Below are 144,179 nucleotides of genomic sequence, written 5' to 3' on the forward strand. Positions count from 1 at the left end.
GACCTATCTCGATAGATCTTTATTCCCAAAATATATGACGCATCTCCTATGTCTTTTATGGAGAAATATTTCCCTAGCCAAGCTTTGACATCTTTCAATGTCGGGATATCATTTCCCATGAGTAATATGTCATCGACATATAGTACAAGGAAGACTACAACACTTCCACTAGACCTAACATAGACACATGGCTCATCTTCGCCTCTAATAAAACCAAATTCTTTGATTTTCTCATTAAAGCAAAGATTCCAGCTACGAGAAGCTTGTTTAAGTCCATAAATGGACTTTTGAAGCTTGCACACACTATTAGGATACTTAGGATGTACGTAACCCTCAGGTTGTGTCATAAACACATCATCTGTTAGCTTACCATTAAGGAAAGCTGTTTTTACATCCATTTGCCATATCTCATAGTCATAAAATGCAGCTATGGCAAGAAGTATTCTAATGGATTTCAACATAGCTACTGGTGAAAAAGTTTCATCATAGTCTACACCATATTGTTGCTTGTAACCCTTAGCCACCAGTCTGGCTTTGAATGTGTGTACATTTCCATCCATATCGGTCTTCTTCTTGAAGACCCACTTACACCCAATGGTTTTAGTACCTGGTATATGATTAATCAAGGTCCAGACTTGATTATCATGCATGGATTGGATCTCGTTGTCCATAGCCTCCTTCCATTTAACAGACTCGGGGCCTGTCATTGCTTCCTGATAGGTAATAGGTTCATCAGAATCTATATTTTCGTCGTCACCCTCAAATATGTGTAAATTATATTTCTTTGGTGTTCGACGCACTCTATCAGATCTACGTATAGGTGGTGGCTGTAGGTCAGTTTCTCTTTCAACTGCAGGTTCGTCGACCTCTTGAGGAGAATCGGTTCCAAGATCAGTTTCCATGTCGGTTGATTCTTGAATTTCTTCAAGGTCAATTTTGCTCCCACTGGTTCCTTTTGATATGAGATCCTTTTCAAGGAAGACTCCCCTTCTGGACACAAAGACTTTGTTCTCAGTAGGATTGCAAAACAAATATCCAAAAGAATCAGTCGAGTAACCAACAAATAAACACTTTTCAGATCTGGGTTCAAGTTTATCTTGAGCTTCACGATGAACGTAAGCCTCACAACCCCAGATTCTTAGATATGAGAGAGACACAGTTTTACCATGCCATATCTCATAAGGTGTTTTAGAAACTTTCTTGGTTGGGATGAGGTTAAGGATCCTTATGGCAGTTTGTAGGGCATAACCCCAAAAACTGATTGGAAGCTTTGTGCAGCTCATCATGGATCGAACCATATCAAGTAATGTTCGATTCCTCCTTTCAGCCACACCATTATGTTGTGGTGTTCTAGGAGGAGCTAATTGTGAGATTATCCCACAACCCCGTAGATGATCACGAAATTCATCATTAAGATATTCACCACCTCTATCAGATCAGAGAATCTTAATTCTTTTGTTCAGCTGATTTTCTACTTCGTTTTGGTATGCCTTGAACACTCCCAAAGTTTCAGACTTTTTTTACTTAAATAAACGTAACCATATCTACTGAAGTCATCAGTAAATGTAACGAAGTATCGTTCCTGGTGTCTAGTAGGCGATCTGAATGGACCGCACACATCAGTGTGTACCAGCTCCAACAGATCCTTACCCCTTTCACAGTTTCCTGTGAAAGGTGCTTTTGTCATTTTTCCTAACAAGCAAGATTCACATTCATCATATGATGTAACATTAAATGATTCTAAAATTCCATCTGACTGGAGTTTTGCTATGCGTTTCTTGTTTATATGGCCTAAACGACAATGCCATAGATACGTTTTATCCAAACCATCGTTGGATGAATCAACATTATAGATTGAACTATCATTTAGCTTTATTGTTGTTCCAAGATACCTCTATACGGACTAGCTTTGAAATAAAATATTCCATTCTTGTAATCAAGTATTGATCCATTATCAAAATTAAAATCAAAACCATCATTAAATAAAGCATCAAATGATATAATGTTTCTTGCCATTTCGGCACTGTAGCAAATTAGACAAAATAATACATAGACCAGAATCAAAAGTGAGCTTATATTCTCCAATCATATCAACATAGGCAACATTCTTATTCCCCATGATTAGATTGAGCTCTCCGGTCTTCAGCTTCCTACTTCTTGTGAGTCCCTGCACATTTGTACAAATGTGAGCACTACATCCTGCATCCAATACCTAGGAATTAGAAATAGTAGTATTATTTAGTTCAATCATGAACAAACATGAAGGTACAACGACACCCTTAGCCCGTAGTTCATTAAGTTTCTTCAAGTACTTAGTACAATTGCGCCTCCAATGTCCTTTATCCCCACAATGGAAGCATATTGCTTCTTCAGGAGACTTGGTTTGCGGGATCTTTGAAGTAGAAGAGTTAGCAATGCCCTTAGGTTTAGGTTTGAAGTTGGAAGTGCCAACCTTACCCTTGCCCTTGTTCTTGCCCTTTGTTTTGTTTTTCTTCTTCTTGATCCCACCTTCACGAATGGCTAGAATAGTAGTTGCGGGTTTAGCTTTGGCCATGTTAGCCTCAGCGGTTTTCAACATGCCATGGAGCTCCATGATTGTTTTCTCCATATTGTTCATATTATAGTTCATAATGAATCCTTCATATGCACTAGTCAGCGAGTTCAGGATAAAATCCGTTGCAAGCTCCTGACTTATGGAAAAACCAAGGCACTCCAGTCGGTCTATGTACCCTTTCATTTATAGTACATGGACACTAACGCTACTTCCCGTTGCCATTTTACAAGATACAAGAGCTTTCACGGTGTCAAACCTTTCTTGCTTTGCTTGTTGTTGGAACATGTCTTTGAGTTGGTTAAGCATGTCATACGACCCTAAGCTCTCCATGCCCTTTTGGAGCTCTGGAGACATGGTCGCCAACATCAAGCATGCTACCTCATTAGTCTCGGAACGATATTTTTCAAACTCGTCCCTAGCCGCTTGAGTAGCTCTCGATCCGGGTTCTGCCGGTAAGGGTTCCTCAATTGCCCTGATCTTTCCTTCCATCCTAAGAGCAATTCTTAGGTTGCGAAGCCAGTCCATGTAGTTCAAGCCCGTAAGCTTGTCCTTTTCGAGGAGCCCTTAAAGGCAGAAATTAGTGATTGATGGCGGAGTAGGATTTGTGTTTGTTGCAAACATCTATCATATTTTTAAAGTAAGTTGTATTAGTTAGTTTGATATGTTTAATCCTTGTTAAGATAATTACCCAAGTGTGTTCAATATTCAAACAATTTATAATTAACAAGGTTAAGATCTATATTTCACTTATGGTAACGACGGGTTTACCGCGGATCGCCAATTATAAGCTATTTAGGTAGGTAACTATATTACCAATTTCATCCATTATGAAATTCTTAGGTTCTTCAGGATTTAGTGATAATCAATTATTTCACTTGGCATGTTTAATCCCTTCTACGCTAATCCTTCCTCGTGGCGGGTTTGCCGCGAACCACGATTTCAGATTGTAAACAGTCCGTGATAGATACACGTGAAATCCGGCACAAGACTCTCGGGTATCGCGAAATTCACCTCACCCTTCCCAACACCCAACTAAAGTCCGGCCCAAGACTCTCAGGTATCGCGAACTCTAACAGGTAGAAGGTTCGGATGTGTGTACTACTCATGGGTAGCGTAAAGTTTACATTAAAAACGGGGTTTTGTTTTCTTTTAGCAAAAGTAGTTTATTCCATTTTAAAACATTTGCTAATTATGTATTGCGTGTTGCGTTTGTTAAACTAATTTTAACCAAACCATTTTAAGTGATTATTTTATTTTGTTTCTATACTAATTTTCTAGCTAGCATGGCATAGACAAATAAGAACACAATAATAATCATGACACGCAATTATCGGTAGTATGCCTCGAGTCCTATGCGATTTTCCGGTGAGCCAACACACGGAAAAACATGGTCAACTAGGGACATAACCTTGTGTGAGAATTGGCTCCCACTAAAACCGCCATCTCCATTATATGCTCGGATGGGCCGCCTTGTGAACATCGTCTTTTTGATTCCAATCTTGGTTGCATTATCTTACAAAATAACTATTCTATTTTCTATACTATTACAAATACAATATAAATAGAAAGACGACATGCAAGTCGTTTAATAAATTATTACATTTATCCCGAATAAATAATAAACACGACATGCAAGCCGTTTAATAAATTATTACATTCATCCCGAATAAATAATAAATTAAATCATACAACCAAACATCCACACAAGGGTCTTATTGAGGCAAATACTACTGATTTCATACAACAATCACATACATAACAAATGGAGTGCCAAATATCCATTTTCATGAAACATGTTTCGATAAGGATTGATTTAAACACTTAATGGCACACAAAATAATTAATCCTTGTTTACATAACTTATGTATGTATGTAAACCCACTTCATATTTGTAAGTATGATTTTCATGCCAAAACCATCCAAACAAACATATTAAGTGAATCAAAATATGTTGGAGATTTATTCACTTTTTAACAAGGCATAAAGTCTAAAATTAACAATTTTAATTTTCTCATTTCATGTAAAACATGAATATAATTTATGTACTTTATTTTCCAAAACATTGAATCTTTAATAGTCAACAATAAAGCTACTATTAAAATTTTCGTATTTTGGACAGATTCATACATCAAGTTTAAATGGTCATATCTTACTCATTTCTAATCCGTTTTCGATGATTTTTTTTTTTCAAATTTAAGTTCTTTCAGTTAGCTTTAAAATGCAATTGGCTAAATATTGAGTTTAAAGCCTCGAAACAGTCTATCAAAGACAGACTGTTCAAGCTGAAAAAAACTTTAAAAAAATGAAATTAATCATTTAACATTTTGCTAAAACCCAAGATTCAAATGTTATTTAGGAAATATAAATACACAAATCATGATAATAGTTGTGCATGTTTGTTATGCATAATCATCTCCAAGAATCATGCACAACACACGCATCAAAAACGATTATCATAGAGTACATTAGTTTGCTAAAACTTGTACAAGATGGCTCGGATACCACTGTTGGAGTATGATACAAATTCAAAGAGAGCGGACGCATTTTTAAAACTTTACAAAATCATACTCTTCCACGGATCATTGTACAAAATTTTGGCAAATAAAACAAATTAACGAAACCGAACAAGAGAAGATTAGAATACAACCTTTGTAGCCTTTTGAAGATCGAATTTGAAAACCCAAAGAAGAGTTCCTCTAAACAGTAGACACCCAAAGTTCCAACCTTGCTTCGATCTATACCTTCTACTTAACGGATATTTTCTTCTTCGTTATTTCCACCAAAAACCGAACCCAATTATAGATTCCAAGTATTTTTGGTTACTTGAAAATAAGAAAGAAAAATAGCATTTTTGTATGTGTGTTTTTGTATCTTTTTCATAACTTTTCCAATACCAAGACTTGGTATTATATATTACATAATTGATACAATTAATACATCTAGTACAAATGTAATAAATAAAGATTTGGAAAGATTTACAAAATCAAATCTTTATATAAAATAAGATTTACAAAATCAAATCATATTTTATAAATCAAATCAAATCTTATATCTAATATAAAATATGATTTGCAAAATCTAATCAAATCTCTACATATTTAGATTTGTAAGTATATGTATACGCATAAAAAAAACTTACTTAATTTATTAAACCATTAACTAATGATTAATAAATTCATTTCCGATTAGAAGGTATATCAAACAATTTTACGATTGGCCTTTGTGTGTGACCGAATAGGATAAATGGACTTTTATTATTTAATGTCATAGGCATATCTTCGGAATATATGTACCACGGTCAAACCACGGTCAAACTGTAGCCAACCAGAGAACATATTTCCAACAGCAGTAATGCCTGAACTTCATCGCCAAGAGGCATCTCTACAGATTATAACTGGTTGACCAAGCTCTGGAACTCACTGGTATGCTCGGCAACTGAAGTTCCACTTTTAAGCTTCATGTTGACTAAACGCCTTATCAACAGGGCTTTATTCCGAGCAGTCTTGGCCTGGTACATGTCCTCCAACTTTTTCCAGAGGACATATGTGTCTGTCTCTTGTGCAACATGGTGGAAGACACTATGATCAATCCATTGACGGATCTGACTAATAGTTTTTCAGTTTAACTTCTTCCACTCGTTTTCTTTGGCAGAATCAGGATTTGTACCCTTTAATTCAATAGGGTCAAACAAATCCTTATAGCTGAGGAGATCTTCCATCCAAGGTTTCCACAGCGTGTAGTTGGTGGCAGTGAGCATAATAATGGCTCTGGAAGATGATCCTGACTCTTCCGTGGACATTATCACCTTACAAAAATTTTTTCAACACAAACAGGGTTGAAAACTTCAGAAAACCCAAAAACTCGACCAACGCCTCTAACCTAGCTCTTGATACCACTTGTTGTGATTAAGAGGGGATCGCCTGGACGTTGTTACACACAAATTTTGAGATAAAATAACTCTATTACTCACAAGAATAGATTACAGAGTATTACAAAACTCAAAAACACAAAACACTCTTAAACTAACACACTTGGAATCTCACCACTATCTAGGATGTATTCACTCTTGGTTAGGATTACACTTAAACTCACACACACTAACTAGGTGTCATTACACTTTTCTGAATGATTTACAAATGAGGTTTGCACCCCAATTTATAAATAAAGTTTGAGGAGGTGGAATGTGTGAACGCTAGTTGTCAAAGTTGACTAGCCGTCATTGTTTTCAACTTTGCTTCTTCCACATGAGTTGTCAAATTTGACTAGCCGTCATAGTTTCCAACTTTGCTTCTTCCACATGAGTTGTCAAAGTTGACTAGCCGTCATAGTTTCCAACTTTGCTTCTTCTACATGAGTTGTCCAAGTTATAGCCGTCATTGTTTCCAATTTGAGCACTTCCATATGAGTTGTCAAAGTTGACAACTTTGAATATCTAGACGATTCTAGATTACGGCTGGAAGTAATCAGTTTTGTGGTCTTCAAACTTAAGTGCTTGATCAGTACATGTCTGAACATTAAGAAGATTATAGGCTGCTACTGAATTTCATAACACTTTTAGTCCATTTAATTTCATGTCATTAGTGTAATACCCCTTCTATCATGTCATTTTGTTTACAAGAGCGAACTAACTTTTTAACTTTGCATTCTCTTTTAGCGATCTCTAAGTTAGCAATTGATTAGCGATCTCTAAATCACACGATAGGATATTGTGTGATTTCGTGATGGATAGCCTTTAAGTTAGCGATCTCTTTTAGGATGGAAGACCTTTCATTCACAAGATTATGAATCTGCAGATTAACATCCACATCCTGATCAATTGTGGCTAGCGTATCGTTAAGAGCTTCTTCTTTTTTTAAATTTGACATTAATAAGTGGTCTTTATGCTAAAGTTTCAAAGCAGCTTTCACATGTTTCAATGTGTTTTTTAACCTCGTTTGGAGATTGCAAGTCTGAGGCAAAAGATCATCATTTCAAGCAAGAATCACAACATCATCAAAACCTTCAAGATTGAACCACGAATCGAAAAGCTTAATTGGCGTGTCACCGTAATCATGAATATCATTTTTCAATAAGATTGGGCAGTGGTTGGACCAAACGATGGATAAAGCGGTTCCTGAGAGAGATGGGAATAAGAAAAGGAAAATACCTGACGCTAGAAATCGATCAAGTTTAGCCCTTTGAGTGAACGACTTATTGTAGCGAGTGAAATCATGGCTCCCTAACGTAATGTTGATAAGATTATTGTAATAAACCCATCGAAATCTGAAGGTTCTAAAGAATTAAAATGATATCCAAAGTGTTCATGCTGAAAACGGACAACGTTAAAGTCTCCAAAAATAATATAATTACCCACATTGTTGTTCATGAAGTTGGAAATATAGTGTGGCGTTGAAAAAGGACATCGTTAAAAACCCTAATTCTCTCTGCAAAGATTGTGTGGCGATTCCTCTTATTCATCTTCAATTCTTCATCGCTGGGTGAAAATGTCATTATGCCTTCGCGCGATGATTATATTAACGCTGCTAAGGTTGCAACAACGATTTATATTTGCAAATTCCACCCGAAGTTTGGAATCACAGATCTCCGAAACCATTATAAAGAGCATGGAACAGTGATGGATTTTTACATAGCATGAAAACTTTCAAAACAAGGATCCAGATTCGCATTTGTTTGATTTCTTAATGTTGAATAGGTCCATTCGCTAGAAATCCGGCTATCATCTATTTAAATTGGCAATTTCCACTTATATGCAGCGAGGGCGAGATTCTACAGGGATGAAAAAATCAAACAAAAGTCCACCATGAATAATACATCCCAATCGATTCACCCTAATAGGACTCATAGCTTTCAAGATTTAACTCTGTTGCTAAAGCGTACGTAAGCTTCTACGTTGCATGGGGTCAACCATAGCCATAAGGTCCCTTCTATTTTATCACTTTTTATTCCTGACTGTGATTTAATGAAACCTGTAGATGCCCCTATTCTGTTGGTTTTCAAGGTGAAAAATCCTGAATTGATACCGTATTTGAAAAGACATATCAAAGGTTTCTTAAACATAGATATCCATCACCTTGGTGGATCTTGGATTAATGTTGTGTTTCCTAATGACAATGCCCTTGAGTCTTCCACTAAGAATGATTCTATTCTTACTTACATTGAGGAATGGCTAAGGTATGATGATCTTTTTGTAATTAATGAAAGAGTTGTCAGTTTAGAGATTTATGGTCTACCTTCATGTGCTTGAATGGATGAAATATATAAAAAGTTAGTGCTAGTTTTTGGCTATCATACATTCTCTTTCAACCTCGACGATCAGGTTGATTGTGGTAAAGTATACGCTGTAACAAGGTGACTATACTATATTCATGACACTATTTTGGTCACGTGTGATATCGGCTAAAAAGTCACGTTTTCACCACGATATTAAGACCCAAAAATAATAAAGTTCCAAACTTTATTGCTAAAATAATTGCTTTGTTAGTTAAATTTGAAGATCAAGAAATTATAAATACGATGCAAAAAGAATCAAGTGAAACGGAGCTAAAACGAAGATTCTAGAGCGAAAATGGTGAAAGACAAGTTACGACCCCGAAAACCAAGTTATGATCCCGGGAATGAGCAAGACGATCTAAGCAAAACATCAAACTAGTGCCAACACCGGCCTGCCACACCAGCTTTCCACGCTGGCTTGCCAATGTGGCACTGGCTTGCCAGATCAACCCCACAACGGGCACATGAAATGGGCTTGGCAGCCGGCTTACCTGGAACCGGCCACCAAACCGGCCTGTGGCGCCGACTTTCCAGGCCAGCTTGCCAGCCGTTTCCGGCCATTTTCAAGTCTAAAAATTGGGCCATTTGTCATCCAATTTTTCACACACTTCAATTAACTTCTTTCTCTCTCTTTCTATAATAATTAGTCTTACTTTCAAGGCCTTCGACTCCGAGCGGAAAAATTAGTACCCGGAGAAGAACGCCGAAGATTGTATTAGGATCGGTCTGGAGTTTAAAGTTGTTACTTTTGTATTTTCGAAACTCGTTTAATCTACTAGCACTTCTATCATTTGTCTTTATATAATGTATTCCATTATTATGATTTATGATGTTGTTACCATGATTAGCGAGTAGTTATCTTTAGTGTATGCTATGATGTAGTTAGTTATAATGTCAAAATAATATTATGGTTTGTGTATGTTGTTGAGATGCTTTCCGATTATACTTTAAACTTAATCGCTTTGTCAACTAAAAGAACGTAGTTATTGGCTCTGTTATTGGGAAGTCGCTGATATGAACAAAACAGACGATTTTATTTATGAGGTTTCATTAGGTCGTAAAACATCTGGATTAGTTATCAAAAGGGAGCAATGGTTTTATTATTTATATTTAACCGAGTTTTCTTAGCTATTTCACCTACTTGTCTTCCATTAAACGATTAAGTGGAAAGTGTAACTTCGGTTCGTATTTTTATATGTTTGCACAGTATTGTGGGATAAAATTGCCTATAAAGTCAACCCTAATAACAAGTGGTGATAGAATAAACTTAACTACGGTAGTATGAATTATAAAGATTAAAGGGATAGGTATGGAGAATATGATATTGATGGAGAGTGATTAAAAGAGTTTAACTTCCTAGAATGAACATAAAACCTCAATTAATCAGGTTAAGAACCTAATCAATTTGTCAATAAGAGTTTAGGCTTTAACGATTTTAGCTAAGAAGGTTATCCCTACTCCTAACGTTAACCTTAAAGGGTTTAACTGAAAGGACCCGTCCTAATCCATCCGGACGAAGTCCATATCGATTATAAACGATTCACAACAGTTGATTACATCGCGAGGTACTTGACCTCTATATGATACATTTTACAAATATTGCATTCGTTTTTGAAAAGACAATCTTTCATTACATCAAAAGTTTACGGCAGGCATACCATTTCATAATATATATAACTATAATTGACTTAATAATAATCTTGATGAACGCGACAACACGAATGCAACGTCTTTTGAAATATGTCATAAATGACTTCAAGTAATATCTCTAAAATGAGCAAATGTACAGCAAAAGATTTCTTTAATACCTGAGAATAAACATGCTTTCAAGTATCAACCAAAAGGTTGGTGAGTTCATTAGTTTAACATAAATAATCATTTCATAATGTTAATAGACCACAAGATTTCATATTTCCATTTCTCATAAACATACGTCCCATGTATAGAGACAAAAATATCATTCATATGGATTGAACACCTGGTAACCGACCTTAACAAGATGCATATAGAATATCCCCATCATTCCGGGATCCTCCATTGGACATGATATAAATTTCGAAGTACTAAAGCATCTGGTACTTTGGATGGGGCTTGTTGGGCCCGATAAATCTATCTTTAGAGTTCGCGTCAATTAGGGTGTCTGTTCCCTAATTCTTAGATTACCAGACTTAATAAAAAGGGGCATATTCGATTTCGATCATTCAACCATATAATGTAGTTTCAATTACTTGTGTCTATTTCGTAAAACAGTTATAAAAACAGCGCATGTATTCTCAGTCCCAAAAATATATATTGCAAAAGCATTTAAAAAGGGATTAATGAAACTCACGCATATAAATATTGTAAAACAGTTAATAAAGCATTTGCATGTATTCTCAGGCCAAAATGTTAATAAACCTTATTAGTAATATTAAGTATCGTAATTATCATTTTTACTACTATTAATATTATTATGACAACTATTATAGTTAATATACAAATGATATATATATATATATATATATATATATATATATATATATATATATATATATATATATATATATATATATATATATATATATAATATATTTAATACATATAACATAACAAAGATTAATATTTTTATATAACAAAATGAATATAAGAAACATATGTATATCATTAATATAAAAGGAATATAACTAATAAATTTATATATATATATTTGTTCGAATACAATTATGTATATTAATAAATATACAAATGATATAGGTTCGTGAATCTGAGGCCAACCCTGCATTGTTCAGTTGTTCAGTATAGTCATATGTATTTTTACTACAAAATACATTAGGTGAGTTTCATTTGCTCCCTTTTACTTTTTACATTTTTGGGACGGAGAATACATGCGCTGCTTTTATAAATGTTTTACGAAATAGACACGAGTAATCGAAACTACATTATATGGTGGAATTATCGAAATCGAATATGCCCCTTTTTATTAAGTCTGGTAATCTAAGAATTAGGGAACAGACACCCTAATTGACGCGAACTCTAAAGATAGATCTATCGGGCCCAACAAGCCCCATCCAAAGTACCGGATGCTTTAGGACTTTGAAATTTATATCATGTCCGAAGGAGGATCCCGGAATGATAGGGGATATTCTTATATGTATATTGTGAATGTCGGTTACCAGGTGTTCAATCCATATGAATGATATTTTTGTCTCTATGCATGGGACGTATGTTTATGAGAAATGAAAATATGAAATCTTGTGGTCTATTAAAATTATGAAATGATTATTTATGTTAAACTAATGACCTCACCAACCTTTTGGTTGACACTTTAAAGCATGTTTATTCTCAGGTATGAAAGAAATCTTCCGCTGTGCATTTGCTCATTCTATAAATATTACTTGGAGTCATTCATGGCATATTTCAAAAGACGTTGCATTCGAGTCGTTGAGTTCATCAAGATCATTATTAAGTCAATTATAGTAAGATATATTATGAAATGGTATGCATGTCGTCAACTTTCGATGTAATGAAAGATTGTCTTTTCAAAAACGAATGCAATGTTTGTAAAATGTATCATATAGAGGTTAAGTACCTCGCGATGTAATCAACTGTTGTGAATCGATATAAATTCCGAAGTACTAAAGCATCCAGTACTTTGGATGGGGCTTATTGTGCCGGATAGATCTATCTTTAGGATTCGCGTCAATTAGGGTGTCTGTTCCCTAATTCTTAGATTACCAGACTTAATAAAAAGGGGCATATTCGACTTCGATAATTCAACCATAGAATGTAGTTTCGATTACTTGTGTCTATATCGTAAAACATTTATAAAAACAGCGCATGTATTCTCAGTCCCAAAAATATATATAAAAAGGGAGTAATGAAAACTCACCTAATGTATTTTGTAGTAAAAATACATATGACTATATTGAACAACTGAACAATGCGGGGTTGGCCTCGGATTCACGAACCTATATCATTTGTATATATATTTATTAAAACATATAATCGTAATCAACAACTGTATATATATTTAGTTATGTAATTTTTATAATAATTTATAAGTTTTATTATCTACTTATATATTTTCATTTTATACAAAATTAATAATATAGTTAAATTATGTGTATTAATTGTATATTTTTATCTAAAGATCATTTATTTGTTAAACTAATATTTGTAATAATGCTAGACTAGGGATAATAATAATAATGATAGTAATAATAGCGATATTAATAATAAATATGTTAATTTTAATAATGACAATTTTAATAGATATAGCAACCTTAATATTAATGATAATTTTATTATAAATGATTTTTTTTAATAATGGTAAAATGATAGTTTTACTTATAATGATTCGTTTAATAATAATACAGTTGTAACAATAATAAAAATGATACTTTTTAATAATAATACTAATTCTTAATAACAATGATAATTTTAGATAATACATGTTAAGGATGATAAATATAATAATATGCTTAGTAATTATAATAACAATACTTTATATAATAATTTCAATAATACTAACGACAATAATATTAACATTGATAGTAAAGATACTAATAATAGTTTTACTACTAACATTAATACTAGTGATAATAATGAGAATAGTCTTAATAATAATGATAATATTAATAGCAATTAATATTAATAATAATAATGGTAATTTTAATCTTATTAATAATAATAATGTTAACAATAATAACAATACTTGTAACATCCACAATCAATAATAATAATAATAATAATACTAAGGAAATAATAAACAAAAAATATAATAGCTACCTCAAATGTAAGCCTTTCAAAACAAATTTGTCGCAAACGGGACTTGAACCTGCGACCCCTCGCTCGTACGACCCCCCACTGAACCACTCTTCTGTCACCCATTTTTTCTGATTAAATACTAACTTAAAACCTTTTAACCCTCAATCTTTTCTGTCTCCTTCTTCTTTCTCTACCGAAAACCAATCATCCAATTTCAACAAAGTTTTAGATTCATAGAATTATTATAAGTTAACAATATTAAATGGCTGTATTAATTGGTAATCGAAAGAGAGAAGAAAATAAAAAATAAAAAAAAGCTGTGCAGCTAGTTTACTCGTCGCTGCCTTTTTTAAAAAAAAAATTTGATTTTTGAGATGCAAATCGTTTTACAAAATTATTACAACATAAAATAGGTTTCAAATGATGCATAAAAACTTTCTCAATCTTCAATTTCACTTGAGTTTTGACAGAAAATTTGAATTTAATCAATGAACAAAAGTTGACTTTTGGAAACCAAAAGTTTGACCTCTAAATTCTTAATTGATAAAACGAATTGGATTATAAGATTTTACAGAAAGTTTACAAAAGGGATTCCTAGTAACTCTGCAATTCTAGATTTTAAAATGGGATACAAATTCAAGAGTTTGATGATTTTATGAAGAACAGAGCATAAACGACTGACACATTGATTTTTCTGTTTTTAATTCGAGAATTTAAGGCTGTAGCAGTTGAATGGGTAATTGATAATAAAAGATTGAATATGTTAATCAGTATACTTGAATAATTCCATTGCTATAAGCAGATTCACAGTCGACAGGAATATTAACAAGGACAGAAAAAAAAAATTAGAAAAGCAGATGGGTACGTTCAACAGACTTTGTTATCTAGTGATTTAACTTGGTATCCTTTTGTACTAATGTTTAAACAGATAATTAATTTACCCTGAACTTGAAAACGATTGCAAACAGGAATGAGGATCAAATTCGTACGTTCCCTTTATTTAAGTATTGTTAATAATTAATAGTTATAATTATATTAATAATAATCTAAATATATAAATAATATTTATAATGATAAAAGTAATAATAATAATAAGTCATAATGATAAGGATTCTAATGAAATTGATAAAAAGAAGGTGATTAATGATAATTATAATGATAATATTAATTATTTTAGTGTCGAAAATAATATAATATTATTAATAATATATACTAAGTAAATAATAATATTAAATATAGTTTTTATAATTGTTATAATTGTTAAATATTAACACTAGTGATATTAATATCCTTATTTTAAAAATATAATATATAGATATAAAAATTTGGATATATATATATATATATATATATATATATATATATATATATATATATATATATATATATATATATATATATATATATATATCCAAATTTTTATATCTATATATTATATTTTTAAAATAAGGATATTAATATCACTAGTGTTAATATTTAACAATTATAATAATTATAACAACTATATTTAATATTATTATTTACTTAGTATAGTTTATGTAATATAACTATGTGTATTATATGATAATAAATCCTAAATAATATTTGTTAATCATAATAACTAAAATTTAAATTTTTTACTACTAGTTATAATTATAATGTAATTAACAATGATAATGATATTAGTAATATTGTAACAAATCATATGTATCAAATTTCATATATAAATATTTAATATTATTAACATTGCAGATATTAATATTAATATTGATATTATGATGAAAAAGAAAGTAATAATACTAATATAACAACTATATTTTAACTTGTATTATTATGTATAATTAATGATGTAATATTTAGTAATCATATGTATATTATGATAACCTTTATTTATTATTTATATATATATATATATATATATATATATATATATATATATATATATATTACTATATAGATATAATAATGATTATTAATAGAAATCATATAAAGTCATTTTAAAATTACACTCAATTATTTTACATATTTAACTCAAATGTTTATTTTATAATTTCAATTTATTATATATGCTTATATTTATATATACACACTTACTTACAAATAATTGTTCGTGAATCGTCGGGAATAGTCAAAGGGTAATTGTTTACATGAATATAGATTTCAAACTTTCGAGACTCAACATTTCATATTTTGCTTATCGTGTCGGAACTATATAAAGATTAAAGTTTAAATTTGATCGGAAATTTCCGGGTCACTACAGTACCTACCCGTTAAAGAAATTTCGTCCTGAAATTTGAGTGAGGTGGTCATGGCTAACCATAAAAATGTTTTCATGACTAATATGAGTTGATAAATTGAGTTTTATCATCATTGAGTAATATGGATAAAAATAACTCGATTATTCGAAGAGTACGAATGAAGCTATCACCAAAGAGTGAAATAGGAAAGTAAAGATTCATCTTAACTTTTGACAGAGTCAGGGTTGAATTCCGAAATTCAAGGGATTTAAAGAAAATCTTCGAAATCTAAAAGATTTGATTCTTCGGCGAGTAAGGAATTTAAGATCTCTATAATTTAAAAACGGTGATCTGCCTCGATTACTCTGTCTGATATTTCCACTATAAATTAAGCTCTTCCGTTCCATTATTCTCACCATTCCTATACTTTCCTTCTTAGTTCATACATCCAAAAGATTGTGGAACTGCTTAATCCAGTTCTAATCCTTGATATTTTCCTAATTATCATTTCTGTCATCCTTCTTTTCAATCTTCCACCAGAAAAATCTGTTTACTATTACTATTACCTTGAGGTGATGCTATTCTGAATTCTACCGTGTCTTTATATTGCTATTCGTATTAATATCCACGGTTTGTAACCTCCTTGTTGTTATTGGGCTTTATATCTTCCCTTATACTTCGAAGTCCTTGCTTCTGTTTTCTATAATCATTATCATCCCCAGTTAATACTCCCTCCTATTTGCTGCGATTTATACTCCAATTTTTTTATTTCAGAGCTTTGTCCCTTCGTTTCTTCTTCTTGCGATTAGGCATCTCTTGTAATGGTCCATAATTCGTGGATATAAGTTTCAGAATGAACATTGTCAACGTCCTAAGAAAGAAACGGTAATAGCACAATTTGACTTGTCAATTTACCAGAGTTCAAGGAAAGATAGGACTATCAAGAATAATTTGTTTATAGATTATACAGAACGTAAGAGTTGTGTAACATGGCACATGATGACGTTATGATCTGTGAATCATCACATTCCATTTAGAAACTCAGCATGACTTACTGTAATATAATAACGTTGATCAAGTGTCATTATATTATACTAACTCATGCATCAGTTCCCAACATTACTTCAATAACTTTCATATTTTAAGTTCGAAAGTTTACAGAATATAGAAACTAACAGTTTCTATATGATGTAACACTGATAGCACGAAGAGATAAATGATTTCAGATAAGAATAGTTATAAAAATATCTTCAGAAATATGGAGGATATTTATAATGAAAGATACGATAAATATTTTGAATATCTGAGATCAGAGGATGATGGAAACTATTGTCCACAAGGATTTAGAGTAAGGAGCAAGATATTCGCTAAAGACTTCAGCAGGCATTGAATCATTTAGATTCTTTGAAGTCAAACTTATTCTTTGTGATTTGTCCACGACTTCCTTCATAGTTTCACATAATCCACTTTTCGGTACTAAATTTTCTATTGAATGTTTCCGATATATTGATACACAGGAAGCACGAAGAGGTATATAATTTCGGACAAAAATATTTATGAAAATATCCTCGGAAATATCGAAGATATTGATGATGATATTTTGGAATTTCTAAGTTCGATGGTGGATGGAGAAAGATTTTCCACAAGATTTTAACATGACTTCGGAGCAAGATATTCTCTAAAGATTTCAATGGATCCAGAATTACCTTAATCCTTTGAATATAGGGTTTGGTCCTTGTATTTGTCCTTGGTCTCCTTCATGGTTAACTCTATCCATTTTCCAGTTCCAACGTTTCTGAGCTTTTCTAACATATTATTCCTTATCATCAAACTTCCGACGACTAAAGTCGTTTACGGTTTCCTACAGTTTCTGCTGCTTCATTCAGTTGTTTTTTTTTTTTTCAACATTCAGAGTATTGATTTGTAGATTGAGTGCTTTTCAGAATTTCAGATGAAAGATCATAATTCTAAGAGATGAATGTTATACCTATAACTGTTGATGTAGATATGCTGTGAGTTTTTAAAGTACTGATTACTGATTCCCGGTAATTGGTATGTCAGTTCTCGTTACAAGATGCGGATGAATACATGATGAGACTTCAATAGATAAATATAGTGATTTGTCGGAGAGATTTAAACCAAAGAGCAACGAGGTTGTTGGTACATCTGCTGGTGATGTGGTGGAATATAAAAGGTTCCCCGGTAACGATAAAAGAGCACACATATATATCAGGGTTATAATAAGGTTGTTTCGAACGAAAAATTGAAGTTGACTTGCTGGAGCTGTGACAAAATTGACTAATTTTGAAAAGGAATTGCAAAGTTATTTTTGGTAATAACAATGCCAAAAAATTTAACACAGATATGTGTTTAACGTTTACTCAGGTTCCGAGTATTTTCAGATGCATAACTATATGCATTAACCTTTTCTTCCGTAGATGAAGTGCGGTTAGTTCATCCTCTCGATTGAGGTGTTTTCAAGAATCATGAAGGGTTTGAACACAGACTGGAATTGTCAAGATACAAATGAGGTTTAAGATGAAATCAAGTGGCAACTTGAAGAATTGTTTAGTTTCATAAGTTATAATCAATATTTTAATTCATTTTAATTGTCCAATGTTGATAGTCCTCAGTTGATAGTCCACAATTTGAAATTCAATAATTTATGTATAGTTTAATATATAATATTCGAATTAATTAATACGTGTCATGACCCGTATACGTCTCAGACTAGATCACAACTCAAACTATATATATTATTGTAGAATCAACCTCCACCCTGTATAGAGAACTCGATCATTACTGCATATAGAGTGTCTATGGTGATTCCAAATAATATATATAGAGGCGTCGATATGATATGTCAAAACCTTGTATACGTGTCCCGATATTTAAGTGCGTAAAATAAATAACATAAATCAAATGACGATAAATTAAATGCGTAAAGTAAATAACATAAATTAAATGACAATAAATAAAATTACGATAATTAAGTTGCGATAAATAAACTGCGATAAATAAAATGTAATCAGTTAGCTAGGAACAGTTAGCTAGGAACAGTTAGCTAGGAACAGTTAGCGTGGATTCTTAACAAAATTCCTCATAGTTAATTTGTTTGTTTCTAACAAATTTTATTTTGTCAAATGTTTTCTTCATTATGCCACTTGTTGGATTCTGAAAAATAAAAATCCAAATATGAAATTGGATTAATATGGTTATTCTGTGGTGAACGGATTCGTATATCGGTGAATGTAAGTAGGATAGCAAATAACAGTTGAATCAGATTCGTAGAATGTACAGTATAACTTATTAATGCGAAATCTAAATATTCCTCGGGTATTACCTACCCGTTAAAATATTTTCACCATTAACAGTTGTACAATAAAAATTTTAATTACAATCTTTATGAAAACATATATACATATATATTTTCTTCAGACGTAATCATGGATTTAATGAGTCAATGTGATTTTTAAACTCATATGATTTACGGCTAGAACTAGAGTACATAATCTCTAAAATATTAGAGATTACATAATCACCATGAAGGACGAAGATAGTTTATGTAGAACGATTCGTAAAACGATTCATAGAACGATGATCATGCTTGAGGTATAGATTAAGATATTGAGGTGTAGGATGCGGATGTTGATGTTGGTGGTGGTGATGGTACTGTTGACATTGGTGGTGGTACTGATTATGCTGTTGGTGCTGCTGCTGGTGTTTGTAACCTTCGGACCATATTCTCTAAAGCCACTAACCGAGCGCGAAGCTCGTTGACTTCTTCTATTACACCGGGGTGATTTTCGGTTCAGACTAGCGGATAAATATAATCTAGAGTTTGGTATAGTAAATAATCGTGGCGAGATACTCTGGAAATGAGAGAAAAGATGGTGTTTCGAACAGGTTCACCGGTAAGTGCTTCAGGTTCTTCGCCAATAGGGCAATGTGGCGGATGGAAAGGATCACCTTCTTCTTGTCTCCAATGATTGAGGAGGCTACGAACCCATCCCCAATTCATCCAGAATAGATGATTACTGATTGGTTGATCCATTCCGGTCACACTGCTTTCGGAGCTTGAGTGGGATTCCATTTCGGAATCCGAGTGACTTGAACTAATGACGAATTCCATTTCGTACGATCGAATAAAGAATTTTTAGATATGAAATGATTTTCTGGCTAACGGATGGTATTCTTAATTACATAGAATATCCATATATATAGAACAAAAGGTTTCGTAGATTACGGAGGAATTTACGGGATACGCCAGGTAAGGTTTACAGTAACAGATACGCTAAGATATGAATCTTGTCTATACACTATTCATGCAATCAATGCAGCAAGACGTGTCTAGACTAAGAATGATAAGCATATAATTTTTGACACAAAATGATAAGCAAAACTTTTTGACATGCAGACCAGTTCGAAGTCCAGACTCACTAATGCATCCTAACGACTACTAGTTAGACACACTAATGCAAGACCTGGTTCGCTACGATCACCGCTCTGATACCAACTGAAAGGACCCGTTCTAATCCATCCGGACGAAGTCCATATCGATTATAAACGATTCAAAATAGTTGATTACATCGCGAGGAACTTGACCTCTATATGATACATTTTGAAATGTCCCGTTCATATTGATTATAAACGTTCCATATTAATTGATTTCGTTGCGAGGTTTTGACCTCTATATGAGACGTTTTTCAAAGATTGCATTCATTTTTAAAACAACCATAACCTTTATTTTATCAATAAAGGTTTCAAAAGCATTACGTAGATTATCAAATAATGATAATCTAAAATATACTGTTTACACACGACCATTACATAATGGTTTACAATAGAAATATATTACATCGACATATGTTTCTTGAATGCAGTTTTTACATAATATCATACAAACATGGACTCCAAATCTTGTCCTTATTTTAGTATGCAACAGCGAAAGCTCTTAATATTCACTTGAGAATAAACATGCTTTAAACATCAACAAAAATGTTGGTGAGTTATAGGTTTAACCTATATATATCAAATCGTAACAATAGACCACAAGATTTCATATTTCAATATACATCCCATACATAGAGATAAAAATCATTCATATGGTGAACACCTGGTAACTGACATTAACAAGATGCATATATAAGAATATCCCCATCATTCCGGGACACCCTTCGGATATGATATAAATTTCAAAGTACTAAAGCATCCGGTACTTTGGATGAGGTTTGTTAGGCCCAATAGATGTATCTTTAGGATTCGCGTCAATTAGGGTGTCTGTTCCCTAATTCTTAGATTACCAGACTTAATAAAAAGGGGCATATTCGATTTCGATAATTCAACCATAGAATGTAGTTTCACGTACTTGTGTCTATTTTGTAAATCATTTATAAAACCTGCATGTATTCTCATCCCAAAAATATTAGATTTTAAAAGTGGGACTATAACTCACTTTCACAGATTTTTACTTCGTCGGGAAGTAAGACTTGGCCACTGGTTGATTCACGAACCTATAACAATATATACATATATATCAAAGTATGTTTAAAATATATTTACAACACTTTTAATACATTTTAATGTTTTAAGTTTATTAAGTCAGCTGTCCTCGTTAGTAACCTACAACTAGTTGTCCACAATTAGATGTACAGAAATAAATCGATAAATATTATCTTGAATCAATCCACGACCCAGTGTATACATATCTCAGTATTTATCACAACTCAAACTATATATATATTTTGGAATCAACCTCAACCCTGTATAGCTAACTCCAACATTCACATATAGAGTGTCTATGGTTGTTCCGCAATATATATATATATATATAGATGGGTCGACATGATTGGTCGAAACATTGTATACGTGTCTATGGTATCTCAATATTACATAATATACAATATAAGTTGATTAGGTTATGGTTGGAATAGATTTATTACTAAGTTTCACGTAGGTAAAATGAGTAGTTTTTATCAATCTTGTTTTACTCGCCATTTCTTCGTTTCTAATCCGTTTTGAGTGATTCCAGTGGCCACGGTTTCGTATTGAACTTAAATTTATGAATATAAACATAAAAAGTATAAGTTTATAGTCGAAAATACAAGTTACAAGTCGTTTTTGAAAGCGGTAGTCATTTCTGTCGAAAGAACGACATCTTGATGACCATTTTGAAAAACATACTTTCACTTTGAGTTTAACCATTATTTTTGGATATAGTTTCATGTTCATAATAAAAATCATTTTTCCAGAAGTATAGCTTTTAAATCAAAGTTCTTCTTAGCTTTTAATTATCCCAACCAAAACAGCCCCCGGTTTTACTACGACGGCGTATATCCAGTTTTATGGTGTTTATCGTGTTTTTGGGTTTTAAATCATTAAGTTAGCTTATCATATAGATATAGAACATGTGTTTAGTTGATTTTAAAAGTCTAGTTAGAAGGATTAACTTTATTTGCGAACAAGTTTAGAATTAACTAAACTATGTTCTAGTGATTACAAGTTTATAACGTTGAATAAGACAGATTTTTATGTATGAATCGAATGATGTTATGAACATCATTACTACATCAAGTTCCTTGGATAAACCTACTGGAAATGAGAAAAATGGATTTAGCTTCAAAGGATCCTTGGATGGCTTGAAAGTTCTTGAAGCAGAATCATGACACGAAAACAATTTCAAGTAAGATTTCCACTCGAAATAAGATTGTTATAGTTATAGAAATTGAATTAAAGTTTGAATATGATTATTACCTTGTATTAGAAATATAACCTACTGTAAGTAACAAAGGTTTCTTGATCTTGGATGATTACTTGGAATGGATTTAGAAAACTTGGAAGTAAACTTGCAATCTTGAAAGTATTCTTGATTTTATGAAACTAGAACTTTTGGAATTTATGAAGAACACTTAGAACTTGAAGTTAGAACTTGAGAGAGATCAATTAGATGAAGAAAATTAAAGAATGAAAGTGTTTGTAGGTGTTTTTGGTCGTTGGTATATGGATTAGATATAAAGGATATGTAATTTTGTTTTCACGTAAATAAGTCATGAATGATTACTCATATTTTTGTAATTTTATGAGATATTTCATGCTAGTTGCCAAATGATGGTTCCCACATGTGTTAGGTGACTCACATGGGCTGCTAAGAGCTGATCATTGGAGTGTATATACTAATAGTACATACATCTAAAAGCTGTGTATTGTACGAGTACGAATACGGGTGCATACGAGTAGAATTGTTGATGAAACTGAACGAGGATGTAATTGTAAGCATTTTTGTTAAGTAGAAGTATTTTGATAAGTGTCTTGAAGTCTTTCAAAAGTGTATGAATACATATTAAAACACTACATGTATATACATTTTAACTGAGTCGTTAAGTCATCGTTAATCGTTACATGTAAATGTTGTTTTGAGACCTTTAGGTTAACGATCTTGTTAAATGTTGTTAACCCAAAGTTTATAATATCAAATTAGATTTTAAATTATTATATTATCATGATATTATGATATATTAATATATCTTAATATGATATATACATTTAAATGTCGTTACAACGATAATCGTTACATATATGTCTCGTTTCAAAATCCTTAAGTTAGTAGTCTTGTTTTTACTTATGTAGTTCATTGTTAATACACTTAATGATATATTTAATTATCATATTATCATGTTATATATAATATAACAATGTATTAATATGCTTCATATACATTTAGTAAGACGTGGTTATAACGATAATCGTTATATGTATCGTTTCGAGTTTCATACGTCAATAGTCTCCTTTTTAAGTATATAACTTATTGTTACTATTTTTAATGAGATACTTGATGATCATTATATCATGTTAAACATATATGTTTATTCATTTATGTATCATCATGTCATATATAACTTATAGCGTTCGTGAATCATTGGTCAAACTGGGTAATCAGACGTTTACAAAATTTCCGTTTCAATTAACCAAGTCTTAACAAGTTTGATTGCTTAACATGTTAGAAACATTTAATCATGTAAATATAGTTTTCATTAAACATATAATCATAGAAAGGTTCAGAAAAGTTCGGGTCACTACAGTACCTACCCGTTAAATAAATTTCGTCCTGAAATTTTAAGCGATTGGAGGCGTTGGCTCATCTTCTAGAAATAAGTGCGGGTACTTCTTCTTCATCTGATCTTTTCGTTCCCAGGTGAACTCGGGTCCTCTACGAGCATTCCATCGAACCTTAACAATCGGTATCTTGTTTTGTTTAAGTCTCTTAACCTCACGATCCATTATTTCAACGGGTTCTTCAATGAATTGAAGTTTTTCATTGATTTGGATTTCGTCCAATGGAATAGTGAGATCTTCTTTAGCAAAACATTTCTTCAAATTCGAGACGTGGAAAGTGTTATGTACAGCCGCGAGTTGTTGAGGTAACTCAAGTCGGTAAGCTACTGGTCCAACACGATCAATAATCTTGAATGGTCCGATATACCTTGGATTTAATTTCCCTCGTTTACCAAATCGAACAACGCCTTTCCAAGGTGCAACTTTAAGCATGACCATCTCTCCAATTTCAAATTCTATATCTTTTCTTTTAATGTCAGCGTAGCTCTTTTATCGACTTTGGGCGGTTTTCAATCGTTGTTGAATTTGGATGATCTTCTCGGTAGTTTCTTTTATTATCTCCGAACCCGTAATCTGTCTATCCCCCACTTCACTCCAACAATTCGGAGACCTGCACTTTCTACCATAAAGTGCTTCAAACGGCGCCATCTCAATGTTTGAATGGTAGCTGTTGTTGTAGGAAAATTCTGCTAATGGTAGATGTCGATCCCAACTGTTTCCGAAATTAATAACACATGATCGTAGCATTTCTTCAAGTGTTTGTATCGTCCTTTCACTTTGCCCATCAGTTTGTGGATGATAGGCAGTACTCATTGAAATGTCCCGTTCTTATTGATTAAAAACGTTCCATATTAATTGATTTCGTTGCGAGGTTTTGACCTCTATATGAGACGTTTTTCAAAGACTGCATTCATTTTTAAACAAACCATAACCTTTATTTCATCAATAAAGGTTTAAAAAGCTTTACGTAGATTATCAAATAATGATAATCTAATATATCCTGTTTACACACGACCATTACATAATGGTTTACAATACAAATATGTTACAACAAAATAAGTTTCTTGAATGCAGTTTTTACACAATATCATACAAGCATGGACTCCAAATCTTGTCCTTATTTAAGTATGCGACAGCGGAAGCTCTTAATAATCACCTGAGAATAAACATGCTTAAAACGTCAACAAAATGTTGGTGAGTTATAGGTTTAACCTATATATATCAAATCATAATAATAGACCACAAGATTTCATATTTCAATACATATCCCATACATAGAGATAAAAAATCATTCATATGGTGAACACCTGGTAACCGACATTAACAAGATGCATATATAAGAATATCCCCATCATTCCGGGACACCCTTCGGATATGATATAAATTTCGAAGTACTAAAGCATCCGGTACTTTGGATGGGGTTTGTTAAGCCCAATAGATCTATCTTTAGGATTCGCGTCAATTAGGGTGTCTGTTCCCTAATTCTTAGATTACCAGACTTAATAAAAAGGGGCATATTCGATTTCGATAATTCAACCATAGAATGTAGTTTCACGTACTTGTGTCTATTTTGTAAATCATTTATAAAACCTGCATGTATTCTCATCCCAAAAATATTAGATTTTAAAAGTGGGACTATAACTCACTTTCACAGATTTTTACTTCGTCGAGAAGTAAGACTTGGCCACTGTTGATTCACGAACCTATAACAATATATACATATATATTAAAGTATGTTCAAAATATATTTACAACACTTTTAATATATTTTGATGTTTTAAGTTTATTAAGTCAGCTGTCCTCGTTAGTAACCTACAACTAGTTGTCCACAGTTAGATGTACAGAAATAAATTAATAAATATTATCTTGAATCAATCCACGACCCAGTGTATACGTATCTCAGTATTGATCACAACTCAAACTATATATATTTTGGAATCAACCTCAACCCTGTATAGCTAACTCCAACATTCACATATAGAGTGTCTATGGTTGTTCCGAAATATATATAGATGTGTCGACATGATAGGTCGAAACATTGTATACGTGTCTATGGTATCTCAAGATTACATAATATACAATACAAGTTGATTAAGTTATGGTTGGAATAGATTTGTTACCAATTTTCACGTAGCTAAAATGAAAAAAATTATCCAATCTTGTTTTACCCATAACTTCTTCATTTTAAATCCGTTTTGAATGAATCAAATTGCTATGGTTTCATATTGAACTGTATTTTATGAATCTAAACAGAAAAAGTATAGGTTTATAGTCGGAAAAATAAGTTACAAGTCGTTTTTGTAAAGGTAGTCATTTCAGTCGAAAGAACGACGTCTAGATGACCATTTTAGAAAACATACTTCCACTTTGAGTTTAACCATAATTTTTGGATATAGTTTCATGTTCATAATAAAAATCATTTTCTCAGAATAACAACTTTTAAATCAAAGTTTATCATAGTTTTTAATTAACTAACCCAAAACAGCCCGCGGTGTTACTACGACGGCGTAAATCCGGTTTTACGGTGTTTTTCGTGTTTCCAGGTTTTAAATCATTAAGTTAGCATATCATATAGATATAGAACATGTGTTTAGTTAATTTTAAAAGTCAAGTTAGAAGGATTAACTTTTGTTTGCGAACAAGTTTAGAATTAACTAAACTATGTTCTAGTGATTACGAGTTTAAACCTTCGAATAAGATAGTTTTATATATATGAATCGAATGATGTTATGAACATCATTACTACCTCAAGTTTAGTAGGTAAACCTACTGGAAGTGACAAGAAATGATCTAGCTTCAAAGGATCTTGGATGGCTTGAAAGTTCTTGAAGTAGGATCATGACACAAAAACAAGTTCAAGTAAGATTTTTGCTCGAATTAAGATAGTTTATAGTTATAGAAATTGAATCAAAGTTTGAATATGAATATTACCTTGAATAAGAAAGATAACCTACTGTATATAACAAAGGTTTCTTGATCTTAGATGATTACTTGGAATGGATTAGAAAGCTTGGAAGTGAATTAGTAAACTTGAAGGGATTTTTGAAGTATTCTTGAAGTGTTCTTCCTATGATGATTATAGCTTGATTCTTGAAGTGATTTTTGATGAAGATGATGATTAACTACTGGAAAAATACGTTCATAATAGTGTGGGTGTGTTGAGAGAGAATTAGAAAGAGATTTGGAAGTGAAATGGAGTGAATGATGAGTGTTAATTGGTGAGTGGTGAGTGGGGTTAAAAGGAGTTCTAGTTAGTTGACTAGCTCATGGTAGAAGTTAAAATTGATTAGTCATACATGACATAATCAAGAGTGGAATCCCATGCTAGTTCCTATTGGTATATACCCATAGTAAGTACGTTTTGAAGCTGTGTATAATACGGGTAAGAATACGACTAGAATTCTTGATGAAAGAAAAGAATGGGAAAGTAACTGTAACCATTTTCGTTAAGTATGAGTGTTTTGATATATGTCTTGAAGTCTTCCAAAAGTATTTTAATACATCTAAATACACTACATGTATATACATTTTAACGGAGTCGTTAAGTCATCGTTAGTCGTTACATGTAAGTGTTGTTTTGAAACCTTTAAGTTAACGATCTCAATTAATGTTGTTAACCCATTGTTTATTATATCTAATGAGATGTTAAATTATTATATTATCATGATATTATGATATATTAATATATCTTAATATGATATATATACATTTAAATGTTGTTACAACGATAATCGTTACATATATGTCTCGTTTCGAAATCCTTAAGTTAGTAGTCTTGTTTATATGTATATAACTCATTGTTAATATACTTATGGAGATACTTACTTATCATAATCTCATGTTAACCATATGTATATCCATATATATATCGTCAAGTCATTTTTTACAAGTTTTAACGTTCTTGAATCGCCGGTCAACTTGGGTGGTCAATTGTCTATATGAAACATATTTCAATTAATCAAGTCTTAACAAGTTTGATTGCTTAACATGTTGGAAACATTTAATCATGTAAACATCAATCTCAATTAATATATATAAACATGGAAAAGTTCGGGTCACTACAGTACCTACCCGTTAAATAAATTTCGTCCCGAAATTTTAAGCTGTTGAAGGTGTTGACGAATCTTCTGGAAATAGATGCGGGTATTTCTTCTTCATCTGATCTTCACGCTCCCAGGTGAACTCGGGTCCTCTACGAGCATTCCATCGAATCTTAACAATTGGTATCTTGTTTTGCTTAAGTCTTTTAACCTCACGATCCATTATTTCGACGGGTTCTTCGATGAATTGGAGTTTTTTGTTGATTTGGATTTCATCTAACGGAATAGTGAGATCTTCTTTAGCAAAACATTTCTTCAAATTCGAGACGTGGAAAGTGTTATGTACAGCCGCGAGTTGTTGAGGTAACTCAAGTCGGTAAGCTACTGGTCCGACACGATCAATAATCTTGAATGGTCCAATATACCTTGGATTTAATTTCCCTCGTTTACCAAATCGAACAACGCCTTTCCAAGGTGCAACTTTAAGCATGACCATCTCTCCAATTTCAAATTCTATATCTTTTCTTTTAATGTCAGCGTAGCTCTTTTGTCGACTTTGGGCGGTTTTCAACCGTTGTTGAATTTGGATGATCTTCTCGGTAGTTTCTTGTATAATCTCCGGACCCGTAATCTGTCTATCCCCCACCTCACTCCAACAAATCGGAGACCTGCACTTTCTGCCATAAAGTGCTTCAAACGGCGCCATCTCAATGCTTGAATGGTAGCTGTTGTTGTAGGAAAATTCTGCTAACGGTAGATGTCGATCCCAACTGTTTCCGAAATCAATAACACATGCTCGTAGCATGTCTTCAAGCGTTTGTATCGTCCTTTCGCTCTGCCCATCAGTTTGTGGATGATAGGCAGTACTCATGTCTAGACGAGTTCCTAATGCTTGCTGTAATGTCTGCCAGAATCTTGAAATAAATCTGCCATCCCTATCAGAGATAATAGAGATTGGTATTCCATGTCTGGAGACGACTTCCTTCAAATACAATCGTGCTAACTTCTCCATCTTGTCATCTTCTCTTATTGGTAGGAAGTGTGCTGATTTGGTGAGACGATCAACTATTACCCAAATAGTATCAAAACCACTTGCAGTCCTTGGCAATTTAGTGATGAAATCCATGGTAATGTTTTCCCATTTCCATTCCGGGATATCGGGTTGTTGAAGTAGACCTGATGGTTTCTGATGCTCAGCTTTGACCTTAGAACACGTCAAACATTCTCCTACGTATTTAGCAACATCGGCTTTCATACCCGGCCACCAAAAATGTTTCTTGAGATCCTTGTACATCTTCCCCGTTCCAGGATGTATTGAGTATCTGGTTTTATGAGCTTCTCTAAGTACCATTTCTCTCATATCTCCAAATCTTGGTACCCAAATCCTTTCAGCCCTATACCGGGTTCCGTCTTCCCGAATATTAAGATGCTTCTCCGATCCTTTGGGTATTTCATCCTTTAAATTTCCTTCTTTTAAAACTCCTTGTTGCGCCTCCTTTATTTGAGTAGTAAGGTTATTATGAATCATTATATTCATAGATTTTACTCGAATGGGTTCTCTATCCTTCCTGCTCAAGGCATCGGCTACCACATTTGCCTTCCCCGGGTGGTAACGAATCTCAAAATCGTAATCATTCAATAATTCAATCCACCTACGCTGCCTCATATTCAGTTGTTTCTGATTAAATATGTGTTGAAGACTTTTGTGGTCGGTATATATAATACTTTTGACCCCATATAAGTAGTGCCTCCAAGTCTTTAATGCAAAAACAACCGCGCCTAATTCCAAATCATGGGTCGTATAATTTTGTTCGTGAATCTTCAATTGTCTAGACGCATAAGCAATCACCTTCGTTCGTTGCATTAATACACAACCGAGACCTTGCTTTGAAGCGTCACAATAAATCACAAAATCATCATTCCCTTCAGGCAATGACAATATAGGTGCCGTAGTTAGCTTTTTCTTCAATAATTGAAACGCTTTCTCTTGTTCATCATTCCATTCAAATTTCTTCCCTTTATGCGTTAATGCAGTCAAGGGTTTTGCTATTCTGGAAAAGTCTTGGATGAACCTTCTGTAGTAACCAGCTAGTCCTAAAAACTGGCGTATGTGTTTCGGAGTTTTTGGGGTTTCCCACTTTTCAACAGTTTCTATCTTTGCCGGATCCACCTTAATACCTTCTTTGTTCACTATGTGACCGAGGAATTGAACTTCTTCCAACCAAAATGCACACTTTGAAAACTTAGCGTACAATTCTTCCTTCCTCAATACTTCTAACACCTTTCTCAAATGTTCACCGTGTTCTTGGTCATTCTTTGAGTAAATAAGTATGTCATCAATGAAAACAATGACAAACTTGTCAAGGTATGGTCCACACACTCGGTTCATAAGGTCCATGAACACAGCAGGTGCATTAGTTAAACCAAACGGCATGACCATAAACTCGTAATGACCGTAACGTGTTCTGAAAGCAGTCTTTGGAATATCATCTTCTTTCACCCGCATTTGATGATACCCGGAACGTAAGTCAATCTTTGAATAAACAGACGAGCCTTGTAGTTGATCAAATAAGTCGTCGATTCTCGGTAGTGGGTAGCGGTTCTTGATGGTAAGTTTGTTCAACTCTCGGTAGTCGATACACAACCTGAATGTACCATCTTTCTTCTTGACAAACAAAACAGGAGCTCCCCACGGTGATGTGCTTGGTCGAATGAAACCACGCTCTAAAAGTTCTTGTAATTGGCTTTGCAGTTCTTTCATCTCGCTGGGTGCGAGTCTGTAAGGAGCACGAGCTATTGGTGCAGCTCCTGGTACAAGATCTATTTGAAATTCAACGGATCGCTGTGGGGGTAATCCCGGTAATTCTTTCGGAAATACATCGGGAAATTCTTTTGCAATGGGAACATCATTGATGCTCTTTTCTTCAGTTTGTACTTTCTCGACGTGTGCTAGAATAGCATAGCAACCTTTTCTTATTAGTTTTTGTGCCTTCAAATTACTAATAAGATGTAGCTTCGTGTTGCCCTTTTCTCCGTACACCATTAAGGGTTTTCCTTTTTCTCGTATAATGCGAATTGCATTTTTGTAACAAACGATCTCTGCTTTCACTTCTTTCAACCAGTCCATACCGATTATCACATCAAAACTCCCTAACTCTACTGGTATCAAATCAATCTTAAATGTTTCGCTAACCAGTTTAATTTCTCGATTCCGACATATATTATCTGCTGAAATTAATTTACCATTTGCTAATTCGAGTAAAAATTTACTATCCAAAGGCGTCAATGGACAACTTAATTTAGCACAAAAATCTCTACTCATATAGCTTCTATCCGCACCCGAATCAAATAAAACGTAAGCAGATTTATTGTCAATAAGAAACGTACCCGTAACAAGCTCCGGGTCTTCCTGTGCCTCTGCCGCATTAATATTGAAAACTCTTCCGCGGCCTTGTCCATTCGTGTTCTCCTGGTTCGGGCAATTTCTAATAATGTGGCCCGGTTTTCCACATTTATAACAAACTACATTGGCATAACTTGCTCCGACACTACTTGCTCCGCCATTACTTGTTCCGACACCATTTGTTCCTTTCGTTCTGTTAACCCCTGGTCCGTAGACATCACACTTCGCCGCGCTATGACCATTTCTTTTACACTTGTTGCAAAATTTGGTGCAGAACCCCGAGTGATACTTTTCACACCTTTGGCATAGCTGCTTCTGATTGTTGTTGTTGTTGCGGTTATTATTGTTGTTAAGATGATTGTTGTGGTTGCTGTTGTTGTTGTTGTTGTTGTTGTTGGGCCGTTTGTTGTAGTTGCGATTGATGTTGCGATTGTTAGGATAGTTGTTGCGATTATTGTTATAATTGCTGTTGTTGTTGTATTGGTGATTCTTATCACCGTTTTCCTCCCACTTTCTTTTGACTTGTTTCACATTGGCCTCTTCAGCAGTCTGTTCTTTAATTCTTTCTTCAATCTGGTTCACTAGTTTGTGAGCCATTCTACATGCCTGTTGTATGGAGGCGGGCTCGTGTGAACTTATATCTTCTTGGATTCTTTCTGGTAATCCTTTCACAAACGCGTCGATCTTCTCTTCCTCATCTTCGAATGCTCCCGGACACAATAGGCACAATTCTGTGAATCGTCTTTCATACGTGGTAATATCAAATCCTTGGGTTCGTAACCCTCTAAGTTCTGTCTTGAGCTTATTGACCTCGGTTATGGGACGGTACTTCTCGTTCATCAAGTGCTTGAATGCTGACCACGGTAGTGCGTACGCATCATCTTGTCCTACTTGCTCTAGATAGGTATTCCACCATGTTAACGCAGAACCTGTAAAGGTATGCGTAGCGTACTTCACTTTGTCCTCTTCAGTACACTTACTTATGGCAAACACCGATTCGACCTTCTCGGTCCACCGTTTCAATCCGATCGGTCCTTCGGTTCCATCAAATTCCAAAGGTTTGCAGGCAGTGAATTCTTTGTAGGTGCATCCTACACGATTTCCTGTACTGCCAGATCCAAGGTTATTGTTGGTATATAGCGCAGCCTGTACTGCGGCTATGTTTGAAGCTAGAAAAGTACGGAATTCCTCTTCATTCATATTCACGGTGTGTCGAGTAGTCGGTGCCATTTCCTTCAAAATAGTTAAATGGAACAAGTTAATCATACAGAATATTAAGAGTAGTTAATAGTATTTCGTAGCATAATATGAACTCATTTATAAAAGCTTTTTCTTCATATTAGCGTTTTATAAGTTTAAATTCGGGTAGTACCTACCCGTTAAGTTCATACTTAGTAGCTAATATACAATTCAACTACTACAATTCTATATGAAAAACTGATTATAATAATATTTCGCGTTCAAACTTTTACACAATATTTTACAAACTTACAATACCGCTTATTTTACATATAGCATGAAATATAGCACACAATAAATTTGATACAAGATGGTTGTGAAGATAATTCTAGCTAGTACACAAGTCGTTCAGCAAAGGCAATAAAGACACGTAATTCATACGTCCAGAAACAAGTCATGCATTCTGGTTTTACTAGGATTACTTCCCATCCTTGGTCTTGTGGAACATAACCGTTATGGCCGTTGATAAGACAGCGTGTTGTAACGTCGTCAAAGGGGCGAGGGTTACGTAATGACCAACAGTCTCGTAATAACCTAAAAACCTCATTTCTTACCCCAATTACCGACTCCGTCACTTGAGGGAACGTTTTGTTTAATAGTTGTAGCCCGATGTTCTTGTTCTCACTTTGGTAAGAAGCGAACATTACTAACCCGTAAGCATAACATGCTTCTTTATGTTGCATGTTAGCCGCTTTTTCTAAATCACGAAGTCCTATATTTGGATATACTGAGTCAAAATAATTTCTTAACCCGTTGCGTAAAATAGCATTTGGGTTCCCCGCAATATATGCGTCAAAGTAAACACATCGTAACTTATGGATTTCCCAATGTGATATCCCCCATCTTCCGAACGAAAGCCTTTTATAAACCAAATCATTCTTGGAACGTTCTTCGAATGTCTTACAAACTGATCTCGCCTTAAATAGTTGTGCCGAGGAATTCTGACCGACTCTAGACAAGATTTCATCAATCATGTCTCCAGGTAGGTCTCTTAAAATATTGGGTTGTCTATCCATTTTGTGTTTTTATACTGTAAAATAGACAAGAGTTAGATTCATAAAAAAAAATACTTATTAATACAAGTAATTTTTACATATATCATAAAGCATAAGCACACTATATTACATATATTACACCACACGAATACAACTATCTTATTCCGACTCGCTTGTTTCTTCTTCTTTGGTTTTGGTTCGTTTTCCCAAGTTTCTAGGGATATATGATGTTCCCCTAATACGAGCCGTTATTTTCCACATTGGTTTAGAAAAACCTGGTGGTTTAGAGGTTCCCGGGTCATTGTTACAACTTAAGGACTTCGGGGGTTGACGATACATATAAAGTTCATCGGGGTTGGAATTAGATTTCTCTATTTTTATGCCCTTTCCCTTATTATTTTCTTTTGCCTTTTTAAATTCAGTTGGGGTAATTTCTATAACATCATCGGAATTCTCGTCGGAATCCGATTCATCGGAGAATTGGTAATCCTCCCAATATTTTGCTTCCTTAGCGGAAACACCATTGACCATAATTAACTTTGGTCGGTTGGTTGAGGATTTTCTTTTACTTAACCGTTTTATTATTTCCCCCACCGGTTCTATTTCTTCATCCGGTTCCGATTCTTCTTCCGGTTCCGATTCTTCTTCCGGTTCCGACTCTTCTTCCGGTTCCTCTTCGGGAACTTGTGAATCAGTCCACAAATTATTCCAATTTACATTTGACTCTTCATTATTATTAGGTGAGTCAATGGGACTTGTTCTAGAGGTAGACATCTATCACATAATATCAAACACGTTAAGAGATTAATATATCACATAATATTCATATGTTAAAAATATATAGTTTCCAACAAAAATGTTAAGCAATCATTTTTAAAGAAAACACGGTCGAAGTCCAGACTCACTAATGCATCCTAACAAACTCGATAAGACACACTAATGCAAATTTTCTGGTTCTCTAAGACCAACGCTCTGATACCAACTGAAATGTCCCGTTCTTATTGATTAAAAACGTTCCATATTAATTGATTTCGTTGCGAGGTTTTGACCTCTATATGAGACGTTTTTCAAAGACTGCATTCATTTTTAAACAAACCATAACCTTTATTTCATCAATAAAGGTTTAAAAAGCTTTACGTAGATTATCAAATAATGATAATCTAATATATCCTGTTTACACACGACCATTACATAATGGTTTACAATACAAATATGTTACAACAAAATAAGTTTCTTGAATGCAGTTTTTACACAATATCATACAAGCATGGACTCCAAATCTTGTCCTTATTTAAGTATGCGACAGCGGAAGCTCTTAATAATCACCTGAGAATAAACATGCTTAAAACGTCAACAAAATGTTGGTGAGTTATAGGTTTAACCTATATATATCAAATCATAATAATAGACCACAAGATTTCATATTTCAATACATATCCCATACATAGAGATAAAAAATCATTCATATGGTGAACACCTGGTAACCGACATTAACAAGATGCATATATAAGAATATCCCCATCATTCCGGGACACCCTTCGGATATGATATAAATTTCGAAGTACTAAAGCATCCGGTACTTTGGATGGGGTTTGTTAAGCCCAATAGATCTATCTTTAGGATTCGCGTCAATTAGGGTGTCTGTTCCCTAATTCTTAGATTACCAGACTTAATAAAAAGGGGCATATTCGATTTCGATAATTCAACCATAGAATGTAGTTTCACGTACTTGTGTCTATTTTGTAAATCATTTATAAAACCTGCATGTATTCTCATCCCAAAAATATTAGATTTTAAAAGTGGGACTATAACTCACTTTCACAGATTTTTACTTCGTCGAGAAGTAAGACTTGGCCACTGTTGATTCACGAACCTATAACAATATATACATATATATTAAAGTATGTTCAAAATATATTTACAACACTTTTAATATATTTTGATGTTTTAAGTTTATTAAGTCAGCTGTCCTCGTTAGTAACCTACAACTAGTTGTCCACAGTTAGATGTACAGAAATAAATTAATAAATATTATCTTGAATCAATCCACGACCCAGTGTATACGTATCTCAGTATTGATCACAACTCAAACTATATATATTTTGGAATCAACCTCAACCCTGTATAGCTAACTCCAACATTCACATATAGAGTGTCTATGGTTGTTCCGAAATATATATAGATGTGTCGACATGATAGGTCGAAACATTGTATACGTGTCTATGGTATCTCAAGATTACATAATATACAATACAAGTTGATTAAGTCATGGTTGGAATAGATTTGTTACCAATTTTCACGTAGCTAAAATGAAAAAAATTATCCAATCTTGTTTTACCCATAACTTCTTCATTTTAAATCCGTTTTGAATGAATCAAATTGCTATGGTTTCATATTGAACTGTATTTTATGAATCTAAACAGAAAAAGTATAGGTTTATAGTCGGAAAAATAAGTTACAAGTCGTTTTTGTAAAGGTAGTCATTTCAGTCGAAAGAACGACGTCTAGATGACCATTTTAGAAAACATACTTCCACTTTGAGTTTAACCATAATTTTTGGATATAGTTTCATGTTCATAATAAAAATCATTTTCTCAGAATAACAACTTTTAAATCAAAGTTTATCATAGTTTTTAATTAACTAACCCAAAACAGCCCGCGGTGTTACTACGACGGCGTAAATCCGGTTTTACGGTGTTTTTCGTGTTTCCAGGTTTTAAATCATTAAGTTAGCATATCATATAGATATAGAACATGTGTTTAGTTAATTTTAAAAGTCAAGTTAGAAGGATTAACTTTTGTTTGCGAACAAGTTTAGAATTAACTAAACTATGTTCTAGTGATTACGAGTTTAAACCTTCGAATAAGATAGTTTTATATATATGAATCGAATGATGTTATGAACATCATTACTACCTCAAGTTTAGTAGGTAAACCTACTGGAAGTGACAAGAAATGATCTAGCTTCAAAGGATCTTGGATGGCTTGAAAGTTCTTGAAGTAGGATCATGACACAAAAACAAGTTCAAGTAAGATTTTTGCTCGAATTAAGATAGTTTATAGTTATAGAAATTGAATCAAAGTTTGAATATGAATATTACCTTGAATAAGAAAGATAACCTACTGTATATAACAAAGGTTTCTTGATCTTAGATGATTACTTGGAATGGATTAGAAAGCTTGGAAGTGAATTAGTAAACTTGAAGGGATTTTTGAAGTATTCTTGAAGTGTTCTTCCTATGATGATTATAGCTTGATTCTTGAAGTGATTTTTGATGAAGATGATGATTAACTACTGGAAAAATACGTTCATAATAGTGTGGGTGTGTTGAGAGAGAATTAGAAAGAGATTTGGAAGTGAAATGGAGTGAATGATGAGTGTTAATTGGTGAGTGGTGAGTGGGGTTAAAAGGAGTTCTAGTTAGTTGACTAGCTCATGGTAGAAGTTAAAATTGATTAGTCATACATGACATAATCAAGAGTGGAATCCCATGCTAGTTCCTATTGGTATATACCCATAGTAAGTACGTTTTGAAGCTGTGTATAATACGGGTAAGAATACGACTAGAATTCTTGATGAAAGAAAAGAATGGGAAAGTAACTGTAACCATTTTCGTTAAGTATGAGTGTTTTGATATATGTCTTGAAGTCTTCCAAAAGTATTTTAATACATCTAAATACACTACATGTATATACATTTTAACGGAGTCGTTAAGTTATCGTTAGTCGTTACATGTAAGTGTTGTTTTGAAACCTTTAAGTTAACGATCTCAATTAATGTTGTTAACCCATTGTTTATTATATCTAATGAGATGTTAAATTATTATATTATCATGATATTATGATATATTAATATATCTTAATATGATATATATACATTTAAATGTTGTTACAACGATAATCGTTACATATATGTCTCGTTTCGAAATCCTTAAGTTAGTAGTCTTGTTTATATGTATATAACTCATTGTTAATATACTTATGGAGATACTTACTTATCATAATCTCATGTTAACCATATGTATATCCATATATATATCGTCAAGTCATTTTTTACAAGTTTTAACGTTCTTGAATCGCCGGTCAACTTGGGTGGTCAATTGTCTATATGAAACATATTTCAATTAATCAAGTCTTAACAAGTTTGATTGCTTAACATGTTGGAAACATTTAATCATGTAAACATCAATCTCAATTAATATATATAAACATGGAAAAGTTCGGGTCACTACACTCATGTCTAGTCGAGTTCCTAATGCTTGCTGTAATGTCTGCCAGAATCTTAAAATAAATCTGCCATCCCTATCAGAGATAATAGATATTGGTATTCCATGTCTGGAGACGACTTCCTTCAAATACAGTCGTGCTAACTTCTCCATCTTGTCATCTTCTCTTATTGGCAGGAAGTGTGCTGATTTGGTGAGACGATCAACTATTACCCAAATAGTATCAAAACCACTTGCAGTCCTTGGCAATTTAGTGATGAAATCCATGGTAATGTTTTCCCATTTCCATTCCGGGATTTCGGGTTGTTGAAGTAGACCTGATGGTTTCTGATGCTCAGCTTTGACCTTAGAACACGTCAAACATTCTCCTACGTATTTAGCAACATCGGCTTTCATACCCGGCCACCAAAAATGTTTCTTGAGATCCTTGTACATCTTCCCCGTTCCAGGATGTATTGAGTATCTGGTTTTATGAGCTTCTCTAAGTACCATTTCTCTCATATCTCCAAATTTTGGTACCCAAATTCTTTCAGCCCTATACCCGGTTCCGTCTTCCCGAATATTAAGATGCTTCTCCGATCCTTTGGGTATTTCATCCTTTAAATTTCCCTCTTTTAAAACTCCTTGTTGCGCCTCCTTTATTTGAGTAGTAAGGTTAGTGTGAATCATTATATTCATAGATTTTACTATAATGGGTTCTCTGTCCTTTCTGCTCAAGGCATCGGCTACCACATTTGCTTTCCCCGGGTGGTAACGAATCTCAAAGTCGTAATCATTCAACAATTTAATCCACCTACGCTGCCTCATATTCAGTTGTTTATGATTAAATATGTGTTGAAGACTTTTGTGGTCGGTATATATAATACTTTTGACCCCATATAAGTAGTGCCTCCAAGTCTTTAATGCAAAAACAACCGCGCCTAGTTCCAAATCATGCGTCGTATAATTTTGTTCGTGAATCTTCAATTGTCTAGATGCATAAGCAATCACCTTCGTTCGTTGCATTAATACACAACCGAGACCTTGCTTTGATGCGTCACAATAAATCACAAAATCATCATTCCCTTCAGGCAATGACAATATAGGTGCCGTAGTTAGCTTTTTCTTCAATAACTGAAACGCTTTCTCTTGTTCATCCTTCCATTCAAATTTCTTCCCTTTATGCGTTAATGCAGTCAAGGGTTTTGCTATTCTGAAAAAGTCTTGGATGAACCTTCTGTAGTAACCAGCTAGTCCTAAAAACTGGCGTATGTGTTTCGGAGTTTTCGGGGTTTCCCACTTTTCAACAGTTTATATCTTTACCGGATCCACCTTAATACCTTCTTTGTTCACTATGTGACCGAGGAATTGAACTTCTTCCAACCAAAATGCACACTTTAAAAACTTAGCGTACAATTCTTCCTTCCTCAATACTTCTAACACCTTTCTCAAATGTTCACCGTGTTCTTGGTCATTCTTTGAGTAAATAAGTATGTCATCAATGAAAACAATGACAAACTTGTCAAGGTATGGTCCACACACTCGGTTCATAAGGTCCATGAACACAGCTGGTGCATTAGTTAAACCAAACGGCATGACCATAAACTCGTAATGACCGTAACGTGTTCTGAAAGCAGTCTTTGGAATATCATCTTCTTTCACCCGCATTTGATGATACCCGGAACGTAAGTCAATCTTTGAATAAACAGACGAGCCTTGTAGTTGATCAAATAAGTCATCGATTCTCGGTAGTGGGTAGCGGTTCTTGATGGTAAGTTTGTTCAACTCTCGGTAGTCGATACACAACCTAAATGTACCATCTTTCTTCTTGACAAACAAAACAGGAGCTCCCCACGGTGATGTGCTTGGTCGAATGAAACCACGCTCTAAAAGTTCTTGTAATTGGCTTTGCAGTTCTTTCATCTCGCTGGGTGCGAGTCTGTAAGGAGCACGAGCTATTGGTGCAGCTCCTGGTACAAGATCTATTTGAAATTCAACGGATCGATGTGGGGGTAATCTCGGTAATTCTTTCGGAAATACATCGGGAAATTCTTTTGCTACGGGAACATCATTGATGCTCTTTTCTTCAGTTTGTACTTTCTCGACATGTGCTAGAACAACATAGCAACCTTTTCTTATTAGTTTTTGTGCCTTCAAATTACTAATAAGATGTAGCTTCGTGTTGCCCTTTTCTCCGTAAACCATTAAGGGTTTTCCTTTTTCTCGTATAATGCGAATTGCATTTTTGTAACAAACGATCTCTGCTTTCACTTCTTTCAACCAGTCCATACCGATTATCACATCAAAACTCCCTAACTCTACTGGTATCAAGTCAATCTTAAATGTTTTACTAATTAGTTTAATTTCTCGATTCCGACATATATTATCTGCTGAAATTAATTTACCATTTGCTAATTCGAGTAAAAATTTACTATCCAAAGGCGTCAATGGAAAACTTAATTTAGCACAAAAATATCTACTCATATAGCTTCTATCCGCACCCGAATCAAATAAAACGTAGGCAGATTTATTATCAATAAGAAACGTACCCGTAACAAGCTCCGGGTCTTCCTGTGCCTCTGCCGCATTAATATTGAAAACTCTTCCGCGGCCTTGTCCATTCATGTTCTCCTGGTTCGGGCAATTTCTAATAATGTGGCCTGGTTTTCCACATTTATAACAAACTACATTGGCATAACTTGCTCCGACACTACTTGCTCCGCCATTACTCGTTCCGACACCATTTGTTCCTTTCGTTTTGTTAACCCCTGGTCCGTAGACCTCACACTTCACCGCGCTATGACCATTTCTTTTACACTTGTTGCAAAATTTGGTGCAGAACCCCGAGTGATACTTTTCACACCTTTGGCATAGCTGCTTCTGATTGTTATTGTTGTTGCGGTTATTATTGTTGTTGGGATGATTGTTGTAGTTGTTGTTGTTGTTGTTGTTGTTGTTGTTGTTGTTGTTGTTGTTAGGCCGTTTGTTGTAGTTGCAATTGTTGGGATAGTTGTTGCGATTATTGTTGTAATTGCTGTTGTTGTTGTATTGGTGATTCTTATCACCGTTTTCCTCCCACTTTCTTTTGACTTACTTCACATTGGCCTCTTCAAGAGTCTGTTCTTTAATTCTTTCTTCAATCTGGTTCACTAGTTTGTGAGCCATTCTACATGCCTGTTGTATGGAGGCGGGCTCATGTGAACTTATATCTTCTTGGATTCTTTCCAGTAATCCTTTTACAAACGCGTCGATCTTCTCTTCCTCATCTTCGAACGCTCCCGGACACAATAGGCATAATTCTGTGAATCGTCTTTCGTACGTGGTAATATCAAATCCTTGGGTTCGTAACCCTCTAAGTTCTATCTTGAGCTTATTGACCTCGGTTCTGGGATGGTACTTCTCGTTCATCAATTGCTTGAATGCTGACCACGGTAGTGCGTAAGCATCATCTTGTCCCACTTGCTCTAGATAGGTATTCCACCATGTTAACGCAGAACCTATGAAGGTATGCGTAGCGTACTTCACTTTGTCCTCTTCAGTACACTTACTTATGGCAAACACCGATTCGACCTTCTCGGTCCACCGTTTCAATCCGATCGGTCCTTCGGTTCCATCAAATTCCAAAGGTTTGCAGGCAGTGAATTCTTTGTAGGTGCATCCTACACGATTTCCTGTACTGCTAGATCCAAGGTTATTGTTGGTATGTAGCGCAGCCTGTACTGCGGCTATGTTTGAAGCAAGAAAGGCACGAAATTCCTCTTCGCTCATATTCAAGGTGTGTCGAGTAGTCGGTGCCATTTCCTTCAAAATAGTCAAATGAAACGAGTTAATCATATAGAATATCAAGAGTAGTCAATAGTATTTCGTAGCGTAATATGAACTTATTTATAAAAGCTCTTTCTTCATATTAGCGTTTTATACTCTTTAATTCGGGTAGTACCTACCCGTTAAGTTCATACTTAGTAGCTAACATACCATTTCAACTACTACAATTCTATATGAAAAACTAATCACAAAAAAAAATATATATCATATTCAAACCTTTATACAATAACTTGCAAACTTACAATACCGCTCTTTTTTTTTTACATATAGCATGAAATATAGCACATAAAACTTTGATACAAAGTAGTTGCGAAGATAATTCTAGTTAATAAATAAGGTATTCAGCAAAGGCAATAAAGACACGTAATTCATACGTCCAGAAACAAGTCATGCATTCTGGTTTTACTAATACCACTTCCCATCCTTGGTTTTGTGGAACATAACCGTTGTGACCGATAGTAAGACAATGTGTTGTAACGTCGTCAAAAGGATGAAGGTTATGTAATGACCAACATGTAGTGACCCGAACTTTTCCATGTTTATATATATTAAATGAAATTGATATTTACATGATTAAGTGTTTCCAACATATTAAGCAATCAAACTTGTTAAGACTTGATTAATTGAAATAGGTTTCATATAGACAATTGACCACCCAAGTTGACCGGTGATTCACGAACGTTAAAACTTGTAAAAACTATACGATGACATATATATGGTTATATATATAGTTAACATGATTTTATTATAAGTATGTATCTCATTAGGTATTTTAACAATGAGTTATATACATAAAAATGAGACTATTAATTTAAGAAACTCGAAAACGATATATATAACGATTATCGTTATAACAACGTCTTACTAGGTACATATGAATCACATTAAGATATTGATACACTTGGTTAATTATGTTAAATGATAAGTAAATATATTATTAAGTGTATTAACAATGAAATACATATGTAAAAATAAGACTACTAACTTAATGATTTCGAAACGAGACATATATGTAATGATTATCGTTGTAACGACATTTAACTGTATATATATCATACTAAGATATATTATATATCATAATATCATGATAATATAACAATTTAACATCTCATTTGTTATAATAAACAATGGGTTAACAACATTCAACAAGATCGTTAACCTAAAGGTTTCAAAACAACATTTACATGTAACGACTAACGATGACTTAACGACTCAGTTAAAATGTATATACATGTAGTGTTTTAAAATGTATTCATACACTTTTGAAAAACTTCAAGACACTTATCAAAATACTTCTACTTAACAAAAATGCTTACAATTACATCCTCGTTCAGTTTCATCAACAATTCTACTCGTATGCACCCGTATTCGTACTCGTACAATACACAGCTTTTAGATGTATGTACTATTGGTATATACACTCCAATGATCAGGTCTTAGCAGCCCATGTGAGTCACCTAACAAATGTGGGAACCATCATTTGGCAACTAGCATGAAATATCTCATAAAATTACAAAAATATGAGTAATCATTCATGACTTATTTACATGAAAACAAAATTACATATCCTTTATATCTAATCCATACACCAACGACCAAAAACACCTACAAACACTTTAATTCTTCAATTTTCTTCATCTAATTCATCTATCTCAAGTTCTATCTTCAAGTTCTAAGTGTTCTTCATAAATTCCAAAAGTTCTAGTTTCATAAAATCAAGAATACTTCCAAGATTGCAAGTTTACTTCCAAGTTTTCTAAATCCATTCCAAGTAATCATCCAAGATCAAGAAACCTTTGTTACTTACAGTAGGTTATCTTTCTAATACAAGGTAATAATCATATTCAAACTTTAATTCAATTTCTATAACTATAACAATCTTATTTCGAGTGGAAATCTTACTTGAAATTGTTTTCGTGTCATGATTCTGCTTCAAGAACTTTCAAGCCATCCAAGGATCCATTGAAGCTAGATCTATTTTTCTCATTTCTAGTAGGTTTATCCAAGGTACTTGAGGTAGTAATGATGTTCATAACATCATTCGATTCATACATATAAAGCTATCTTATTCGAAGGTTTAAACTTGTAATCACTAGAACATAGTTTAGTTAATTCTAAACTTGTTCGCAAATAAAAGTTAATCCTTCTAACTTGACTTTTAAAATCAACTAAACACATGTTCTATATCTATATGATATGCTAACTTAATGATTTAAAACCTGGAAACATGAAAAACACCGTAAAACCGGATTTACGCCGTCGTAGTAACACCGCGGGCTGTTTTGGGTTAGTTAATTAAAAACTATGATAAACTTTGGTTTAAAAGTTTTTATTCTGGGAAAATGATTTTTATTATGAACATGAAACTATATCCAAAAATTATGGTTAAACTAAAAGTGGAAGTATGTTTTTTAAAATGGTCATCTAGACGTCGTTCTTTCGACTGAAATGACTACCTTTAAAAAATGACTTGTAACTTATTTTTCCGACTATAAACCTATACTTTTTCTGTTTAGATTCATAAAATAGAGTTCAATATGAAACCATGCCAATTTGATTCACTCAAAACGGATTTAAAATGAAGAAGTTATGGGTAAAACAAGATTGGATAATTTTTCTCATTTTAGCTACGTGAAAATTGGTAACAAATCTATTCCAACCATAACTTAATCAACTTGTATTGTATATTATGTAATCTTGAGATACCATAGACACGTATATAATGTTTCGACCTATCATGTCGACACATCTATATATATTTCGGAACAACCATAGACACTCTATATGTGAATGTTGGAGTTAGCTATACAGGGTTGAGGTTGATTCCAAAATATATATAGTTTGAGTTGTGATCAATACTGAGATACGTATACACTGGGTCGTGGATTGATTCAAGATAATATTTATTAATTTATTTCTGTACATCTAACTGTGGACAACTAGTTGTACGTTACTAACGAGGACAGCTGACTTAATAAATTTAAAACATCAAAATATATTAAAAGTGTTGTAAATATATTTTGAACATACTTTGATATATATGTATATATTGTTATAGGTTCGTGAATCAACCAGTGGCCATGTCTTACTTCCCGACGAAGTAAAAATCTGTGAAAGTGAGTTATAGTCCCACTTTTAAAATCTAATATTTTTTGATGAGAATACATGCAGGTTTTATAAATGATTTACAAAATAGACACAAGTACGTGAAACTACATTCTATGGTTGAATGATCGAAATCGAATATGCCCCTTTTTATTAAGTCTGGTAATCTAAGAATTAGGGAACAGACACCCTAATTGACGCGAATCCTAAAGATAGAGCTATTGGGCCTAACAAACCCCATCCAAAGTACCGGATGCTTTAGTACTTCGAAATTTATATCATATCCGAAGGGTGTCCCGGAATGATGGGGATATTCTTATATATTCATCTTGTTAATGTCGGTTACCAGGTGTTCACCATATGAATGATTTTTATCTCTATGTATGGAATGTGTATTAAATATGAAATCTTGTGGTCTATTATTATGATTTGATATATATAGGTTAAACCTATAACTCACCAACATTTTTGTTGACGTTTTAAGCATGTTTATTCTCAGGTGATTATTAAGAGCTTCCGCTGTCGCATACTTAAATAAGGACGAGATTTGGAGTCCTTGCTTGTATGATATTGTGTAAAAACTGCATTCAAGAAACTTATTTTGTTGTAACATATTTGTATTGTAAACCATTATGTAATGGTCGTGTGTAAACAGGATATTTTAGATTATCATTATTTGATAATCTACGTAAAGCTTTTTAAAGCTTTATTGATGAAATAAAGGTGATGGTTTGTTTTAAAATGAATGCAGTCTTTGAAAAACGTCTCATATAGAGGTCAAAACCTCGCAACGAAATCATTTAATATGGAACGTTTTTAATCAATAAGAACGGGACATTTCAGTTGGTATCAGAGCGTTGGTCTTAGAGAACCAGAATTTTGCATTAGTGTATCTTATCGAGTTTTGTTAGGATGCATTAGTGAGTCTGGACTTCGACCGTGTTTACTTGAAAAATGATTGCTTAACAAATTTTGTTGGAAACTATATATTTTTAACATGTGAATATTATGTGATATATTAATCTCTTAACGTGTTTGATATTATGTGATAGATGTCTACCTCTAGAACAAGTCCCATTGACTCACCTAATAATAATGAAGAGTCAAATGTAAATTGGAATGATTCGTGGACTGATTCACAAGTTCCCGAAGAGGAACCGGAAGAAGAGTCGGAACCGGAAGAAGAATCGGAATCGGAAGAAGAATCGGAACCGGATGAAGAAATAGAACCGGTGGGGGAAATAATAAAATGGTTAAGTAAAAGAAAATCCTCAACCAACCGACCAAGGTTAATTATGGTCAATGGTGTTTCCGCCAAGGAAGCAAAATATTGGGAGGATTACCAATTCTCCGATGAATCGGATTCCGACGAGAATTCCGATGATGTTATAGAAATTACCCCAAATGAATTTAAAAAGGCAAAAGAAAATAATAAGGGAAAGGGCATAAAAATAGAGAAATCTAATTCCAACCCCGATGAACTTTATATGTATCGTCAACCCCCGAAGTCCTTAAGTTGTAACAATGACCCGGGAACCTCTAAACCACCAGGTTTTTCTAAACCGTTGTGGAAAACGATAGCTCCTATTAGGGGAACATATATCCCTAGAAACTTGGCAAAACAAACCAAAACCGAAGAAGAAGAAACGAGCGAGTCAGAATAAGATAGTTGTATTCGTGTGGTGTAATATATGTAATATAGTGTGCTTATGCTTTATGATATATGTAAAAATTGCTTGTATTAATAAGTATTTTTTTTATGAATCTAACTCTTGTCTATTTTACAGTATAAAAACACAAAATGGATAGACAACCCAATATTTTAAGAGACCTACCCGGAGACATGATTGATGAAATCTTGTCTAGAGTCGGTCCGAATTCTTCGGCACAACTATTTACGGCGAAATCAGTTTGTAAGACATTCGAAGAACGTTCCAAGAATGTCTTGGTTTATAAGAGACTTTCGTTTGAAAGATGGGGGATATCACATTGGGAAACCCATAAGTTACGATGTGTTTACTTTGACGCATATATTGCGGGGAACCCAAATGCTATTTTACGCAACGGCTTAAGAAATTATTTTGACTCAATGTATCCGAATATAGGACTTCATGATTTAGAAAAAGCGGCTAACATGCAACATAAAGAAGCATGCTATGCTTACGGGTTAGTAATGTTCGCTTCTCACCAAAGTGAGAAAAAGAACATCGGGCTACATCTATTAAACAAAACGTTCCCACAAGTGACGGAGTCGGTAATTGGGGTAAGAAATGAGGTTTTTAGATTGTTACGGGACTGTTGGACATTACGTAACCCTTGTCCCTTTGACGACGTTACAACACGCTGTCTTATCAACGGCGATAATGGTTATGTTCCACAAGACCAAGGATGGGAAGTAATCATAGTAAAACCAGAATGCATGACTTGTTTCTGGACGTATGAATTACGTGTCTTTATTGCCTTTGCTGAACGACTTGTGTACTAGCTAGAATTATCTTCACAACCATCTTGTATCAAATTTATTGTGTGCTATATTTCATGCTATATGTAAAATAAGCGGTATTGTAAGTTTGTAAAATATTGTGTAAAAGTTTGAACGCGAAATATTATTATAATCAGTTTTTCATATAGAATTGTAGTAGTTGAATTGTATATTAGCTACTAAGTATGAACTTAACGGGTAGGTACTACCCGAATTTAAACTTATAAAACGCTAATATGAAGAAAAAGCTTTTATAAATGAGTTCATATTATGCTACGAAATACTATTAACTACTCTTAATATTCTGTATGATTAACTTGTTCCATTTGACTATTTTGAAGGAAATGGCACCGACTACTCGACACACCGTGAATATGAATGAAGAGGAATTCCATACTTTTCTAGCTTCAAACATAGCCGCAGTACAGGCTGCGCTACATACCAACAATAACCTTGGATCTTGCAGTACAGGAAATCGTGTAGGATGCACCTACAAAGAATTCACTGCCTGCAAACCTTTGGAATTTGATGGAACCGAAGGACCGATCGGATTGAAACGGTTTACCGAGAAGGTCGAATCGGTGTTTGCCATAAGTAAGTGTACTGAAGAGGACAAAGTGAAGTACGCTACGCATACCTTCACAGGTTCTGCGTTAACATGGTGGAATACCTATCTAGAGCAAGTGGGACAAGATGATGCGTACGCACTACCGTGGTCAGCATTCAAGCACTTGATGAACGAGAAGTACCGTCCCAGAACCGAGGTCAATAAGCTCAAGATAGAACTTAGAGGGTTACGAACCCAAGGATTTGATATTACCACGTACGAAAGACGATTCACAGAATTGTGCCTATTGTGTCCGGGAGCGTTCGAAGATGAGGAAGAGAAGATCGACGCGTTTGTGAAAGGATTACCGGAAAGAATCCAAGAAGATATAAGTTCACACGAGCCCACCTCCATACAACAGGCATGTAGAATGGCTCACAAACTAGTGAACCAGATTGAGGAAAGAATTAAAGAACAGACGGCTGAAGAGGCCAATGTGAAGCAAGTTAAAAGAAAGTGGGAGGAAAACGGTGATAAGAATCACCAATACAACAACAACAGCAATTACAATAATAATCGCAACAATTATCCCAACAATCGCAACATCAATTGCAACTACAACAAATGGCCCAACAACAACAACAAAAACAGCAACAACAACAACAACAACAACAACAACAACAACAACAACAACAGCAACTACAACAATCATCCCAACAACAATAACAACCTCAACAACAACAACAATCAGAAGCAGCTATGCCAAAGGTGTGAAAAGTATCACTCGGGGTTCTGCACCAAATTTTGCAACAAGTGTAAAAGAAATGGTCATAGCGCGGCGAAGTGTGAGGTCTACGGACCAGGGGTTAACAGAACGAAAGGAACAAATGGTGTCGGAACGAGTAATGGCGGAGCAAGTAGTGTCGAAGCAAGTTATGCCAATGTAGTTTGTTATAAATGTGGAAAACCGGGCCACATTATTAGAAATTTCCCGAACCAGGAGAACACGAATGGACAAGGCCACGGAAGAGTTTCCAATATTAATGCGGCAGAGGCACAGGAAGACCCGGAGCTTGTTACGAGTACGTTTCTTATTGACAATAAATCTGCTTACGTTTTATTTGATTCGGGTGCGGATAGAAGCTATATGAGTAGAGCTTTTTGTGCTAAATTAAGTTGTCCATTGACACCTTTGGATAGTAAATTTTTACTCGAATTAGCAAATGGTAAATTAATTTCAGCAGATAATATATGTCGGAATCGAGAAATTAAACTGGTTAGCGAAACATTTAAGATTGATTTGATACCAGTATAGTTAGGGAGTTTTGATGTGATAATCGGTATGGACTGGTTGAAAGAAGTGAAAGCAGAGATCGTTTGTTACAAAAATGCAATTCGCATTATACGAGAAAAAGGAAAACCCTTAATGGTGTACGGAGAAAAGGGCAACATGAAGCTACATCTTATTAGTAATTTGAAGGCACAAAAACTAATAAGAAAAGGTTGCTATGCTGTTCTAGCACACGTCGAGAAAGTACAAACTGAAGAAAAGAGCATCAATGATGTTCCCATTGCAAAAGAATTTCCCGATGTATTTTCGAAAGAATTACCGGGATTACCCCCACATCGATCCGTTGAATTTCAAATAGATCTTGTACCAGGAGCTGTACCAATAGCTCGTGCTCCTTACAGACTCGCACCCAGCGAGATGAAAGAACTGCAAAGCCAATTACAAGAACTTTTAGAGCGTGGTTTCATTCGACCAAGCACATCACCGTGGGGAGCTCCTGTTTTGTTTGTCAAGAAGAAAGATGGTACATTCAGGTTGTATATCGACTACCGAGAGTTGAACAAACTTACCATCAAGAACCGCTACCCACTACCGAGAATCGATGACTTATTTGATCAACTACAAGGCTCGTCTGTTTATTCAAAGATTGACTTACGTTCCGGGTATCATCAAATGCGGGTGAAAGAAGATGATATTCCAAAGACTGCTTTTAGAACATGTTACGGTCATTACGAGTTTATGGTCATGCCGTTTGGTTTAACTAATGCACCAGCTGTGTTCATGGACCTTATGAACCGAGTGTGTGGACCATACCTTGACAAGTTTGTCATTGTTTTCATTGATGACATACTTATTTACTCAAAGAATGACCAAGAACACGGTGAACATTTGAGAAAGGTGTTAGAAGTATTGAGGAAGGAAGAATTGTACGCTAAGTTTTCAAAGTGGGCATTTTGGTTAGAAGAAGTTCAATTCCTCGGTCACATAGTGAACAAAGAAGGTATTAAGGTGGATCCGGCAAAGATAGAAACTGTTGAAAAGTGGGAAACCCCAAAAACTCCGAAACACATACGCCAGTTTTTAGGACTAGCTGGTTACTACAGAAGGTTCATCCAAGACTTTTCCAGAATAGCAAAACCCTTGACTGCATTAACGCATAAAGGGAAGAAATTTGAATGGAATGATGAACAAGAGAAAGCGTTTCAGTTATTGAAGAAAAAGCTAACTACGGCACCTATATTGTCATTGCCTGAAGGAAATGATGATTTTGTGATTTATTGTGATGCATCAAAGCAAGGTCTCGGTTGTGTATTAATGCAACGAACGAAGGTGATTGCTTATGCGTCTAGACAATTGAAGATTCACGAACAAAATTATACCACGCATGATTTAGAATTAGGCGCGGTTGTTTTTGCATTAAAGACTTGGAGGCACTACTTATATGGGGTCAAAAGTGTTATATATACCGACCACAAAAGTCTTCAACACATATTTAATCAGAAACAACTGAATATGAGGCAGCGTAGGTGGATTGAATTATTGAATGATTACGACTTTGAGATTCGTTACCACCCGGGGAAGGCAAATGTGGTAGCCGATGCCTTGAGCAGGAAGGACAGAGAACCCATTCGAGTAAAATCTATGAATATAATGATTCATAATAACCTTACTACTCAAATAAAGGAGGCGCAACAAGGAGTTTTAAAAGAGGGAAATTTAAAGGATGAAATACCCAAAGGATCGGAGAAGCATCTTAATATTCGGGAAGACGGAACCCGGTATAGGGCTGAAAGGATTTGGGTACCAAAATTTGGAGATATGAGAGAAATGGTACTTAGAGAAGCTCATAAAACCAGATACTCAATACATCCTGGAACGGGGAAGATGTACAAGGATCTCAAGAAACATTTTTGGTAGCCGGGTATGAAAGCCGATGTTGCTAAATACGTAGGAGAATGTTTGACGTGTTCTAAGGTCAAAGCTGAGCATCAGAAACCATCAGGTCTACTTCAACAACCCGAAATCCCGGAATGGAAATGGGAAAACATTACCATGGATTTCATCACTAAATTGCCAAGGACTGCAAGTGGTTTTGATACTATTTGGGTAATAGTTGATCATCTCACCAAATCAGCACACTTCTTGCCAATGAGAGAAGATGACAAGATGGAGAAGTTAGCACGACTGTATTTGAAGGAAGTCGTCTCCAGACATGGAATACCAATCTCTATTATCTCTGATAGGGATGGCAGATTTATTTCAAGATTCTGGCAGACATTACAGCAAGCATTAGGAACTCGTCTAGACATGAGTACTGCCTATCATCCACAAACTGATGGGCAGAGCGAAAGAACGATACAAACGCTTGAAGACATGCTACGAGCATGTGTTATTGATTTCGGAAACAGTTGGGATCGACATCTACCATTAGCAGAATTTTCCTACAACAACAGCTACCATTCAAGCATTGAGATGGCGCCGTTTGAAGCACTTTATGGTAGAAAGTGCAGGTCTCCGATTTGTTGGAGTGAAGTGGGGGATAGACAGATTACGGGTCCGGAGATAATACAAGAAACTACCGAGAAAATCATTCAAATTCAACAAAGATTGAAAACCGCCCAGAGTCGACAAAAGAGCTACGCGGACAGTAAAAGAAAAGATATAGAGTTTGAAATTGGAGAAATGGTCATGCTTAAGGTTTCACCTTGGAAAGGCGTTGTTCGATTTGGTAAACGGGGGAAACTAAATCCAAGGTACATTGGACCATTCAAGATTATAGATCGTGTCGGACCAGTAGCTTACCAACTGGAGCTACCTCAACAACTCGCGGCTGTACATAACACTTTCCACGTTTCGAATTTGAAGAAATGTTTTGCTAAAGACGATCTCATGATTCCGTTAGGTGAAATCCAAATCAACAAAAAACTTCAATTTATCGAAGAACCCGTCGAAATAATGGATCGTGAGGTTAAAAGACTTAAGCAAAACAAGATACCAATTGTTAAGGTTCGATGGAATGCTCGTAGAGGACCTAAGTTCACCTGGGAACGAGAAGATCAGATGAAGAAGAAATACCCGCATTTATTTCTAGAAGATACGTCAACACCTCCAACTGCTTAAAATTTCGGGACGAAATTTATTTAACGGGTAGGTACTGTAGTGACCCGAACTTTTCCATGTTTATATATATTAAATGAAATTGATATTTACATGATTAATTTATTCTAACATGTTAAGCAATCAAACTTGTTATGACTTGATTAATTGAAATAGGTTTCACATAGACAATTGACCACCCAAGTTGACCGGTGATTCACGAACGATAAAACTTGTAAAAACTATACGATGACATATATATGGTTATATATATAGTTAACATGATTTTATTATAAGTATGTATCTCATTAGGTATTTTAACAATGAGTTATATACATAAAAATGAGACTATTAATTTAAGAAACTCGAAAACGATATATATAACGATTATCGTTATAACAACGTATTACTAGGTACATATGAATCATATTAAGATATTGATACACTTGGTTAATTATTTTAAATGATAAGTAAATATATTATTAAGTGTATTAACAATGAAATACATATGTAAAAATAAGACTACTAACTTAATGATTTCGAAACGAGACATATATGTAACGATTATCGTTGTAACGACATTTAACTGTATATATATCATACTAAGATATATTATATATCATAATATCATGATAATATAACAATTTAACATCTCATTTGTTATAATAAACAATGGGTTAACAACATTCAACAAGATCGTTAACCTAAAGGTTTCAAAACAACATTTACATGTAACGACTAACGATGACTTAACGACTCAGTTAAAATGTATATACATGTAGTGTTTTAATATGTATTCATACACTTTTGAAAGACTTCAAGATACTTATCAAAATACTTCTACTTAACAAAAATGCTTACAATTACATCCTCGTTCAGTTTCATCAACAATTCTACTCGTATGCACCCGTATTCATACTCGTACAATACACAGCTTTTAGATGTATGTACTATTGGTATATACACTCCAATGATCAGGTCTTAGCAGCCCTTGTGAGTCACCTAACACATGTGGGAACCATCATTTGGCACCTAGCATGAAATATCTCATAAAATTACAAAAATATGAGTAATCATTCATGACTTATTTACATGAAAACAAAATTACATATCCTTTATATCTAATCCATACACCAACGAACAAAAACACCTAAAAACACTTTAATTCTTCAATTTTCTTCATCTAGTTAATCTATCTCAAGTTCTATCTTCAAGTTCTAAGTGTTCTTCATAAATTCCAAAAGTTCTAGTTTCATAAAATCAATAATACTTCCAAGATTGCAAGTTTACTTCCAAGTTTTCTAAATCCATTCCAAGTAATCATCCAAGATCAAGAAACCTTTGTTACTTACAGTAGGTTATCTTTCTAATACAAGGTAATAATCATATTCAAATTTTAATTCAATTTCTATAACTATAACAATCTTATTTCGAGTGGAAATCTTACTTGAAATTGTTTTCGTGTCATGATTCTGCTTCAAGAACTTTCAAGCCATCCAAGGATCCTTTGAAGCTAGATCTATTTTTCTCATTTATAGTAGGTTTATCCAAGGTACTTGAGGTAGTAATGATGTTCATAACATCATTCGATTCATACATATAAAGCTATCTTATTTGAAGGTTTAAACTTGTAATCACTAGAACATAGTTTAGTTAATTCTAAACTTGTTCGCAAATAAAAGTTAATCCTTCTAACTTGACTTTTAAAATCAACTAAACACATGTTCTATATCTATATGATATGCTAACTTAATGATTTAAAACCTGGAAACACGAAAAACACCGTAAAACCGGATTTACGGCGTCGTAGTAACACCGCGGGCTGTTTTGGGTTAGTTAATTAAAAACTATGATAAACTTTGATTTAAAAGTTTTTATTCTGGGAAAATGATTTTTATTATGAACATGAAACTATATCCAAAAATTATGGTTAAACTCAAAGTGGAAGTATGTTTTCTAAAATGGTCATCTAGACGTCGTTCTTTCGACTGAAATGACTACCTTTACAAAAACGACTTGTAACTTATTTTTCCGACTATAAACCTATACTTTTTCTGTTTAGATTCATAAAATAGAGTTCAATATGAAACCATAGCAATTTGATTCACTCAAAATGGATTTAAAATGAAGAAGTTATGGGTAAAACAAGATTGGATAATTTTTCTCATTTTAGCTACGTGAAAATTGGTAACAAATCTATTCCAACCATAACTTAATCAACTTGTATTGTATATTATGTAATCTTGAGATACCATAGACACGTATACAATGTTTCGACCTATCATGTCGACACATCTATATATATTTCGGAACAACCATAGACACTCTATATGTGAATGTTGGAGTTAGCTATACAGGGTTGAGGTTGATTCCAAAATATATATAGTTTGAGTTGTGATCAATACTGAGATACGTATACACTGGGTCGTGGATTGATTCAAGATAATATTTATTAATTTATTTTTGTACATCTAACTGTGGACAACTAGTTGTACGTTACTAACGAGGACAGCTGACTTAATAAACTTAAAACATCAAAATATATTAAAAGTGTTGTAAATATATTTTAAACATACTTTGATATATATGTATATATTGTTATAGGTTCATGAATCAACCAGTGGCCATGTCTTACTTCCCGACGAAGTAAAAATCTTTGAAAGTGAGTTATAGTCCCACTTTTAAAATCTAATATTTTTGGGATGAGAATACATGCAGGTTTTATAAATGATTTACAAAATAGACACAAGTACGTGAAACTACATTCTATGGTTGAATGATCGAAATCGAATATGCCCATTTTTATTAAGTCTGGTAATCTAAGAATTAGGGAACATACACCCTAATTGATGCGAATCCTAAAGATAGATCTATTGGGCCTAACAAACCCCATCCAAAGTACCGGATGCTTTAGTACTTCGAAATTTATATCATATCCGAAGGGTGTCCCGGAATGATGAGGATATTCTTATATATGCATCTTGTTAATGTCGGTTACCAGGTGTTCACCATATGAATGATTTTTATCTCTATGTATGGGATGTGTATTGAAATATGAAATCTTGTGGTCTATTATTATGATTTGATATATATAGGTTAAACCTATAACTCACCAACATTTTTGTTGACGTCTTAAGCATGTTTATTCTCAGGTGATTATTAAGAGCTTTGGCTGTCGCATACTTAAATAAGGACGAGATTTGGAGTCCATGCTTGTATGATATTGTGTAAAAACTGCATTCAAGAAACTTATTTTGTTGTAACATATTTGTATTGTAAACCATTATGTAATGGTCGTGTGTAAACAGGATATTTTAGATTATCATTATTTGATAATCTACGTAAAGCTTTTTAAACCTTTATTGATGAAATAAAGGTTATGGTTTGTTTTAAAATGAATGCAGTCTTTGAAAAACGTCTCATATAGAGGTCAAAACCTCGCAACGAAATCAATTAATATGGAACGTTTTTAATCAATAAGAACGGGACATTTCACAACAGTCTCGTAATAACCTAAAAACCTCATTTCTTACCCCAATTACCGACTCCGTCACTTGTGGGAACGTTTTGTTTAATAGTTGTAGCCCGATGTTCTTGTTCTCACTTTGGTGAGAAGCGAACATTACTAACCCGTAAGCATAACATGCTTCTTTATGTTGCATGTTAGCCGCTTTTTCTAAATCACGAAGTCCTATATTCGGATATATTGAGTCAAAATAATTTCTTAACCCGTTGCGTAAAATAGCATTTGGGTTCCCCGCAATATATGCGTCAAAGTAAACACATCGTAACTTATGGATTTCCCAATGTGATATCCCCCATCTTTCGAACGAAAGCCTTTTATAAATCAAGGCATTCTTGGAACGTTCTTCGAATGTCTTACAAACTGATCTCGCCTTAAAGAGTTGTGCCAGGGAATTCTGACCGACTCTAGACAAGATTTCATCAATCATGTCTCCAGGTAGGTCTCTTAAAATATTGGGTTGTCTATCCATTTTGTGTTTTTATACTGTAAAATAGACAAGAGTTAGATTAAAAAAAAATTACTTATTAATACAAGCAATTTTTACATATATCATAAAGCATAATCACACTATATTACATATATTACACCACACGAATACAACTATCTTATTCCGACTCGCTCGTTTCTTCTTCTTCGGTTTTGGTTCGTTTTGCCAAGTTTCTAGGGATATATGATGTTCCCCCAATACGAGCTGTCGTTTTCCACATTGGTTTAGAAAAACCTGGTAGTTTAGAGGTTCCCGGGTTATTGTCACAACTTAAGAAATATGGGTGTTGACGATACATATAAAGTTCATCGGGTTTGGAATCAAATTTCCCTATTTTTATGCCCTTTCCCTTATTGTTCTCTTTTGCCTTATTAAATTGTGTTGGGGTAATTTCTATAACATCATCGGAATCCTTGTCGGGATCCTATTCATCGGAGAATTGGTAATCCTCCCAATACTTTGCTTCCTTGGCGGAAACACCATTGACCATAATTAACTTTGGTCGGTTGGTTGAGGATTTTCTTCTACTTTACCGTTTTATTATTTCCCCCACTGGTTATATTTCTTCTTCCGGTTCCGATTCTTCTTCCGGTCCCGATTCTTCTTCCGATTCCGACTCTTCTTCCGGTTCCTCTTCGGGAACTTGTGAATCAGTCCACGAATCATTCCAATTTACATTTGACTCTTCATTATTATTAGATGAGTCAATGGGACTTGTTCTAGAGGTAGACATCTATCACATAATATCAAACGCGTTAAGAGATTAATATATCACATAATATTCACATGTTAAAAATATATAGTTTCCAACAAAATTTGTTAAGCAATCATTTTTCAAGTAAACACGGTCGAAGTCCAGACTCACTAATGCATCCTAACAAACTCGATAAGACACACTAATGTAAAATTCTGGTTCTCTAAGTCCAACGCTCGGATACCAACTGAAATGTCCCGTTCATATTGATTATAAACGTTCCATATTAATTGATTTCGTTGCGAGGTTTTGACCTCTATATGAGACGTTTTTCAAAGACTGCATTCATTTTTAAAACAACTATAACCTTTATTTTATCAATAAAGGTTTCAAAAGCATTACATAGATTATCAAATAATGATAATCTAAAATATACTGTTTACACACGACCATTACATAATGGTTTACAATAGAAATATATTACATCGATATATGTTTCTTGAATGTAGTTTTTACATAATATCATACAAACATGGACTCCAAATCTTGTCCTTATTTTAGTATGCAACAGCGGAAGCTCTTAATATTCACCTGAGAATAAACATGCTTTAAACGTCAACAAAAATGTTGGTGAGTTATAGGTTTAACCTATATATATCAAATCGTAACAATAGACCACAAGATTTCATATTTCAATATACATCCCATACATAGAGATAAAAATCATTCATATGGTGAACACCTGGTAACCAACATTAACAAGATGCATATATAAGAATATCCCCATCATTCCGGGACACCCTTCGGATATGATATAAATTTCGAAGTACTAAAGCATCCAGTACTTTGGATGGGGTTTGTTAGGCCCAATAGATCTATCTTTAGGATTCGCGTCAATAAGGGTGTATGTTCCCTAATTCTTAGATTACCAGACTTAATAAAAAGGGGCATATTCGATTTCGATAATTCAACCATAGAATGTTGTTTCACGTACTTGTGTCTATTTTGTAAATCATTTATAAAACCTGCATGTATTCTCATCCAAAAAATATTAGATTTTAAAAGTGGGACTATAACTCACTTTCACAGATTTTTACTTCGTCGGAAAGTAAGACTTGGCCACTGGTTGATTCACGAACCTATAACAATATATACATATATATCAAAGTATGTTCAAAATATATTTACAACACTGTTAATACATTTTGATGTTTTAAGTTTATTAAGTCAGCTGTCCTCGTTAGTAACCTACAACTAGTTGTCCACAGTTAGATGTATAGATATAAATCGATAAATATTATCTTGAATCAATCCACGATCCAGTGTATACATATCTCAGTATTGATCACAACTCAAACTATATATATATTTTGGAATCAACCTCAACCCTGTATATCTAACTCCAACATTCACATATAGAGTGTCTATGGTTGTTCCGCAATATATATATAGATGGGTCGACATGATAGGTCGAAACATTGTATACGTGTCTATGGTATCTCAAGATTACATAATATACAATATAAGTTGATTAGGTTATGGTTGGAATAGATTTATTACTAACTTTCACGTAGGTAAAATGATTAGTTTTTATCAATCTTGTTTTACTCGCCATTTCTTCGTTTCTAATCCGTTTTGAGTGATTCCAGTGGCCCCGGTTTCGTATTGACCTTAACTTTATGAATCTAAACAGAAAAATTATAAGTTTATAGTCGAAAATACAAGTTACAAGTCGTTTTTGAAAGAGGTAGTCATTTTCGTCGAAAGAACGACATCTTGATGACCATTTTGAAAAACATACTTTCACTTTGGGTTTAACCATGATTTTTGGATATAGTTTCATGTTCATAAGAAAAATCATTTTTACAGAAGTATAGCTTTTAAATCAAAGTTCTTTTTAGCTTTTAATTATCCCAACCAAAACAGCCCCCGGTTTTACTACAACGGCGTATATCCAGTTTTATGGTGTTTATCGTGTTTCCGGGTTTTAAATCATTAAGTTAGCTGATCATATAGATATAGAACATGTGTTTAGTTGATTTTAAAAGTCTAGTTAGAAGGATTAACTTTATTTGCAAACAAGTTTAGAATTAACTAAACTATGTTCTAGTGATTACAAGTTTATAACGGTGAATAAGACAGCTTTTTATGTATGAATCGAATGATGTTATGAACATCATTACTACCTCAAGTTCCTTGGATAAACCTACTGGAAATGAAAAAAATGGTTCTAGCTTCAAAGGATCCTTGGATGGCTTGAAAGTTCTTGAAGCAGAATCATGACACGAAAATAATTTCAAGTAAGATTTCCACTCGAAATAAGATTGTTATAGTTATAGAAATTGAATTAAAGTTTGAATATGATTATTACCTTGTATTAGAAAGATAACCTACTATAAGTAACAAAGGTTTCTTGATCTTGGGTGATTACTTGGAATGGATTTAGAAAACTTGGAAGTAAACTTGCAATCTTGAAAGTATTCTTGATTTTATGAAACTAGAACTTTTGGAATTTATGAAGAACACTTAGAACTTGAAGTTAGAACTTGAGAGAGATCAATTAGATGAAGAAAATTGAAGAATTAAAGTGTTTGTAGGTGTTTTTGGTCGTTGGTATATGGATTAGATATAAAGGATATGTAATTTTGTTTTCATGTAAATAAGTCATGAATGATTACTCATATTTTTGTAATTTTATGAGATATTTCATGCTAGTTGCCAAATGATGGTTCCCACATGTGTTAGGTGACTCACATGGGCTGCTAAGAGCTGATCATTGGAGTGTATATACCAATAGTACATACATCTAAAAGCTGTGTATTGTACGAGTACGAATACGGGTGCATACGAGTAGAATTGTTGATGAAACTGAACGAGGATGTAATTGTAAGCATTTTTGTTAAGTAGAAATATTTTGATAAGTGTCTTGAAGTCTTTCAAAAGTGTATGAATACATATTAAAACACTACATGTATATACATTTTAACTGAGTCGTTAAGTCATCGTTAATCGTTACATGTAAGTGTTGTTTTGAGACCTTTAGGTTAACGATCTTGTTAAATGTTGTTAACCCAAAGTTTATAATATCAAATTAGATTTTGAATTATTATATTATCATGATATTATGATATATTAATATATCTTAATATGATATATACATTTAAATGTCGTTACAACGATAATCATTACATATATGTCTCGTTTCGAAATCCTTAAGTTAGTAGTCTTGTTTTTACTTATGTAGTTCATTGTTAATACACTTAATGATATATTTAATTATCATATTATCATGTTATATATAATATAACAATGTATTAATATGCTTCATATATATTTAGTAACACGTGGTTATAACGATAATCGTTATATGTATCGTTTCGAGTTTCATACGTCTTTAGTCTCCTTTTTAAGTATATAACTTATTGTTACTATTTTTAATGAGATACTTGATGATCATTATATCATGTTAAACATATATATTTATTCATTTATGTATCATCATGTCATATACAACTTATAGCATTCGTGAATCATTGGTCAAACTGGGTAATCAGACGTTTACAAAATTTTCGTTTCAATTAACCAAGTCTTAACAAGTTTGATTGCTTAACATGTTGGAAACATTTAATCATGTAAATATAGTTTTCATTAAACATATAATCATAGAAAGGTTCGGAAAAGTTCGGGTCACTACACATTTTACAAACATTGCATTCGTTTTTGAAAAGACAATATTTCATTACATCAAAAGTTGACGGCAGGCATACCATTTCATAATATATATAACTATAATTGACTTAATAATAATCTTGATAAACGCCACAACATAAATGCAACGTCTTTTGAAATATGTCATAAATGACTCCAAGTAATATCTCTAAAATGAGCAAATGTACAGCGGAAGATTTCTTTAATACCTGAGAATAAACATACTTTCAAGTGTCAACCAAAAGGTTGGTGAGTTCATTAGTTTAACATAAATAATCATTTCATAATGTTAATAGACCACAACATTTCATATTTCCATTTCTCATAAACATACGTCCCATGCATAGAGACAAAAATATCATTCATATGGATTGAACACCTGGTAACCGACCTTAACAAGATGCATATAGAATATCCCCATCATTTCGGGATCCTCCATTGGACATGATATAAATTTCAAAGTACTAAAGCATCCGGTACTTTGGATGGGGCTTGTTGGGCCCGATAGATCTATCTTTAGGATTCGCATCAATTAGGGTGTCTGTTCCCTAATTCGTAGATTACCATACTTAATAAAAAGGGGCATATTCGACTTCGATAATTCAACCATAGAATGTAGTTTCGATTACTTGTGTCTATATCGTAAAACATTTATAAAAACAGCGCATGTATTCTCAGTCCCAAAAATATATATAAAAAGGGAGTAATGAAAACTCACCTAATGTATTTTGTAGTAAAAATACATATGACTATATTGAACAACTGAACAATGCGGGGTTGGTCTCGGATTCACGAACCTATATCATTTGTATATATATTTATTAAAACATATAATCGTAATCAACAACTGTATATATATTTAGTTATGTAATTTTTATAATAATTTATAAGTTTTATTATCTACTTATATATTTTCATTTTATACAAAATTAATATTATAGTTAAATTATGTGTATTAATTGTATATTTTTATCTAAAGATCATTTATTTGTTAAACTAATATTTGTAATAATGCTAGATTAGGGATAATAATAATGATAGTAATAATAGCGATATTAATAATAAATATGTTAATTTTAATAATGACAATTTTAATAAATATAGCAACCTTAATATTAATGATAATTTTATTATAAATGATGTTTTTTTTTTTTAATAATGGTAAAATGATAGTTTTACTTATAATGATTCGTTTAATAATAATACAGTGGTAACAATAATAAAAATGATACTTTTTAATAATAATACTAATTCTTAATAACAATGATAATTTTAGATAATACATGTTAAGGATGATAAATATAATAATATGCTTAGTAATTATAATAACAATACTTTATATAATAATTTCAATAATACTAACGACAATAATATTAACATTGATAGTAAAGATACTAATAATAGTTTTACTACTAACATTAATACTAGTGATAATAATGAGAATAATCTTAATAATAATGATAATACTAATAGCAATTAATATTAATAATAATAATGGTAATTTTAATCTTATTAATAATAATAATGTTAACAATAATAACAATACTTGTAACATCCACAATCAACAATAATAATAATAATAATAATAATAATAATAATACTAAGGAAATAATAAACAAAAAATATAATAGCTACCTCAAATGTAAGCCTTTCAAAACAAATTTGTCACAAACGAGACTTGAACCCGCGACCCCTCGCTCGCACGACACCCCACTGAACCACTCTTCTGTCACCCATTTTTTCTGATTAAATACTAACTTAAAACCTTTTAACCCTCAATCTTTTCTGTCTCCTTCTTCTTTCTCTACCGAAAACCAATCATCCAATTTCAACAAAGTTTTAGATTCATAGAATTATTATAAGTTAACAATATTAAATGGCTGTATTAATAGGTAATCGAAAGAGAGAAGAAAAAAAAATAAAAAAAAGCTGTGCAGCTAGTTTACTCGTCGCTGCCTTTTTTTTAAAAAAAATTTGATTTTTGAGATGCAAATCGTTTTACAAAATTATTACAACATAAAATAGGTTTTAAATGATGCATAAAAACTTTCTCAATCTTCAATTTCACTTGAGTTTTGACAGAAAATTTGAATTTAATCAATGAACAAAAGTTGACTTTTGGAAACCAAAACTTTGACCTCTAAATTCTTAATTGATAAAACGAATTGGATTATAAGATTTTACAGAAAGTTTACAAAAGGGATTCCTAGTAACTCTGCAATTCTAGATTTTAAAATGGGATACAAATTCAAGAGTTTGATGATTTTATGAAGAACAGAGCATAAACGACTGACACATTGATTTTTTTGTTTTTAATTCGAGAATTTAAGGCTGTAGGAGTTGAATGGGTAATTGATAATAAAAGGTTGAATATGTTAATCAGTATACTTGAATAATTCCATTGCTATAAGCAGATTCACAGTCGACGGGAATATTAACAGGACAGAAAAAATAAAAAAAATAGAAAAGCAGATGGGTACGTTCAACAGACTTTGTTATCTAGTGATTTAACTTGGTATCCTTTTGTACTAATGTTTAAACAGATAATTAATTTACCCTGAACTTGAAAACGATTGCAAACAGGAATGAGGATCAAATTCGTACGTTCCCTTTATTTAAGTATTGTTAATAATTAATAGTTATAATTATATTAATAATAATCTAAATATATAAATAATATTTATAATGATAATAATATTGATAAAAGTAATAATAATAATAAGTCATAATGATAAGGATTCTAATGAAATTGATAAAAAGAAGGTGATTAATGATAATTATAATGATAATATTAATTATTTTAGTATCGATAATAATATTATTAATAATAATATTTATATATATATATATATATATATATATATATATATATATATATATATATATATATATCCAAATTTTTATATCTATATATTATATTTTTAAAATAAGGATATTAATATCACTAGTATTAATATTTAACAATTATAACAATTATAACAACTATATTTAATATTATTATTTACTTAGTATAGTTTATGTAATATAACTATGTGTATTATATGATAATAAATCCTAAATAATATTTGTTAATCATAATAACTAAAATTTAAATTTTTTACTACTAGTTATAATTATAATGTAATTAACAATGATAATGATATTAGTAATATTGTAAAAAATCATATGTATCAAATTTCATATATAAATATTTAATATTATTAACATTACAGATATTAATATTAATATTGATATTATGATGAAAAAGAAAGTAATAATACTAATATAACAACTATATTTTAACTTGTATTATTATGTATAATTAATGATGTAATATTTAGGAATCATATATATATTATGATAACCTTTATTTATTATTTATATATATATATATATATATATATATATATATATATATATATATATATATATATATATATATATATATATATATATATATATATATATATATATATATATATATTACTATATAGATATAATAATGATTATTAATAGAAATCATATAAAGTCATTTTAAAATTACACTCAATTACTTTACATATTTAATTCAAATGTTTATTTTATAATTTCAATTTATTATATATGCTTATATTTATATATACACACTTACTTACAAATAATTGTTCGTGAATCGTCGGGAATAGTCAAAGGGTATTTGTTTACATGAATATAGATTTCAAACTTTCGAGACTCAACATTTCATATTTTGCTTATCGTGTCGGAACTATATAAAGATTAAAGTTTAAATTTGATCGAAAATTTCCGGGTCACTACATTAACGACCTTGAGGATGGAATCCTAGGTACATGAATAAAGTGGTATATCCTTAAATGAAGGTCTCAGCTTTTCTTAATCCTAGTTGGTTTAACTATAGTAACGCTTCTCCACTTAACATTAATAGATGTGCAACCTTGGATATCCTAAGGTACTGCTAATTGGGTTAAAGGTCTCTCCTTTGCGATCACTTACTCAACTCCAGATCATCTTACAATATCTCTAAAACATTGCTTCTAACGCGAACCACGCTTTTGAGTAAGCCAGTGTTCATTGAACTCTATGTTGCCTACTCTAATTACAACCTAATGGGCAGCTCTTCTTTTACGAAAAAGTGATTAACCGTACGTAGGTACTATTTCCCTATTGTGACGTTAAGCACATATAATGATCGATCCTAGATTAGAATTAATCAAGGATCGAGTGTAATAAGGGGTGAAATGGGGTGTTGATAATGTTTATGGGACCTTATAATCGTCTTTCACTAACATCGAGTGATCAATAACCATGTTCCGATCTTGATGGATTTACCTTAGCCAAAATTATGATAACTCCTCAGGAAAAGTCACGAATGAATCACAAAGGCTAGAGCAATCTCCTATAATGAACAACCTAAAATGAGAGGCCAAGCTCCCTATTAAAATGTTTGGAGTCTTTGCAGAAAAAATGATTGCGCATACTTTAATAGACCGCAGTAATTATGCGGGACATCTTCAAAGTCTTTAGTTTATGCGGGTTTCCGCAATACCTTAATATATTCTATGAGGTTCTTATTTATTCGCATAGCTTTGCTTGCACTTGCCTTTGTTTTGCCTTTTGCACTTAAAATATGCATATACATGCCTATGTATATGATAAAGTCCCCTCCCCCCCCAGTTTATTGTGTCATATTTTTGCAGAAAATATAACATAATAAACCCTAAAAAAATGTAGTTACATATGCATTTCACTAATCTACAATGAGGTTAGCGCAGCAAATATGTTACCGTTAGACCAAGGCAGAATAAATACTGTGTTAGCATTCCCAAAGTATTGCCATGCATTTTATAGCCGTGAAATTGAACCGTTGCATTCTCAATTGACCTATATATATCGACAGACCATGATTTAAATAAAATTCACATTGTCATCGTTCTTTCTCTTATTTGCAAAATAAATCAACCATCTATACAACTTTCAAATATCACCAATCTCAATATGAAGATTCAAGAGATTGATCAAAAGGAGAATCCAAAAAGCTTTATCGCCAACCGACTCAAAACTCCTGAATCCAAAATTCCCAAGTTGGCAACCAAAAAGGATGTCGTTTCAGAAACTGTTGATGAAACCGAAAGAAACAAACATAAACTTGTTTCACCCATTCCTTTTCAAAAGAAAAGGACCAGGCAAAGTATGAAGAATCTGGTTGACAATCCAGTGATTTCATACTACAGCGCTGAATCCTAGACGAGTAAGTGTGCTTTCGCATATTAATTTTCCATTGGCAATCGCATGATGCATAAATGTTTCGCATAATCATATGTTTCTATGCTTATTACTTAAAGTATTTCTTGTTCTTTTTTGCAGAAGACCAAGCTAGCAGCCCTGTTGAATCAAGCCAACTGTCCCTCTCTAAATACGAGGACATATTCCGCACTCCACCAAGCGTGATAAGCTCAGTGAAAATCGACGGTTTTCCTGGGTATTTATGCGCTTCATCATCTTCTACAATGGGGCAACACCAGCAGATGAAGTTGGCGATACCAGATGACCTCTGCCATGAACTTGCTAAATTATCATCTGCAGATGCACACAACAGCTTTGTGCAAAACTTCTACATGGATTTTAACTCAGCGTTCGACACGATTATTCGACAAGAGCAATTTTATGACATTCTAAAGAGTGAAAAGCTTAAATTCGAAGCTAAGATTTCCAAATTAGCCCAATCTGAGAAGCAATGTTCCTCCCTTTCTGCAGATCTTCAAGCTGCCAATGAAGCTGCGAAAAACTTAAAGAAACAATTATCTACCAAGACAATTGAAGAAAAGAAGTTGACAGCGCCCAACGAGGCCATGAAGGAAGAGCTTGTCAAACTCTCCACCGAACGGGATGAGGCCTTGTCTGCCAAGGCAACGGCGGAGTTAAATTTTTCAATGCTGCGCCAGCACTTGCCCTTTTTTGGCAAACAGAATGGACTACCACTTTGTTACTCAACGTTTTGAGACCTACATTGCTACACTTCAGTAACGCGAATGGGTTAACTTTTTGTCGCATCTTTCCCAATTCTGCGATATACCAGATTCGCTATCATAAGAATTAGCGGATCTCGTTTGCCCTCTTGAAGCGGCGCAAGATGTTTTTGAACTTGCAATGCTGATATAAGCGAAATTCCCATCCCTAAACTTCTCGCTATTAGCGAAAATAAGGAAGTAAATGTCAAGGACATCATTAACCTTGACTTAGATAGCGAAGAATAGGGATGAGTTTGTAAGCACAATGTTGAGCGCATGTTTTATGTAATTAGCTGCGCAGCTATATCTGCGCCTTATTAATAAAGTTCCTTTCATTTCAATTGAAATTGTTTATATTTATATAGCTGTTTGTTTCTTTTCATATTCATAATATCTAGACTTGTCCTTTGCAATTTCGATATTCATTATTGTGCACATAACGAATACTTACTATTGTGAAACAATCTTTTTCTGTATAATTATATACATTATGAATCTTCTAAGTCCGCCGAGGCATTCCTTAGGAAAAAATGCGTTTAAAATACGCCAAGTGTATTATTGCGAAGCATCTAAGTTGAGAAAACTAAAAAACTTAGAAAGATAATATGCATAAGTTTCATCATTTCGCTAACACTTATAATATTTTGTGATTCATTGAAGCGGGCTTTTCCATCGTTTAAACAATTACTGCGGACTTTAACTAATCTTTGATATAGTGGCAAAGTTAAAACGCAGATATATTCTTGATGAAATGTAATATTTGTAATTCATTTGCAAAAACCATGAATACATTTCTAAATGTGTAATTACAATATTTACATATTTTCGCGAAATCATATTAACAGAAGTAAGGACTACATGTAATATCACTTTAACAACGTAGCGTGCCATACATTAGTGATACTTCTTCCTTCAATGTCTGCGAGCTTATGAGAATCAACCGCGTTTATTGCTGTTATTTGATAAGGACCTTCCCAATTGGGCCCCAATTTTCCAACATTTTCTGCGGGACTTGCTTCATTATTTCGCAAAACCTACTTGCCAACATCAAAGGCTAAATCACTCACCTTTTTGTTGTAATATTTCGCAATTAGCTGCTTATTGGTTTCTTATCTTATCGCAGCAATCAACTTGCGTTCTTCAACAAAGTTAAAATTTTCGTACAAAGCTTCATTATTCGCATTCTCATCAAAATTGGCAACCCTATGTGTTAGGACGAGGATTTCAGCAGGAATCTGATATTGGCTAAATAGTTACATTTTTACCCCTAATATTAGCCCCATTTATGATAAAGTAATTGACTTTATCATCTAAATAAGAATTTATTTGCTTCATTTGATAGATTATGTCATTACGAAGGCTATGTTTCAAGAATCACTAAAAACGGATGAAAAATACGGAAAAACGAACAAAACCGGCTAAGTCGTTTAACTCACGTTTAAATAATTTATTTTATAATTTTTGGAAAAGTTTATTTACTTAATCTCATGATGTAGGATATTTAATTACAAATGCGTGGGCGCAATAATCGTCAGAAACGGAGCTAAAACGAAGATTCTAGAGCAAAAACGGTGAAAGACAAGTTACGATCCAGCAAACGGCTTGCCAAACTGCCTGCCATAAGGGAAAATGGCTTGCCAGTAAATGGGCACCAAAAAAGACTTTTGAAAAATGGCTTGCCAAACGGCTTGCCAAACGGCCTGTCAAACGGCTTGCCAAACGGCCTGCCAGGGGGTTTTCAGCTATTTATTTACGACTTTTCCATCAAGCATTTCCTATAAATGGGGGCTTCATCCCACCACTTCAATACACACCTTTTTCACTTCTCTATCTAAATATCTTTCTATTGTCACTCTCTAGAGATCAGTAGGAGATTAGTTCTCTCTCTACTTTCTCTTTCTAGATTCTAGAGAGAGAAAAGTACAGAGATTAGGAAAATAATTATTTCTCTATTATCGCTCTCTAGTGATCAATTGAAGATTAATATGTAGTAAGTAGGAGAAACTATCAAGTATTGTAACGCTATAGATATTATGAAGAAATACAAGCGTTATTCTGCTGACATTATTCGGTAATATCTATTCTTTCATTTATTAATTTATTTTAATATTCTTGTTTGATGTTTGTGATTTATTAATATTAGAAATGCTTGTTGCCATGATGTGTGAGTAATTACTTGATTGTTTTGCATGATTTAATAATGTTAGTTAGGGATGATTATCGTTTCGTACTCGCTTTCTGTCTATGATATTAAACCTCGTTATTATCGTCCTTCCACCAATAAATGTGATTAAAACCTTTTATAAAATCGACATTATAAGGGTAATTAATTATCTGCGTTTATACATTGGTCAAGGTGTGAACCTATCGGAAATACTATAAAGTACATGGGAAATTACCGTAGGACCAGATCAAGGCATTGATCAAGAGTATAAGACTCGAGGAAATACTATTGCAACAGTAAAGTACAATGTTGATGTACTATAGGACCACTTGAGCATGGTCAAGGTTAGAAGCTATGGAACCACTATAAGTGTACTACATGGTGGATAACTAAGGGATTTATTGGGTAGATTTAAGTAAGGATGGTTTAAATCATAAATGAGAATTTAACACACTATAATACAAACTAAGCTTATAAATCTTTAAGGATGACTGTTAGGACCCCGAAGTTGTATAGTGTTAATGTGAAATAAGCTTAATTGAATGTTCCTTAGAAGAGGGCTATATAAGGAACCTAAGTAGTCCTAATTAGATAGCCATTGCATTGTAACTGAGTTCTAGAATCTGTGGAATGTAATTGTACCGATTCTCTCTATTACCGAGTCTCATGCTTACATATCGAATCTCTCTTTATCTTATCATTTCTCTCAATCTCAACATGATCTGACCTATCATTTGGTATCAGAGCTTCCAGGAAGTGATTCTACATCACTATATCGATCCAGGGATTGTAGATTACAGAATCTGAATACTCTCGGTATTTTGAATCACATTCGGTATTATCGAATTTGATAATCTGACGTTCAGATTCTTGTGATAAGTTCATCGAAGGTGCATTAGGTATTTTAGAAAGAGTTTCGATCATCATTACAGCTTTTTAACTTTAATTATGGAGAATCAAGTTGATTTTTAGAGTTTGTGGCTAAAACTCTCGGTATTGCTTAATTCAAGCTTGATTCTGGATTTTTGTGAAGATTTAAGGATTCAGTTGTGTTCGTGAGGTGTTAAATCACATTTCTGACGGTTCAATTTCTTCAATTCATCAAGTTTTGAAGATTTGATCAACACTCGGTATCGTAACTGTCATACCGAGTCTGCTTCATTACTTAAATTCATCTTAAGTGTTGCAGATTATGGTGTGATTGTGATTCTATCACATTCGGTTTGATTATACGCAGCTACTTGGTGTGGTTTGAGAAAGGATTCTGTCATATTTCTAGGTTTTAAACTTAGACTCGGTATTGTCAACTGCTACAGTTGACATTCGGTATCCTATACTTTCGGTATCTTTGATATTTTGTGTGATACTAAATTGTTTCCTTGTGCAGCAAGGTTACATAATCTAATTCAAAAGGATTGAATTGAGTTTGAACTTCAAATTCATACAGAATCTGACTACCGAATCAAATACAGAATTTGAGTTTCTGTATCACTTAATCCATTGTTTTATGTGGTTACAGGCTACAATTCTTGTGATTACCGAATCTATACTGAATCTGAGTGTGTCACTTGTATTTCTGATAGTTTCTCTTACAGAATCTGATATACAGAATCTTTACCGAATCTGCTACAGTACCGAATCTGACACAGAATCTGACATTCTGATCAGATTGTTGTGATTTTTCATCTTAGATTTGTGTAATACAGAATCTCTACCGAATCTACCTCATTTTCAAGATGTCTACTCATGATACTTTGATCATTGGATCAGATTCCCGTCCTTCAGTGTTGTTTGATGGAAAGTACACTCAGTGGCTTCACCGTATCACTCAGTACATAGACTATAAGGGTGAGAAAGCAAAGTACATTTGAGCTTCTCTGAGAGATGGTCCAGTTGTTGATTATCATCCGGATACTGGTATGCCAATTCCAGTCTATGAACTTTCTGGTAATAAGCGTGAGAGAGCTCAGGGTGACATAGAGGCAAAGAATATTGCTATGCAAGCTATCCCATATGAATTGTTTGAAAATGTTGATAGCAACACAACAGCAAAAGATATATGGGATGAGATCAAACGACAGCAAGAAGGTTATGACATGTCAGACGTTACTAAATTGAATAAGGCTCTGGGATTCTATGAAGATTTCAAGCAGGAAACTGATGAACCACTCAAGGATACCTATTGTCGTTTCAATGGTGTTCTCAGTGAGTTGAAAAGGTTCAAGATCATAAAAGTAAATGCTGAAGTCAACATGAAGTTTCTCAAAAAGCTCAATGCTGATTGGCTTCCTTATGGAACCATTGTTCGATCTACTAAAGAGATTGACAAGTTGACTATTCATGAGCTTGTTGGAGTTCTTATGCATTACCAACCTGAAGTGTCTAAACTTTAAGAAGGAAGGAAAGAGTCTTCTCCGGGCGATCCACTTGCCCTAATTGCCAAAAAGAAGAGCAAATCGTTGACGTCTTCCAAAAGCTTGTCCAAAAAAGTGCTTGTAGAAGAATCAACTGATTCAGAAGGTTTGAATCTTTCTGATGTTGATGATTCTCACCTTGAATTAGTCAAGATGGCAGCCATGTTCACAAAAGCCTTGAACAAACACAAGTTTAAAGGCAAATCAAGCAATCAATGCAAAAACTCGTCATCTTCCTCGTACTACAAGAAAGCTGATCAATCTAAACAACAACGTGCTGATGATTCCAAGAAGGAAGATTCAATTTGTTTCAATTGTGGCAAAGCTGGTCATTACTCTCGTGAGTGCAAGATGCCTAAGAAGAAGGATGCAGCTTCCTCGTAATGACCCGCACTTTTTCGATCGTTCTATACTTATAAGATTAATATTTACATAAATTAAACCTTACCAACATGATAAGCAATCCAAATTGTTGAGATTTATGTTTTTGAAAAGAGTTTTACACAACGTTTGACCGTCTAGTTTGACCGATGATATCACGAACTATATAACATATGATAATTATACGTTTGTGTATATATATGTATATATACATATTTAACATGATCTAAGAATGTTTTAATACCTCATTTTGTATTAATAACAATAAGTTATAAGTATATTTTGAAACTACTAACTTAAGTTTTCAAAACAATAACCATACGTAACGTTTTTTGATATAAATACTTATGACCTATAATGTTTATACATATATCGTATATATAATGTATTTAATCACTTTTTAAGGACTTAAATACATAAAACAATATAAGTATATTCACAAAAGATAGCTATATTTGAATTCTCATTCCATTTTTCACAAGATTTCTATACGTATATCTACGGTATATGTACTCGTATCATACCTAGCTTCTATACGTATTTACTATTGGTATATACACATCAAATCACCACCAACCAGCCCTTGTTCATGCCCTAGGTATAAGGTAATTGAATTTGGAGGATAGCTTGACTAATTACATAAAATTACAACTTGAAATTTTGTCCATGTCTACCCTTGATTCACGTTTTTAAGGAGTATCCAAGGATCATCATTTTGATTCATTTTACTTCAACTTTCTAGCCAAAACACACACATACTTAGAAGCCTTAAAACCCTTAATCAATTCAGCAAAGTTACCATGAAGATCTAGCTTCAAAAACATCACTTAATCACCATAAGAAAACCCTTACAAAAACACTTCAAGAATCCTTCCAAGAACACAAGTTTACTTCCAATCTTTCATCCAATTCCATCACTCTTTTGGTTCTAGGTTTTTACTCCTCTTTTACAGCAATCTTATCCAAGTAACTTGAGGTAGTAACTTTGTTCATAACCTTATTCGATTCATATATATATAGCTATCTTATTTTATGGTATAAAATTTTAACAACAAGAACATAGTTTGAATGTTTTCAAACTTGTTTGCAACCTAAATAGATCCTTCTAACTTAACTTTTAAAATACTTCAAGACATGTAATATATCATAAATATATGCTAATTTAACAAGGTATAACTTGGTTTTTCAAAGAACACCTTAAAAACTGTTTTTACGACGTCGGAGTGCAACCGGGGGCGGTTTTGGGTTAGATAATTAAAAACTATTTTGAACCTTGAATTTGAGGTTTATTTTATGGAAAAATTATATTTACTATGAATATGATAACACATAAAAATTTCATGATTTAACTCAAAGTATAAGTATTTTTAGAAAAATAATCATTTAATGTTGTTTACATAAGGGAAAATGATTAACTTCATAAGTTTCACCAAAGTTTGACCTATGACCTGTGATTTCGAATACAAACTAAGGTATTTACAGTTCATAGTCTTAAAGAAGAACTCGATCCAAGGAAGTGGCAAGTTGAACCAACGAAAACGGAGTTGTAACGAAGAAACTATGACCAAAACAAGATCGGATATCCAAAACTAGTTTAGCCACGAAAATAATTGGAGAAAAATTAAATGAATCACATCTTTCTAAAATAACATGATATTTTATATATATGTACTCATAATTTAATTTTATATATTTCAGGACCACCCGTAAACAATACGAGAAGATTAATCATAAGATCCCATGATTGTACGCAACACGTCATTTGACAACACCGGTACTTTATGTACGCAACATGTCATTTGACAACACCGGTACCGTGGGTCAAGATTAATCCCGACCAATACAAATACGATGGGGTTTTATTTATTTCGATGGGGGTTTTATTTATTAAACACCTAAATATGAACCATTAAAATTGAATTTACTAACATCGGACTGCTAACTACGGACTAAGAAGACATAAAAAGTATTATAAGTATATATATGTGACGATTGTTTAAAATAAAAATATATTGATATATTATATATGGATAGGTTCGTGATATCAACCGGAGGCCAAGTCAAAATATATATCTTCAAGGCAAAAGTGAGTATATAGTCCCACTTTTAAACTCTAAGTATTTCGCGATGAGAATACATGTATTTTATGTTTTACGTTATGGACACAAGTAACTGAAAAATATATTCTACGTTGAGTTGTACCACTGGCATACTTCCCTGAAGCTTGGTAACTATTATTTACAGCGGTATTGTAAACGCGAATCCTGTTGATAGATCTATCGGGCCTGACAACCCCAACCGGACTGGACGACCAGTATTCAACGGTTGCACAGTACTTCGTTTCGTGACTACACTTGGTACGGTGTAGTAAGATTTCATAATAAAGGGAATATGCGACGTGATTAAATGTTAAGTATGGTTACCAAGTGCTCAACCACTTAGAATATTTTTATTAAAATGTTTACATATGAAATCTTGTGGTCTATATTTATACCGCTGCCGGCATTAAACCTATATCTCACCAACTTTATGTTGACGTTTTAAACATGTCTATTCTCAGGTGATAACTAAAAGCTTCCGCTGCAACATGTTGAATTTAAGCAAGATCTTGAGTATGCATATTTGTGTCAAAAATAAAACTGCATATCCGAGGAATTGTAATGTAAAATATGCTAGAAATCGTATTGTTATCATCACATGTAAAGTTTGTAAGTCTAAGATTATCGCTAAACGATAATCATCTTTATATTGTCTAAAGCTTGTATTAACATAAGAGTTATGGTTTGTAATGTAAAATAAATGCAGTTGTTCTTTTAAAAATGTCGCATATAGAGGTCAATACCTCGCAATGAAATCATACGTTATCTAACTCATTCTTATGGTTAAGGACGGGTTATGACAGTTTAACTGGACTGACGATTCAGATTCAGAGGTGGAACATGCAAATATTTGCAAGGTGACAAAGCTCATCAAAGCTAAGGAAGCAATGGAGAATTCTGACTCAACATCCGATGATGATGAGGTACAATCAACTGAAATCTCACCTAATTTTATAAAAATGCAAAATGACTTGATGAAGAATCTGGTCTCAATGTCAAAAGAAGTCAAAGGCTTAAAATCTGAAAACAAGGTTTTAAACGATAAAATCAAAATGAATGAGACCAGACCTTCCTCATTCAAATTGCAAACGGATGTGCAACAATTGACTCTCCAACTCAACTCTACGGAAACTGAGTTGGAAGATCTAAAAAAGACAATTCATCCAATTAAAGTTGAAAGAACTGATTATCGTTTAAAATCGGAACGACTTCCAGAAAAAGTTCAATTTTTAGAAAAAGATCTTTCTGATTTGAAAAACCAACATGAACCCACACTTTCAAAACTAAACAAAAAAATCGTTCAATTGGAAAACACCATAATTGAAAAGAACACTGAAATTTCTTTATTGTCAAAAGAATCTTTTCAAATGAAAGCTCAATTTGCTCGATATGAGGAAAAACTCTATCGAACAGAGCAATCCAAAGCTATCATGGATATGGAACTTTCAAAACAAACGATTTTCATGAATAGACCAAAAATGATTCATGGTGAAAAGTGGGGGTTGGGTTATGAAGATCCGAAAATTTTGGAAGATGCTTCCAAAAAGATTCCAGGATTATATCATTCTGATTATTTTCAAGCCGGTTTACCATCGCATTTTGTACATGCTTCTGATGATATTATTGTAAATCGTAAATCTAGAAAATACCATCAAATTAACCTATCCGATGACGAAAATAATATCTTTGGGGAAGACTCACAAATTCCGGATGAACCAACAATAAAGAACCCGGAAAGTGAACCCGAGGAGGAAAGTGAACCCGAGGAGGAAAGTGAACCCGAGGAAGAAATACAAGAAATTACGAAAGACAAGTTCGAACTAGGAAAGAAACGAAAGGCTAATGAATTAGAAAATTCAAATCCTGAGTTTAGTAAGGATGATGTGGCACCAACTCCACTAGACACTACCACCCCTATTCCCGCTATTCCTATTCGTTCTATCCCGGCATCCAGTTCTTCAGCCCCACAGCCAAAATATAGGCAGACAGCTAGGATAAGCGTTAAGCGATTCTTTGAACCTAAACGTCCTAGAAAATAGACCAAACGATGCGCTGCCGTATTAAACCATGGGATCATATAATGTTTTGTATAATATTATTAGTGTGGTTTGCTTAATGTTCGATGTAAGATAAGCATATGTAAAATAGTGAAGTATGAAATGCAATAATTTTCCATGGTTAAGTATTATTTAGATCGTAGTAATTGGTTCTGTACTAAGCTATTAAGTATGAACATTAACGGGTAGGTACTACCCTAGATATAATTATAAAATGCTAATAAGAAGAAAAGGCTTTTATAATAATACCTGGTTCATATTGTTAACAAGATATAATGTACTATAAATACACACTACATCTATAATATTCCATGTGAATAATTATTTTCTTTCATTAGGAAATGGCGAGATTGAATCGAATGACGGAACAAGAAGTCGAGGAATTCATCAACCAGCGAGTGAACGACAGAATGTTATGGGTCAAAGCTGCAAGAGCTGCTGCAGTTAACCCAAATCATCGTGTAGGATGTACCTACAAGACTTTTCAAGCTTGCAAGCCCTCATCATTCAGTGGAACGGAAGGACCGATCGGTTTAACCCGGTGGATAGAAAAGATGGAGACTGTGTTTAAAATCAGTGGTTGTGTTGAAAAGGACATGACCAAGTATGCATCGTGCACTTTACAAGATAGTGCACTCACGTGGTGGAAAAATTATGTGAAGGCTGTAGGAGGAGATGTAGCTTATGATACTCCATGGGAAGAATTCAAAACAATGTTAATCAACGAATATTGTCCAATGAACGAGGTTAGGAAGTTGGAAGATGAATTACGAAGTCTGAAGGTTATTGGTACTGAAATCACCAACAACAATCAGTGATTCATGGAATTAGTTTTGCTATGTCCTGAATTGGTTCCAACCGAAGAACGGAAGATTGAAATGTACAAAGATGGTTTGCCCAAAAAGGTCAAGGCAAATGTTACAGCATCGAAACCTAAGACAATTCATGAAGCTATAACCATGGCAAACGAGCTAATGGATCAGGTCATCATGGATAAGAAAGTATCCAATACTGATGTGAAGGTATCAGGTAACAAAAGAAAGTGGAATGGAAATTATGATCGAGGTAACCAACAACAATCTTTTAAGAAACAAGAAATCATGCAAGGGGCGGGTAGTGGTTTAAGCTTTGGTTACAAAGGACAAAATCCTTTATGTAACCGATGCCACAAACATCACTCTGGCTACTGTAATGTGGTATGCAACAAATGTAATCGAAAGGGTCATCTTGCTGAAGATTGTAGGGCTCTCGTTACAAATACAAATGGTACCAAGACTCCTGCCACCAATGCAAATAGAACTGCTTTGGCTACCATTACTTGTTATGGGTGTGGAAAACAAGGTCACTATAAGAGCCAGTGTCCGAATCCAGAGAAGAATAATGGATCTGCACGTGGAAGAGCATTTGTTATTAATGCTAGAGAGGCGTGTGAAGACCCGGAGCTTGTTACGGGTACGTTTACCATTAATAACTTATCCGCATCTATTATATTTGATACTGGTGCCGATATAAGTTATGTGAGTAGAGGCTTTTACGCTAAATTGAATTGTTCATCATTACCTCTAGATGCTAAGTACATGATTGAGTTAGCTAATGGTAAACTAATTAAAGCCGATAAAATTTGCCGTGATTGTAAAATAAATTTAGCCGGAGAAACATTTAAAATTGACTTAATACCCGTAGAATTAGGAAGTTTTGATGTAATAGTCGGCATGGACTGGATGTCCAAAGTAGGAGCTGAAGTTGTGTGTGCCAAGAAGGCAATTCGCATTCCTTGTAAGGATAAAATGCCGGTGATGATTTATGGAGAGAAGGGTAACTCAAAGCTAAAACTCATTAGCTGTTTGAAAGCCAAGAAGTGTTTAGAAAAGGGATGTTATGCTATTCTAGCACATGTTAATAAAGTCGAAAAGAAAGAAAAAGAGAAGTGCATCAACGACGTGCCTGTGGCAAGAGATTTTCCTGAAGTTTTTCCGGAAGAGTTGCCGGGATTACCTCCATTTAGATCTGTAGAATTTCAAATAGATTTAGTACCAGGAGCTGCACCAGTGGCTCGTGCGCCATATAGACTTGCACCGTCCGAATTAAAAGAACTTCAGAGTCAGTTAAAAGAATTACTGGATCGTGGATTCATACGACCAAGTACTTCACCGTGGGGAGCTCCGATTCTATTTGTTAAAAAGAAAGATGGATCTTTTAGGATGTGTATAGATTATCGTGAATTAAATAAGTTAACTATCAAGAATCGGTATCCACTACCGAGAATTGACGACTTATTTGATCAACTCCAAGGATCATGTGTGTACTCGAAAATTGACCTAAGATCGGGCTATCATCAATTACGCGTCAAAGAAGAAGATATACCGAAAACTGCTTTTCGGACACGTTATGGTCATTACGAATTTTTGGTCATGCCGTTTGGGTTGACAAATGCGCCAGCTGTATTCATGGACCTCATGAATCGAGTTTGTAGTCCATATTTAGATAATTTTGTTATCGTTTTCATTGATGATATTCTTATCTATTCCAAGAGTGAGCAAGAGCATGAGCAGCATTTAAGGTTGATATTAGAGTTGTTAAGAAAAGAACAGCTATATGCTAAATTTTCTAAATGTGCTTTCTGGTTGAAAGAAGTACAATTTCTTGGCCACGTTGTTAGTAGCAAAGGAATTCAGGTTGATCCAGCAAAAATTGAAGCCATTGAAAAATGGGAGACTCCTAGGACACCAACGCAGATACGCCAATTTTTGGGTTTAGCAGGTTATTATAGAAGGTTTATTCAAGATTTTTCCCGAATAGCTAAGCTGTTGACAGCGTTAACGCAAAAAGGGAAGAAATATGAATGGACCTCTGAGCAGGAGAGTGCATTTCAATTACTAAAGAAGAAGTTAACTACGGCGCCTATTTTATCGTTACCAGAAGGGAACGATGATTTTGAAATATATTGTGACGCTTCGCGACAAGGTTTTGGTTGCGTTCTTATGCAACGGAAGAAAGTTATTGCATACGCATCCCGACAATTGAAGATTCACGAGCGGAATTATACGACGCATGATCTAGAACTGGGAGCAGTCGTGTTTGCATTGAAGATATGGAGACACTACTTGTATGGGGTTAAATGCACTGTGTTTACTGATCATTAAAGCCTTCAACATATTTTTGATCAGAAACAGCTGAACATGAGACAACGTAGGTGGGTCAAGTTAATAAACGACTATGATTGTGAAATTCCTTATCATCCCGGGAAGGCGAACGTGGTGGCCGATGCTTTAAGCAGAAAGGAACGAGAACCAATTCGAGTTCGAGCGATGAACATACAAATTCGCATGAATCTCAACTCACAAATCAAAGAAGTTCAACGAGAAGCACTTACTAAAGAAAACATAAGAAATGAAATAATGAAGAAGTATGAGAAGCAACTCGTTATACGGGAAGACGGAATTCGATATTTTGCAAACCGTATTTGGGTACCGAAGTTGGGTGGATTAAGGAAGTTGATATTGAATGAGGCACATAAGACAAGATACTCGATACATCCTGGAGTTGGAAAGATGTACCAAGATCTTAAGACACATTATTGGTGGCCTAATTTAAAGACAGACGTTGCAACATATGTTGGGGAGTGCTTAACTTGTTCCAAGGTCAAAGCAGAACACCAGAAGCCGTCAGGGTTACTTCAACAATCAGAAATCCCAGAATGGAAATGGGATGGTATTACCATGGATTTCATCACGAAGTTACCAAAGACTGCCTGGGGATACGACACCATTTGGGTGATTGTTGATCGTCTTACCAAATCTGCACATTTCTTGCCTATAAAGGAAACGGATAGAATGGAGAAATTATTACGATTATATATAAACGAAATTGTTTCAAGGCATGGAATACCTATTTCCATTATATCCGATCGTGATAGTAGATTTACCTCAAAGTTCTGGCAATCACTACAGGAGGCACTAGGAACTCGTTTGGATATGAGTACCGCATATCATCCGCAAACTGACGGGCAGAGTGAAAGAACAATTCAGACTCTTGAAGACATGCTCAGGGCATGTGTGATCGATTTTGGAAACGGATGGGATAAGTATTTACCGTTAGCAGAATTCTCGTATAATAATAGTTATCATGCGAGTATTAAAGCTGCACCATTCGAAGCACTGTATGGAAGGAAGTGTAGATCTCCTATTTGTTGGAATGAAGTAGGAGATCGACAATTAACTGGTCCCGAGATCATACACGAAACGACTGAGAAGATAGTACAAATTATGGAGAGATTGAAAACAGCCCGTAGTCGCCAAAAGAGCTACGCTGATGTTCGAAGGAAACCATTAGAGTTTCAGATCGGTGACATGGTTATGTTAAAGGTATCACCATGGAAAGGTGTAATACGTTTCGGCAAAAGGGGTAAACTGAACCCAAGGTACGTAGGCCCGTTCAAGATCATCGAACGCATTGGACCGGTAGCTTATCGACTCGAGTTACCGCAACAACTCGCTGGAGTACATAATACATTTCACGTCTCAAACCTTAAGAAGTGTCTTGCAAAGGAAGATCTCACCATTCCTCTTGAAGAAATCCATGTCGATGAGAAACTACAATTCATCGAAGAACCAATCGAAATCATGGACCGTGAAGTTAAACAGCTCAAGCAGAGCAACATACCGATCATTAAGGTTCGTTGGAATGCTCGAAGAGGTCCTGAGTTTACTTGGGAACGAGAGGATCAGATGAAACAAAAGTATCCACACTTGTTTCTCGATGACGCAAAATAGGTACAATTTTAAAATTTCGGGACGAAATTTATTTAACGGGTAGGTACTGTAATGACCCGCACTTTTTCGATCATTCTATACTTATAAGATTAATATTTACATAAATTAAACCTTACCAACATGATAAGCAATCCAAATTGTTGAGATTTATGTTTTTGAAAAGAGTTTTACACAACGTTTGACCGTCTAGTTTGACCGATGATATCACGAACTATATAACATATGATAATTATACGTTTGTGTATATATATGTATATATACATATTTAACATGACCTAAGAATGTTTTAATACCTCATTTTGTATTAATAACAATAAGTTATAAGTATATTTTGAAACTACTAACTTAAGTTTTCAAAACAATAACCATACGTAACGTTTTTTGATATAAATACTTATGACCTATAATGTTTATACATATATCGTATATATAATGTATTTAATCACTTTTTAAAGACTTAAATACATAAAACAATATAAGTATATTCACAAAAGATAGCTATATTTGAATTCTCATTCCATTTTTCACAAGATTTCTATACGTATATCTACGGTATATGTACTCGTATCATACCTAGCTTCTATACGTATTTACTATTGGTATATACACATCAAATCACCACCAACCAGCCCTTGTTCATGCCCTAGGTATAAGGTAATTGAATTTGGAGGATAGCTTGACTAATTACATAAAATTACAACTTGAAATTTTGTCCATGTCTACCCTTGATTCACGTTTTTAAGGAGTATCCAAGGATCATCATTTTGATTCATTTTACTTCAACTTTCTAGCCAAAACACACACATACTTAGAAGCCTTAAAACCCTTAATCAATTCAGCAAAGTTACCATGAAGATCTAGCTTCAAAAACATCACTTAATCACCATAAGAAAACCCTTACAAAAACACTTCAAGAATCCTTCCAAGAACACAAGTTTACTTCCAATCTTTCATCCAATTCCATCACTCTTTTGGTTCTAGGTTTTTACTCCTCTTTTACAGCAATCTTGTCCAAGTAACTTGAGGTAGTAACTTTGTTCATAACCTTATTCGATTCATATATATATAGCTATCTTATTTTATGGTATAAAATTTTAACAACAAGAACATAGTTTGAATGTTTTCAAACTTGTTTGCAAACTAAATAGATCCTTCTAACTTAACTTTTAAAATACTTCAAGACATGTAATATATCATAAATATATGCTAATTTAACAAGGTATAACTTGGTTTTTCAAAGAACACCTTAAAAACTGTTTTTACGACGTCGGAGTGCAACCGGGGGCGGTTTTGGGTTGGATAATTAAAAACTATTTTGAACCTTGAATTGGAGGTTTATTTTCTGGAAAAATGATATTTACTATGAATATGATAACACATAAAAATTTCATGATTTAACTCAAAGTATAAGTATTTTTAGAAAAATAATCATTTAATGTTGTTTACATAAGGGAAAATGATTAACTTCATAAGTTTCACCAAAGTTTGACCTATGACCTGTAATTTCGAATACAAACTAAGGTATTTACAGTTCATAGTCTTAAATAAGAACTCGATCCAAGGAAGTGGCAAGTTGAACCAACGAAAACGGAGTTGTAACGAAGAAACTATGATCAAAACAAGATCGGATATCCAAAACTAGTTTAGCCACGAAAATAATTGGAGAAAAATTAAATGAATCACATCTTTCTAAAATAACATGATATTTTATTTATATGTACTCATAATTTAATTTTATATATTTCAGGACCACCCGTAAACAATACGAGAAGATTAATCATATGATCCCATGATTGTACGCAACACGTCATTTGACAACACCGGTACTTTATGTACGCAACACGTCATTTGACAACACCGGTACCGTGGGTCAAGATTAATCCCGACCAATACAAATACGATGGGGTTTTATTTATTTCGATGGGGGTTTTATTTATTAAATACCTAAATATGAACCATTAAAATTGAATTTACTAACATCGGACTGCTAACTACGGACTAAGAAGACATAAAAAGTATTATAAGTATATATATGTGACGATTGTTTAAAATAAAAATATATTGATATATTATATATGGATAGGTTCGTGATATCAACCGGAGACCAAGTCAAAATATATATCTTCAAGGCAAAAGTGAGTATATAGTCCCACTTTTAAACTCTAAGTATTTCGGGATGAGAATACATGTATTTTATGTTTTACGTTATGGACACAAGTAACTGAAAAATATATTCTACATTGAGTTGTACCACTGGCATACTTCCCTGTAGCTTGGTAACTATTATTTACAGCGGTATTGTAAACGCGAATCCTGTTGATAGATCTATCGGGCCTGACAACCCCAACCGGACTGGACGACCAGTATTCAACGGTTGCACAGTACTTCGTTTCGTGACTACACTTGGTACGGCGTAGTAAGATTTCATAATAAAGGGAATATGCGACGTGATTAAATGTTAAGTATGGTTACCAAGTGCTCAACCACTTAGAATATTTTTATTAAAATGTTTACATATGAAATCTTGTGGTCTATATTTATACCGCTGCCGGCATTAAACCTATATCTCACCAACTTTATGTTGATGTTTTAAACATGTCTATTCTCAGGTGATAACTAAAAGCTTCCGCTGCAACATGTTGAATTTAAGCAAGATCTTGAGTATGCATATTTGTGTCAAAAATAAAACTGCATATCCGAGGAATTGTAATGTAAAATATGCTAGAAATCGTATTGTTATCATCACATGTAAAGTTTGTAAGTCTAAGATTATCGCTAAACGATAATCATCTTTATATTGTCTAAAGCTTGTATTAACATAAGAGTTATGGTTTGTAATGTAAAATAAATGCAGTTGTTCTTTTAAAAATGTCGCATATAGAGGTCAATACCTCGCAATGAAATCATACGTTATCTAACTCGTTCTTATGGTTAAGGACGGGTTATGATAGTTTAACTGGACTGACGATTCAGATTCAGAGGTGGAACATGCAAATATTTGCAAGGTGACAAAGCTCATCAAAGCTAAGGAAGCAATGGAGAATTCTGACTCAACATCCGATGATGATGAGGTACAATCAACTGAAATCTCACCTAATTTTATAAAAATGCAAAATGACTTGATGAAGAATCTGGTCTCAATGTCAAAAGAAGTCAAAGGCTTAAAATCTGAAAACAAGGTTTTAAACGATAAAATCAAAATGAATGAGACCAGACCTTCCTCATTCAAATTGCAAACGGATGTGCAACAATTGACTCTCCAACTCAACTCTACGGAAACTGAGTTGGAAGATCTAAAAAAGACAATTCATCCAATTAAAGTTGAAAGAACTGATTATCGTTTAAAATTGGAACGACTTGCAGAAAAAGTTCAATTTTTAGAAAAAGATCTTTCTGATTTGAAAAACCAACATGAACCCACACTTTCAAAACTAAACAAAAAAATCGTTCAATTGGAAAACACCATAATTGAAAAGAACACTGAAATTTCTTTATTGTCAAAAGAATCTTTTCAAATGAAAGCTCAATTTGCTCGATATGAGGAAAAACTCTATCGAACAGAGCAATCCAAAGCTATCATGGATATGGAACTTTCAAAACAAACGATTTTCATGAATAGACCAAAAATGATTCATGGTGAAAAGTGGGGGTTGGGTTATGAAGATCCGAAAATTTTGGAAGATGCTTCCAAAAAGATTCCAGGATTATATCATTCTGATTATTTTCAAGCCGGTTTACCATCGCATTTTGTACATGCTTCTGATGATATTATTGTAAATCGTAAATCTAGGAAATACCATCAAATTAGTTTAATGTATGAAAAAATCAATGCTAAGATAGGTAAATCGAATCCTAATTTCTTGAAAAATCTTGTTGAAACTGAAAAGAACATGCAACGTGAAGATTATGTGCCTAAGCGTAGACTGGTTTATATTCCAACACTCATGCTAGAGAAATACATTTTAATGCTTGAGAATGAAGTGTTTAACAAACCTAGTTCTAGCATTACTGCAATAGATGAGGTGTTTGATGAACCAATTTTTGATGTGAAACCAATTCTAACAACTCTACATGCATGTTCAGATGATGTTTTCCGTGAAGACCTAGCACATGAACTAACTGTCTTCTTTGAGACAGATTCTCTAGGTCAAAATTCTTTAGATGAAAAAGTAGAACCTCGGGATGAACCGAACATTGAACCTTTGATAGATTTTAAAAGTCAACTTGATCCTTTGCATGATTATTACTTGCATTTGCCTGCTGTACGTAATTTGAATCGTATAGTAGCTCAACTTGAACAGGAGAATATTTACTTACAACTTAAGTGCCAATCATTAGAACAAATGCTTGCTTTGTGTGATAAATTGCCTTCACTTCCTACGAAAGAATGTACTTATGCTTTTAAGGAGGGTGAAGTGATAGTTTCTGCTGAAGAATTATGTCTTGAGATTAAAAGCTTAAAACAAAAGATAATTCAAATCAAACAGGCTAACACACTTAAGCAAACGTCTAATGTTGCAACCAATGTGCTTGAATATACTGGTGGGATTACTAAGAAGGGGAAGGGAACAACAACATCTAAGGATGTAAAACCCATTACTATTCTTAAAAATCCTCTACGTTCTCAATTTGACAATCATGGTTCGAAAGTTGTTTCTACAACTCAGTTTATTGTTAAAAAGGTTCATTCTCCAAATGGTTATGTGTTAACTAAAAAGATTCCTATGATTCCTATGACAAAAACTTCAAAAGCGAGTTTTTTTAAAGAAATCAGTTAAGTCCACAACACACACAAGTTCTAAACCTGATTTAAGTGAGTATGATGCAAAAGAACGTACAATCAAATTGGAAATTCTGCAAAATCAGTCATCTCATGTGTCAACTGAAAAGTTTGGACGTCTAACTGACAAAGGTGTTTATCGTGTCACAGGTCATAATCCAAACTTGAATTACAAATCTGTATGGGTTCCTAAGTCCACGACTAAGAAAGTAGCAACCAAACCAAAGCAATCTGCTAGTCGGCCTAGGAAATCATCTCATGTTTTTCAATTTTCGTCTGTGAACAAAACATCTACTTGGAATAAATTGTGTGTTAAGACTTCTGATAACGATGTAAAGATTGATATTGCGTATGATGCTTCATGTAATGTGGTTTTAAATGATGCTTTATTGTCTAAACTGCATGATGCTTTACGTGATTATTTCATCATTGATCCAAAGTTTGTTGTTAATCAAAAGTTTATTGCTGGTACTAACCGAAAAGGACCCAAGAAACTTTGGGTACCTAAACTCTAGGGAATTCACATTTACAGGGTTTCGACGTCTGTGTTTGGTATATCGATTCCGATTGTTCTCGACACATGACGGGCGATAAATCCTTGCTTGTCAACTTCATTGACAAATTCCTAGGAACGGTTACATTCGGAAATGATGAGATTGCAGCAATAACGGGTTACGGAGATTTTGTGCAAAATGGCATAACAATCAAACGGGTTTCATATGTTGAGGGTTTGGGGTGCAGTTTATTTAGTGTGACCCAATTCTGCGATGGAGATCTCAAAGTTTTGTTTGAACGTCGACAATGCTCGGTGCAATCCACCGAAGAGAATGATCTTCTTGTTGGTAAACGTTGTGCTTCACTATATACTATTGACCTCAATGATGCACCATCACATGCAACCATGTGTTTGGCCACTCGTTCTACCAAAGAAAATTCATGGTTATGGCATCATCGGATGTCACACCTGAATTACAAGGGTATCAATCGATTAGTCTCTAAAGATTTAGTTGATGGTATTCCAACCTTTCAATATGATAAGCATCATGTGTGTCCATCATGTGCGATGGGTAAGCTGAAACGGACTAATCATCCACTTAAGCAAAACCCCAGTACTTCATCGTCTTTGCAATTATTGCATATGGACTTATGTGGACCCATGCGTATTTCTAGCCTCGGTGGCAAGAAACATGTGCTTGTCATTGTTGATGACTATACCCGGTTTACATGGATTTTTCTTTTGCGAACTAAGTCAGAAACCAACGCCATTATCATTGAATTCATTAAAAAGATTCAACGCTCTTTTAACAAACATGTTAAGAGCATCAGAACTGATAATGGGACAGAATTTAAGAATGACCCGCTTGATAGTTATTTGAAAGACCAAGGTATTGAACATCAGTTCTCTGCTGCTCGGACCCCCCAACAAAATGGAATAGTCGAACGACGTAATCGTACGTTGTGCGAAGCAGCACAAACGATGCTTGCATACTCCAAATTACCTCCAAAAATGTGGGGGGAGGCCATTTCAACTGCATGCTATACCCAAAATCGTTGTATTGTAAACAAACGTTTTGATAAAACTCCATATGAGTTATTATATGGTAGACGCCCGAATGTCAAATATTTCCGTGTTTTTGGTTGTATATGCTATGTGCTTAACGATTTTGACAGCCCCGGAAAGTTTGATCCTCATGCCGATCAGGCCATATTTCTTGGTTATTCCTTGAACAAAGTTGCTTATCATGTTTATCATAAGCGGACAAAGATGATTAAAGAGAGCATTAACGTCAAGTTCGATGAATTTTCGGGAATGGCTTTTGAACAACTCAGTTCAAAACCCGATCCTAACCTGGCTACTACTTCTTTCGCGCAAAACTCAATTTTCTCGAAGAAGGGTGTTCCTACGGTTACATCAGAGGAACTGGATATCTTGTTTGATAGTCTTTATACTCCTCAACGGGATTCAAATGTTCAAACCGTACCGGTTACACCATCACAGTCAACTACTGTGGAGACTCTTCAAAGTCTTTTTGATGAAGATTCAACACCAACTGATTCACCTGTTGCTTCTTCATCCTCCCTCCAACCTCCTGTTATTGATAATCTTGAACAAGATCAAGATTCATCATTTGATACAACTCCAGCTGTTTCTCCAGATACTCTATTGAATCCATTAGATACTGTTACATCAGATCAAGCAGATCAAGGCTCAACGTCAATAACGGTTGATGTTTCGATGGATACAATTGATGTAAAATCTCTTCCACACACCTGATGGACTAAAAGTCATCCAATAGATCTTATTATTGGTGACGCATCTGCTCCAGTTTCAACTCGAAGGGCTACTCAGAATATGTGTCTATTCACAGCTTTTCTTAGTAAGATTGAACCAACAACAGTTGCTCAAGCTTTACTAGATCCATACTGGGTAGTTGCAATGCCAGACGAGATCAATCAATTTGAACGATTGAAAGTATGGCGATTAGTTCCAAGACCAACGGGTCAACGACCAATAGAGGTTAAGTGGATTTTCAAGAACAAGAAGGATTATGATGGAATTGTGGTTCGAAATAAGGCACGTCTTATGGCCAAAGGATATCGACAACAAGAGGGCATTGATTATGACGAAACATTTGCTCCGGTTGCTAGGATTGAGGCAATTCGTCTTTTCCTTGCATTTGCTTCTCATATGAAGTTCACGGTGTTTCAAATGGATGTAAAAACTGCTTTTCTGAATGGTTATCTTCAAGAGGAAGTCTATGTTGATCAACCAGAAGGCTTTGTCGATCCCATTCATCGAAACCACGTTTACTACTTGGAGAAAGCTTTATACGGTCTGAAGCAAGCACCGTGTGCATGGTACGAGACCTTAACTAAGTATTTGCTGGACAATGGCTTCTCTCGTGGAACGATTGATACAACGCTATTCATCCGTAAAAACCACAGTCACATTCTCTTAGTTCAAATTTACGTTAATGATATTATTTTTGGTTCCACGTCCCCTGCCTTATGCAAAGAATTTGGTGACCTTATGGCCAGCAAATTCGAAATGAGCATGCTTGACCAGTTAACTTTCTTCTTGGAGTTACAAGTAAAACAATTACCAAATGGGATTTTTATCAGTCAAACAAAGTATATCAATGATATGCTAAAACGTTTTAAAATGACTGCTTTAAAACCAATGACAACCCCAATGAGGACTTTACTAGATGCTGATACTAATGGGGAACCCTTTGATATTACGCTTTGTCGAAGAATGGTTAGTTCTCTAATGTATCTGACTGCGAGTCGACCAGACATTATACTTGCCGTAACTGTCTGTGCCCGCTTTCAGTCCAACCCTAAGAAATCTCACTCCAAAGCGGTTGTTAGGATTTTTCAATACCTTAAAGGTACACCTAACTTTGGGATCTGGTATCCTCATGGATCCGATTTCAATCTCACTTCTTATACTGATGCGGATCATGGTGGTTGCCATGTTGATAGAAAGAGCACATCTGGATCAATTCAGATGTTGGAGAATAGACTAGTTGGTTGGTCATCCAAAAAGCAGAACTGTGTGTCTTTATCAACAGCTAAGTCTGAGTACATTGCTGCTGCTCAATGTTGTTCACAAGTTTTGTGGATGCAAACTCAACTCTTGGACTATGGCTTTAAGATTTCTAAGACCCCAATCTATTGTGATTCACAAAGTGCTATTGCAATAACAAGCAACCCGGTTCATCATTCTAAAACTAAACACATAGATATTCGTTATCATTTCATTAAGGACCATGTAGAGAAAGGGGATATAGAGTTATACTTTGTGCCTACTAAAGTGCAATTAGCTGACATGTTCACTAAACCTTTAGATGAACTTAGGCTAAATTTCTTGATCAAAGAGATTGGCATGGTAGAGTATAATGCTTGATATTCCTTAGATCTGTTGGAACTTATTTTTGGGATCTTGTGTTTAGGGGGAGTAGATACTTTCTAGGGGGAGCAACTAAGTTTCAGTGCTTTAGATAATTTTTCTTTAAGGGACTGCCTTTAGAATAATGATAACTTCCTAGATATATTTTTTCAATGGTTACGCAAGGGGGAGGTAACTCATTGATATCCTATTTCAAGGGGGAGTTAATTCATTTTCTTGGGAATATAATTAAAATGCTGATTTACTTTCTTGTATATCACATTTTGAGGGGGAGAAAAAGGGAGAAAATGAGAAAATAATTCAAAAATATTGTTTTTCAAAAGTGAATTCAAAATTTCTTTGTTTTTATCTGAAATAATTCACTATGGCTTGTATACATCTCAGTATGCAACCCGTGTCAACAATTGGTATCACTGAAGATTTGTACTTTGTATAAAATTCAAAGTTCTTTTAAGTACAAATCTTATTTTAAAAAATTCATAAAAATTGGAAAAGATAAAATCCAAATATATTTAAATTTTACTGAATAAATGCTATTTTTAGCATTTTACCGAGTCTGACAACCAAGAGTACAGATTCGGTAAGTTCAAAATTTTCAGAAATTGTCTCAGAATTGTTTTTCATGAAAAGATTGAAATGGATTTCAAGAGGAAAACTCAATTTGTCAAAATTTGGAGTTAAATTGTTAAAGTTTTGAAAAATTGGACTGTAATCGGTATTTTAGGCCCATTCTGTAAAGCCCATTCGGTATTTTACTTTCGGTATCTATAAAAGGAGAGTCAAAGTCAAACATTACTCTCTTACTGTTATTAATTACCTACCGAGTCTGTTGATTATACCGAATCTGCCTAATTCTACCGAGTCCGTCATTCTGTTTCTTCAAATTCTTGGTAATTGTTCATTTTAATCAATGTTTAAGATATATAATTGTAGATCTGAGATAATTAAGTTTTTATCAACCAGAAAAGATCAAAATAACTGGATTATGACCTTTAATTTTTGAAATCTTGTTGATTATACCGAGTCTGAGTTGATTTCAATTAATCTTTGATTAATCTCAATTGATTTGGAAAATCAACATGAAATCTTGTCTAATCTGAGTTAAATTGACTGATCTATCATTTGACCGAGTTCGATTACATGTTTAATTGCTTATTTGATGAATTCTGTATCTACCGAATGTGTTCTTATCCTGATACCGAGTTTGTTCATACAATTAACATGTTAATATACTTGTAATTGAATGGTTAATTGATCATGGTTGTGATATTACTTGATATATGATAGAATATGCATGTTTGAGTGACTTTCTGTTAATTGTTGAAGATACCGAATCTGGTTTTCTTTCTTGATACCGAGTCTGAAATTTGGTACCTTGAAATTTTCTGATTTTTATCTTCAAACACTTAACATGTTTATTCTATATCTTTCTGATATAAAAACTCAAGCTTATTTGGTTACAGAATCTAAAGTTTTCATAACTACCGAATCTGCTTGAAATGTGTTTAAAAATTGACTAAGTGTTGTTCTGAGTCCTTGTGTTATATAATTGACTTTGCATGATGATTTTGTACTAAGATGAATATCATATGAATGTCATGGTTGTCAATTATTTGTTCATATTTGAGAATAAAAGACTTTTATATTTTTGAAAAACCATAAAAATCTTAAAATATAAAAATATAAAAAGGATTTCAAAGGCAAATAAGAATAGAGATATATGCTTTTTGTTAAATATCTTGTGGTCTTCTATTTCTTATTTATACAGCTAAATGGCGAATAATCACTTCATCAACTCTGAAACCAGTATACCCTGCAACTACTGGACATCAATTCTAGAGAGGCACACACTGTGGCCTGCTCTCAATACTACTGCCAGTGTAGCTGCAACAGATCTGGAGTTACTTAACAGAACAATTAGGTTTGTGGAAGCTACACAACCTACTACTAAAAATCCAGAGGGAACACAAGCTCGTTTTGAATTTCAACTAAGAGGAGTTCAAAGAAGGAGGAGTTTCACTAAAGCTGATTTCAGGAGGGTCTTCAGACTTCCTCTTGTACAAAATGCTCCTGCTTTTCCTGCTACTCAGCAAATAATGACTTCTGTCTTTGATCTTGGTTATGTTAGAGCTACCAACATTCCACCAGCTAAGTTTCAAAAGAAATATCTGCACTCAAGGTGGTATGTGATCTTCTCAATCATCAACAGATGCTTACTGATGACAAGAAGTGGATCTGATAGCTTGACTGTGCCAATGCTGAAAGTATTCTACTCTTTCATAAGAGTAGAGGCTCCTGACTATGCCGAGCTTTTATGGGATCTGGTTCAAGCTCAAGTTGATAAGCCAAGGGGTTCATACATCCCTTGCGAAAGGTTTTTCTGTATATTTATCCATGATACTATAAATGCTTGCAGAAATGCAAATATATTTGTACCAGGTACACATGGATTACAGATGAAAAGGTTTGGAGAGCTGAAGATGAACACCCCTATGGTGTCTGATAATCAATTCACTGCGCCAATTCCAAATTGGCTAGTGAGGCTAGCTGAACCCTAAGATGCTCGTATGCGTTCTTATTTTCAGGCTGTAGGAATACCTCTTCCGAACTCGGTACAACAAGAACAAGTTGAACCTGCCGTGGTTCCAGCCCCAGAGGTTGTAGAGGAACCTGTAGTTCAACCACCCAGGCCAGCTAATCCTCCACTTAGGGTGAACCTCAAACGATCTAGGGTAGCACACCAAGCTCAACCCGTGAGGATCAGGGAACCTAGTCCAACTTGGATTGAACCAACCCTTTCCACAACACCCGAAGTAAGCAGTGACACTTCAGCAATAGCATCTGAATCATCTCCTGAACATTCTCCTAAGAGAACTCGATACATGCCTGATGAGATGATTCAGACTCCGCCAACCCAACGAGTAACTAGATCTAGGACTTCGACAGCCATCGTCCGCCAAACAGTTACTCCAACCATTGGTGATATGGACCAAGACCAAGAGCCAATTAGGTCACCCTCACATATCTCCGTATCACATCCAAAAATAACAGTAAGCCCTACGCTAAATGAAGCGCAAGCTTCGGTAGGCAAGAGATCTAAACGCACGGATGGTAAAAAGACCACTAAGCCCATCCAATCTAAACAGGACTTAATAATAAATCCTACAAAGCAAGGTGATTCGGCATCTAAGGAAGTAAAGTCTTCCTCTGCAGTAAAGTCTGCGTTGACTCAATCGATTGAGGAAACTCAATCATTGAAGTCCAGAACGGCCGAAAGGGAGCCGAAAAATCTTGAAAAGGCACCCTGCGTATCGGCTGGAAATCCTCCTGTACCTCAACGTACAACAGGGTCTCGAGGTCCGGCTTATCTTGATGAGGAAGATCTGCCGCGTCCCATGGAAACGAGTCAGCATGACAGTCCCTCGGGATATTTATCAGACTTCCAGCAGACTGTTCCCTTGGTTCATGAAAGTGATCTATTGGTTCAAATTACTTCTCTTCCGGATTCTGAATCTCAGGGTCTGGAGGAAGAGTCTTTAACTGAAAGAGATGTGCCACCTCATGGTATATCAATGATTTCAGGAGTCGGGGATAGCAATACCTCTGTGAGAACTAAACCGACGGGTAGTCCTGCTACTTTGTCAGAGTCCCATGAGACCAAAGTCATGGAGGCGGATGCTTCGAAAGAAACTTCACCGGTGACAACTCCGGTTGTTACCCAACCTCCATCAGAAGGGGATATCATGAATCTGACTAGTAGTATGTATGGCCCTACATATAAGAATAATACCGCACAATCATCCTTACCTGCCCTCACGGCAACTCAAACACTTCCACCAACATCGCCTTCAACAGTTGCTGCTGCTGGTGTTCCTATTGTTACTTTTCCACCATCACCTTCTCGTTTACCACATTTCTATGATGCTTTGGAGCAAGAATATTTCAGTCGTATGTTTTCTAGAGTCAATCTAGATGTTCTTCGACGCACTTCGCTTCAAGCATTGTTTCATGCTCGAGTTCGATATCCACTTAATTCCTACTCTTCTCCGTTAAGTCCTCACCGTAATGATGAACATGATGATTCTGATCCTCAGAATAGCCATGAGGGGGAGATAGGAGTAGATGGAGAATATCTAACGGTAAACATTTCAACTAAGGGTGGTGGTGTAAGGTCTTCATCAGCTTCACAAGCTCAACAAGTTCAGATGGAATCAGAAATGGTTACTACACATGATGAAATTGATGATAAGGAGCCTGAGCAAGTTATAATTCCAATTATTCATAATGAGGCTGATAATGGACTGGTAGATGAGGATTTGAACTTGAGTGATTTCTATCTTGAAGAGACGGATGACGATGGATTTGTCATTCTAAGCAAGTTATCATCAGTATCTTCAATTCCGAAAGATGTAGAGATTGTAGATGAAGAGAATCCTGAACCAGTAATAGAAAGTGATGATGAAATGGATTCTTCTGATGACGATGAAGACAATCTTTATGTTAATCCAAATGAAGATGAGATCTTTGATCATATTGAAGATGATGATGTTCCAAATAATGATGCAACAAATCTTACTGGTCATTCATCAAATTCAACACCCTCATCGAGTTCAAATCCAACAAATGCTAATGAAAGTTCAACTTCTAGTACATCTACATAAAGTGAAACAGTGAATTCCAGATTCAAATACAATCATGGAATATTCTTTAAGAATCAGGAGCAAAGATTATTGTTGGGAGTAGAACATGATTTTATAACGTTACAAAACACATTCATCGAAGAAAATGCTTACAAGATCTTCCGCATCAATGAATTACCAAGGAGTAAAAGGTTTACTTATATAGGTTCACGATTGCTTCCAGCAAGTGAAAGGAATTGGTATGATTTTATGTGGAGGAAACATATCAACAAAGATGAAGATGATTTGTGGCTTCAAAGAAAATATCGTATTTCAGAAGTGTTGAATATTACTCAAGTCGGAGTAGAGATAAGCGAAAAGAAAGACGTCATCAGTCAGTTCCATGTTATCAGAGAAGATGAGAAAGAGTACAAGTTCACTGAAATAGATTTTCATAATCTAGATATGCTTGACATCATTCACATCTACAACTACCTCAGTATCATCACCATACGACCTTTTGCTAAGGCTCAAGCTTTGGAATCTGTGAAAAGATACATGATGGAGACAATTGAACTGATGAGACGTGAAGATTTTCAAATAGGTCTCGAAGCAAAAAGGAAAAAGATTCGAATTACGTGTCCGAATCAATTTACAGAGGGACTGAAGGATATGAGGATGTTTCAAATGCAATTCGAACCCGAAGGGTTTGTTTTTGTAAATTCTCAAAAAGAAAAGGTGTTCATTTGTACTGAAGAGCTAAACAAATATTCAGATGGAACACTTAAGGCTGCACTGAAGTATCTTAAGATTCTTCAAAGCAAGTTCCATGACATTGACATCATAATGGGTCTTGGAGAATTCATAAAGCATATAAGAGATCGTCTGAAACTCCGTGTTCCTACAAGATAGTTTGAGATACTTCGTAGACAGAGAAAGAGAAGATATTTCAAGGAAATGGATGAATATCCATTATATGAGGGAGATCCAAGAAAAGGGTGTGGTGTCTGGAAACCTTCTAAGCAAATTTCATAAAATCAAGTAGAAGTTTCAAAACCAGATGGCACACGATGGAAACTAACGTTTGGACCTCTCAAGATTACAAAATAGGATTATGTTGTAAAGTTCACATTTAACACTAAGGGGGAGATTTTTAGGACCCCGAAGTTGTATAGTGTTAATTTGAAATAAGCTTAATTGAAGGTTCCTTAGAAGAGGGCTATATAAGGAACCTAAGTAGTCCTAATTAGATAGCCATTGCATTGTAACTGAGTTCTAGAAGCTGTGGAATGTAATTGTACCGATTCTCTCTAATACCGAGTCTCATGCTTACATACCGAATCTCTCTTTATCTTATCATTTCTCTCAATCTCAACATGATCTGACCTATCAATGACTGATAACTATCAGAGATTCTAATTTTTCTACAAACCCTCAGATTTTACCAAACCATTGACAGAAAGGAATTCGAAACACAATCATAACCACTCGCTTGGGTGATACACTAAGGTGTTAAGAAAAGTTAAATATTATATCTATGCTAATTTATTCGTGTGTCCAAGGTATGCATTGCATCTAAGATGGGCCGCTTATATCGTTAAACCGAACAAAGCATCGGGAGTTGAGCATAGTCCATCCGTTCATAATCATGATAGCCTAGTTCCTCGTGACATGTTAAGAAAGAAATCAATTAGTAGGGAATCTAGTGTTTACACCAAGGTATATCTATCCAATGAGTGTCTTGCAATCATCCCGACACTACATTATCTTAAATCATGGTGAACCACGTCTTCTCTGTCCTTAGTTGTTGCATTCTAGCTAACTTATTTTAATTATATTCCTTTAATATCTTAATTACAATTATATGAACTATTCAACCCAACTATTGCCTTACATAATTTGATATTCCGGATAAAGTGGTGTCTAGAATAAACCGATTGGACTTGGTTGTTGGATTTTTCGAATAGTCTCCAATTTATTGGGACCAAAAGGATCCTGCTTCTCCATACAAGGTGTACCTGGCCACTAGTCTTGGATACTAAATTGTGTACAAACCCAATCTTAATTACTAAATTATCTGAATAAGCTCCATTTCAAATTCGATAGCTCAAGGAACGACCCCAGGTCATATTTGGCCTTGCTAACCCATAGGAAGGAATAATAGAATTAGGCCCAGCATATATAAATTAAACAATCAACTTCTTCTGTTGATATCCTCAATTGACGTTTTGCGACCTAACGACACCACATAAATAAACCGTCCGATTCAGGAATATCAGAATCCTTGCCTCTGAACCATACACAGGTGGAGTTGAAACGTGGTATTCCTACCATTATGCAGAGGGTGTTGGATTCGGACATAGTTGGGCAAGCTTTCCATCATTACCTTGAAGCTACTGTAGCGAAAGATGTGTCTGAAGTGGTTGAGAAAGTGATGAAATTTGTCCTCAATAAACATGATCCCCTGTCGGTTGAAATTTTAAAATTTATTAAGGCTGATGCCACAGCAAAATTTGAAGCTGCAAGGGATGATGTGGATGCCTTGAAGGTTTATTATTTGGAGGAGGTTTGTAATAGGGATGGAGTATCTGTAAAAGAAATACTGGATGTGCCAGTAAAATGTCAAAAAAATTGAAACAAAATGTCTGTAATAAACATGATAATGCTTGTTTTGATCATAGAAACTTATTGTTTTATGCCACGCTATTTAGTGTATACGTTTGCGGATATTATGCTTAAACTATGCTAACTTTACTGTGAAACATATTTGTCTTGTCTGTTTGACGGATGAATTCTAATGTTATCTGTCCACCGTACTGCATATAACATTATGCTTTATGTATAATATCGTTATCCTTTTGAAGTCAAAATTTAAAAAATGATTGGTCGCCAACCCTGTGTACTCTTGCTTGTTACTATGTAAATGAGTCAAAGAATAATTACTTTTAATAATATGTTATTACATCAGTTATCCCTTTGTGTTGAGAAAATGTTCAACAATCTAAACTGCGTTATGCGTATAGCATTTTGCGCTCAGCCATTGTGCGGCTTTTACAAAATAAACATGTGTATTGATATTTTAACAAAGTTTTTTCTATTTTTCGTAAGAATGGATTTATGCAGTTGAGATAAACTATTGTATATGTCATGACATTTAAGAGATATTGAATTTTTGCCTCGGTGCTCTCTAGTGAAGTCTATGCTTTCACTAGCTGATCCCTTGTGTTTTAATTGCTAACACAAAAGCTTCTGTCATCGGGAACATAAAAATGCTTTACCTTTTGTAGGCAGGATTATATGAATGCACTGTTTTACATTCGTAACGTGTAGCGCTTTGCATAAGCAAAAAAGTAAATTTTTATTGTTAATAATATGTTGCACTTTACAAAAAGTTGTTCAAAATTTTCATATGAATAGAGTGATCAGTTCTATCCAGAAAACTATAAAATTTTTTAATGTGCTTATTGAAATTTTGAACTTGCTCTGATATCACAATGCACCGCTTATGTAAGTTCGTCATCTTCCGCGCAACATGCTCAAACGGAATATTGTTAATGCTTCATTTGGCTGAATACCCTGAAGTATCCATTAACCTCATTTCTGTTAAACAACTGTTTATTCGCTCTTCCTCCAAACATGCTTCCCTCTGCTTCATAAACAACTGACTTCACTCTTGCCACACCAACAAACTCGGAATGAACCACATCAATGCCATTTGGGGTAGGAAATCACAACTCTGCATGTGGCGTAGATGAAATAGCACCGAACTTAAGCAGAGTCCAACGCCCTAACAAAGCATTGAACCTTGATTTGCCACCTAGCATTGTGAAATATACAATTTCTGTGTAGACTAATGGATATGTTTCCAGCATGTCATCCAATTTGATCTTTCCAACTACCTTTACAGATGTTCTTGTTATGCCAGCAATTTTCAGATCTGAGTTGCGCAAACTATCTTTAACACTGAACCGGGAACTTCGAAAGCAGTCCAAATACAAAAGATATTCCTCACTGCCAGTGTCTGTGTAGATTTTAGATATAAACTTGTTTGGAATCACAGCAGAGATCACAACAGGATCCTCTGACAGTCTCCAGTTTGGAATTGTGTGAAAAATGATTGGAGCGTACATCCATGTTTTCGTACTACATTCTCTGCCCAACTCTTGTTCTTCTCCTTCATTCCAAATGACATTTATACGTCTTTCTAGAGCTGGATCCCTTTCCTTTCTTCCCTTTGGTTCCAGTCTCTCCGCCCACCGTGCCTCAAATTTTCTTGCCATGCAAAACGCTTGTTCGGATCATTCCTCCTGTACTATTTTCCAGGTAGCAAATGGTTTAGTTCACCAGCCTTAATCTTTGCCATGATTTATCTCATTAAAGATTTGCAGTTGTCTGTGTCATGCCCATATACTTTGTGAAAATCACACCATCTGTCATTTTTTGGGCCTTCTATTTCCTCCATAGGTGCTGAAGGGGTAAAGGTTTCCTTGATTGGTTTAATGAACAAGATCTCTTTTCGTGTCTTAGTTAAAGCCATTATTAGTGGGTGCCTTTCTAATGGTCTGCGATTGTGATAAATATCATTCGGGTGATTATTGTGACGACCCGGGAATTTCCGACCAAATTTAAACTCAATCTTTATATGAATTCGACACGATAAGCAAAGTTTGTAATGTTGAGTCTCAAAACTTTTGAAAGTGTTTACATGAATTCATTTGACCTGTGACTATTATCGACGATTCACGAACAATTGTGTAAATAAATAAATAAATAAATATATATATATATATATATATATATATATATATATATATATATATATATATATATATATATATATATATATACATGTGAAAGATAGGTGTATATATTTTAAATTAATAAAGTATACTTTAACCAATAAGAAATAAAAATGTAAAGTAATAAATAGAATAATTAAGATGTTATTAAAATAAATATATAAATAGATATAGGAATTCTATACACAACTAATATAATATGTATGTTGTAATATATATAAAATATATAAATGTTAAATATCTAAAATATGTTATTATATAGAATAAGTAATACATAAGTAATAAAATGTAAAGGTAATATATTATATGTAATTATTAAATATCACGTGATTAATAAACTACAACATTAATATATTTAATTACAAGTTAAAATATACTGTTATATTAATAGTATCATATTTACTTTCATTATTAATATTAGTATTAATATTAATGTTAATATTAATATATGATTATTTGATATTATATATAGAATTGATACATCAAATTTGTTATATCATTATAATTAGTAATAAAATTATAATTTTAAGTTATTATTATTATTACTAAAAACTATCATCTTTATTTAAAAGTATTATTATCATTGTATTCTATTATTTTTACCATTATTTTTATTGTTATTAGCATTATTAGATTTGATATTATTATTAATTATTAATAGTATTATTATTATTAAGGTAATTATTAAATATTAATATCAATTATAAAATATAGATATAGATATATACACCGCGTACCAGATATATTATTCCACTATCATATTTTTTTTTTGTTTCTTCTCTACCCGTGAAGCTCTCTATCGACATCCTTTCCATTTCAAAACAAATTTGATAAAACTTTGATCATTCAATTACACATACAGACCCTCTGATTGTTCTGCTATTCGAAAAGGAAAAGAGCAAACAGAAGGTAAAAGAATTAAATCGATATTTTTTTTCTTTTTCCTTAAACTAAAAACCCATTTAACCTCTAATTTGATTCAAAACAAATTGAAGAAAAGTGTAAATGTAGAAATGTTCTAAATCTCATCGTGATTGTTTCTTCAAATTTTCAAATTCTAATTCGCTAAATCAAGGGTTGATTTTAGAGTCAAAGATTATGAACAAAAAGTCAACTGTATGTTCTTCGTTAAAATTCGAATCTGTTTTGATGATTCAAGTTCAAATTATGATCCCAATAGTTTCTATATAAGATTATAAAACTATTTCGTGTTATACATTTTTTCTATAATGCAATAAAAATCAAAAATCAATTTTTTTTTGTGCTTTCACTCGTCAAGCAGCAACAGCTGCTTTTTCTTTATTTTTTGTTTTTGTTTTTATTTTTTGTTTTGTTAATCAAATTAACAACTTATAAATATTTTGGTTTTAAATACTAAATCCTAAAATCAATTTGGTAAACGTTATTAAGTTTAAAGGGATTCTGAGTCGTTTGAGAATTGGTGAAGAAGAAGAAAGAATAATCAGAAAGCAAAACGGGTTATATGGTTTAGTAGCTAAATTAAATCAGGAAATATGGAAACAGAAGGGTGGTCGTGGGTGTGTGTGTAGTAGAGAGAGGTCATGGGTTCGAGTCTCGGATGGGCAATTCTTTTTAACAAAGCATTTTAAAACGGTATATGCATATATTTATCATTTTTATTATAAATAGTATTATTATTATTATTGTTGTTTTTATAATTATTATTATTATTATTATTATTATTATTATTATTATTATTATTATTATTATTATTATTATTATTATTATTAAAATAAATATTATTATTAATAACATCAAAATTATTATCATTATCATTATTATTTTTATTACTAATATCATTATTATTATTATTATTACAACTATATTATTATTATTATTATTATTATTATTATTATTATTATTATTATTATTATTACTATTTTTACTACTAATATCATTATTATTATTATTATTATTATTATTATTATTATTATTATTATTATTATTATTATTATTATTATTATTAATATTACTAACTATAACTTTAGTTTTAAATGTATTTTGTATATGAAATATAACTATATTTTTATGATCTTAAACTAAAAAAAGATAGATATCATAAGATAGATACAAACATTAGGTATATAAAAGTATATATATAATAAGTATACAACTTTTATTAATAAAATACTTTTCATTCATTTACGTTTTAATATAACTCGAATCTATTAAAAATACTATCATATTAAAAATTATGAGTATTTAAAAATATTAATACTAAGTATTTACTCCAAATATATTAATAAGGTATATAATATATTATTATGATAATTTAATAAAATATATATATAAAAAAAATATTTAAGTAATTGTTAATAATAAATTTAATATTGCAAGTATATTACTAGTATCAAAATATATATATATTTATTTGAATATTATTATATGTGTTAATATACATACTTGATATAGGTTCGTGAATCCGAGGCCAACCTTGCATTGTTCAGTTTCGTCGTATGCATATTTTTACTACAAAATATCATATTGTGAGTTTCATTTGCTCCCTTTTTAAATACTTTTGCAATATATATTTTTGGGACTGAGAATACATGCGCTGCTTTTATAAATGTTTTACGAAATAGACACAAGTAATCGAAACTATATTCTATGATTGAATTGTTATACCGGATATCGCCCTTGTTGAACTTGGTAACCTAAGAATTGGTGTTTATTATAATTGCTACCAATTGACGCGAATCCTAAAGATAGATCTATGGGCCATTGACAAGCCCAGTCAGAGAATTTGAACTACTTTAGTACTTCGATATTTATATATGGGGATATTCTAAATGCATTTTGTTAATGTCGGTTACCAGGTGTTCAATCCATATGAATGATTTTTATGCAGAATTGCTATATGATGATTATGAGAAATGAAAATCTTGTGGTCTATTAAAATATTGAAATGATTGTTATGATAAACTAATGAACTCACCAACCTTTTGGTTGACACTTGAAAGCATGTTTATTCTCAGGTATGAAAGAAATCTTCCGCTGTGCATTTGCTCATTTTAGAGATATTACTTGGAGTCATTCATGACATATTTCAAAAGACATTGCATTCGAGTCGTTGAGTTCATCAAGATTATTATTAAGTCAGTCATAGTTTGGATATATTATGAAAGGATATGCATATCTGTCAACTTTTGATGTAATGGAAGTTTGTCTTTTAAAAACGAATGCAATGTTGGTAAAATGTATCATATAGAGGTCAAATACCTCGCGATGTAATCATATGTTATTGTATTCGTCCTTTAGATTAGGACGGGTTATCTCATGTGGTATCAGAGCGGTGGTCTTAGCGAAACAGGTCTTGCATTAGTGTGTCTAACTAGTAGTTGTTTAGATGCATTAGTGAGTCTGGAGTTCGACCGTATCTGCATGACAAAAGTTTTGCTTATCATTTCGTGTCAAAAATTACCTGCTTATCATTCTTAGGGAATCACTTGCTTATCATTCTTAGTCTAGACACATCATACTGCAATGATTGTATGAATAGTGTATAGACAAAATTCATATCTTAGCGTACCTGCTAAATCATATCTTAGCGTATCTGTTACTGTAAACCTTGCCTGACATATTCCGTAGATTCCTCCGTAACTTATGGGATTTTAGTATTATATATGCATATGTAAATTATGTATTGCAGGGTACTAATCTACATCCTATAATCTAATTCTTATCGAAAATCCTTCATCTGATCGTACGAGATGAATCCCTCAACCAGTTTGAATTCCACGAATTCCGACAGCTATTCCGATATGGATATCCACCTGAGCTTCGAAAGCATGCGTCACTAGAATGAATCAACCAATCATTCATCCCTAATTCATCTGATGAGTTCGTAGTCAACTTAATCAACGGAAACTAGAAGAAGGCAATTCCTTTCTACCAACTAAATTTCCCTCTTGACAATGAACCTGAAACACTTACCGGCGAATCAGTCTGAAACACCATTTTCACCCTCATTTCCAGAGTATCTCGTTACGATTATATACTATCTCAGATTCTAGATCTTATTCATCCGCTCATCTGAACCGACAATCATCCCAGAGTAATAGCAGAAGTCAACGAGCTTCGCGCCCAAGTTATAGCCTTGGAAAATATGGTGCAAAACGTACCAGCTTCAGCAACATCATAGGCACCAACAGTACCATCAATAAACAGCACTAGTACCATCAACAATCCATGCCTCAACATCTCATTCTGTACCACGAATATAATCATCGTTCTACGTATCGTTCTACATCAATTATCTTCGTTCTTCATGGCAATTATGTAATCTCTAATGTTTTAGAGATTATATATTCTTGTTCTAACGGTAAATCAGATGAGTTAATATCATATTAACTCATTAAATCCATGATTACATCTGAGGAAAATATATATGTAAGTATATTTTCATAAAGATTGTAATTAAAAATTCTTTTGTACAAACTGTTAATGGTGAAAATATTTTAACGGGTAGGTAATACCCTAGAAATATTTAGATTTCACGTTAATAAGTTACACTATTCATTCTTCGAATCTGATTCAATATTTATTTACTATCCTACTTACATCTACAGATATACGTATCCGTTCACCGCAGAATAACCCTTTTTATTCAATTTCGTATTTGGATTTTGACCTATCAGAATCCGACAAGTGGCATATTGAAGAAAACATTGGACAAAATAAAATTTGTTAGAAACAAACAAATTAACTATAAGGAATTTTGTTAAGAATCCACGCTAACAAAATCCTAGCTAACTGTTCCTAGCTAACTGTTAATTCCTTATTACATTTTATTATCGCATTTTATTTATTGCAATTTATTTATCGCAATTTATATTCTTGCAATTTTATTTATCGTCATTTAATTTCTGTTATTTATTTTAATTACTTTAAATATCGGGACACGTATACAAGGTTTTGACATATCATATCGACGCATCTATATATATTATTTGGAATAACCATAGACACTCTATATGCAGTAATGATCGAGTTAGCTATACAGGGTTGAGGTTGATTCTATAATAATATATATACTTTGAGTTGTGATCGAGTCTGAGACATGTACACGGGTCACGATACGTATTAATTAATTCGAATATTATATATTAAACTATATATGAATTATTGGACTGTTAACTGTGGACTATCGACTGTGGACTAATAACATTGGATAATTAAAATGAATTAAAATATTGATTATAACATATGAAACTAAACAATTCTTCAAGTTTGCCACTTGATTTCATCTTAAACCTCATTTGTATCTCAACGATTACAATCTGTGTGCAAACCTTTCATGATTCTTGAAAACACCTCAATCAATAAGATGAACCAACCGCACTTCATCCACGGAAGAAAAGATTGATGCATATAGTTATACACCTGAAAACTCTCGGAACCTGAGTAAACGTTTAACACGTATCTGTGCTAGCTCCTTTAGTGTTATTTTTACCGAAAATAACTTTGCAACTCCTGTTCGAGATAGCCAGTTTTGTCACAGCTCCATCAAGCCAACTTCGACTTTTCGTTCGAAACAACCTTATTATAACCTTGATATATATGCGGACTCTTTTATTGTTACCGGAGAACCTTTTATATTCCACCATATTACCAGCAGACGTACCAGTAACCTCGTTGCTATTTGGCTTAAATTGTAGTGACCCTAACTTTTCCATGTTTATATATATTAACTGAGATTGATATTTACATAATTAAATGTTTCCAACATGTTAAGCAATCAAACTTGTTAAGACTTGATTAATTGAAATATGTTTCATATAGACAATTGACCACCCAAGTTGATCGGTGATTCACGAACGTTAAAACTTGTAAAAACTATATGATGACATATATATGGATATATATATATAGTTAACATGATACTATGATAAGAAAACATATCATAAAGTATATTAACAATGAACTACATATGTAAAAACAAGACTACTAACTTAATGATTTTTAAACGAGACATATATGTAACGATTATCGTTGTAAAGACATTTAATGTATATATATCATATTAAGAGATATTCATACATGATAATATCATGATAATATAATAATTTAAAATCTCATTTGATATTATAAACATTGAGTTAACAACATTTAACAAGATCGTTAACCTAAAGGTTTCAAAACAACACTTACATGTAACGACTAACGATGACTTAACGACTCAGTTAAAATGTATATACATGTAGTGTTTTAATATGTATTTATACACTTTTGAAAGACTTCAATACACTTATCAAAATACTTCTACTTAACAAAAATGCTTACAATTACATCCTCGTTCAGTTTCATCAACAATTCTACTCGTATGCACCCGTATTCGTACTCGTACAATACACAGCTTTTAGATGTATGTACTATTGGTATATACACTCCAATGATCAGCTCTTAGCAGCCCATGTGAGTCACCTAACACATGTGGGAACCATCATTTGGCAACTAGCATGAAATATCTCATAAAATTACAAAAATATGAGTAATCATTCATGACTTATTTACATGAAAACAAAATTACATATCCTTTATATCTAATCCATACACCAACGACCAAAAACACCTACAAACACTTTCATTCTTCAATTTTCTTCATCTAATTGATCTCTCTCAAGTTCTATCTTCAAGTTCTAAGTGTTCTTCATAAATTCCAAAAGTTCTAGTTTCATAAAATCAAGAATACTTTCAAGTTTGCTAGCTCACTTCCAATCTTGTACGGTGATCATCCAACCTCAAGAAATCTTTGTTTCTTACAGTAGGTTATCATTCTAATACAAGGTAATAATCATATTCAAACTCTGGTTCAATTTCTATAACTATAACAATCTTATTTCAAGTGATGATCTTACTTGAACTTGTTTTCGTGTCATGATTCTGCTTCAAGAACTTCGAGCCATCCAAGGATCCATTGAAGCTAGATCCATTTTTCTTTTTTCCAGTAGGTTTATCCAAGGAACTTAAGGTAGTAATGATGTTCATAACATCATTCAATTCATACATATAAAGCTATCTTATTCGAAGGTTTAAACTTGTAATCACTAGAACATAGTTTAGTTAATTCTAAACTTGTTCGCAAACAAAAATTAATCCTTCTAACTTGACTTTTAAAATCAACTAAACACATGTTCTATATCTATATGATATGCTAACTTAATGATTTAAAACCTGGAAACACGAAAAACACCGTAAAACCGGATTTACGCCGTCGTAGTAACACCGCGGGCTGTTTTGGGTTAGTTAATTAAAAACTATGATAAACTTTGATTTAAAAGTTGTTATTCTGAGAAAATGATTTTTATTATGAACATGAAACTATATCCAAAAATTATGGTTAAACTCAAAGTGGAAGTATGTTTTCTAAAATGGTCATCTAGACGTCGTTCTTTCGACTGAAATGACTACCTTTACAAAAACGACTTGTAACTTATTTTTCCGACTATAAACCTATACTTTTTCTGTTTAGATTCATAAAATAGAGTTCAATATGAAACCATAGCAATTTGATTCACTCAAAACGGATTTAAAATGAAGAAGTTATGGGTAAAACAAGATTGGATAATTTTTCTCATTTTAGCTACGTGAAAATTGGTAACAAATCTATTCCAACCATAACTTAATCAACTTGTATTGTATATTATGTAATCTTGAGATACCATAGACACGTATACAATGTTTCGACCTATCATGTCGACACATCTATATATATTTCGGAACAACCATAGACACTCTATATGTGAATGTTGGAGTTAGCTATACAGGGTTGAGGTTGATTCCAAAATATATATAGTTTGAGTTGTGATCAATACTGAGATACGTATACACTGGGTCGTGGATTGATTCAAGATAATATTTATCGATTTATTTCTGTACACCTAACTGTGGACAACTAGTTGTAGGTTACTAACGAGGACAGCTGACTTAATAAACTTAAAACATCAAAATATATTAAAAGTGTTGTAAATATATTTTGAACATACTTTAATATATATGTATATATTGTTATAGGTTCGTGAATCAACAGTGGCCAAGTCTTACTTCCCGACGAAGTAAAAATCTGTGAAAGTGAGTTATAGTCCCACTTTTAAAATCTAATATTTTTGGGATGAGAATACATGCAGGTTTTATAAATGATTTACAAAATAGACACAAGTACGTGAAATTACATTCTATGGTTGAATTATCAAAATCGAATATGCCCCTTTTTATTAAGTCTGGTAATCTAAGAATTAGGGAACAGACACCCTAATTGACGCGAATCCTAAAGATAGATCTATTGGGCCTAACAAACCCCATCCAAAGTACCGGATGCTTTAGTACTTCGAAATTTATATCATATCCGAAGGGTGTCCCGGAATGATGGGGATATTCTTATATATGCATCTTGTTATTGTCGGTTACCAGGTGTTCACCATATGAATGATTTTTATCTCTATGTATGGGATGTGTATTGAAATATGAAATCTTGTGGTCTATTATTATGATTTGATATATATAGGTTAAACCTATAACTCACCAACATTTTTGTTGACGTTTTAAGCATGTTTATTCTCAGGTGATTATTAAGAGCTTCCGCTGTCGCATACTTAAATAAGGACGAGATTTGGAGTCCATGCTTGTATGATATTGTGTAAAAACTGCATTCAAGAAACTTATTTTGTTGTAACATATTTGTATTGTAAACCATTATGTAATGGTCGTGTGTAAACAGGATATTTTAGATTATCATTATTTGATAATCTACGTAAAGCTTTTTAAACCTTTATTGATGAAATAAAGGTTATGGTTTGTTTTAAAATGAATGCAGTCTTTGAAAAACGTCTCATATAGAGGTCAAAACCTCGCAACGAAATCAATTAATATGGAACGTTTTTAATCAATAAGAACGGGACATTTCATAAATCCCTCCGACAAATCACTATATCTATCTATTGAAGTCTCATCATATTCTCATCCGCATCTGGTAACGAGAATTACCATACCAATTACTGAGAATCAGCAATCAGTATTTCAAATCTCTCAGCATTTCTACATCAACAGTTATATGTATACATATAACATTTACCTCCTAGAATTATGATCTTTCATTTTGAAATTCTGAAAAGCAACCAGTCTATGAATCAATACTCGGAATGTTGAAAAAGCTCAAAGATTTTGATACTGAAAAATGAATTGAGCAAATCATGAAGGAGACTCTGAACAAATTACAAGGACTAAACTTGTACATAAAGGATTCAGATGATTCTGTTTCTGATGAAATCTTTAGCGAATACCTTGCTCCTTAATCGCTCTATATCATTGTGAATGAATTTCTTCATCACAATTTGATTCTAAAATTCTAAGATATTATCGTATCTTTCATTATTAATATCCTAAATATTTCTGAAGATATTTTCATAAATATTCTAGTCCGATATTATTTATCTCTCCGCGATATCTGTATTACATCATAGAAGAAACTGTTTTAGTTTCTAAAATTTCTGAAACCTTCGAGTTTAAAGTATGAATGTTTTTGAAGTAGTGTTAGGAACTGAAGCATGAGTTAGTATAATATAATGACACTTGATCAACGTGATTATATTACAGTAAGTCATGCTGAGTTCCTAATGGAACATGATGATTCACAGATCATAACGTCATCATGTGCCATGTTACACGACTCTTACATTCTCTCTATTCTATAAATATATCAAGAACATATTTTCCTGATAGTTCTATCTTTTCTCTTGAATTCTGGTAATTTAACCAATCAAGATCGTGTTATTACAAATTCTCTCTTAGAACATTAGTCATGTTCATTCGAAACTTTATACCTACGAATTCTGGACCGTTATTCGCTTAACTTGAAGTTGGGAAAAGAAAACAAAAGTATGGAACTCCAAAATATAAAGGAAACGAAGGGGGTGAATTTATAGTAAAATATCTGACAGAGCAATCGAGACAGATTATCGCATTTAATCAAAGAGGATCCTAATTTCCTTAATTACCGAAGAACCAAATCTTATTACAAAGATTTTCTCCAAATCCCTTAAACTCTGGAAATCAATCCTATCTATGTCAAAAGATATGACGAATCTACATTTTCTTATTTCACTCTTTTGTGGTAGCTTCACTCGTATTCTTCGATAATCGAATTGTTTTATTCATATCACTCAATAATGATAAAACTCTATTTATCAACTCATATTCGTCATGACAACATTTTTATTGTAAGCCATAACGATCTCGATCAAATTTCGGGATGAAATTTCTTTAACGGGTAGGTACTGTGACGACCCGGGAATTTCCGACCAAATTTAACCTCAATCTTAATATGAATTCGACACGATAAGCAAAGTTTGTAATGTTGAGTCTCAAAACTTTTGAAACTGTTTACATGAATTCATTTGACCTGTGACTATTACCGACGATTCACGAACAATTGTGTAAATATATATATATATATATATATATATATATATATATATATATATATATATATATATATATATATATATATATATATATATATATATATATATATATATATATATACATGTGAAAGATAGGTGTATATATTTTAAATTAATAAAATATACTTTAATCAATAAGAATTAAAAATGTAAAGTAATAAATAGAATAATTAAGATGTTATTAAAATAAATATATAAATAGATATAGGAATTCTATACGCAATTAATATAATATGTATGTTGTAATATATATAAAATATATAAATGTTAAATAACTAAAATATGTTATTATATAGAATAAGTAATACATAAGTAATAAAATGTAAAGGTAATATATTATATGTAATTATTAAATATCACGTGATTAATAAACTACAACATTAATATATTTAATTACAAGTTAAAATATAATGTTATATTAATATTAGTATTAATATTAATGTTAATATTAATATATATGATTATTTGATATTATATATAGAATTGATACATCAAATTTGTTATATCATTATAATTAGTAATAAAATTATAATTTTAAGTTATTTTTATTATTACTAAAAACTATCATCTTTATTTAAAAGTATTATTATCATTATATTCTATTATTTTTACCATTATTTTTATTGTTATTAGCATTATTGGATTTGATATTATTATTAATTATTAATAGTATTATTATTTTAAGGTAATTATTAAATATTAATATCAATTATAAAATATAGATATAGATATATACACCGCGTACCAGATATATTATTCCACTATCATATTTTTTTTTTTGTTTCTTCTCTACCCGTGAAGCTCTCTGTCGACATCCTTTCCATTACAAAACAAATTTGATATAACTTCGATCATTCAATTACACATACAGACCCTCTGATTGTTCTGCTATTCGAAAAGGAAAAGAGCAAATAGAAGGTAAAAGAATTAAATCGATATTTTTTTTATTTTTCCTTAAACTAAAAACCTATTTAACCTCTAATTTGATTCAAAACAAATTGAAGAAAAGTGTAAATGCAGAAGTGTTCTAAATCACATCGTGATTGTTTCTTCAAATTCTCAAATTCTAATTCGCTAAATCAAGGGTTAATTTTAGAGACAAAGATTATGAACAAAAACTCAACTGTATGTTCTTCGTTAAAATTCGAATCTGTTTTGATGATTCAAGTTCAAATTATGATCCCAATAGTTTCTATATAAGATTAGAAAACTATTTCGTGTTATACATTTTTTCTATAATGCAATAAAAATCAAAAATCAAATTTTTTTTTTGTGCTTTCACTCGTCAAGCAGCAACAACTGCTTTTTCTTTATTTTTTTTGTTTTTATTTTTTGTTTTGTTAATAAAATTAACCACTTATAAATATTTTGGTATTAAATACTAAATCCTAAAATCAATTTGGTAAACGTTATTAAGTTTAAAGGGAGTCTGAGTCATTTGAGAATTGGTGAAGAAGAAGAAAGAATAATCAGAAAGCAAAACGGGTTATATGGTTTAGTAGCTAAATTAAATCAGGAAATATGGAAATAGAAGAGTTGTCGTGGGTGTTGGTGTAGTAGTGGGAGGTCATGGGTTCGAGTCTCGGATGGGCAATTCTTTTTAACAAAGCATTTTAAAAGGGTATATGCATTTATTTATCATTTTTATTATAATTAGTATTATTATTATTATTATTATTATTATTATTATTATTATTATTATTATTATTATTATTATTATTATTATTATTATTATTATTATTATTATTATTATTATTATTATTATTATTATTATTATTATTATTAAAATAAGTATTATTATTAATAACATCAAAATTATTATCATTATTATTTTTATTACTAATATCATTATTATTATTATTACAACTATATTATTATTATTATTATTATTGTTATTATTATTATTATTTTTACTACTAATATCATTATTATTATTATTATTAACATTACTAACTATAACTTTAGTTTTAAATGTATTTTGTATATAAAATATAACTATATTTTTATGATCTTAAACTAAAAAAGATAGATATCATAAGATAGATACAAACATTAGGTATATAAAAGTATATATATAATAAGTATACTACTTTTACTAATAAAATACTTTTCATTCATTTACGTTTTAATATAACTTGAATCTATTAAAAATACAATCATATTAAAAATTATGAGTATTTAAAAATATTAATACTAAGTATTTACTCAAAATATATTAATAAGGTATATAATATATTATTATGATAATTTAATATATATATATATATATATATATATATATATATATATATAAATATTTAAGTAATTGTTAATAATAAATTTAATATCGCAAGTATATTACTAATATCAAAATATATATATATTTATTTGAATATTATTATATGTGTTAATATACATACTTGATATAGGTTCGTGAATCCGAGGCCAACCTTGCATTGTTCAGTTTCGTCGTATGCATATTTTTACTACAAAATATCGTATTGTGAGTTTTATTTGCTCCCTTTTTAAATACTTTTGCAATATATATTTTTGGGACTGAGAATACATGCGCTGCTTTTATAAATGTTTTACGAAATAGACACAACTAATCGAAACTACATTCTATGGTTGAATTGTTATACCGGATATCGCCCTTGTTGAACTTGGTAACCTAAGAATTGGTGTTTATTATAATTGCCACCAATTGACGCGAATCCTAAAGATAGATCTATGGGCCATTGACAAGCCCCAGTCAGAGAATTTGAACTGCTTTAGTACTTCGATATTTATATATGGGGATATTCTAGATGCATTTTGTTAATGTCGGTTACCAGGTGTTCAATCCATATGAATGATTTTTATGCAGAATTGCTATATGATGATTATGAGAAATGAAAATCTTGTGGTCTATTAAAATATTGAAATGATTGTTATGATAAACTAATGAACTCACCAACCTTTTAGTTGACACTTGAAAGCATGTTTATTCTCAGGTATGAAAGAAATCTTCCGCTGTGCATTTGATCATTTTAGAGATATTACTTGGAGTCATTCATGAAATATTTCAAAAGACGTTGCATTCGAGTCGTTGAGTTCATCAAGATTATTATTAAGTCATTCATAGTTTGGATATATTATGAAAGGATATGCATATCTGTCAACTTTCGATGTAATGGAAGTTTGTCTTTTAAAAATGAAAGCAATGTTTGTAAAATGTATCATATAGAGGTCAAATACCTCGCAATGTAATCATATGTTATTGTATTCGTCCTTATAGATTAGGACGGGTCGTCTCAATTATTGCCCCTCAAACCATGTTACTGCATTTCTAATGGTCTATCGTACCCACGCTAAGATCTGTCCGGGTACCATCTTCCATTCTGCTGCCTGAAGTTCCTTTCGACCCTCTGATGTCCCATTTCCCCGACTCTTAAATGCATTTGTGCCACTACCAATGCTTGATGCAGAGTTTTTGGAACATCATACTGCAATGCATGAACTAAACTTGAAAAATGATCTAGACAGAATATGAAACCAGATACAAGCTGAGACTCTGGTATATAAGGTATCTTCTGACATTCCACAGTATAACGTTTCATAATTTCTTAAAGACTCATCTGGATGCATGGTAATTTCATGTGCGTCCAAGTGTGACAATTTGCAACTCCTCAGACTTTGGTATTGCATAACAATTTTGGCTCTTAAATCTAGATCACTTGTGATACTTCTAGGCGGAAGACTTGTAAATCATTCTTGTGCCATCTTTTGCAGCAACATGGAAAACATATGACACGCAACCTCATCTTCCCAATGCTGCAATCTCTTCACCCCTTCGAATATAGTAATAAAATCCTCTGGATCAGTTAGACCATCATAACACCTATAGACGGTATTCCCAGATTTATTGGGAGTGGATAATCTGCAATGCAAGTGATGAAACACTGAGTTGATTATGCCATTGCCGGAGGTTTAGTAGCTACATCTCCTGTGATTAGTGCAAACAAATTATCTACCGCTGCTGCACGGATGGCGGGCTGCGCTAACTTTTGTTTATATCGTAATGGCACTGTCTTTGTTAAAATTCCATCCAACAACTTCCCTGCCATTTTCTCAGATATAAATGTTGGTTCCTCTTCTTCATACCACCACTCATTCTCCAGAAAGCCTTCATCATTGTTCTCATGTTCAGAATCATCAACCAAGGTATTCAACTGATTGAAAACTTTGAACAATTTTTGTTTAGAAACTGTTTTTCCCTTGCTTGTGTGTTTGGTTTTCATATCAAATATTCGCTTAACAGAGATGTTATGCGTTCCCCGTCACGCTTGCCACATTCACCCTTTTAAATAGTCCAACATTGTTTGTAGCGACCCGACAAAATCGTCATTGACGGCGCCGTCTACTTAGGTCCCGTTACGTGGTCGTAGTCCCTATGTGAGACACGTTTGACCAAAATTATGTCGCATTCATTTGAAACGTACAAGATTTACAATGTTTAGTTTACCAAACGGATCGACAACAAGTTTAAGTTTACAAAAGTAGGAAAGTATAAATGAAATAACTTGCGACATAATTAGTTTAAAAATCACGGTTGCTATAAATAGCGTAAGTATGTATGTATGCTTGACTCCAAGCAAGTAATCAGAGTGTATGCATGTATGCTTGACCCCAAGCAAGTATGAGTGTATGCGGAAGCATGTATCAAATAGCCATGTATGAACCTGAGAAACATATAGAAAACTGTCAACGAAAAACGTTGGTGAAATCATAGTGTATTAGTAAACGTTCATTTGAACCACAAGATTTAATATAAGTTGATTATCTAAATCATTTGCATTCCAAAATTTGTTGTTCGCGAGCACCCAATTATCAAGACTGAACTGTTTTGCACCCTTTGCGTAGTGTTAGAACATACACTAGACCCGAAAATATATTTCATCCGCTAACGGTAGCGAACCGTCCGAATGAGGCTCGTCAAGCCCATGTGATCACATAATATAAGTTCTCATTTACACCCTGCAAGTGTAACTAATGATAATTGAATTGAGGCTTTTTATTCAAACTTGCACGTGGAATGTTTGTTTTCGTACTTGTGTTCAAAGCATAAAAGTATGATACGTATATGTTTCTCATCCCATAGTTTAAAACGTAAAAGTTGTTGAAAAGGTGGGACTATGATCTCACCTCGAGTGCACGAGTATAAATGTACTTCACAAAGTAAACGTGTGCATGAAAGTTGTTTAGCCTTGACCTAAACAAGTAAGTTGTATCAATTAACCGGTTACGACACAAGGTCGGGCGAAATGTGTTCAATTAGTCCTATGGCTCGTTACGACTCGAATAGTATAGCATGTGAATCACGTTGTCAAGTTTCATGCAAGGCATGTTAGAACGATTGCATAAACGTTTGGTTAAGTTTGACTAAAAGTCAAACTTAGTCAAAGTCAAAGTCAACGAAAAAGTCAACACGTTCGGGTCGGGTCCCGAACTATTTCCCTAAGCTTAGAAATCATATATGAGCATGTTGGCCAAGTTTCATGTTGATCGGGGGTGCGTAGCATACTTAAAATTAAGCGAAAATTGAAATTTTTGGGCAGTCTGCCTCAGATACGCCGCATCCAAGGCAGATGTGCCGCATCTATGTCTGGTGCAGCAATTCTGGGGCAGTTTAACACTAGACAATTTCAACTTCAAACAACCATAACTTTTGACTCGTTAACATTCAAAACACGTATCTTATATCGTTGGAAAGGTAATTTAAAGAGAAATATAACTAAAGACATTTCATCAATAAATTCCATCATTAACAATAAAGAAAACCTCAATAAATGATCATTAAACGTTCAAAATCAAGGTTTCAAGTCCATAAAACGCATTTTAAGATTCGGGAATCCAATTTACACATATGATACGCCGTTTTGAAGGTAATGAAACATAAAATACAACTAAACACTAACTAATAACATTTCATGGCATTCAAAACATCAAAAGTTCGTTTTAAAGCTATCAAACCCTAACCAAGAATCACAAAATCAATAATCAAGTTAGTGATGTTTTCCAAATCAACCTACACATCAAATTGAAGCTAATGATGCTAGTAACACTTTTAATACATGCACTTTAACATTTAAACAACATTTAATCACCCAAAATTCAAGATTAAGCAAACCCATTTCAAATGTTCAAACTAGTTACTCAAAATAACAAATCGAGCAAGTAAATCATATATGCATGCTAGACACGAGCCATAGACACTAACCAACACCATTTCAAGTATATAAAATGAATTTAGAGAAATCTAGTGTTTTTAGAAAGTTACCCAAACTTGATGAAATTGGTACCAAAATGTAGAGGATGAAGAGAGGATCACGAAAATATAATTTATTTTGATGTTTGCTTCTCCAATCGGATTTAGATGATGATTGAATGGATTGAGAGAAAAAGAGTGTTCTTGAGCTAGAGAGAAAAAGGGAGAAAAGAGGTGAAGTGAATGAGTGGTGATGGTGGGGTTTGACTAGTTGACCTAGTCAACTAGTTAGGCCCCTTTGCAACTTTGATCCCTCGAGTTTCAAAGTGAGTGCGGGAATTAACCAAACGAATATTTTAAAAATGCTCGAGTAAACGAGTGATGTAATAATTAAATAACGGGAATATTATGAACGTTAGCCAACGGAAAATATGAATTTAAATAACGAAAGATATTATTTTAAAAAAAAGACAGTGTTAAAAATAAATTTAACGGAAAAATGCGGGATGTTACATTACCTACACCTTAAAAGAAATTTCGTCCCAAAATTTAGTTGGAAGTAGTAGTCGTTGTTTATTGTAGCGACCCCGACAAATCGTCAAGTGACGGCGTCGGCTACGTGGGTCCCATTACCTGATTATAAGTCTTTAAGATAATGTTTGACCAAAATATGTCGCCTTCATTTCAAAATAAAGATTGTTTCAAAGTTGACAAGAATTGTTCAACCAAAAGTTAAGTTACAACGTTATAAGTACGATTGAAATCTAGGCGACACAGTTTAAAGTAAAGTCAAAAGACGCTCCATGAAAAGCATGTATACTCGACATCCAATGCAAGTATCAAATAATGAGCGGAAGCATGTATCACATATCGTGCAAGACCTGAGAAAAACATGTAGAAAACTGTCAACGAAAAACGTTGGTGAGATCATAAATGTATTTGTAAAAGTATATTTTGAATCACAAGGTTTAGTATCAAGGCGTATACATCTCTAAAGATGTGTTTGTAAACCACAAGATTTAGTATAAAGTGAATATCAAGCGTATACATCCCAAAAGATGTTGTCTGTATCACGAGCACCCAATTACCAAAACTTAACTGAATCTTCCCTCTGAATTTTGAATATAGTGTTAGAACATACACTATGCACGTTGAAATTATATTTCATCCACTAACGGTAGCGAACCGTCTGAATGAGGGTTCGTTAAACCCGTATGGCCACACAACATAATCACTCGCTTACACTTACACCCTGCAAGTGGAACTAATGATAATTGGATTGAGGACTTTTGTTCTAACTCGTCTGTATCTTTGTATTCGTATTTGTGTTCAAAGTATAAAAGTATGAAAAGTATATATACATGTGAAATGTATATAAATATGTAATGTATATGTTTCTCAGCCCACGATTTAAAAGAATAAAAGTTGTTGAAAAGGTGGGACTATGATCTCACCTCGAGTGCACGAGTATAAATGTACTTCACAAAGTATACGTGTGCATGAAAGTTGCTTAGCCTTGACCTAAACAAGTAAGTTATATCAATTAACCGGTTACGACACAAGGTCGGGTGAAATGTGTTCAATTAGTCCTATGGCTCGTTACGACTCGATTAAATATAGCATGTGAATCACGTTGCCAAGTTTCATGCGAGAATCAAGTATAAAAGCATGTTAGAAAGGTTGTATAAGTATTTGGTTAAGTTTGATTAAAAGTCAACTTGGTCGGGTCAAAGTCAACAGAAAAGTCAACGGGGTCGGGTCGGGTATCCGACAATTTTTCTAAGTTATATAATCATATATGAGCATGTTGGCCAAGTTTCATGTTAATCGGAGGTCCGTAGCATAGCAAACATTTTTATGTCAAATGACCAAAGTAACAGCCAGTTTTAGTGCATCAGGACGGCGTCCCAATTTCCAGGACGGCGTCCTGATATGAAGAGTGAGACGGCGTCCCAATTGCCAGGACGGCGTCCTGATATAAAGGGTGGGACGGCGTCTAGGAGGTTGGGACGGCGTCCCAAAAGGCTTACAGACCCTGTTTGCAGAAAACACAAGGCACGAGCCAAACTTCAATCAATCCTAGTTTATGATCCGCAAACAATCAAGACATGTATTTTATATCACCGGAAAGCTCTTTCGACAAGGAACACAACTAGATACATTTCCTAAATCAAATTTATCATTTTAGACAACAAAAATCTCGTCGAAAGTTCGTTAAACGTTCCAAAACAAGGTTTCAAGTTCATCAATTGCAATTCAAGTTTCGGGAATCCAATTTATACATATGATATGCCGTTTTGAAGGTAATGAAACATGTAATACAACTAAACACTTACTAACAACATTTCATGGCATTCAAATCATCAAAATTTCATTTAAAGTCTATCAAACTCTAACGAAAATTCACAAAAATCAATAGTCATGAGTTTGATGTTTCCTTAATCAACCTATACATCAAAACGAAGCTAAAGATACTAGTAACACAATTAAAACATGCACTTTAACAATCTAACAACATTAACTCATCCAAAATCAAGGATTTAGCACACCCATTTCAAATGTTCAAACTAGTTACTCCAAACCACAAATCGAGCAAACAAAACATATATTCATGTTACACACGAGCCATAGACACTAACTAACACAATTTCAAGTATATAAAACGAATTTAGAGAAATTTAGTGTTTTAGAAATGTTACCCAAAATGGATGAAATTGGTACCAAATCGAAGAGGATGATGAGAGGATCACGAATATGTAATTTGTTTTGAAGTTTGCTTCCCGATCCGAATTTAGATGATGATTCTATGAAGTTGGGGTTTGTGTGTGTTCTTGCTAGAGAGAAAGAGAGAGAGGGAGATGATGGAAATGGTGGAGAAATGGGTTGACTAGTTGACCTAGTCAACTAGTTTGCCCATTTGGCAACTCCGGTCCCTCGAGTTTCAAAGCGGGTGCGGGATTTAACCGATCGAATATTTTTAAAACGCTCGAGTAAACGGGTGATGTCAAAATTAAATAGCGGGAATATAATGAACGTTACTCACGGAAACTATTAATTTAAATACGAAAGATTATGTTTTTAAAAAAAAAAAGACGGTGTTAAAATTAAATTTAACGGAAAAACGCGGGATGTTACATTATCCACAACTCAAAAGAAATTTCGTCCCGAAATTTAGTTGGAAGTAGTAGTCGATATCCCTTACTCGAGACTTTACGTTGTCAATGTTATGAATAAGTGAAGGCACGTCCTTGAGTGTTCTCATGAATTTGGATAGTTAGGGTATTTCGTTGTATTAAGGTTTGGTTTTTACGATCCCCGGTTTCAACTGGTTTTTCCTATGAAGAGTAGTTTGTCATCGATAGTTGATGTACCTAGCAGGATTGCACGTTCCTGTTTCGCAGGACACGTTTCTATGTTTGTTACACGAAATGTAGGGTAAACGGAAACTTAATTGAGTCGGAAGTTCTAAACGGTAGGAAGCGGTTCCAATACGCCCCAAGGTTTCAAAAGGTTCAATATTGCGAATATAGCCTTTCTCGATTTCCCAAAATGGATTACACCTTTCCAAGGTGCGGTTTCTCAATATTACGCGGTTACACACTGGGATTTGTGAGGTTTTCATCTAAGTTTGGTATAACTCTTTTGGCGACTACGGATCGTCTCGAGCCCTCCTCGGATTTGAATGATTTCAATTGTTGTTTCTTGATGGAGTTCAGATTTCGGTGGTTGATGCTTTGGTTAAATGAACAGGGGTATGACATTAGCGGTCATATAGGGTTTCGGAAAGTGCGGGTGAGCACACGGGTGGTAACTACTGTTGTGCGAGTGATCTACTAAAGGTGACAATACGAGCTTGTGACATGTCTCTCCAAGACGTAAATCGTTCGTTTTCTCGGTTCATCGGTTGTGGGAGATACGCGGTACTCACGTCTAAGCGGGTTCCCAAGGTTCCTTGTAAAATTAGAAGTGAAACGAGTATTTCAATACGGAATAATTGACAAAGATACACCGTGTTGGAATAGAATCTCTTAAGATACGTTTGAACAAGTTAGTTAGTGTTCGAAAAATGTTCGTTAGGACTATTCACCCTCGTGGCGAATACTTATGAAATATGAGGAGTTTCTCTATCCATGGAGAAATGTTACAAGGAGTTTCTTTAAACGAAAATGCGAGCGATAAAGATAGGAGTGAAATGAGGACTTAGAATAGGATGAGCTTACATCTCGAGGTTGCCATAACGTGCCTCTAGTTGTCAAAAGTTGAAGTCTGAAAGAGAAACGAGGTAGTACACGTAGTTGTATAGTTCGGGGTTGAATAATAGTTGGCCGATTATCAGAAACACAAGGACGTTAAGTCAAAGAAGAGTGAAGTATCATTGGATTGTGTGTTATCTTAAATTCCAGTAATATCAGACGGTAATGGTGAAATATCAGAGGTATGTAGTGTGGTACGTGATGACGAGAAAATTGATCGGATCCACAATTTAGTATTCGACTTCTTCGTGTAAAATAACGAATTTAACTAGAAATGTTGGTGTGAAGAATCACGCTCAAGGCTCGAACACGGAGAGGTTTAAAGTTTTCCTTAGTGAGTTAACGAGTTTAAAAGTCATGTAACACGAGAAAAGTCAGAAATGAATCTTCGGTAATAACAGACGAGATCTAAGATTTTACGAATACAAGTCTGAGTGGGGAGAGTTTCCTGATTACATGTGGCTTGATTTCGAGATTGATTGTAATGCCTTGACCATTAACATTTTGGTCTAGAAAATTGGACTTCGTTCAACAGAAATTCTCACTCGGAGAATTTGGTATAAAGTTGCTCTTTTCTCAAAAGTTCGAGCGTAAGATGGTGATGTTGTTCGTTTTCCTTCTTTACTTAAATAAGTTAAGACGCCATCTATAAATATGATAACAGATTTGTCTAGATAAGTTGCATACGTGATTTAGGAGGTTCATGAATACGGACGGAGTCCTAAATAAATCAAACGGTACTAAGAGAGATTTACAACTAACGTTGCGAGTTCGGAAATGGCTTAGGAGACATCGTCTCACTTAACCCCCAATTGATGATAACCGGAACGGAGGTCGTTTTGGAATACACACGGGATTCATGCAAGAAATCATGAGGTCATGGATGCGAGGGAGAGGGTATCGGTTTCCAACCGAAAATTACTCAGTTCACAATAATCTATACAAGATGATGGGGAAACATTTTTTTTTTTTTTTTTTTTTTTTTTTTTTTTTTTTTTTTACGAATAGGTTTCGAGCTCCCTAGTTCTATAGGTGTCAAGTCAAAAGTCTTAACGTATATCCTCCAATAAAATTTTTATAGGCACACAATATTTTTCCGTTGGTCACTTAAATTGCCTAAGTAGTGTCTAGGGGAAAAAGTGGAATGTAAAGAGCACGAGTCAAAGACTTGGTTAATAAACATCTAGTGGTAATCGAATCGAATAAGTATGAAATATACGGTTTGTTGTGAAGAAACGTACCCGTGACTAGTCCATCGTCGTCTCGGGCATCCTAGGTGTCGATGTTGAAAGTTCAACGGCGTGCGTTGGGGTTGATTTTCTTATTTGGGCACGCACTCCTAAAATGTCCCGGTTGGCCACATTCAAAACAAACACCCGTCTTGGGTGCATTGGGCTCCTTTTGAGCGACGGGAGTGGTATTCCTACAATCGTGGGCTACATGGCCACTTCTTTGACACTTCAAGCAAAATGGTTTGCCACATTCGCCTAAATGATGTTTGTAGCACTCGTTACAATACGGTAGGTGTCCGGTATAACCCCTCTTGCCGTCGGAGGTGTAAGGCTTCTTAGCAAAGTTGTTGTTGCTTGATTGAGAGGGTTCCCACTTCCTTTTGTTGCCGCCCGATTTATCCTCGGCCTTAGGTGCCGGAACTACGATTTCGTCAACCGTTTCAATTAGTTGGCGAGCCATGTTCATAGCGGCTTGATGAGTAGTGGGTTTGGATGACATCACCCCTTGTTTGATGCTTTTTGGAAGACCGAGCATGTAGAGCTCAATCCTTTGAGATTCGGGGTTAACAAGATTAGGACACATCAAGGATAGTTCGGCGAAACGTTGATTATAAGCTTTAAGATCGTTTCCGACCGCTTTCAAAGCTCTTAGTTCTTCCTCAAGCTTTCGGGTTTCTTCGCGCGGAAAATATTCAACAATCATCTTTTCCTTTAGATCGGCCCAAGAGAGGGCATGAGCTTCATCGGTACCCACCGATTGAACATAGGTGTTCCACCATGTTAGAGCAATTCCGGAGAAAGTGTGAGTGGAGTATTTGACCTTGTCTTGGTCCCGACAACCGCTTATGCTAAAGACGGCTTCCGTTTGCTCAAACCATCGGGTGAGCACGACCGGTCCCCCGGTTCCATCAAAAGTGTGAGGTTTGCACCCCATGAAAGCTTTATAGGAGCATCCCTCGTTTGAGTTTCCGGCTCCATTGTTGTTGTTGTTGTTGTTGTTGTTGTGGTTGTTATTATTATTGTTGTTGGATGAGTGACCGGCCATGGCCGCATCTACGGCGGTAGCTATCATCTGTTCGAGAGCTTGTTCGGGAGTTTCATTGCGGCGTACACGACGAGGAGCCATTGTTCCTTCAAGACACAAGAATATCGTTGGTTAGTATTTTCAACAATACTAACCGGAGTATGGAATAAGGATAGAGAGAAGATTTTCCTTGACTCGCCCTAAATTCTTTATGTCATAATGTCGGAACGTCCATGTGAATCACCGTAATATAATCCCGGAAATTATATTACCCTGATTCTCATGTGCATTTAACATTACTTCATAAAGTCAAGGTGGCGCGTCAACAAAATTTATCAACATAAGATCAAGATCGAATACGAGTTAGATATGATAGAAGAGTTCGAGTATAAATGCACAAATAGTCAAGTAATTCCTACTGCAGTCTATATGCCGGTTGTAGTCTAGATTCACCTATGTACCCTATGACTCGGGGTGGACACAAATGAACTCTAAATCCCTACAACCAAGGCTCTGATACCAACTGTAGCGACCCCGACAAATCGTCAAGTGACGGCGTCGGCTACGTGGGTCCCAACTGTAGCGACCCCGACAAATCGTCAAGTGACGGCGTCGGCTACGTGGGTCCCATTACCTGATTATAAGTCTTTAAGATAATGTTTGACCAAAATATGTCGCCTTCATTTCAAAATAAAGATTGTTTCAAAGTTGACAAGAATTGTTCAACCAAAAGTTAAGTTACAACGTTATAAGTACGATTGAAATCTAGGCGACACAGTTTAAAGTAAAGTCAAAAGACGCTCCATGAAAAGCATGTATACTCGACATCCAATGCAAGTATCAAATAATGAGCGGAAGCATGTATCACATATCGTGCAAGACCTGAGAAAAACATGTAGAAAACTGTCAACGAAAAACGTTGGTGAGATCATAAATGTATTTGTAAAAGTATATTTTGAATCACAAGGTTTAGTATCAAGGCGTATACATCTCTAAAGATGTGTTTGTAAACCACAAGATTTAGTATAAAGTGAATATCAAGCGTATACATCCCAAAAGATGTTGTCTGTATCACGAGCACCCAATTACCAAAACTTAACTGAATCTTCCCTCTGAATTTTGAATATAGTGTTAGAACATACACTATGCACGTTGAAATTATATTTCATCCACTAACGGTAGCGAACCGTCTGAATGAGGGTTCGTTAAACCCGTATGGCCACACAACATAATCACTCGCTTACACTTACACCCTGCAAGTGGAACTAATGATAATTGGATTGAGGACTTTTGTTCTAACTCGTCTGTATCTTTGTATTCGTATTTGTGTTCAAAGTATAAAAGTATGAAAAGTATATATACATGTGAAATGTATATAAATATGTAATGTATATGTTTCTCAGCCCACGATTTAAAAGAATAAAAGTTGTTGAAAAGGTGGGACTATGATCTCACCTCGAGTGCACGAGTATAAATGTACTTCACAAAGTATACGTGTGCATGAAAGTTGCTTAGCCTTGACCTAAACAAGTAAGTTATATCAATTAACCGGTTACGACACAAGGTCGGGTGAAATGTGTTCAATTAGTCCTATGGCTCGTTACGACTCGATTAAATATAGCATGTGAATCACGTTGCCAAGTTTCATGCGAGAATCAAGTATAAAAGCATGTTAGAAAGGTTGTATAAGTATTTGGTTAAGTTTGATTAAAAGTCAACTTGGTCGGGTCAAAGTCAACAGAAAAGTCAACGGGGTCGGGTCGGGTATCCGACAATTTTTCTAAGTTATATAATCATATATGAGCATGTTGGCCAAGTTTCATGTTAATCGGAGGTCCGTAGCATAGCAAACATTTTTATGTCAAATGACCAAAGTAACAGCCAGTTTTAGTGCATCAGGACGGCGTCCCAATTTCCAAGACGGCGTCCTGATATGAAGAGTGAGACGGCGTCCCAATTGCCAGGACGGCGTCCTGATATAAAGGGTGGGACGGCGTCTAGGAGGTTGGGACGGCGTCCCAAAAGGCTTACAGACCCTGTTTGCAGAAAACACAAGGCACGAGCCAAACTTCAATCAATCCTAGTTTATGATCCGCAAACAATCAAGACATGTATTTTATATCACCGGAAAGCTCTTTCGACAAGGAACACAACTAGATACATTTCCTAAATCAAATTTATCATTTTAGACAACAAAAATCTCGTCGAAAGTTCGTTAAACGTTCCAAAACAAGGTTTCAAGTTCATCAATTGCAATTCAAGTTTCGGGAATCCAATTTATACATATGATATGCCGTTTTGAAGGTAATGAAACATGTAATACAACTAAACACTTACTAACAACATTTCATGGCATTCAAATCATCAAAAGTTCATTTAAAGTCTATCAAACTCTAACGAAAATTCACAAAAATCAATAGTCATGAGTTTGATGTTTCCTTAATCAACCTATACATCAAAACGAAGCTAAAGATACTAGTAACACAATTAAAACATGCACTTTAACAATCTAACAACATTAACTCATCCAAAATCAAGGATTTAGCACACCCATTTCAAATGTTCAAACTAGTTACTCCAAACCACAAATCGAGCAAACAAAACATATATTCATGTTACACACGAGCCATAGACACTAACTAACACAATTTCAAGTATATAAAACGAATTTAGAGAAATTTAGTGTTTTAGAAATGTTACCCAAAATGGATGAAATTGGTACCAAATCGAAGAGGATGATGAGAGGATCACGAATATGTAATTTGTTTTGAAGTTTGCTTCCCGATCCGAATTTAGATGATGATTCTATGAAGTTGGGGTTTGTGTGTGTTCTTGCTAGAGAGAAAGAGAGAGAGGGAGATGATGGAAATGGTGGAGAAATGGGTTGACTAGTTGACCTAGTCAACTAGTTTGCCCATTTGGCAACTCCGGTCCCTCGAGTTTCAAAGCGGGTGCGGGATTTAACCGATCGAATATTTTTAAAACGCTCGAGTAAACGGGTGATGTCAAAATTAAATAGCGGGAATATAATGAACGTTACTCACGGAAACTATTAATTTAAATACGAAAGATTATGTTTTTAAAAAAAAAAAGACGGTGTTAAAATTAAATTTAACGGAAAAACGCGGGATGTTACATTTATTCCTCGAGATCTTGCGTTGTTAATTCTACGAATAGGTGAAGGTAATTCTTTAGGCATCAACGAACTTTGACGGTCGGGATTTTTACGTTGTTTAAGAGTTTGGGTTTACGATTCATAGTTTCGACCAGTTCTCCTAGGAAGTGGAGTTTATCATCGATAGGAAGTTCATCAAAAGGATAACAAGTTCTTGTTCCACAAGACACTTCTTTAAGTTTAATAAATAGAATGTTGGATGGATGGAGATTCAAATGAGTCAGAAAATCTAAACGGCTAGCAACGGGTCCAAAACGCCCCAATATTTTAAAAGGATCAAAATATCGCGGATTTAGCTTTCTACTTTTTTCCGAAATGGATTACACCTTTCTAAGGTGTGACTTCTAACGTTATGCGGTCACCCGCTTGGAATTTGAGAGGTTTACATCTAACATCGGCGTAGCTCCTTTGGCGACTACGGTCGTTTTGAGTCTTTTTGGATTTGAACGATCTTAACGGTTATTTCACGAATGAGTTCGGGTCCGGTGGTTTGATTACCATTTACTTCGGTTCAACAATTAAGAAAACGACAGTTGCGGCTATACGAGTTTTCGAAAGGTGTGGCGTTAATACTCGAATGAAAATTATCATTGTAAGAGAATTCGGTTAAAGGCAAGACTTTTCTCAAGTAAATTTGAAGTTGATAACACAAACTCGTATTATGGTTTCCAAGGTTCGAATCGTACATTTTCTTTGTTCGTCAGTTCGTGGATGACACGCGGTACTTATGTCTAAACGTGGTACCGAGACTTTTTGTAAGGCGCTCCGAAATCTAGAAGTGAAACGAGGATCTCGATCCGAAACGAGGTACATTTCCTTAAGATAAATTTGAACAAGTTTGTTAGGACTTGAAAATGTTAGTCATAACAAGTTTCTGTTTCTCCAGATTTTCGCGCCGCGAAAGATTTATCGGTTTCCGAAAACGTTTGTTAGAGCAAGTTTCTTATCGGTTTCTGAAAAACGTTCGTTAGGACTATTCACCCTTTAGGCAAATGCTAGTATAATGTGAAGAGTCTATCCCTCCATTGAGAATTTAGATAAAATATTTTCCTTAAACGGAAGTACGAGTGTAATACGAGAGAAATTTCCGCCTCGATGTGGGCATATCAAGCATATTGTAGTTCGTCGATGAAACCGTGCGAAGACGAGATAGTATACACGTATAACATACGTTTGAAGTTGAAAGAATTTGCCATTCATTCGGAATCATAGATATGGTTCGACAATAATCGAAGGTGTGTCCCGGGTATGGTTGTTATCAGTATTCTTAGAGTTTTCGGATGTTCAAACAAGAAAAAAGAAGTCATGTACATGGCACATGGTGGTGATTAGGTTGATCGAGTCCAATCATCATCACGAGTCATTAGAACTTTGGTATGACCTACCGTAATATAACCACGTTGATCGAGTGTCGTTATATTCGCTAACTCATACCTCCATTCCCACATCACTCCATAGATTCAAGTTCATGAAATCGTGAAGTTTAGAAATGAACAAAGTGTAACGACGTCTCTAACGTGACTAGTATTAATCGAAAGAATTAGTGCAACTCTAAAGAAGTGTTCCCCGAGGGAAGTGTATAAATGATTGTTCACGTCAAAGCGGTTCAAGTCAAACAATAATGTATTCCGGTACGAGAAGTGTAACGAATCATGATAACGAATAGTACGCAATCGTAGTGATAAATAGTGATGACGATACTCACCTAGAGTAGTGATGGTAGTAACAAGAAGTGGTAGATAGTAAGGAACACCCTTTGTGACACCGATAGTAAGTTGAAACTGTGGCGAATAACAACATGGGAGACAGAGTTCCCGAACTAGTATAACTAATGAATTCATCGTCCTCCTTACGCGTATGAATCTTGAATTCACGTGTGTTACGAGAAAGTGGCAGAATACGGATTCGTATGATGAAAGCTTGGTACCACTAAGAAGTTTGCCTAAGAATGATTCAAGTATAAGGCACAAGTAGTCAAGTAAGTGCTATCTATAGCAAATGCAAGTCAGAATGCAATGATTAACTATCCGGTTGTAGTCTAGATTCACTAGTCCTAACGACTATGTCAGACACACTAATGCACATCCTAGATCCCTACAACCAACGCTCTGATACCATCTGTAACAACGCGACAAAATTGTCATTGACGGCGCCATCTACTTAGGTCCCGTTACGTGGTCGTAGTCCCTATGTGTGACACGTTTGACCAAAATTATTTCGCATTCATTTGAAACGTACAAGATTTACAATGTTTAGTTTACCAAACGGATCGACAACAATTTTAAGTTTACAAAAGTAGTAAAGTATAAATGAAATAACTTGCGACATAATTAGTTTAAAAATCACGGTTGCTATAAATAGCGTAAGTATGTATGTATGCTTGACTCCAAGCAAGTAATCAGAGTGTATGCATGTATGCTTGACCCCAAGCAAGTATGAGTGTATGCGGAAGCATGTATCAAATAGCCATGTATGAACCTGAGAAACATATAGAAAACTGTCAACGAAAAACGTTGGTGAAATCATAGTGTATTAGTAAACGTGCATTTGAACCACAAGATTTAATATAAGTTGATTATCTAAATCATTTGCATTCCAAAATTTGTTGTTCGCGAGCACCCAATTATCAAGACTTAACTGTTTTGCACCCTTTGCGTAGTGTTAGAACATACACTAGACCCGAAAATATATTTCATCCGCTAACGGTAGCGAACGGTCCGAATGAGGCTCGTCAAGCCCATGTGATCACATAATATAAGTTCTCATTTACACCCTGCAAGTGTAACTAATGATAATTGAATTGAGGCTTTTTATTCAAACTCGCACGTGGAATGTTTGTTTTCGTACTTGTGTTCAAAGCATAAAAGTATGATACGTATATGTTTCTCATCCCAAAGTTTAAAACGTAAAAGTTGTTAAAAAGGTGGGACTATGATCTCACCTCGAGTGCACGAGTATAAATGTACTTCACAAAGTAAACGTGTGCATGAAAGTTGTTTAGCCTTGACCTAAACAAGTAAGTTGTATCAATTAACCGGTTACGATACAAGGTCGGGCGAAATTTATTCAATTAGTCCTATGGCTCGTTACGACTCGAATAGTATAGCATGTGAATCACGTTGTCAAGTTTCATGCAAGTATCAAGTATAAAGGCACGTTAGAACGATTGCATAAACGTTTGGTTAAGTTTGACTAAATTCAAACTTAGTCAAAGTCAAAGTCAACGAAAAATTCAATACGTTCGGGTCGGGTCCCGAACTATTTTCCTAAGCTTAGAAATCATATATGAGCATGTTGGCCAAGTTTCATGTTGATCGGGGGTGCGTAGCATACTTAGAATTAAGCGAAAATTGACATTTTTGGGCAGTCTGCCTCAGATGCGTCGCATCCAAGGCAGATGCGCCGCATCTGTGTCTGGTGCAGCAATTCTGGGGTAGTTTAACACTTAGACGATTTATACTTTAAACAACCATAACTTTTGACTCGTTAACATTCAAAACACGTATCTTATATCGTTGGAAAGGTAATTTAAAGAAGAATACAACTAAACACATTTCATCAATCAATTCCATCATTAACAACAAAGAAAACCTCAATAAATGATCATTAAACGTTCAAAATCAAGGTTTCAAGTCCATAAAACGCATTTTAAGATTCGGGAATCCAATTTACACATATGATACGTCGTTTTGAAGGTAATGAAACATAAAATACAACTAAACACTAACTAATAACATTTCATGGCATTCAAAAAATCAAAAGTTCATTTTAAAGCTATCAAACCCTAACCAAGAATCACAAAATCAATAATCATGTTAGTGATGTTTTCCAAATCAACCTACACATCAAATTGAAGCTAATGATGCTAGTAACACTTTTAATACATGCACTTTAACATTCAAACAACATTTAATCACCCATAATTCAAGATTAAGCAAACCCATTTCAAATGTTCAAACTAGTTACTCAAAACAACAAATCGAGCAAGTAAATCATATATTCATGCTAGACACGAGCCATAGACACTAACCAACACCATTTTAAGTATATAAAACGAATTTAGAGAAATCTAGTGTTTTTAGAAAGTTACCCAAACTTGATGAAATTGGTACCAAAATGTAGAGGATGAAGAGAGGATCACGAAAATATAATTTGTTTTGATGTTTGCTTCTCCAATCGGATTTAGATGATGATTGAATGGATTGAGAGAAAAAGAGTGTTCTTGAGCTAGATAGAAAAAGGGAGAAAAGAGGTGAAGTGAATGAGTGGTGATGGTGGGGTTTGACTAGTTGACCTAGTCAACTAGTTAGGCCCCTTTGCAACTTTGGTCCCTCGAGTTTCAAAGCGGGTGCGGGAATTAACCAAACGAATATTTTAAAAATGCTCGAGTAAACGAGTGATGTTATAATTAAATAACGGGAATATTATGAACGTTAGCCAACGGAAAATACGAATTTAAATAACGAAAGATATTATTTAAAAAAAAAGACAGTGTTAAAAATAAATTTAACCGAAAAACGCGGGATGTTACATTGTTTTCTTTAAACGTGTTTCTGCTTCATTCACATGCTCTTATGTTACGTCAACATTCACATGCTCTTCTTCTTCAATTGAAACTTCTTCCAAAGTTAGTTGAGTAGATGGTATGTTCTCGACAAGGTTTTCAGTGATTGGATTGAGTGGTGTGCGCGTTGAAGTCACGTCTTTAGGTTTTACGTTCTTAGTGTTCTTGTTGTTCTTCGAAACGAATGACACCGTATGTTGGTACTATTTTCCTTCTAGCATCTAAATGGTACCAATACAAATACTAGAACAGCTTAGCGTGGAGAATTGTTGTCGACTAACGTTTGCCCTCGGGAAGGAATCCTGCAGATTCGGAACACGGATGAGATATATGTGGGTTGGCCTTATTAATCTTGTTGGACCGCACTGAGAGTTGGTCCGTTTAGCGTCCTGTTGCTAAGGAGGAAAGGTTCGATAGTAAGAAAGTATTGTGTGACAGAAAGTGTACTCTCTGACAAGTAACTGAACTCACGAATGTAGTGACCCAGGGGGTCTAATTATAGACGTAAAATGTTCGAAATTCTCGGAAACACGTGTTAAACGCTGATTAATTTGATTATGCGAAATATCCGGAACCGACTCTGGCATGGGCTGATGTGGTTGCGTGCCGCTCACGCACCTATTCAAGGGCTTAAGCAAAGAAGCTACCTATAGTGCTTACGCATGACGCTAGGCGGCCTAGCTGGGCACTGGACGGCTATTAACAAAAACTGTCATTATTGTGTCTTTTATGCTTTTCGATCCTTTCTTTTGTGTAACAACGATGCTTTCATGCGTGCATCCCCGAGGATAAACCATTAAAAACCTTACACATTGAACTCTAAACCGTTTGTGTTAAAAACTAAAAAAAAAAACATATACCATAAAGCTTAAACCCTAACTTAAATACCCTAAATATTGTTTTTCATTAGTCGTTAGTCATATTTCACTAGTTTTTCCAATCATACATCAAATGTATGATAACCTACTATAAATAAATATATTTTTAACTAAATCGACAAAATTAATATTAATCTATTTTATTTTAAATCTAAACTCTAAATTTAATGTATAAAAATAACAAAATTGCTTATCCCCTTATCCCCAAAAATGGTACTTAGCGTTGGATATTTCACATACACACACACATACATATATATATATATATATATATATATATATATATATATATATATATATATATATATATATATATATATATATATATATATATATATAATGTTTTAATCAAGAGGAAAAACTTTATTGGGGGGAAGTAATTTTTATTTTTTATTTTTGAATTTTTTTTCAAACATTAAGATCACATGAAAATATGAACATTTAAAAAAAACACTTTATGATAAATGTTATTATTTTGACAGAAAATGTTCGAAGAAATAAATGATAATATGAATTATATGTAATGTTCTAACTAAAGTTTGCTTTTTAAGAGGCTAAAAATTAGGGCTTAGAAATTAGGGTTTAGGGTTTAGAAATTTAGGTTTAGATTGAATTTTTAACACCAACGGTTTAGAGTTTAGGGTTTTAGGACTAAACCCCAAACTCTAAATTAGGCGAAAATTTGAAAAAAAAACTCACATAAGATGAAAGAAAAAACGATGAATAAAAACTTTAATTAAAACATTACTTGTTATCATTTATTTTTCGAGCGTTTGTCCGCAAAAATAATAACATTCATGACAAAGTGTCTTTTTTAAATGTTCGTATTTTCATGTGATCTTAATATTTAAAAAAAAAAATTCAAAAAATGAAAAATAATACTTCCCTCCATTACCCCCCATAAAAGTACTTCCTTCTTGATGATAACGCTATATATATATATATATATATATATATATATATATATATATATATATATATATATATATATATATATATATATTGTGATGCCCTGTACAAAATTAACGTGTACGGATCATCAACAACAGGATCGTTACAAGGTCATACACTATATGATGTTTTAAAATAAGTTTGCATTCATATGAAAGGGTGACGTCATAACCAACATCAAAAGTTTTGCAAGCGATAGTATGCTTCTATGAATAGAAGCAATTAACATAAGTAAGAGACCCGAAGGTCATTACAAATTCATTGTTTCAATAGTAACATAGTTGTGAATGCAAGGTAAACGTTTCATGCAGAGACATCTCAAACAAAAGCAGCGGGAGTCTACACAGCAAGACTACTACAACGGAAACATCAAACCTCTAAGCACCTGAGAAAACATGCTTAAAAACGTCAACACGAATGTTGGTGAGCTATAGTTTAAATGTAACAGTAATGTAAGGTAGGCCACGAGATTTCAGTATTTCAAAACAGTATGAAAAGTATATGCTCAACCGTGGGCACTTGGTAACTAACTTAACGTAAATATCACCCACTAAAAGTACACTTGGCTAGTGCGTAAGTTTACGAAGTATCAAACACCTGTTAAATGCTAGCGGGACTAGCCCGAGTGGGGATGTCAAACCCTATGGATCCATATCTGTAGTGACCCGAACTTTTCCATGTTTATATATATTAAATGAAATTTTTATTTACATGATTAAGTGTTTCCAATATGTTAAGCAATTAAACTTGTTAAGACTTGATTAATTGAAATAGATTTTATATAGACAATTGACCACCCAAGTTGACCGGTGATTCACGAACGTTAAAACTTGTAAAAACTACATGATATATATATATATATATATATATATATATATATGTATATATATATATATATATATATATATATATATATATATATATATATATATATATATATATATATATATGGTTAACATGAGATTATGATAAGTAAGTATCTCACTAAGTATATTAACAATGAGTGATATACATAAAAATGAGTTTATTGAATTAAGAAACTCGAAACGATATATATAACGATTATCGTTAGAACAACGTCTTACTAAATACATATGAATCATATTAAGATATTGATACACTATGTTTAACATGATAAAATGATAATTAAGTATATCATTAAGTGTGTTAACAATGAACTACATATCTAAAACAAGACTACTAACTTAAGAATTTCGAAACGAGGCATATATGTAACGATTATCGTTATAACAACATTTAACTGTATATATATCATACTAAGATATATTAATATATCATAATATCATGATAATATAATAATTTAACATCTCTTTAGATATAATAAACAATGGGTTAACAACATTTAACAAGATCGTTAACCTAAAGGTTTCAAAACAACATTTACATGTAACGACTAACGATGACTTAACGACTCAGTTAAAATATATATACATGTAGTGTTTTAATATGTATTCATACACTTTTGAAAGACTTCAAAACACTTATCAAAATACTTTTACTTTACAAAAATGCTTACAATTACATCCTCGTTCAGTTTCATCAACAATTCTACTCGTATGCACCCGTATTCATACTCGTACAATACACAACTTTTAGATGTATGTACTATTGGTATATACACTCTAATGATCAGCTCTTAGCAGCCCATGTGAGTCACCTAACACATGTGGGAACCATCATTTGGCAACTAGCATGAAATATCTCATAAAATTACAAAAATATTAGTAATCATTCATGACTTATTTACATGTAAATAAAATTACACATCCTTTATATCTAATTCATATACCAACGACCAAAAACACCTACAAACACTTTCATTCTTCAATTTTCTTCATCTAATTGATCTCTCTCAAGTTCTATCTTCAAGTTCTAAGTGTTCTTCATAAATTCTATAAGTTCTAGTTTCATAAAATCAAGAATACTTCCAAGTTTGCTAGCTTACTTCCAATCTTGTAAAGTGATCATCCAACTTCAAAAAATCTTTCTTATTTACAGTAAGATATCTTTCTAATACAAGGTAATACTCATATTCAAACTTTGATTCAATTTCTATAACTATAACAATCTTATTTCGAGTGGAAATCTTACTTGAACTTGTTTTCGTGTCATGATTCTGCTTCAAGAACTTTCAAGCCATCCAAGATCCTTTGAAGCTAGATCATTTCTTGTCATTTACAGTAGGTTTACCTACTAAACTTGAGGTAGTAATTATGTTCATAACATCATTCAATTCATATATATAAAACTACCTTATTCGAAGGTTTAAACTTGAAATCACTAGAACATAGTTTAGTTAATTCTAAACTTGTTCGCAAACAAAAGTTAATCCTTCTAACTTGACTTTTAAAATCAACTAAACACATGTTCTATATCTATATGATATGCTAACTTAATGATTTAAAACTGAAAAACACGAAAAACACCGTAAAACCGGATATACGCCGTCGTAGTAACACCGCGGGCTGTTTTGGGTTAGTTAACTAAAAACTATGATAAACTTTGATTTAAAAGTTCTTCTTCTGGGAAAATGATTTTTCTTATGAACATGAAACTATATCCAAAAATCATGGTTAAACTCAAAGTGGAAGTATGTTTTCCAAAATGGTCATCTAGACGTCGTTCTTTCAACTGAAAGAACTACTTTTACAAAAATGACTTGTAACCTGTATTTTCGACTATAAACTTATACTTTTCTATATATATTCATAAACTTAAGTTCAATATGAAACCATAGCAACTTGAAACACTCAAAACGGATTTAAAACGAAGAAATTATGGGTAAAACAAGATTGGATAATTTTTCTTGTTGTAGCTACGTGAAAATTGGTAACAAGTCTATATTAATCATATCCTAGCTAACTTATATTTTATTACATGTATTCTAATATATTATGTAATCTTGGGATACCATAGACACGTATGCAAATGTTTTGACATATCATATCGACCCATGTATATATATCATTTGGAACAACCATAGACACTCAATATGCAGTAATGTTGGAGTTAGCTATACATGGTTGAGGTTGATTCCAAAAATATATATACTTTGAGTTGTGATCTAGCCTGAGACGTGTATACACTGGGTCGTGGATTGATCCAATATAATATATATCGATTTATTTCTGTACATCTAACTATGGACAACTATTTGTAGGTTATTAACGAGGACAGCTGACTTAATAAACTTAAAACATTAAAACGTATTAAAAATGTTGTAAATATATTTTGAACATACTTTGATATATATGTACATATTTGTTATAGGTTCGTAAATCGACCAGTGGCCAAGTCTTACTTCCCGACGAAGTAAAAAAATCTGTGAAAGTGAGTTATAGTCCCACTTTTAAAATCTATTATTTTTTTTTTGGATGAGAATACATGCGATTTTATAAATGTTTTACAAAATAGACACAAGTAAACAAAAATACTTTCTATGTTGGATTATCAAACCGAATATGCCCCTTTTTAGCTTGGTAGCCTAAGAATTAGGGAAATGGCCCCTAATTGACGCGAATCCTAAAGATAGATCTATTTGGCCCAACAAGCCTCATCCGAGTTACGGATGCTTTAGTACTTCGATTTATCATATTTGAAGAGAGTCCCGGAATGATGGGAATATTCTATATGCATCTTGTTAAGGTCGGTTACCAGGTGTTCAACATATGATTGATTTTTATCTCTATGTAGTTTGCGAAATGCCTGATATGAGATGTGTTATAAAAATGAAATCTTGTGGTCTATTATTATGATTTGATAATATGTAGGTTAAACCTATAACTCACCAACAATTTTGTTGACGTTTTAAGCATGTTTATTCTCAGGTCATTATTAAGAGCTTCCGCTGTTGCATACTAAAATAAGGACAAGATTTGGAGTCCATGCTTGTATGATATTATGTAAAAACTGCATTCAAGAAACTTATTTTTGATGTAATATATTATTATTGTAAACCATTATGTAATGGTCGTGTGTAAACGGTATATTATAGATTATCATTATTTGATAATCTACGTAATGCTTTTTAAACCTTTATCGATAAAATAAAGGTTATGGTTGTTTTAAAAATGAATGCAGTCTTTGAAAAACGTCTCATATAGAGGTCAAAACCTTGCGACGAAATCAATTAATATGGAACGTTTATAATCAATATGAACGGGACATTTCAGTTGATATCCGAGCGTTGGTCTTAGAGAACTAGAAATTTGCATTAGTGTGTCTTATCGAGTTTGTTAGGATACATTAGTGAGTCTGGACTTCGACCGTGTTTTCTTTAAAAACGATTGCTTAACACTTTTGTTGGAAACTATATATTATTAACATGTAAATATTATGTGATATATTAACCTCTTAATATGTTTGATATTGTGTGATAGATGTCTACCACTAGTACAAATCCCATTGACTCACCTAATAATAATGAAGAGTCAAATATACTTTGAGAAGATTCACAAATTCCAGAAGAGGAACCGGAAGAGGAGGAACCGGAAGAGGAGGAACTGGAAGAGGATGAACCAGAAGAAGAGGAACCGGAAGAGGAGGAACCGGAAGAAGAAGAAGTTTTGGAGGAAGAAATGTTGATACCTATAGTAAATCAATTAAATAAAAGAAAATCCTCAACCAACGGACCAAAGTTAATAATGGTCAATGGTGTTTCCGCCGAGGAAGCAAAATATTGGGAAGATTACCAATTTTTCGATGAATCAGCTCCCGATGAGGATTCCGATGATGTTATAGAAATTACCTCGACCCAATTTAATAAAGCGAAAGAAAATAATAAGGGAAAAGGTATAAAAATAGAGAAATCCGATTCCAACCCCGATGAACTTTATATGTATCGGCAACATCCGTATTTCCTAAAATGTAACAATGACCTGAGAACCTCTAAATCACCAGGTTTTTTCTAAACCATTGTGGAAAATGATGGCTCGTATTAGAGGAACACCATATATTACGAGAAAATTAGGAAAACGAACCAAGTTCGAAGAAGAAGAAACCAGTGATTCAGATTAAAGGGTTGTAATCATGTCGTGTATTATATGTATTATAGTGTTCTTGTACTTTTATGTTCTATGTAAAAATTGCTTGTATTGTTTGTGAATTATCTTTTATGAATCTAACCCTCGTCTATTTTTACAGTATAAAAACACAAAATGGATGTTAAGGGTAGACAACTGAATATTTTAGAAGACCTACCAGAGGATATGATTGATGAAATCTTGTCTAGAGTTGGTCAGAATTCATCAGCACAATTAGTTATGGCAAAATTAACTTGTCAAACATTTGAAAGACTTTTCAGAAATGCCTTAGTTTATAAAAGGCTTTCCTTTGATAGGTGGGGTATATCACATTGGGGAGACCGTAAGTTATGCCGTGTTTTCTTTAAAGCGTTAAATGCGGGGAACCCAAATGCAATTTTACGCTACGGGTTAAGAACCTATTTTGACTCAACATATCCCAACATAGGATTTCGTGAATTAGAAAGAGCTTCTAACGTGCAACATAAAGAAGCATGTTATGCTTACGGGTTAGTGATGTTCGCTTCTTACCAAAGTGAGAAAAAGAACATCGGATTGCAGTTTTTAAATAAAACCTTCCCACAAGTGACGGATTCAGTAGTTGTGGTGAGAAACAAGGTTTTTAGATTATTACGGGGCTGCTGGACATTACGAAACCCTCGTCCTTTTGTCGACATTACAACATGCTGCCTAGCCAATGGTCATAACGGTTATTTTCCAAAAGACCAAGGATGAGAAGTCGTCTTAGTAAAACCAGAATGCATGATTTTTTCTGGACTTATAAATTACGTGTCTTTATTTCCTTTGCTGAACAACTTGCGTATTAACTAGATTTATCTTCAAAACTGTCCTGTATCAAAGTGTACTATATTTCATGATATATGTAATATAGCGATGTTGTAAGTTTGAAGAATATTTATATGTGATATATTATTATAATCAGTTTTTCATATGGAATTGTAGTAGTTGAATTGTATATTAGCTACTAAGTATGAACTTAACGGGTAGGTAGTACCCGAATTTAAACTTATAAAACGCTAATATGAAGAAAAAGCTTTTATAAATGAGTCATATTATGCTACAAAATACTATTTGTGATGACCCGGAAATTTCCGATCAAATTTAAACTTTAATCTTTATATGTTTCCGACACGATAAGCAAAAGTTGTTAAGTTAAATCTCAAGAATTTTAAACTATTTCATATGTTCAATTGACCTTCGACAGTTCCCGACGATTCAGGCATTACAATCCAAATTCAGTTGAGAGTTGTTTTCACACTTTAATTTTTTTATTATTAATTGTACCTGATGGAAATATTCTGATTGATCACCATTTGCTATAAAACAAACGAATTTTTTCAGTGTTTTGGATAACATCAATCAATTTATTATTACCACTATCAGTTACAATCGATATCATTTTCTTTTATAGGATGAATTAAACAGAAACCAGATGCATACAACTTGTATCTCTGTTCGTGACACTTTTTATGAAAATCTCGAATTCAATCCAATTTTTAAAATCTAAAAATGCAGTTTCATTTGAAATCCTCTAGTGAAAATTTCTGTAAAGTTTCAGTTTGCAATTCGTCAAAACGATTTTGAATTTGGGAGTCAAACTTTCGGTTCTTAAATTCAAACGAACATACAAAGATCGAATTGAAGATTTACAAGGTGCTTCAGTTGAAATTAATGATTTATAAAGTTTCTATTTGGGATTTAAAACACATTTCGTTTTATAGTCAATATCAAAAAGTGTCTAAATTTAAGAATCAAACTTTGAGTTCATAATTGTTGTTCGTGTTCATCGTGGGCTGTACAGCAAATTTTTTTGTTGTTGTATGTTTTAATTAAATCAAAACAAGTGATATGTTTGTTTTCTGGTTACTGAATAAATCGTAAAATGAACGAATAAACTGAGGTTGAAGGATTCTTTGGTCGATTTTGATTTGAGGTTGAAGAAGATGATAATGGGAGTAAACCTAATACGGATTAAATACAAATGGGTTCGTACATATAACAGAAAGACAGATCAGCTTAGCTGGTTTAGAGTGTTAACGGTTATTCGAGAGGTCGGGGGTTCGAATCCGGTTCAGGACATTATTTTTTTTTAAAGCTTCTTCTAAGGTAGTCTCATTTTCTATTATTATTATTATTATTATTATTATTATTATTATTATTATTATTATTATTATTATTATTATTATTATTATTATTATTATTATTATTATTATTATTATTATTATTATTATTGTTATTTTTATTAACGGGATTAGGAACATATTAATAATATTTATATTATAAAATTTATAATAAAAGTTGTTATGGCAAGAATTACGAATATGGTTATAACTTTAAGTTAAAGGAACTATAGGTATAGGTTTAAAAATTTATCATGAAGTTTATGATAAATCTGATCATTATTATTAACACTGTTATTATTATAATTATTATCATTATATTATTAAGGAAATTTATCACTTTTACTAAAATCATTATTCTTACAAAAATTAACATTATTATTAAAGTTAATATCTTTATTAAGATTATCATTATTAAAATTAATAATATTATTAATAATATTAATATCAATATTACGACTATCACTCTTATCATTTTTAGTATTATTACAATTAAATATTTTTTATATAAAGATACACTGCAATAATATTAACATTACATATCATTATATTTTGTATCAATTAATACATAAATATATATTGTTATCATATATAAACCCTAATATAGATTTTTTTTATTATTAGCATATTAAAGAATGATAAATAATAGTTATATAAGATATATAAATTACATATATTAAACTATTTATATCTATATAACATATAATATAACAAGTATATTATTAATAACAATATATATAAACTTGCTCGATTACGATTACATGTATATTAATAAATATACAAATGATATAGGTTCGTGAATCCAAGGCCAACCATGCATTGTTCAGTATCGTCATATGTATTTTTACTACAAAATACAGTAGAGTGAGTTTCATTTGCCTTTTTACCCTTTATATTTTTGGGCTGAGAATACATGCGCAACTTTTATAACTGTTTTACGAAATAGACACAAGTAATCGAAATTACGTTCTATGGTTGAATGATCGAAACTGAATATGCCCCTTTTTAGTTTGGTAACCTAAGAATTAGGGAACAGAAACCCTAATTGACGCGAATCCTAAAGATAGATCTATCGGGCCCAACAAGCCCCATCCAAAGTACCAGATGCTTTAGTACTTCAAAATTTATATCATGTCCGAAGGAGGATCCCGGAATGATGGGGATATTCTTATATGCATATTGTGAATGTCGGTTACCAGGTGTTCAATCCATATGAATGATATTTTTGTCTCTATGCATGGGACATTTATTTATGAGATCTGAAAATAAAAATCTTGTGGTCTATTAAAATGATGGAAATGATTATTTATGTTAAACTAATGAACTCACCAACCTTTTGGTTGACACTTTAAAGCATGTTTATTCTCAGGTACGAAAGAAATCTTCCGCTGTGCAATTGCTCATTTTAAATATATTATTTGGAGTCATTCATGACATATTTCAAAAGACGTTGCATTCGAGTCGTTGAGTTCATCAAGATTATTGTTAAGTCAATTATAGTTAGATATATTATGAAATGGTATGCATGCCGTCAACTTTCGATGTAATGAAAGTTTGACTTTTCAAAAACGAATGCAATGCTTGTAAAATGTATCATATAGAGGTCAAGTACCTTGCGATGTAATCAACTGTTGTGAATCGTTTATAATCGATATGGACTTCGTTCGGATGGATTAGGACGGGTCGCTTCAGTTGGTATCAGAGCGGTGGTCTTAGTGAACCAGGTCTTGCATTAGTGTGTCTAACTGATAATCATTAGGATGCATTAGTAAGTCTGGACTTCAACTATGTCTGCATGTCAAAAAGTTTTGCTTATCATTTCTAGTCGAAAATCATCTGCTTATCATCCTTAGGAAATTACCTGCTTATCATTCTTAGTCTGGACATGTCTTACTGCCTCTATTGCATAGACAGTGTATAGATAAATTCATATTTTAGCGTACCTGTTATTGTTACCTTTGCCTGACAGCTTCCGTAGATTCCTCCGTAACTTATGGGATTTTAGTATTATATATGCATATGTAAATTATGTATTGTAGGGTACTAATCTATATCCTATAATCTATTTCCTATCGAAAATCCCTCATCTGGTTGTACGAGATGAATCCCTCAACCAGTTCGAATTCCTCGGATTCCGACAGCTATTCCGATATGGAGTTTCACCTAAGCTCCGAAAATAGTGTCACCAGAATGAATCAACAAATCATCCATCCCCAATTCATCTGATGGGTTCGTAGTAGACTAAATCAATGGAGACGAGAATAAGGCGATCCTTTGCATCAACCGAATTCACCTCTTGGTGAAGAACCTGAAGCACTTACCAGCGAACTTATCCGCAACACCATATTCACCCTCATTTCTAGGATTCCACGCAATGATTATATGATTCAAAAATTCTAAACCGTATTCATTCGATCGTTTCGATCGACAATCATCCCGGGATAATATAAGAAATCAACGAACTTCGCGCTCGAATAATCAATTTGGAGAATATGGTGCAAAATTTACCAGCTTCACCAACATCATCGGCACCAACAGTACCATCAATAAACAGCACCAGTACCATCAACATCACATGCCTCAACATCTCATTCTGTATCTCCAGCATAATCATCGTACTACACGACATCCTACATCGATTATCTTCGTTCTACGTATCGTTATACCTCATTTATCTTCGTTCATCATGACGATTATGTAATCTCTAATGTTTTGAGATTATGTATTCTAGTGCTAATCGAAAATCAAATGAGCTTAATATCATATTAACTCATTAAATCTATGATTATATCTGAAGAAAATATATATGTATATATGTTTTCATAAAGATTGTAATTAAAAATTCTTTCGTACAAACTGTTAATGGTGAAAATATTTTAACGGGTAGGTAATACCCGAGGAATATTTAGATCTCACTTTAATAAGTTATACTGTACATTCTTCGAATCTGATTCAACGGTCAATTACTATCCTACTTATATCTACAGATACACGTATCCGTTCACCGCAGAATAACCATTTTCATTCAATTTCATATTTGGATTTTGACCTATCAGAATCCAACAAGTGGCATAATGAAGAAAATATTGGACAAAATAAAATTTGTTAGAAACAAACAAATTAACTATGAGAAATTTTGTTAAGAAACCACGCTAACAAGATCCTAGCTAACTGTTCCTAGCTAACTGTTAATTCAGTATTACATTTTATTTTATCGCAATTTATATTCTCGCAATTTTATTTATCATCATTTAATTTCTGTTATTTACTTTACGCATTTTATTTATCGTCATTTAATTTCTGTATTTATTTTACGCACTTTAAATATCGGGACACGTATACAAGGTTTTGACATATCATATCGACACATGTATATATATTATTTGGAATAACCATAGACACTCTATATGCAGTAATGATCGAGTTCTCTATACAGGGTTGAGGTTGATTCTCAAATAATATATATAGTTTGAGTTGTGATCGAGTCTGAGACGAATACGGGTCACGATGCATATTAATTAATTCGAATATTATATAATAAACTACATATGAATTATTGAATTGCTAACTGTGGACTATCAACTGAGGACTACCAACATTGGACAATTAAAATATTGATTTTAACATATGAAACTAAACAATTCTTCAAGTTTGCCACTTGATTTCATCATAAACCTCATTTGTAATTTGACAATTATAATCTGCGTTCAAACCTTTCATGATTCTTGAAAACACCTCAATCGAGAGGATGAACCAACCGCACTTTATCTACAGAAGAAAAGATTTAAGTATATAGTTATGCACCTAAAAAACTCTCGGAACCTGAACAAACGTTTGACACGTATCTGTGCTAACTCCTTTGGCGTTGCTATTACCGAAAATAACTTTTCAATCCCTTTTCCAAATTAGCCAATTTTGTCACAGCTCCAGCAAGTCAACTTTGACTTTTTGTTCGAAACAACCTTATTATAACCTTGATTTATATGTGTGCTCTTTTATTGTTACTGGGGAACCTTTTATTATATTCCACCATATTACCAGTAGATGTACCAGCAACCTCATTGCTCCATGGCTTAAATCTCTCCGACAAATCACTATATTTATCTATTGAAGTCTCATCATGTACTCATCCGTATCTTGTAACAAGAATTGCCATACCAATTACCGAAAATCAGCAAATCTGTATTGTGAATCTCGCAATGTTTCCACATCAACAGTTATATGTATCCATATAACATTTATCTCTTAGAACTATAATCTTCCATTCCGAAATTCTGAAAAGCACCCATTCTGCAAATTAATGCTCTGAATTTTGAAAAATTGAATGAAGCAACAAAAACTGTAAATGACCTCAACAACCAAAAGTTAATGATAAAGAATGGAGTATTGGAAACACTCAATAGAAAATTTAGTACCGAAAAGCGGATTATGCGAAATTATGAAGGAAACCGTGGACAAATCACAAAGAATAAGTTTGACTTCAAAGAATCCAAATAATTCAATGCCTGCTAAAGTCTTTAGCCAATATCTTGCTCTTTACTCTAGACCCTTGCGGACAATAGTCCCCATCATCCTATGATCTTAGATATTCAAAGATATTATCGTATCTTTCATTATAAATATCCTCCATATTTCTGAAGATATTTTCATAACTATTCTTATCTGAAATCATTAATCTCTTCGTACTATCAGTGTTACATCATATAGAAACTGTTAGTTTCAATATTCTGTAAACTTTCAAGCTTAAATTATGAATGATTTTGAAGTAGTGTTGGAAATTGATGCGTGAGTTAGTATAATATAATGACACTTGATCAACGTGATTATATTACAGTAGGTCATGCTGAGTTTCTAATGGAACGTGATGATTCACAGATCATAACGTCATCATGTGCCATGTTACATAACTCTGTCATTCTACTTAACCTCCGAACATATCAAGAAAAAAAAATATATTCTTGATAGTTCTATCTTCTGAAATTCTGGTGATTTAACCAATCAAATCGTGCTATTACAATTCTTCTGCTTAGTATATTATGATCATTCAAAATTTCATACATATGAATTCGGGACCATTATTCGCTTGACTTGAGGTCGGGAAGAGAAAACAAAAGCATGGAGCTCCGAAATACAAAAGGAGGATATAAAGCTCGATAACAACACGTAAATTACAAGCCGTGTATTTCAATGTTTATTGCAACATAAAGACACGAGAGAATTAAAAACACTATAACCCCAAGGGCGAAGTAGAAGAAAACAGATTCCTCCGGTGGTAGATGAAAAAGGAGAATGATCAATATGAAAGTCAGGAATATATCCAGAATTAAAACTGGATGAAGCATATTGATTGATAATTTGGAAGAATGAATTAAAATATAGAAATTGGAAGTGATGGGAAGTAATGAAACGGAAGAAGTTCATTTATAGTAAAAATACCAGACAGAGCAATCGAGATAGATGGTCGAATTTAATTATAGAGATCTTATTTCCCATAAATCCCGAAGAAAGAGATATTATAGATTTCCAAGATTTTCTTTTAAATCCCTGGAATTTCGGAATTCCACCAAGACAACGTCAAAAGTAAAGAAACACCTTATTTTCTAAATTCAATCATGACTACGTCAAAAGTTAAATCTCTATCTCAATCTTTTGTGATAGCTTCATTCGTACTCTTTGAATAATAGAATTGTTT

This window comes from Rutidosis leptorrhynchoides, chromosome 1, assembly GCF_046630445.1.
Source record: "Rutidosis leptorrhynchoides isolate AG116_Rl617_1_P2 chromosome 1, CSIRO_AGI_Rlap_v1, whole genome shotgun sequence".
Classification (NCBI taxonomy): Eukaryota; Viridiplantae; Streptophyta; class Magnoliopsida; order Asterales; family Asteraceae; genus Rutidosis; species Rutidosis leptorrhynchoides.